Raw genomic sequence first — 120,684 nt, 5'->3', positions numbered from 1 at the left:
CATGTTGCCATATATGCATTTAGAAGGTCGTGAAAGTCCCACGTCAAAGCTTCCTCCGAGGCTTTCTGGGGGACGACTGTGATCATAAACAATTTCTGGGACGACAGATTTAGTTTTTAACTATCTGTCTGACAGAAAAAAAAGGTCTTATTGCGTATCCATATTGCAGCTCTCCCTTTCCATGACACTGCAATTACACTGTATCAAATTTCAACACAGCAGGTTCAGTTGCCACAAGTTGGCCTATAGCTAATTGGACCTCAGCTGAATATTTAAAGCTCAGATTGCCGTGTTGATTACATCCTCCGACATACAAAGCTCTGGCTATGAATAGAAGCAAACAATGCTTGTATAGTTGTGCAGTAACTTAAATAATATATTTGAAGGGGACACTCACAAGTCATCATCTTTTAAGGGTTATGAGAAAATATGATTGAATACTTACAGCAAAAAACTGAATCTGTGGAAATAAATTCAAAGCTGTATTTTATCTGTTTGAGGGTAGATGAAATCTGGTGCAGTTTTCGCTTTTCTTTTCAGCGTTCGGCACAGAGTCGACGTCTCGGACACATGCTCCTCCAGCCTTTCCTTGAATTTTGCAAGGATGTTCTTCACAGTAATAAGTTTCCCAGCGTGTAATCAACACCTTGGTCAGTAGCGGCGTTCTTGTTGTGACTCCTGACCGGTGTATATTTCACATGTTTCAGAACCAAGGTGAACCGAGGTGAGAGGGCGCCCTGTTGCAGGAAGTGCCCTTCTGAATACTTTGGGAAGTAAGTGCCTCAAGATTGTGAGGCTGTTAAGATAAAGTTGTGTTTTTGTTGTGTTTTTTAAATCTTACTGAAGTCACAGCATCTATAAAAATAAGCACTTCACCTCCTTTGGGCAGTGAAATGATCCAAGGCCAAGCTGGCCTTCATTAGATACGTTTTCAGAAGCATATAATGTACCCAGCACTGAAACTGTACGTTAAATACATTACTCTAGACAAGCTTAATTTATTAATTTGCTACTTTTGCTGCTGTGTTTTGATTGTTTTCACTGAGACAGGGTCCTAAATGTGATGTGGGGCAGAGCCAGTTAGAGATTTTAAAGCAGCCAACACTGTAAGCTCCACTGATCTTTCCAGCTCACTAATCTAATATTTGTCATTCCTGCCCGTAACTGCCCACATCTGCCTACCTCCAAAAAACCTTTTTGCATCAGGAAATGGGACTGAGTCACAGTTGGAATCTCCTGACCTCTCAATCTCGCAGCTCTGCCCGTAAAAACATCGCATCCTCTGGCACAAAGGAGCGGAAGCTCTGTGAGCAGAAAAAGTGTTTCTATCTGTTGGGTGCCATCGCTCCCACACGCCTGTAAGCAGCACCGGGTAACGTCTCAGCTGTGTGTACGTTTCCATACTGTCCTGCAGGAGAGCTCTCGACTACATCAAGATCAAGAACCATGTTAAAGTCTCGGCCAATCGGCAAAACATCACTTGTCACCTCTTGCACATATTGCGTCTGCTTTTTCAACACTTTCTAATCAGATTCAGTATGTATTTCCAAGGGTGAACATCTGACTCTTCATGCAGTGAAAAACTGACTTAAGATGTTAAATCTGTGAAGTGGCTTATAACAAGCAGACCCGCTACTTAAATGCCTTTAGATGCTTCAGAATAAGAGGAGTATCCCCTCTTATTTATTCTGGGAGGTTTCACTTCACTTGTTTTCCCAGTCACACATTTAGAAGTAGTGTCAGTGGCCCTCGCAGCTGATCAATAGTTACCCTATACTTAAACAGCAGCCACAGTGTGACCCAAATGATAGAAAATAAGGTAATTTATTGACTTATTAACTAATTATGACCGTAAATCATTGCTGGTTTAAAAGTTTGACTGTGATGATGACATTAGACAGCCCAAAACTCTCCAAAAGAAAAATCACGTATTTAAAATCATTTCTCAAATTGCAGATTCAAAATGTCACTTGAAATAACACATTTGCATTTACACATCATTACTGAAGATGCCACATCACAACATACCCAGCATTGAGGGGGGGTTTGAAAGGCTATTAGATTTTTTTGTAGTTTGTATTTATATGAAATGATTTACTGCATCATCTACGGTAAGAGTTCTGTTAGAAGCATAAAAAAACACATGGATTCGTGTGCTGCTCAGTGTTTCTTGGGGTTGTGAAAGCCTCTGATGATTATCATTGAATAATTGTGCAGCCTTGATGAATTGATGTGCTATTTAATTTCCAGTTTCCAAGTGGGAGTGTTACGTTTTGGGTGTGAGCAGAGTTTCCTTGTTCGAAATGAAGTGTAAACCGTCCACGTCTGCTACTTTCAGTCACATCCTTCATGAGTCAAGTAGTCAACAACAGTGTAATTATTTCTGCTCACAAAGCAGCCACTTCCAGTGTGCCACGTGAATCGTGATGAATGTGGACGGACCAGATTATGATGAAGGAGGAAAGGTGTTTTGATGTGAGGCTCGAGCAGGAGTCAACAGCTAACTAAGGCACTAACGTGCCTTTTGCGTCAACGTGTCCTCGTTCTAATCCAATCATATCACATTCTGCACACAGCGACCCAAGGACACTCTGAAAAGCACTGCAAGTGCTAACTTTTCGCACTAAAAAGATGATCAAGATCTCATCTGACAGAGGTAAACATAGATATCATATTCATGCCTGATTTGGGATGTTCTACGTTGATTTATACATAAAATTGGCCTCAGAAAAGTCATTCTGAATGCTTCAAATCCAGTCTTAATCTTTAAAAACAGGAATCAGTTGACAGTGGCTGGGCCCTTCTAGTGTAAAACAACTCTCATCTTTCTAACACCCTGCACCATGTTTAAGTTATGGCTGTTGAGTGCAAACAAGCCCCAGTTGGGTTGAGCTGATCTGATTTTTTCTCATCGGTTTTCGGTACGCCGGCTGAAGCTTCACAGACCCCGGCCGCTTTATATTAAAGCGAGCCCGCCGCGTGAAAGGCATTTCTGAATGCATCCCATGTGTGCAGCTGCGAGCAGGGGGTCTTGGTTCTGTGTACCGGACTGCGAGCTGTGACAAACTTAGGATTATGAGACCGGCTTTTATTTGAACGCACCAAAACCAGACACAAACGAGCTAAGTCAGTCACACATGGCAGCGAGCAAAGCAACCTCCTTCCCCGTTCTCCCTCCCACTTTCTCCCTTCCTTTCTGTCTCTCCTGCTTTCATCCACTTTTAATGTGTGACACTTTGATACTGAACATCCTATTTCCCGTGTTCTGGTCGATTGGCTTTACATGCAGATGGGTTGGTAATTTGCATAGACTCAAAGGTCTCCCTTCTCTCCTGATGCTTTCTGACAACGGAGTGTCTATTCATCCTCTGTGTTAAGCATCCCTCCCAGGACATCGCCTGAATTGCTGTCTCATGCTGCTTCAAGTCTCGTTTTACACTACAGGAACTGCTTAGGAATTGGATTAGGAACATATTCCTTTAGAGAAAAGCATCACAGTCACCGTGGCAAGCTCGCATCTGAAATGGATAGTTCACTCCGATATCAAAGCTCGTCACATGTTTTCGTACAAAGTCACACCAAGTGATCTTAAGTCATGCTGAGTCCATTTCACAGACACCATTAGCTGTGGACTCTGATGTACCTTAGAGTCCCACCTGGGAGGTTTGAAGAGGAACAATGGAGTTTTATGAACCTAATGCAGACCCCACTTCTTCTCAACCACAGGCAGGGATTATACTTACTCGATCTGACCTGAAATCTGTCTTTGGATGACCAATTAGGTTTAAATATGCACAGGAGGAAAAAAATAGCCACTTCTTATTTATTCCTGCTTGTTCCACTTTGTCTCAAATGTCTCAAAAGTTGCTGTATCAGAATTTCAAGAATGTTTTGTTTGCAGTTTTGTAGATGTCAAACAGACCCTGTTTCAAAAGCGCAGCAGTGTGAAATTAAAAGAAACATTCATAAATATGCAGTTAACGACCACACCAAAAAAAGCATTTTAGCCCAGATACATTTAGGCCCCTAGTCAATACCCATATCCTCTCACTATGTCACCCAAGACTTGTTTTCTGACTCGATCAAAACATCATTTTGAAATTCATAAGAAGGACAAAATCCAGAGTTCTAATACACAGGGAAGGCAGCGGGGAAGGAAGTGGTGTGATGACTACAGTAGACAGCAGCTGGATACAGTGGTGAAGCCACAACAGACGTGAAGGATGAAACGGGCAAGTGAGAGCGACTGAGTGACAACTGAAAGAGGATGAAGATGAAACTGTGGAAGACAGTGGAACAGAGGGACAGAGGTAATAAGCTTCAGAAAGATATTATACAAATGTCAAGATCAGCTCGGCATCCCTGGTATGCAGAGGAGGAGGAAGTATTCTGATCACTGACTGCATCGTCCTGTTGCAGCCGGTCGAGGTGGAGCTTCCAATACTTTGTGTTGTGTCGAGCAAGTATCACAAGATAAATCTGAGGTCCTGACATGATTAATGAGGTAAGAAACAAGAAAGAAAAAAAGAGTTCTGCAACACAAATCTGTCCTCGTTTGTTGTGGGGTTTTTTTTGTTTTTTTTAGGGGGGGCTTATCTTTGCCTTAGCCTTGAACAGTTATTTAAATGAAACCATATGGAAGGTGGTGGAGCAGCTAACGTCTCATCTGAAATGTATTTACTGTTATGGGATCACAAGCCAAAAAGGGTGGGAACCACTGCTTTAATCCTTAACAATGTACTCATAATATAATGTGTTTTGTGAGCTATCAGGTGTGTTATTCAGGTAAACTCTTAAACTAAAAGTAATTCATAACTACAGCTGTTGGATAAATAGGAGTGAACTATTAAGTACAATATCTCCCTGTGAAAGACTGGATTAGAAGTATGAAGTGACATAAACTAGAAATACTCGAGTAAAGTACTGGTACCTCATGGCACATTTGAACAGTACCTTTTTAGTAATTAGTAACTTTCCACAAGTGAGTAAATTTACAGCAGGTGTCAGATCTGCTGGAGAAAATCTACAGCACTATGAAAGTTACATGTGTTATTGTGACAGACTGTAGGCGGATTTATCACTAAAACTACATGACAGAAATATTAGAGACATTAGAAGGCATTGAGTAACTGTAGTTACAATAAACTCATAAGAAACAACTTTAAAATACAAAAGTTTACTAATTCAACGACTAAAATCCAATTATTCCATTATGTACCTGCACTGGGACGAAGTTTGAGACACATAAAGGAGGCCCGCCTCAGACACACTGCAATTCTATAGGAATGTAATTTTCCTCCTCACAAATATCATCATTTCAGACAATGTCCCGGTGTTTTTATCGCACCACCAAAGCACACACCATTACATTTCTGCTGTGATTATGAAGCCTCTGCTCATTGCCTCTTTTATTACTGTTATTATTAATAAATCAAGCAAGCCGTGACGCCCGGACAGATAAGTTAGGGCGCACGGGGGGCCGGGCTGGAGGTGGTAATTGCTGGTGTAACAGTGTGCGCAACCCCGCGGTGGCCTCGTAAGCGACCCGCTTTATTAGATCGGCCGGTATCGATCCTCTCTGCGCGGCGTTGACTAATCTCCAGGCGGGGGGAGAGAGAGAGAGAGAGAGAAAGAGAGAGAGCGGATCGATGGGCCTGGATTCAATCATGTCTGGAAACGGAGGAGGTAATTTTTTTGTAATCACGGCTGCTAAATGGAACAAGAGAGAACAACGCGCCCGTGAGGTGCGCGAAGAGAACTACACCATCAGGGTGGAGGTTTTCCAGTGGAGAGATGCTCAGTTAAACACGCTGCAGTCCGCAATTATAGATATTAAGTGTGAGACGCAGGTGGATCAATACGAGCCTGCTGTTTGACCTTCAGCAGCTCGTCCGCGCTGCTGCACGCTCGCTTTCTCAAAGCTGATTTTTTCACCTCGACAGAAAACCTTTTCACATTATTTACTAATACAGTTTGATGGAGGCTGTTTTTCTGGCCAGATTGTTCTTATCGGATTTAGAAACAAGACAAATGGATTCATGAATAAGATAAATCAAGAGCAATATTGAAAGTCTTGTGGACGCTGCCATCTGTATGCCAGACTCCTCTTAAAATAGTAACATGACAATGGAAAAAGATGGCACAGATTGATGTTTTATTCAACAGCACAGAGAGCCATTACTTTAGACTGAAACAAACAGCACACACACAAACTTCCTTCGCAATCTCACTCTGCACATGTTCTGCAAATATTCATATGACGACCTGATGAAATGTCTGTGTTGTGGTTTAAGTTTTGCGTTTTTTATGTGTGGAGTGAGGGGGTGATCTGAGATCCGACTTCATCAGCAACAGGTGACACAGTGAGAAGCGACGCTGCATCAGGCGCGGGAGTTTCGCTCCTCTTCTTCGTTCTCCAGGAGGTAGGCTGGCTTGTATCGCTTCACCCCCCTCCCATCCACCACCTGCAGGGACGTGTTCCGACAGGTGTTGTCCATACTGCCCAGTGAAGTGTACCTGCAGGTGGACAGAGAGGGTTCAGACCAAGATTTCTGCACTTCAGCTGTGATGTTGTGTCAACCGGAACAAGTGGAGGGTACAGAATGAGGAAAAGATTGCATGTGTCCTTACCCTTTATCATAGAGGATACAGTAGGGCACATATAACGTCCTCAAGAACGACCAGATGTCGTGATACGTCCAGTCCTGTAGAGCGTTAGGAGACATAAAACTTCATTGGTTTGGGATTGATTCATGATTAGTTCAGTCTAGGGGAAGTCCTCCTCTGTGGATTCCTTTGCGATTCATACACATAAATTATTGTACAATGAGGTCAACTGCTGAGCATCCGCCCACAGTGTATGTATCACATGTCCCACTGCGGCTGTCACAGTGCGAACACTAACAGCCATTCTTAAAGAATTTGTCATTTCTAAATAAACAAAGAAATCTAAACTAGAGCAGGTAACATCGTGTTTCTGCTCATGTGCATCTAGTTTTCAGAAAACATATGAGAAGAGAAACAGCATCAGAGGTTTCTGCCTACAAAAGATGGACTTTGTCATAAAAACCTGCACAATGTAGTTCAGTCCAGCACAACAGACCTGCAATAACTTCTAGAATGTGAAGCTTTTAATGTTAAATATCTGCTGACAATGTGCTACAGAGGTGTTGACTCACAGCACCGGTTTATTCTGAGGTTATATTGGAAACCACCATATTGTGCAGGTGTACCTGCTGTTTGTATGTCTGTGAGGGGCAAAATATTGGACCCAAAATATTCACAATATCATTTAAAGCTTCACAAATGCAGTATTACTGCAGGCCTGTTGACGTGCATTAAACTGTGCAGGTGTTATGATATGTTGTTCACACCCCTGTAGATCTGCACTCTGGAACTTCAGTCGAGATGACAAATAACATTAAGTGTAACAAGGGGAAATTGCCTGGCTGGAGCAGTGAAAACAGATTTGTATTACCAGTCAAAAAGCAGTTTCTCCTGCAGCACTACACACCCTGTAACTTTACAAATGTGGGGAAACTGAAGGACTGCTTGGTTCTTATTTTTATAATTAATGCCTGCAGGTGCTCTTAAGATTTAAAATAAAATCAGGTGTGTCTGGCTGTCACTAAAGGTTAACTTGTGATTTGATTATATGTTGATTTATTATGCATAAGTGAATGATCTTACATGGTATGATTTAGTGCTTTTTTATCCCAAAAGTGAGAAAAATACAGTAACAGTGACACACCGAGACATAATGAAACAGCACATTGATGCAATTTGTGTGTGAGTCTCACTAATAGCGGGTTGACTCTCATGTAGTCTGGCCAGCCGGCATCAGTGGGACACATGGGGGTGAGTGTATGTGAGTATGGGTCACTCCTCCTGGTCCCCATCAGGACGGCTTTGAGGTCCGGCCTCCTCTCCTGCACCTCACACAGCGCCTGCCGTATACTGCCCTCCACAGAGAACAGCTCCAGGTCGTATCTATGGGAGACACGTCGCCAAATAACGAGCTGCTATACTGTGACATAGAAGACTGGGAGGCTTTTTTAACTTAATATACAACTATCTGGACTGCTGACACTGCTTACGTATTAAAATACATCAAATTAATTTGTAAAAAACTATAACCTGAAATGTGCTTAATGACAGTATCCAATAGGCTAGATTGGTAGTTCACCTTTTTGTTGTGTCCTGAAGGAATCTCTCCATTTCTGGGAATGGAGAAACAATACGGATGTACAGAGCTTTCACCTTGGCTTTATCATCTGGATACCGTCTGAGAGCGGCAGGAGAGAGAGAAAAAGAAAGAGAGAGAACGTGTAAACAAAAACATAAAGATAAATAAGTTCCTGTTAATCCTCATCACCCTCTCTCACTGTCCACTCGAGAACAGTCCAAACAGTGGTCTGTGTTGTCCAAGATTTTTCTGCAGTTGCTGCTGAACTTCTTACTGTGACGCCCCACTGTGCAGAAGTGGTATCATTATTTTCCTTTTCATTGGAATCTACGTTTCATCATTCCTCTCTCAGGCCATTTGTTTTCGTCCTGATTAAATAATCATCATCGTCGTCGCCCCTCTTGTTACCGTTTCAGTGCTGCGTAGTAGAGATGCAGCAGCGCCGTGCAGTCTTTGCCCCCGTTGAAGCCGACGCAGACCTCCTCTGTCGAATACTGATCCAGTGCAGCCTCTATCGTTTTCAGTGCAGACATAACTTTCTCACCCAGCGGTGTGCCTGTGGGAGAATGAAATCCACAGCGAGAGGACATTTTACAGCGAATGTACAGTGGTTAAAATGTGTTTGTTATGATCTAAACTATCCCTCATTCTTATGTCAAATTCAGAGTGAAAATATCTGCTTGTCTTATTTTATTGACGCTCGATTCCATTCTCTGTTCAGTCTCATGCCAGTTGTATTCTTTTTAATAATCCACTATGATTTTATGGAGATAATTACTTCAATCTTTTTGCTTCCTTTATTGGTCCCAGTGCCTGTGTAAAGTGGAGTTCTCTGCAATATTCATTTTATATTAAGTTGACATAGTTTAACTATCATCTTCCACCACCCTCCCCCTCCTCCTCCTCCTCACCGTTGTTGGCCAGTGTGTACACCTCAGCAGTGGCGATGGACACCGGGTCAGTCACTAAGGGCACCACGCTACCCTTGGGCAGCTTGTCTAACAGCTGTGCCCGGGCTTTGTCCACCTCCTCCTGGCTATCTGAGTCCAGGACCAGCCTGACTCTGTGATAGTTGCTCAACCAGTCGGGGTAGGAGCCCAGAGCCACCTTCCGGCCCCATTCAGCCTGCAGTTTGGTCAGCACAGGGGCGATCTCTGCTTCATCTGCATCCACAAACACCTAACGCAAAAATGTTCAGTTAGCTTCCTTATGCTTTCAAAACACAGCAGTCAAGTGGATTTATAAATAATAGATATGGTGACGGTGTTACCTCGCGAGAGTGAAAGGTGGTCCCCGACCCAGCGAAGAGGTGCTCCAGCCCACTGAAGGCCCTCTCCATCAGAGATGGGATCCCAGGAAAGATGAACACATTACGCACACTGACCTGGGAGGAGGAGGTAGACACATCATCCAGTGAAAGAATGTGTGAGCCCAACAGTTAATGTTCGACCTGAACCTACGGGTTAGCTCTTTCTGTGTGTATTTAATGTTTAAAACTTGTAATAACATGTATTTCAAGGTAGTCAGCATCTAGAAACTAACCTTAAGTCTTTCTTGTATATACACAGTGTTTAGGGCAGTCAAACTGTTCTTATTTATAGGTCTGTTGCTGTGAATCCTTTTAGTTCTACTTGAAAGTGTGTTTTTCCCTAAATTTGATCAGTGGTCAATTGCTTTCCGTCTGATCTGATGACTTCAGTATGTCAGGGAAGCCACATAAAGTTTGTTAAGGAGTTAACAAACACATTTATGTAGCTACATCATTTCATTTCTGCCACTAATGACTCATTTTAATTCTAAATAAGTACATATTTGTATTTTGTCCATCTATACTTGAAACTGTTCAACATAAATATAATCAAAAGGTACTCAGATGTCAACCATACAGAGTGCTATGATCCTCATTAAGGAAGAATATAGACATGTGGTGTTTGAATTTCAGCGAACTGCAATACAAATACTTGCAGGTGTGTATTCCTTGCACTGCTGTTTTCTGTAATTGTCCGATGCAATTATTTTACCCACTGCGAGAAGCTGCTTGTCACTGCAGTGCCTGGATAGCAGTTGAAGCTGTCTTCCGAAATAAACCCAGAACAGGACGGAGCAGACAGAACCAGGTATGCACCGATACCTCCTTTTTTCAGACCAGGCACAAGTGCTTACATTTGGGTACTTGTCAATGTAACAGAGATTTCTTGTTGATTCCACCTGCCAGGCTAATAATATATTCATAAATATATATATGTATATATATATATTGTCAGCATTGTGCCACTGCAAGGGGATTGTACCAATCAGCTGTGTATAGAGATTACTTTCATATTCAGACACCAAATATTCCCAGAGCCCACTTCTGCTTGATGAGAGACTGTTTGGTAACATGGTTTCTATGATGTGGTGACAGCTGGGAATTTTATACCTTGGCCCGAGCACACTGAGAAGACCATGAAATCCTGTATTATTTACAACTGACAAAGGTTGGTCATCAAGAGCAATGTACTGGGTAGAAGCTTCTATTGTTTTTGCTGCCCCTTGGTTGTGTCTGTAGATTTTCTCTCGCTTCTCCAATGTTTACTGCAAAGTTGGTTGTTGCTGACATTGCTCCTCCTCCGCCTACCTGCTCAACTGACGAGAGGTTAAAGCCGCATTGCCATAAAGCGGTATTGGGTGCTGTAGTATCGAAGAAGTTTTATGAGTACAATTACGAATACATGAGCACAGTATCAGACCTGATACTATTATCGGTGCATCCCTGGACAGAACATTATGTGCCTGTGAGTGAACATCTTCCTGAGAGTTGTGTCAGCTAAACAATTTTTATTTGCCCCAGAAAGCCTACTGAAAAGGTAATACACAGCACAGCAGATATTTGGGACATCAATTTCAATAAAGAGTGCAGGGAGTCAGTGAGTAGGTGGTGGGTACTGATGCTTTATAGCTTCTGTATAATTTGATCTAATTTAGTGTTTTATGACAACATGATTTACTGCATTTACCAACTGCCGATTGATGAAAGAACTAATCTCCCTCCATCCTGCGTTTACTCACCACTGGGTAGCGTTGCGGTTGTCCGGTCTGAGGGTCAGTTCCGTAGTTGAGTTTGGCTGAGCGAGGCACCATGGCAAGCTTCATAGCAGCACTGTTCTTATCCACCACCCCAAAGAATTCCTCAACCAGCTGGGAGAGCTCAGGGTGAGGATGTAAGTCCTCTTGGAACGCCATGGCGATGCTCTCAAAGGTGACGTCGTCGTGAGTGGGGCCTATGCCCCCTGAGGTGATGATGTGTGTATACTGAGGCGAGAGGAGGGCCACCTCCTTGGCAATGACCTCCTGTGTATCTGGTATGACTGTTATGCGCTGCACAGACACTCCAAGCTTCCTTAGTGCTCGTGTCAGAAAGGCACTGTTGGTGTCCACTGTGTGACCCTGGGAGACCAAAGACGAGAAGAGACACTCACTCAGCTACAATCCGGTATCTCCATCATCAATTGAACGTTACATTCAAAGACTTAGCAATGACTCCAAGGTCTTTCTTCATGTCATTTCAATGACTCACAGTGGGCATGTTTTGAGGGTGATACATGACATTGGACAAAACCAAAGGCTTCATGTTTAAATCACGATCATGTCAAGTCCAGAAATAATGGTGAACTTGTCATTTTAAAACTGAGCACTGCTGCCACATCAAATAACCATCATAGATTTTCCTGAGGCGGTCCACAGAGCTGAGGCATACTGATGAATTAGGGTGTGATGTTAGAATGTATATTTTAATAAAATTGTACTTTCAAGTGTGCAGATTTATTAGAAAAAAAAGAAGGATATATTCAACAAACCCACAAAGAATGTCTCTGTTCAAGGATTCTCAGTGGGATACTGTGAATCGTACGAATACAGCTGAAAAGTCAAACAAACCAGGAGCATTTATCAACAATCACCTTGAGAATCTCATCTCCAATGATGAGAATTGCTGCAGTGGGAGCATCCCCGTTGGCTGCAAAGGACGGACTGGAGCCCTGGTGGTTTGTGGACATGGTTGCGTTGCTGAGCTGAGCCGCCAGTCTCCTCACACGCACCACTGCTCTACTCAGCTTGGGAAAAGCAGAGCTGGAGGACAAAATAAAAACGCTTATGACATTGTTCATTGCACTTTCTGCATGTACATTTTGCTTTCAAGTGTGCATCTGAATATCTGTGAACTGCATATGTCTATTCAGGTATCAATAGTGGGCAAAGCCACGAATCTCCCAAGTCAAGAGCAATTCTGTCATGATATACAGTACAATGCAGTGTATCTTAGCTTTATTTTTTAATGCGTTCTCAATATACTTTTTGGTGCTATTGTGATGACCCATAATGACTATGAGGATCTGTGAAGTCCCCTTTGAATCTTACATCAACATGAAGAATCCATGTGGAGCATTCAGAGCGTTTCATTTAAGTTCAGGCCCTCTTCTCCTTCATAACTTGCCTCCTAGCAGTGAGGATCTTGAAAGGAGACACAAATTAGATAAAGGGGAAAGTTGCATAAGACATGACAGATAGTACATCAACAGACAATAACTTCTTGTCAATTGTTTCTTCACATGCGTCGACTGGAAGATCTTGGAGTTGAAGTTTAATAGTGCAAGTTGAAAGTGAAGTAGAGATGATGAGATGTATTTAGGATATTGCACTTGAATGATTAAATTCATTGATCTCTAGGGAAAAACGTTCTTTTTATTCAGTGTTTTATATCCATGCACCTTCATGCTGGATAGCCAAGCTGTAAACTGTTGGAGGTCTTAAGAACTGACAAACACTAAACAAAAACATGCTAATAGGCCTGAAGACAAACTGGCTGACGTGGACATGCAGTGAAGAAAACTTCAATATTTGCGAGGAACTGAGAGGAGGTAGAAAATGGATCAAAGGTTTAACGGACAGAGTGCAGCGGTCAAACGAGACAACGTTGACGTACAGACAGAGTCAGTGGACGTTCGTGGCTGTCTTTGCCTGTGTTAACGCTAGCCTTCACGTTGAATGTATTCTATAAGACTTATCTAACGGACGTATTCTATAGGACTTATCTCACTTGACCGCACTTTATAATACTGTCAATTAACTGACTGACGAAATAGTGAAATTGCCCTCATGCACATTCGTTCGCCTTCATAAAAACAAGCACAAATGACGGATAAAGGTCAATCAAAGTGTCAGGTACTTTAAAATGTGGCAAGTCTCCGTGCTAGGTTACTTGACGTTAAGCCATTGTTGGGGGCACGAGCAGCAAGCATTAGCATTCAAATAACGTGCACTTAGAGAGTGGCTAATGTTTTGTCTGTACTGCCGATTTCTCTCCACTACCATACACTGAGTAGAAACACACAATAAACGGTTTTTATAATTGGTTAAGCGAGCTCATTAAATAGGGGGTAACTTACTCCTGAGCCGCACTTGTCCTCGTTATATATCCGACGGCTTGTGGCTACATGTCACTCAAAAACATGTCCTTAGCCGCCCAATCACAAATTAGAAAATGTTTCCCGAGACGTCCGAGAGCCAATCACGTTTACAGAAGTGGGTCTTAACGGCCATCCTGTCTGTGTACGCGGAAGTGACTGAAGTAAGTGCAAGAGTAAACAAATCATTGCGTAGCCATATATGTCGTTTGGCCAAATTCAATACGATAAGTTTTGGCTAACCGAAATATACCAGCAACTCGCATTTTGCACTATACATATTCGAATAGCATGATGCTAACAGCTGTCGAGACTAGACTTCTTTTCTTTTCTAAATGGAGAGATACTGATATTACTCGAACTCGTCTGCCTCTGCTGGCTGGAGGAGTCAATATCCGATGATTGACCTCATAGAACCTAAACTGTTTGCTGCTGTTCGTTTTCTTGTCTATGGGTGGCGCACGTGCAACTTGATTATACTGAAACGAAGTGGAAGATGAAGTGCTTATTGTCCACAGCGTTGTATTTGCTCGAGCAGATATTGATGGTTTAAGTTACAACATATGTACAGAATAAAAAATGAGTCTGTTGAAATTCTGACCGTGGTATTATTTTATGCCCACTCACCCAGAAATCACCAAACAGCCAGTTCAAGCAATCACATAATATTTAGCTGTCAGAACATTTTCATCAAAATTATGAAATAGTGACAATTATCAGATAATATGCCAATACATACTATATATTTCATCATTTTGACTTTAAAAGTTAGAATTTTGACAAAGTTTTTTTCTCATAGTTTTTAGTTTTTTCATTGTTTGTCATTCCCATAACTTTTCATCCACTCCATAGACCAATATAAAGACTGGTCTATTTTACACATGATGTCTTTTGAAAAGCAAAAGCACAGGTGTGACTAATAACGTTAATAATTGCACCATTTTATCACCAAGTATCCCAGTACGACATTACAATGTGACATTTAGCCAGCATGAACAATACCAGGATCCTCATAATGCAGCAGCTAAAAGGAATTCAGCCATATTTATTTTATTATGTACACCTGTGCTCTTCTTTGTGTGACATGCCAAATACTTCCTGTGAAAAATGGTCTATTATGAACATAAAGATATACCTAGTCAGCCCGTGAGCAGTTCCACTGGAGTTGCTGGGGTTAAGTCAATGCCTTGCTCAAAGCCATGTTTACCTGTTGCTTTTGTTTCTATGTTTTGAGGTGTTGCTTACATTGAGGCGTTAAGCTGTTTTCACCACAAAACCGTTCTTGGTCACTTTAAGAATATATTGAGTTTGCATGAAAATTAGTGTCTAGACAGTGGTATCCATCAAAACTGCTGATGGCAATAAGCAGACTTGTAGCTATTACACATGGTTTGAAGCACATATGGTGGAGGACTACAACTATACATTCAGTTGCCTGTTTATTGTGGACAAAATAATTTAATGACCCACTTTGTCCACATCAGTGAGGGCAGGCTAAATAACAGAAACACCTGTCTGCATAACACAATGCAGTTGAACAATACCACAAACTACATCCTCTAAATTTACCATGGAGTTGAATCGACACTTCTTCAAAACAGTTTCAACAAGAACAGAACACATGAAGGTTGGATTTTTTTAGACTGCATGAGTTTTAGCTATAGGTGTACCTAATAAACTGGCATCTGAGTGTACAGACTGCTTTATGCTTTACAAATAAGATTAAAATGTGTATTTTTATCACAATAACACCATAATAAATCACATACACCCAAACAGCAGTAATAAAGAAGTACTTTAACTGAGTGAAGTTGTTATGGTGAAGATAACAGAATTGTTCTTTCGGTCTTGTGGTAACTGAAGGACAAAACATGTTGTTCGGATGTTGTCATTATTTAAGGTAATATGCTTTTGGCTTGTGATCTGGGATTTCTACTTTTGCGCAATCTGCACTGAATGGGCCAGGTGCAAAACGGGGCCAAACCCGCGCGCGCGCGCACACACACACACACACACTCACACACACGCGCGCGCGAGTGCACACACAGCATCCGCGGACCAGATGACGTTGCCATTTGTTCGCGGAAGTAGCTTCTGTCGTGGCCGAGGAGGGGAGGCAAGGGGAGGAGGAAGGGAAGGAAAGGAAGGGGAGAGGAAAGAAGAACTTTCGACTCATCTTTTATGAAGTTAAGCAAAACTGTGAGTCGCCCGGCGGACAAAACCATCGACCTCTCGCCCTGTTTGATGAAATCAGGCTAAAGTTTGCGGTGCAGCAACTTGGTGGACAGGGGGGGCAGTTCGAGGAAAAGGGAGGAAGAGAGCTGGTAAGTTGCTCGTTAAAGTTGACCACACTTTTCTGGGGCATGGTTTTGGTTTGTGTGCGTGTTGTGCGTCAGTTATACTTTTCACAAGTTTGAGGAAATAGTTCAGCTACTGTACTGTGCGGTACCCACAGGGAGGGAAGCCCTGTTCGGCCTTTGTAGCGTTGTGTTATATTAAGACAACACCGTGTCGTGAAGCCTGTCGGGCTACTGTAAAAATGTAGCTCATGATCGGACTGGGCTGTGCACACATTAGCTAAATGTTTGACTTGTGTATGTCCTCCCGCTGTCAGACGACTTCTCACCATTTGTTCCTTGAGTCTGAAGTCTCAGCAGCCACCGGTTGAGCAACATGGTGGCGTAACAGCCACTCTTAAAGGGCTGTATTTAGTTTAAAATAGGCAATGATGAGAAGTCAACTGAGTGGCCCCAAGCTTCTGCCTGTCCCAGTAAGTGAATAGAGAATAGGTCATTAAAATGCCTCTTGGGTGTCTGTTAGACCCAGCGATAATCTCAAATTGAGTCAGAGCTGTAATGATCCGGCGATTCATCGATGAGTCCATAGAAAATTAATGAACAACTGTTTTGTTAACCAGTTACCAGTTTGACACATTTTTTTGTGCAAATATGACAAACACTTGCAGCTTCCATCCTCTTCTGCTTGTTTTTGTTTTATATGACAGTAAACAGGTGAAACGAGTCATCTGAATACATCACCTTTGAGACATAATGATTGTTCCACTATTCTGATGTTTTATAGACAAAAGGTTCAAACCAATCTGATCCTTCAAACAGTCCTTTAAAGTTGTGAGAACCATCCAAAATGTCCTCAGTCTGTAGGTTTGTGCTGTGCACAATCACACAGTAAACTTCTTGGAGCATATCCATGGAGACCGATCATCAAAACTCGCCTCAGATGCGTTGAAACTGGGTCACTGTGACAGAGTTAAAGTTCACCACAAACGAGTGAAGACAGACAGATGCTTATGGGAGCGGGCTCAAGGGTATATGTGGGATGATTGAGGCAGCCGAGAGCAAGTGGGCTCAGTGCTCTTATCAGGGTCAGCCACACCGCTCTGACCAGCAGCCCCTGACATGATATTATATGGTGGAAGTTATCTCCGCTGATGAAATGGTGGGGAAGAGAGGGTCCAATCAACAGTTGATCCAAGAAAAAAAAACGTGGTAGATTCGGACACATGTCAGGAGCCAGACAAACAAGCGCGCACACACCTACACACACATACGCCAGCACAAAAACAACACAAACGGGAGATGCACAGTCTGTCAGTCAAAGCGGAGCATCTCGGCCGCTCCATCACAGCGTTGGCACAATCCAAAATCCACTTGATTAAAATTGGATCTGTCCAATTCTGCTCAAACCGTATCAGTCACCAGTGAAAGCTTTAGTCCTGAGTGACGGCACAGCGTGACACTTGTGACTGTTACAGCTTCACTTTGACAGGTGACAGGTGTGTGAGCTTGTGCATGGAGCCATACACTCACCCACAGACATGCACGCACGCACCCACAGACATGCACGCACACACACACACACACACACAATCTTTGCAGAAAAGAGCTTTGATTTTTTTTAAGCGGTGAATGTTAGCACTGATATTAGCCTTGAATTAGCCTTATGATACTTCAAACTTGACTATTGATAAAGCACAGTGGTGAGGTACTAAGCTGCTTTAATCACGTCAAGACTGTTGACAGGACATAATGTGTGGGGGTGTCCGTCCATGTGAGGATGTGTTTGTCTGATGTCTTTGTCTGATGTGTGTGCTGCATCTGTCTGCCCGTGTGGGGGTACGTTTGTCTTTGCCTTTGTGTTTGGTGTGTGAGTGTGTGCATGTGAGTGTTCTGGAAACAAACTGTGGGAGTTTGTTTTCGAGGTCGTAGCATGCGGTTGTCCGTCTCTACCTCTACACAATGGGGCCGACCCTCAGCTGCGTTTCCTCCTGCGCCGCTCAGTTGACTGCAGCATGACCATGTGGACCGCAGTTTGATCAAAATCCCATCCTGTGTGATGCTCAAAATGAGAAGTCAGAGTTATTTGGTATTTTTGGATTCTGTGTTCGCAGCCTCTGATCGTTATTTTGGCTTTGACATGTACTCTGTATCAGTAGGAATCTGCTGGGTCATGTGCTTTGAGTTGTTAAATGTCTCTTAAGTCTTTATCATGGCAGATCTCTTTTCAAGCAGGAAGCTGAGATTGCATTTGTAGAAGTCACCTCTGTTTTTGCAGATCAGGGCTCCCCCACCCTTCTTTGGTCTGGGTAATGTGTTAGTGTGAGATTGAAGTTGTTCCTCTGCCAATAAAGTTCACTTTAGGGTTAGGTCAATATCAAGTCCAGAGCAGGCCAAATTTCCTGATGTGTCCCTGGCAGAGGCGTTATCATTGTTTATGCTCTAGATCGTTCCCTATACTGAGTTTAGAGATGAAAAAATCACACTTGTGACATTGACACATTTTACTGCTCAGCACATACTGAGAGACATAACACTTTTAAGATTTTAGCATTTAATTTTATTCATATAGATAAAATAGGACATAAAACAAGAAAAAAAAACGGAGGGATCAAAACCAGCTCTGTTTTTTGAGCAGCTGAAAAAAAACGGCTTGGAAACTTGTTTTGCTAAAATAAAAGTAAAAATAACACTAAAAATGCACTTTAATTAGATTACACAACCTAAAAGTTGTGGATGAGCCCAGTCTCACAGCAAAGCCTGTAATAGATCTGCCGACCCACTAGAAAAGAGTGTGTCAGTGAGATTTTGCCTGGCCAGTGCATGAAAAGTTCACGTGTGTATGACGGTGCAGTACCGTGCACCTGCAACCGTCACCTGAAATGTTTCCCAGCATACTGATTATAGCTAATGTGATCATGAAATGAGAAGGTTTTGTTTGCTCATCTAGCTGACGCAAAACGTGACCCAGATTTGGTGCCGGGGAGCGGCAGGTGTATGACGTGTTTTGGCGTGATGATGGGTACAATAGAAAAACTACTGAATCTACTGAATTGAATGAGTTTGATTTTGTTCGCAGACCAGAATTTAGAAATATTTCTACATTTTAATAACATTTAGCATCAGTGTTGTATAGGTTCCATTCAGTTTTCTTTGAGCAGTACACAAGCAGCCGTGCAGAAAGAGGAGCTTTGCTCAAAGAAAATAGTATAAAATTTGTAATGTCTTTGATCAAGAGATATCTGATCAGAGAATATGCAAACAAACCTAACAAAGCATTCCAATACTCGATGCTACAACCCTGATTCCAAAGAGCTTGGAAAACTGGGTAAAACCTAAATAAAACAGAAGGCAATCAGTTGCAAATGAATTGTATTCACTCACGACAGTTATACAAACTGTTCCTGAGTCCATGTAGTGGCATCCTTTATCCAATCATGTGTGCTGAACCTTGCTCCATCCACGCTTGTGAACCACTGAGCCTTTCCAGGATGCTCCTTTCATACCCAATGATACTATCACCTGTTGCCAATCAACCTGTTTACCTGTGGAATGATCCAAACAGGTGTTTTTGGAGCGTTCCACAACTTTCCCAGACTTTAGTTGCTCCTGTCCCAACTTGTTTGAAATGTGTTACAGCATCAAATTCAGAATAAGCAGATATTTACAAAAATCAATGAAGTTGATGAGGTCAAACATGAAACATATTATCTTTTCACTGTTTTTACATTGAGACAGTATCAAAAATAATTAGCAAAACATTCTGTTTTATTTATGTTTTACACAGCATCCCACCTTTTTTGAAATTAGGGTTGTATGCAAATACTTTTAAGATGCCACTTAATATTAAAGTTTTGCAGGGGACTTGAGTGAAGAAATAACACTGTCTATGACACATAAACAGTTATAGCAAGGGGGAAGTTGTAAGTGGAGAGAGCCAGACAGTGGCAGCAGGAAGGGAATGATGGAAGGAGATAGAGATGTGGGAGTGTGGTTAGAGGGGGTGGTGGAGGGGGGGTAGTTCAACCCAAAATAGCAAGCTCACATGTTTGCTGTGTGTGTGGTGAGCTATGAAACCAGCAGAAAGGCCTCCTGCTGAATGCCTGACTAATCGAATGTTCGCTCTCAAAATTTGATAGACGTTGTGCCGTACGTACATATGTGTGTGTTCGCACGTCCTTTCCAGTCAGAGAAGTTTTCCCTTGTCATTTGCGCACCCTTCCACCGTTCCTGCTCTGCTCATCGTCTTCATCATTGTCTCTATTGTCTCCTTAATGTGAACTGATGCTAGACAGCATCTCAGGCTGGCGATAGTCCGTCAAGTCAGGAAAAGGTCAGTGACTAGGCCCGTTCACTCATCTAGGCTCATTTTTTTGCGTAGTGTACGTTAGAGGGTGAGGAGTGAGGCAGGTCAAATGAGATTACACACACACACACACACACACACACACACACACAGTATAAGAGTAGACAGCAGATGTGGCCCTGCAGCGTGTGCATTAGATCCAGAGCCTTGCTCGGGCCGTGTCTGACTGTTTCATGTAATAAATGCTGACTAGCTGCAGCTTGCACACACAGTTGTTCCAGCTTGCTTCATGCATCGAAACAAAACGCACACTCACTAACTCGTGTCGGGCAAGCTGAGACACAAACATCCTACACATGTTGTCCTTTCAGTTAATTCCTTTCATTCCACACAGTGTGTTTCAACATGCACACTGGATTATTGCCTTTCTCCTATCACTCTTGTTCTTTCTTTCCCTCACTCTCGCTCGATCTCTGTCTTATGTCAATGCTTTGTCTCTGTGTGCTTAATCAACTGGGTTGTTTATATGAAGGAGGTCCCATGACCCTCTCCACAGTTGATCCTGCGAGCAAAGCATGCTGGGAGTCAAGTAGCTGCAAGGGCGGCATCGGAGCGCGCTGTGATTGGCTCCTTGAGTTTGTGTTTTTGTGTGTGTGTGTGTGTACAGTCAGTGTGCTGATGTGCGCTTTGGTGTTTTTAGGGTTACAGAGCCACAGGCAGCCTGTGCTGGCCAATGGAATATATGGTAAGACATTCAAATGATACAGCCAGGTAATCGAAAAACACACCGTGACACAGTGGCAAAGGGGTTGCTTCTTCTCACCACAGTGTAATGGCACACAGAAAGGTCAAACCTCTCACGACTAATACGATCTGTTGTTATAGTATTTAGAGACTGATGAGAGGTTTAAAGGATAGATTAACTTAAGTAAACCCTCTGGGAAGTAATCGCTTGGCCCACTTATCTTCAGGAGGGTTAAACACTTGTCTTGTAGTGAATAAATTGTTGTAAATTTAGGGCTGCATGATTACGGTAAAAATGCTCTAAATTATTTTTCTAGATATTGTGAACATGGCTGTTGTTCAGGGGTGTCATAATTCATAATTGGCTCATTTTTTAACATGTCATGAAATAAGGCCTTCTTGAGATGTGCCGTCATTTTCTTTTTTCAATTTATTCAAATTCAACTTTATTGAATTGTGATGTTTGGGACTTTGAGCTTTGTCTGACCCATTTCGATTGGTTTCTCAGCGGCACCAGAAAACAGGAGCATTATTCAACAGAGTTTGAACAAAGAACAGTCTTATGAGAAACAGTACAGCATGATACATTATATTGTTGCACCCCCACCAGTGATTTGAAAAAACAAACTATTTTTACGACACATTTGGCATCTTATGTGATTTAGACGTTTTTCTCGGCACAGATCTTACAAAGTTAGAACTCATCTCTTCTTGTGAAACTGGAAACTAAAGACTCCGCGTGTAGTCATGCACGAATAATTGTGCAGCCCTGTGCATGTACGTTCATTGCAGTTTGAGTCAGATACTGTTAATGACACTCAGTTGCCAGTTTATTAGGTACACCTAGCTAAAACTAATGCAGTCCTGCCTAGGTGGTGATTTTTCGTTTTTGTTGAAAGGTTATTGTCAATTTGGAGGCAAACTGAAATCCTTCATGAAGGTGGAATTATTTGCAGGACTGTTTTATCAGCCTTGTACCAAATAAGTTGTGAACTGAGTTAGCATTTTCAGTGTAAATTCAGGATAGCTTGAAAAATGAATGAAAACAGTATTATCTTTCTGTCAACCCTAAGCCACAGTGTGTCATGTGTTTCGCTGGTTACAGGCAATGGTGTAGGCTACGGGTGGAGGGGGCTGTCTTCACCAATCACTGTCACACCAATCACTTCCAGTCATATCACCGTGTGGTGTGCAGTGATAGAATGACACTCTAGTTCTCTGCAGTTCCCTGATTTTGATCCTTCTTGTCCCTAAGTGCACTTCTCCGACAACATGATGACAGTGCAGTGGACAAACGTAGTACTGCAGGGGCTGTATGTTGGGGTGTCATTTGAGGACTCCTTGCGTATCCACTCTGCTGGGTTCCTTTGTCACTCTATGGGTGGTTTCCTCTGCTTTCCGCAACACTGCCTTCTCATCAGATACGCTTGAATGTCAGGTCCAATCTGTGGGATCTCTGCTTTCTGTCTGCCTTCACAGAATCACTCTGTTGTTATTGTGCTTGCCTGGTAATGACCTGTCCTCTCCCCCTAGAGAGCTCTAGTCGTGTAGTAACACAGGGAATATGTATGATGTGAATGACAGTCTGCTTCTTTCTTTGTGAATTTGTCCACTTTCATCAAGGTTATATAGAGTGGCCTCATGTCACTGTCTGTACAGTCCATAGAGGGAGGGTGAAACCTCTTCCTCTTTCTGTCTCCATCCTGCCGGTCTCTTTTTCTCCCCCCTTTCACTCCGTTTCTCAGGTTACCAAACATGAATAAGGGAGGAGCTTTGAATAACCAACATGGACAACCTTTCCCCACCACACATGCATATACAAGCAAACGCACACATTCTCTCTCGCTTTCTCCCCTTCCTCCCCTCTTCCACATCTCCGTCTCCCCTTGGAGTGTGTGCATTAATGTGCAGGAGTGCAGCATCTTGCTGTGCATACACATGTACACTGCTAAATGACTGAGGCTGCAGAGAGGAGGTGGGGGGAAGGGGAGGAAACAGGAAGGAGGTAGGATGGGAGGTGGGGAGGGCACAGGCAGCAGCCGCGTGTGTGTGTGTGTGTGTGTGAGAGAGAGAGAGAGACGATAAAAGAGAAAATGGGAGGCAGCATCACCCACCCAGACTGGGAGGAGGGGAGGACAGACAGCGTGATCGTCCCTACAACAGACAGAGGTGGAAGGAAAGTGGGAATGAGAGACAGACGTGAGGGGAGAAGAGGAGCACAATGAAGGAGTGCCATTGTCCATCCTGGCAGCACTGGCTTTTCACCATCTGCTGAAGAGAGAGAGAGAGAGACAGAGGAGGAAAGAGAGGAGGAGGCAGCCAAACGGAGGAGAGGATAAATGGAGAGGAGCTGCCGGCGGTGACTTTGTGAATTAATCGAGCGGAAGAGCGGATCAGAGGAGAAGCACGTTTTTTTTTTCAGGGAGTGGACGGACGAGAGAGAGCCAGAAAAGGGGAAGGAGAGGACGGGTGACCGGACAGTCTGTGGCAGTTTAAACATTAATGTGGTTCTCATGTGAGCCCAGCTTTAGACGAATCGCCCTGGATTATAAACTGTTTGCTTTTTAAACCAAAAAAGGAACTACTATTTACGCTTTGCCATTCATTAACAAAAATAAAGAACTCTTAGAGACATTGATTTGACTTACTTTATACAGAACAATTTGAATTACTTTTTTTGTTTTTTGTGAATATAGACTCTCTTTGTGACTTCTGATTTTCTATTCCCTCTGAGTATAAGATCCACTCTGCAGGATGTTATACAGTCATTATCTTTATTAATTGCTGCACAGAATATTCAGGTTGTTTTTATGCAAGTTTTCTAAACATCAGTGTTTTTTCTTAGAGGTGAATGGTTAGTGGTGTTGTTGTTGTTTATACTGTTATTAGGAAAGTGATTGTTGCTCTTTTGAAATCAGACATACAGTGTTGCATGCCCCAGTTGGAGTCAGTACATGCAGCCGACATGGGATGTCAACATTGATTGGGTTTTATGGCTGGCACGATGCCGGTCAAACTTTGATCATTTCCTGAAACCTATTGATCTTTCTAGGAGTCTGCTGTTTTTCCTCCTGTTGGAAGAAAAGAAACTCTAATGTGGAGCCTTTGATGCAGCAACTAATTGCTGGCATGTGATTTAACAAAGCAGTTATCTCTTTGTCTGAAGATTTCTGCGGCTGTCGGGACTTCTCAGTATATATCCTCTGCAGGCATCTCTTTTAATGTCTGTTGCCATAGCAACGGGCGGCAGCTCCAGACAGAACAAGATGTAAAGTTCTTTTTTCTTGTCTTATCTTTTAAAATTGGTGCTGTTCCATTAGGTAATTGTATATATTTAGTAGATAAGAAGCAGTAGACTTAATTAGTCCGTGGTTGTGTGCAGTTTTTAGACTTTCACTCCTAGACAGGGAGTTTTTTTCTTTACTAGACAGTCTTTGTCTATGCGGAGCTCAGCGGTCTCCGAGAATCAGGGTTGTTTCAGGTCACCTGTCTCCCCCTCCCCATCCCGTGTGTCGTCTTGTACGCCTCAGCTCAGCCCCGTTTGTCCCGATCTCACCTTTATCAGCAGCAACTACCATCTGCATCAGTCAAGCTGATGTGCCATTATCAGGAATGACTGGATAAATGAGATTATCGTACTGGCCTCACTTGTACATACCACTCTGTGCAGCTGCTTGGGCTAGAGGCCACTAATCATCGATCATTAGGCATGCTATGTTTGTGACAGTCTGTTCCTGTTACTGCTTGTGAGTAGGTGACTCAGGATTTCTCCTCATGTAGAGGGTCATCTCCTCTGCAGTCACCTGACCTACACTGTGTTCTGTGCACTAAAACATCCTCGGGCAGCGTGAGGGTTAACTCTGCTCATAGAGCATTTCAGCATCCCTGCGTATGAGAACACACCTGGATTTTCCTCTCTAGTGTTAACGTGTCCATTTATGTTGGCTCTTTTGCTATTTGTAAGTGTTTGTATTTCCCTCTCAAGACTAATTTTTGGTTTAATTAGGGGTGTGAGAGACTGTTTTGTTCGTTCTGCATGCTCTTTGATTATCCAGATACTGGGTGTCTTTTGTGACTTTTCAAGGCCATACTTCTTTACAGCTTTCTGGAGATTATCACAGACTGTCTGGCAGTGCGTGAGCGTGACTGGATCCTCCATGGTGCTTTTTGGACAAGACCAGATGGATGACTAGCTAGAATTGCTAGACAATCCCTCTGTGGTGCTAGACTGGTGTAGGCGACTGTTCTTCTGCCATGTATCCAGCACCCACTACAAGCTGGCCCACTTTACTTCAGACATAGTTAAGTTCTGAAATGTTAGCGTGTGGAAAAATCAACCTCTTCGCTTGGCATCACTGAAACGTTGATGCCAAATTTACAACGTTGTGTAAGTGTTCTAGGCGAGGTGTGTGTAAACCTTGCTCTCCTTTGACGGAGTAAAGGTCAACAGATTGTAAATATGACTAGTGCCTCAATAGCACTGGGGAGTAGGCCAGCAGGTTTGCTGCAGGACTATAGGTGCAGCCTTGCCTCCTACTGAGGTCAAACTGCTGCAGACTGTTTTGTTTGTGGGACTTTGGGACTCTGCAAGAGACTGTTAACGTAAACAGACTGTTGTTTGCCTTCAAGGTTGGTCTATGCAGAATATGAGGTGTTATGTGCCGTGTGCACGGTGGTTTGTAGTAGAACTGAGAGCTAGCCTGCTGCTTGATAAGCCCTGCCTTAGATAAGACAGAAGCGGTTCCACAACATAACACTTGGCTTGTTCATATCATATGGGGCTGTGTCAACGCTCTTCTCTCAGGTAACTGACTACAATCTGGGCTTGTTACTTGAACAAGGCAGTAATAAAGTTGCAGGGTAAGAAGAGAGGTGCATGGAGAGATCAATCGGTTTTGACTGAGCGTTTCCAGCTGGGTGAACAAGTTCACTTTCAACTCTGATGAGCCTCCAGCACCGTTCAGGGAACCCTGAGTTGGGAGTTCAAACTGGACCAATCAGGTCTCATTACCATCACAGCAAGCCCACCGGTAGTCGTCATCAGCCAATGACCTACATTCTCCGGTGTTACATCACCACCGTGCTACTGCAGTGTGTATCACTGTACCAGACAGAGACAACATCTCAGAATCAACCTACCACTATCTAATGGTGCTCCAGTAAAAAACCCATCCTAACCGAGGTGGCCAGTTTTATGGAACACACTTGAACCAAGGCAGCCTCACTTGTTTTAGCCATATCAGGAACTTCAGTCAGGAACGGGCCCAACTCTGCCGGCCCAGTCTTAAATACTAACTTTTTTCTTTCTGTTTTCTACTGGTGTCTAAATAGGTGATCATGCCTAACCTCTAGCCATCCCCAGTCTTACAGTTAGAGAGGCAGAAAGACAGGGATCACCATTAACATATTAGACAGAGGGACTGTTAAACAGGACAGCCTGGAGAACGGGCGAGCAGACGAGGGAGGGGGTGAGGGGGAGCGAGAGATCATCTGGAAGAGGAGAGAGGAAGTGGTGGCGCGGGAGAGGGCGGAGGCGTTGGAGAGACAGAGGTTGGCAGAGTACATCGTGTGGAGGAAGCGAGAGGGCTTCCAGGAGAAGAGAGGAGACAGAGAGAGGGGAGGAAAGAGTGCAGAGAAAGGGAACGAGGCTGTGCCAGAAGTAATCTGGAAGAGGAGAGAAGAAGAAGAAGGAGACGCAGGGCGGGAGAGAGCGAGGGCTATTCAGACAGGACATGAAACCATTTGGAGGAAGAGGGAGAGGGAGTAAAAGGGCAATCTGATGAAAGATTTGAGATACGATGCACTTGAAAAATAGGCGTTAAAGAAAGCTTGCTGCGTTGGATATTAGCCATACATCAGTAAGCCTCCTCTCTCTTCTTTAGCAGTCCTGGGCTTCATTGAGCTCTGCAGGTGCTCATTGTACTATCAACTAATTGGAGCTGTGTATTGTGTGTGTGTGTGTCTTGCTGCTGTTTTAGTGCACGCGGCCCCCTTGCGATCCCCTCGTTGGCTGCTAATAGGATTTTTATGGGCCTGTGTCAAGCAGAATAGAGCTGCCGAGGGGAGTTGCTTCACACGTGCACGCATGTGCGCACGCCAACACACCCATACACAGATAATCTAAGAAGCGTCGTGGGCAGGGAAGGTTTATACTGCCTCACACGCATGTAAACACATCACGTACAAGTGCGCATCCCTCAGTGCAGTAAGACACGCGCGCGAGGGGGCGTTGAGAGACAATCACTTGTGTTGATTCTCCATGGTGCTGGCGACAGCTGGGTGACTGGCCCTCACTGAGAGGCTATTAAACTGGGACAAGATACTCACAGATATTGTTTTACATTATGGCAAAAACACCAAGATGAACACTTTGTGGAGAGCTAAGACCACGTCATCATCAGTCCCTGGGAACACAGCGAACAGTGATGCAGATTTAAAAGTGATCTGATGACAACATGATCTGCAGTGGTGCACTAAAAACAAACTTTTTTCATCTGCACTCGACCATTAATTGGGACACCCCACTTTTCCTCTGCACCTTTTCTCATTCTGCTTTCATTGTGGGTGAAGCCTTTTTTGAAGCTGTTTGGTTTTGGCTGCCTGGTAATGAGTGGAGGACAGACAACCAGTCAGATGGACGCAGCTCTTACACTGAGGGAGACAGACAGATGGCTGTGTGTCCTTTTCGAGAGAAACTTTGAATGCTGAGACAAAGAGACTTTGATTGACTCACCAGAGCCTGTGTGGACTTGCACGGATATAAAAACTGACACTGCAGATTCATTATGGAGCTTGTCCCAAAAACCAAGTACACCCACTTTCGGAGTGAATCGCTGAGCTCAACTGATGAAACAAACTCCAATCCATCTTCGTTCCCTCCTTCCAGTCCTGCCACCCCGCTCACTCCCTCCCCTGGTTTGCCCTCCTCTCTCTCCTCCTCGTCTCTCACTCCCATCTTGCCCCCCTCTTCTCCCCGCCCAGCTGAGAACAGCCCCACCACCCTCTGCTCGTTCTTCCCCAGGATGGGATCCCTTCGTCTGGGTGTCTCTGCCACTCTTCTCCCAGGACTCAAGGCCTCGAGCAGGCCGCAGCAGCCGCAGGCGCCTGTTGAGTCCTCTGGGGACGACAGGAGCAGCTCTAGCTCCTCCCCTCCGCTTCATCACCCACTCCCCCCACTAACCGCTCCTTCTCCCCCTCCCCGACCTCCTCTGCAGGACATGAACCGGCTGGGAGGGGCGTCCAGGAGGGCACGGGTGGAAGGAGGGCAGCTGGGAGGAGATGAGTGGACGCGCCATGGCTCCTTTGTCAACAAGCCCACCCGTGGCTGGCTGCACTCCGACAGTGTGGTCAGCACCACCGGTGTTTCCTACACTGTACGGGTAAGTGACCGGCACACTCTCAATAACCCCTCACTGAGTTATATCTACATACATCCATACATTATGTATAAAATATCTCTTTCCAGTCAGTTTCTTTGCATACATACACACCTCTTTCACATTTTTAGAAACTGACACAGAAACGAGGAAGGGGCACTTCTTTTCTTCCTCTGCTGTGCTCCATCTGTCCAGCGGGACTGTGATGTAGGAAATGTCTGATGCTAATGTTTTGCCTTCCTGTTTCCTGGGCAGTACATGGGTTGTGTGGAGGTGCTACAGTCAATGCGAGCGCTGGACTTCAACACCAGAACTCAGGTCACCAGGTGAGATGACACGCTGTTCGTGAGCTGCTGGCTTTCTCTCATCTCGTTTTGTGTGTGCATGTGGGGGCGAGACGGTGACAGTGTGGTTAGACTTGGAGAAACGTCGGCGCTCACACACACCGCTCACCTCTTATATATGTCTTTGTCTGCTTGCTTGCTCGCTCTCTGTCCCCCTTCCGCTTTCTCATGCTTTCTTGCGTGTTTCTTTCTGCCTTTATGTTCATGTGTGTGCGTGAGTGTATACACGCCTGCAGCTCTCCCAGCCCCTAAATTAGAATGTTCTGGAATCCTGGTGGTTTCCTTCTGGTTTCCGTATGTTTGTCTCCGTGGCAAAGACGGGCACAGTTGCCAGGGACGATAAATGCAATCGCCCGCTGCCAGATCTCATTTAATCCACGTAATCGTGAGTCTGGGAAGGTGTGAGGGTTAATGACATGTTATTGCAACACTTGCATGTCGTTAATGTTTCAGGGAGGCTATCTCTGTGGTGTGCGAGGCAGTGCCCGGAGCCAAAGGAGCCCAACGCAGGAGAAAGGTACACACCACGGACACTAGCACACACCCTTACAGGGCATTATTTATTTATACGGCTTAAGTGGGCGGCAGTGGGAAGGGTTTTCTGGATAAGAGCTAGATTTAGCTTGATTGTCCACTCTGTGGTCAGTTGGCTGTTCAGTCACACACTCTCCCTTACACACACACACAAATAGATCTGGATTTAGGCTGATTGTACACTTTTGTGGTTAGCGGCTTACTCGCAGGTAATTACCAATCACTTTCTGGTCGCTGTTTTCCCTTCCTACCGTCACAAGGGAGGCTGCAGAGGTGGAGTAGTAGCTTGTGTGGAGCCAGAGTCAGGCCAAAGAGGCACTACAGCTAAGCAGACACAGCCACCAGTCTGCTGTTTAAAGACTGTGTGTGTCTGTGCACAGTATTCCTGTAAAAACTAAAAACATCCACCCAAACAGTTCGTAAAACAGGTGGCTAAATCCAGTAGCCTGTTGTCCTAGCAGGTTTTGACTAAGGAATGTCTGGTAGTGCAGCACACCAGACAAAACAGACAGTTATAGGATGCAAACCAGAATAGATTAAAGTCGTCTAGTCCCTCTGATTTGGCTGGACTGAGGTTACTGTGGCTGAGCATGTGCATCCTGTCTTGATGCTGTTTTTCTCACAGCGTGCGCCAAATATTCTGGACCAGATATGGATGAGAGCCATGAGAATAGGCGGAGGATTGGGATAAATGGGCTGGCACAGTAGTGCTGGCGTGGTCTGGGCAACGCTCTTGGCCCAGCCTACAGTATGCAAACTGTCCTGTCTACTCCCCATTGGTCACAGTTGGCCCTGGAGACAGGATCACTTTCACAATCGCAGCTGTTCTTTCACTCCCACACACACAGGCATTTCCACACATACACCCACATGCTCACGCACAGCCAGGGAGCACTCAATGGGCTATCATGCCTTGTTGAAATAATAAAAAAAAAAGGCCAGTTGTTTTCTGTTTGCACACCCTGTTTGTTTATCACTCCTGGAACACATTCCTCTCCTTCACAGCCTTCCTCTCGCTGTTTGACCTCCATCCTGGGGAAGAGTAACCTACAGTTTGCTGGCATGACAATCAGCCTCACCATTTCAACCAGCAGCCTCAACCTGCTGGCCTCTGACTGCAAACAGGTTAGACTGAATCCAGCTTACTCACCAAGATGTGTGTACCTTTCTCAAAAACTGAGTCAGAGATGTATCTGATGGTGATTGTCAGAGTTCAGTTATAGCCGAAGGTATGCTGGGTATCTAGAGTGCACTTAGCCTGTGCAGTTTTATTGAAGCAGAGTAAACTGGAGGATGTCTCCGCTTGAGGGAATTTAATGTGGTTTTAAGGATTATACAGACTTACTATTTTAAGATCAACTTCAGAATGGCAATTCTTATAAAACTGCCATTTTTATTTTATTGTAAATATTATTTGTCCTTCAAACCTTGTGTCACTGTGTAAACTGCATTTCTAATGTTCATCATCATTATATATACTAACCTGAATTATTGGCCCTAGAGTTAGTTTCAAGATCCTTTCAGAGAATATATTTTAAAAATATATTTTAAAAGATGGAAGGGCTGGGCTTAAATGATGTAAAATGTATATCTTTAAAATGGATTTGGACTTCCAGCAGGTATCTTTATAAACCACAACCTACTCAAGGTACTATTTTTGTGATATGGTCATCAGAGCACTGTGTGTCATGAACTTCTGGGGCATTCAAGGGATTTCCAGATAAATTTAAAGCTTCTCCTCTTTGTTTGCCTCTTTTATCCTGGATGCTGCATAAATACCTTTTAACCATCATCTTCATTCCTGCAACGCCATGGGGCAGGATGTGATCCTCCTCCTAGACCTCTAATGAGTTAACAGCTGCTGGAAGATGTTTATGTCTTTGGGGAGTTGGTATACTGAGAAAAGTGCGTGCACCTCAACACATAGCACAAAGAAGCATGCTGTGCACATATATCCATGCAGAAATAAAGCCTCAGATATGGACCACACATTGTGCACAGGGCATTAGCAAGTGTTGGTGTTGTTATTGATCCGTCATGAGCGGTTGTTGCAGACTGTTAAAAAGGTGTTCCATCCATTGTCCTTACTTAGTTTTTAATCTCTGCTGCAGTTGATGGTGCTCAATGGAGGAAAAAGCACTTTTCTCAGTAATGATTCCACATTTGTCTCTCCATCCACGTGCTTTCATCTCACTCCCCACATACTTCATGTCACCCATGTGGTCTCCTTCTGTCTCTCTCTCTATCCTCTCCATCTCTTCCTTTCTTTCTTTTTCTCCACAGATAATCGCCAATCATCACATGCAGTCCATCTCCTTCGCTTCTGGAGGAGACCCAGTGAGTCACCCACACTCTCTCTCTCTCTCTCTCTCTCTCTCTCTTTTTCTGAGCTCAAATCTCACTCTGGCCTTTTTCCATCGTTCTTCAGCCTGCGTATCCTTCCTTCCTGTCTTCTGTCATTGTCTATTCCTATGAATACCACTCACTCCATTACTGCCTCGCTGGTTTGCGGTCCTCCTCCTCCAAGCTTGATCTCATCACTTCCTGTCATTTCTCTTTCAGTTCAATGTATGTTTTTAACTTTTGTCATGACTTAAAGAGTGCAGCTTTCGCTTTATCTCTTTCTTCTCCTTCTTCTTCTTCTTCTTCTTTTCAACCTTTCTATCCTAAACCTGCCCTTCACCTTTTCATTCTATCATGTTTCTCCCTCCCCTCCTCCCCTGACTGTCTCACCCTGTCTCCCCCAGGATACAGCTGAGTACGTAGCATATGTGGCCAAAGACCCAGTCAACCAGAGAGGTGAGCAAAATGACACCTTCAGTCAGGCAGCGTCTGACAATATAGATGCTTTAAAAATACCCATATTACTGCTGAACTTTTTTTAAGCCCTTGGTTTGAGTAGCACTCTGACCACAATCCCTTGGTACATAACTGCAAATGTTCTGTCAACATTCCCTCTAATTGGATGGCGAAACAGGTTTTGAGATTACACTTTCAACAGATACTGTAAATAAATGTGAACAAGCTGTTTAATTAAAATAGAAATCAATCCTATTAAATAGAAGAGATGGTACTATTCATTTATTTGTTCCCCTTTGAATTTGACACACCGCCCACTGGAGCAGAGACATTACAGATCCACTGTGTTGTGTGAAAGCAGGAACAGTACATTAACCACTAAATAGGCATAGCAAGTAACAGGACTGTTTTTAATTGTTAGGCAGAATCTACTTAATTCATGATTATGTGTTAAATGTGTGAACATGTGGCCTGCATTTTCCATGCAATGATTGCAAGCAGATGAAAAACTGCTATTCTTGGTTTTGTGCTCAGGAGTAACTGAAAAAAAATTCTATAGAAAATCTTTGGGATTACATCATGTTCTCTATGTAATGAGTACTCAATGTGTTTGTCCAGCTGAGTGCACGTCCAAGTACATGTTGCTGCAGCTTTCTTATGAGTCATTTGTGCCTCCACTCCTTCAGCTTGTCATATTCTGGAGTGTTCAGAGGGTTTAGCCCAGGAAGTCATCAGCACCATCGGCCAGGCCTTTGAACTGCGTTTTAAACAGTACCTAAAAAACCCTCCAAAACTCGTCACACCTCATGACAGGTAAATGTGAAAAATGTCATTCAAATGAATCCAAAACATAAGCTTATGTGTGCATCTTGTCACCCATAATGTGTTTCTGTATCTGCTTTTGCATCAACTCTTTTTTCCTAGGATGGCTCCATTTGACGGCTCTGCATGGGAGGAAGAAGATGATGAGGCTGCTCCACCTCCTGATGTCCCTTACTATAATAATTTCCCTGGAAAACAGCCTCCCCCTGGTGGACTGATTGACATGAGGACCCGCCCAGGTGCCACACTGGTGAGAAATGAGTACATAAACACAACAGCAGAACAAGATACTCATACGCCTTTCAACACATCCTAACACTACTCATACTGCAATTAAGAGATGATATACTTGGAAGGAATCTCATAACTACACAGTATATGGATCAGAATTGCCAAGTCTGTTTATTCTGTATTTGATGCAGCAGCATGTGTCAGTTGGGACAGGAGCAACAAAAAACTGGGAAAGTTGTGAAATGCTCCAAAAACACCTGATCATTGGTAACAGGTAGTAGTATCATGATTGGGTATGAAAGGGGCATCCTCGAAAGGCTCAGTCGTTCACAAGCAGGGAGATGGAGCAAGGTTCACCACTTTATGAAACACAGGATCGTATAAAGGATGTTACTACATGGACTCGTGAACACTTTGTAAAACTGATGTGGGTGAACACAGTTCACAGTTTGCAAAGGACTATATTCTGTTTTTATTCAGGTTTTAAACAGCATCCCAGCTTTTTTGGAGTCGTGGTTGTACCGCAGAGTATGCCCACATGTGACTGTGAGTCATTATTTGTTTTATGCCTCTGTGTTTGCAGCCTTATGGACAGCCTGGTCAGAATGACATTCACAAGCAGCCGCTGCCTCCTCTACCAGGTGAGCTCTGTCTCTACGCATCTGACTGCATCTCTTTCTGTCATTTACTTTAAATCAGTGGAAAGGGAAAGACACAGGTCCTAATTAGAATTAAGTCATAGTCAAGATGACTTGACTTGACAAGAGTGAAGATGTACCAAGGTAAAGAATGTAATTTTCCCCCTCTTTTTTTCCTCTGTTTTTTTTTTGCTAGTGGGAGCCAAAGAAGGGGCACGGGAACTGTTTGATGACCCTTCATACGTCAATGTGGATAAACCCCGCCCCCCAGTTGCAGCCAATGGAAATGCTCACAGAGACGCTTTTGACATGAGTAAGTACCTCACCCTGTCTATCTGTGTTGTGTTTGGAATATCGAACCAGCTCAACAAATCAAGCTAAAATGGACTGCTATCTAAAAAACCACCCGATTTCTTGTAAATAGCAAAATGTGTAGGTTGTAATCAAAATGACCAAAATTGCTGCTAACTCAAATGTGCAATTGTTCTACCATGTGGAAAGAGTATGGGTTAATTATTGACTAAAGAGATGAGTAGAGTAGTGTGCACTGTGCATTCCATATGACAGGCTAATTGAAGAGAGGAGCTGCCCACAGAAGGCAGTCTTGAAGGAAGATAAGGGAATTAGAGTGCCTTTGTCCATTACAGGGGCATTTTATGTAACATGATTGGTTGACTGCGTAAAGCTTTTCACATTAACGACAGTCCACTATCAGCATTGGCACACAACTGTCAGAAACCATGTGGTTCACTTAGATAATAGTTTTTGTTCTAAATAGGAATTGAAACAATAGGAAAGGACAAAAGCAGTTTCTTTTCCTATATAGGCATTTATTGATATAAATGTTCGTGTATTTATTTCTCAAGAACCATTTGATGATGCCCTGGGGGTCTCTGGGCACAGTGGCCCAACCTCAGTGATAGCAGCGCCCCCTCTGGTGCAGCAGTTGCAGTGCGAGGCCTGGTTCCATGGTAGCTTAAGTCGCAGGGAAGCAGAGAGGCTGCTGACCCGCGATGGAGACTTCCTGGTGCGAGAGTCTGGGACTACGCCTGGACAGTACGTCCTCACAGGACAGCAGGGGGGTCAGCCCAAACACCTGCTACTTGTCGACCCAGAAGGAGTGGTGAGTCAGGGTGGGAGGAGGAGATCATGGGGGCGAGAGCGTACACTAAGGGGAGAAGCATGGATGAGCAAGGGCCATTTTTAAAGTAGTGTTGGTTTAAACTTGGCTTTTTGCCTTTTTGTTTTTTGTCCTCTAGGTTCGTACAAAAGACCATCGGTTTGAAAGTGTGAGTCATCTGATCAGCTACCACATGGACAACAGACTCCCCATCGTATCAGCTGGTAGCGAAGTGTGTCTGCAACAGCCAGTAGAGCGCAGGGCCTGACATTACACACACCAATGAAATGCTCCACCAAATGTACATACACTCTTGCAGCAATTCAACACAAGTCAAACACACCTTCATATGCTAGAATACACACAGCAACACTACCCGTAATACACACACACACACACACACAAATCCATATGCACATGCCATAGCAATGAAAGCCAAAAAAAAAGAAAAAAGTCATCAGTTTCTCTGCAGAATCACTCACTCGCTGCTGTTGCTGCATATTCCTTTCTGAAAGCCAAACTGTGACCTGCAGTCCTTGACCCCACCAACTGTCAGGTGCATCCCTCCACAACGGAGAAGCACTGCTGCAATTTCTCCACAGCCTACTGTGAACCAGGAAGGAGCCCTTTGCTAATTTCAGAAGGGGGCATAAAATATTTCCTTTTTTTCTTTTTTTTTTTTAAGGAAAAAAAACAAATACTATTATGTGAGTCTGAAAAAAAAAAAAAGCCAGAACACTTTACTAATACACGGAATCATGTACAAAAAATGTGGAACTGAAAAGTGACGAAAGGAACATAAATGGGACATGGAATGAGATTTCCTGTGCTTTTAAGGAAATTTAGGGAAATGATTTCCCTCCTCAGACTGTTGCTGGTGCATATTGGGCAAAACACAAACTGGATGGCAGTGGTTCCTTGTTAAAAAGACTGAACCAGGCTCCAACATGAACTTTTCCTTTTAAAGCGTCACTGGAGCACTTCAGCAGCAAACGTGACTTTGTAATAATTCTGCCTGATGAATATGCATAAACGAGTTTGCTTCCAATCTAATCAGGAGGGCCAACCTACCCCCAACCACTCCCCTTTCAAGGACTTCTGAATTAAGTTTGACCCCCAGAGTGATACCTGTTGATGAGGAAAGCCTGTATGCAAAACTGGGGACTGCTATGCCAATGACCATCTTTTATTTTTTGTTTTCATCTGTTATCCTGGGACTCATGACTTATTGGATATTCTGCGTTCAGGAGGATCGAAAGAGCTGTATCTCCTTCTCCTCTGTAAACACTGATATACACACCTTTATGCCACACACGGTCTGCACCAAAGAACATGAACTTGGTTGCTAACAGCAGAGAAAGCCATGACAATTATCAACATTTATCCGTCTTGTGTGCTTGCAGAAATGGGAGCAAATTTAGGTTGGAGGAAATGCATATTAAAATGGGCCTATTTTAGAGGGGAAAGGAATCTATGTGATTGTGCCTGAATGCATCATCAAAAATTTGATCTTTACTGTAAATTGTGTGTTATTGTCATCCACAAACACAATAACTAGTACATTTTCAGAAGCATAGGCCACATCACTTTTGGCTTACTGCTTTTTATTGACTCCTTAGTATGTGTTTGCACTGACAATCTATGGGTTTCATCTTTACAGAGTATTCTGACTGAAAGCAAAAGAAGAGCAGTTAAAGGAAATCCCTTTAAATGGTGGCCAGTGAGAAATGTATGAGCAGTCTAAGCAATGACCATCCCTCTGCAAAAATGATGCAAAGTATGTCGTAGTAACTGGTAAAGTAATTTTTGTGTATTGTGATGTTGCTTTATTTTTAAATCACTTGAGGGAATAATGTCCTTTAAAAAAAGTGAAGTGGTTTGGGCGTAAATGAACATAAGGACATAAATGTTTTTGGAGCATTGCTAACGACGTGTTTAAGCCAAATGTTCCTCCTCAGTGTGCTGTTTTCACCAAGTTTTGAGGATCTTGAGGGAGAAATCGTCCCTCCTTTCCTCTTCCTCCTCCCTCAGTTCATGATGTTGGGTTTTCTTTTGTCTTTTTAATCGTGCCTTGTTTCTTCAATGCAGTCACGTCACTCCAATGCAGTCACCTTATGTACTTAATTCAAATGTAGTCGACTACAGGAGAATCTTACACAAGCCTCTCAGTTAAACAAAGACTCTGCAAAAACGACACTCCCAATAAACACACACAAACAGATCCAGTGATGGCAATCTCCTCTGATGCACATTCTTGCATTCAGCTTATAGTCACAGATACTTGATGTCACCATTTGGGGGGCCTGTATTTCTTGACCATCTGTAAATAACATTGATTTTTGACTGGTCAGCTTACTATTGGATTATTGTTTTCATTGTTGTTTATTTAATGACTTATTTGATAAGTAAACACAGAGCCAGACACCACAGCACCGAGATAGCTCTCCTTACAGCCAGTTCAACTAGTCAAAGAGAAATATGAGATGGGATCTTTCAACCTAAAGCTTAACCGTCAACTAGTACTCAGACCCTGAAGTGGGCTCATGTGTAATCTTACATGCACGCACACATACCAGAGCGACAGCTTGGGTCAGTCAGAAACTCACACTCACAACTGCCTGTTCAGGTGTTTGTAGGTCAGAGATAGGAAATCCAGAGCTTTAAGTTCTGCTGTGTGTGCCTGTTGCGTGTGTGTGTGTGCTGAAACAGACCCACCTGACCCTCTGCATCATTAGTGAACTAGTGTTATCACCGTTTCATCACAGATGCCTTTGTTGCATGAAAGTCCTTTCAAAACTCGTTTGTTGTTGTTGGTGGTGGTGATGGTGTTGATGATGCTGTTGTATTTTTTCATTTGTATTTTTGAAAGCCAAAGGTTACTTTCAAATTGCGTGCACAGATATTGATTTTTACTTTGTATGTTTTTGTTTTAATACTGTTTTTGTTGTTGTTGTTGTTGTTGTTTTTAGGGAAACATGTTGGTTTACACCTGTATCTGAAAACATAGATTGCATATATAAATACATATATCATTCATCTCTCTGTGAGTTCGGTGTTTGATATGATAAGTTTGCATCCAGCCTGAGTATTTATCGCCTTGTTTAACAGTCAAGATCCTTTTCATTTTACTATCAAAGAACAAAAATAACTGATGGAAAATGAAACAACAAAGCACACACACACACACACCCTGCTAGAATGTGTGATTGCCTGTCACATACTGTCCTGAACAAAGAGTGGGATGCAGTGGGGGAGCTGTACTGGAGCTACTGGAACTCTCCCGTTTGTGAACAGATGAGGCTATAACAGTAGGGGGCTGATTCAGGGCTTATTGGAGCCTGGGGGAGAGTCTGTACAACAGAGGGGAACAGTGCGCAGCAAAGGTAAACAAGGCCTTTAATCAATCAGCGGATGTTTGAAAGCAGGGAACAGTCGAGAAAAAGCAGGACGTGAATGGAGTGATCCTGCAGTTTGTATAGGAGGTTATATGTAGAGGAGCTAACTGTGCCGGGAATACGAAGCAGACCTCAGCTTTTGCACGGGCCCAGTCTGATCCTATTTGTCAGACCTCACCTCCTATTTCTCCTCATCGACTGACCCCCTTGCTGCTTTTGCTTGTTTTCCTCTCTGGAGCCATGCATCCCCAGCGTCCTCTCCCCCAGGCCATGCCCTCCTCCTCTCTGGGACAGCACCTTCGGGACATAGCCATGGGTCTGGGACGAGGCAAGAACTTCCTGGGTGGAAACTTTGCCTACAGTTTCATCCAGTCGGTTAAGGAGTGCCTCTATTTCCTCCTCTGCTGCTGGTGCATCAAAGAGATCCTCGACTGACAGACTGAGAGAGAGTAGATCAAGTGGTCAAACATTGATTTTCCCCTTTTCTCCGTTGGCTCCTGTAGTGTAATTTCAACCAGCTTTTATTTCATCAGGAATGGAGTGTTTGATCAGCGGTGCTGGCAAAGCATTGGCAAGTATGATTCTTGTCTCATATGACAACAAACTACCACTTGAGCACATAGCAAAATCAAATCTTTCTAATTTCTATAATGTGATTTATGTTGTCTGCTGTTTAAAGTGAGGTTCTCATTTTTCAGAAAGCAGAAAGTTCAATGACGAATTGATTTACTAAATCCTAAAATTGTGTTCAAATATTTTCATGTCTGTTTTTCAGTGTCTACACTCTATAGGATGCTCTTCTTACGTCCCAGGAAACACATTTGCACAGCAGAGGCTACAAATGCTCATTGTGAGACTGGGTCAGAGGTTCCTGAGTTCAACCCTGCTGATCTGAGATCTGGACAAATGGCCCCCCTGACTTTCACTGTACAACACAAACTGGTGTGCAATGAATAAAGTAACTAATGAATAGAAAAATATTACCTTTATGTCTGCATTTTTATTCATTTTCTTTTGACTAATCTTCTAGTTAACATATACTGTACAGTTAAAAAAAGAACAAAAATACTTTTGTTTAGATGTCAAACTAAGCTTCTATGTGCTTTTAATAAGACTTTCAGTTTTGTATTTATTTAGTTAAGCAAAGTTTGCAAAGTAGCATGCTTTTATAGAGAACCATTTATGATTTCTGTACTGAAGACACAACTCAGAAAAGAGGATATTGTGACCAAAGTATCGACCTGGACTCAACTCAAGCCTGTGGACTAAATATTAAGGACTGGAGGTGTGGGGGGGGAAAAAAAAACATAACATATGTAAGATATGTGTCTTACATACTCGCCATCACCTGCGCTTGTCAGTCGACTTGGAGACTATCCTGGCGAAGTACAGCGACACCGCCTTGTCATTGGTTGAACTGGAAGATGAGGGGCGGGACCAGAGGAATACCGTCTGCGATTGGACGAGAGGCGCGTGGCTCACGCAAGTTCAGGGGGCATGTTCTAAGTTTCTGAGTTGGATGGGAAGATTCAGAAGTATCTGCAGTGTCTGTGAAAGACTGTGGGGTCTGAAGTAAAGCGACGGACCGCGGTAAGAATGACCTCAATTTCAATCTAACTTCCAAGTGTTTTTTTTATTCACAACAAAGTCATAACGTCTGTTCTGCTGTTTGCTCTTCTGTTGCGTCGCCAGCGTCGTTTCACGCACTTTTTCCTGGTTGCTCGAATGTCTGTTCTAACGGTTGAAGTGTAAAGTTCTGTTTTAATGGCTACTGTTTTCAATTTCTGTGTTATTTGAACGCTTTAGTGATTTAACCTGCTCACTCACGCTGGCATTCAACACGTTTAACAAGTGTTATATCTGAGTTTAACTAACTTTTATTATTCTTTGAGCTCATCGCCATATGACATTAGCAGCCATGGGCTTCACGCCCCTTCACTCTGAAGAGTTTGTGTAGCTAACGTTAGCTAACGCTATATAATCATCCTTTTTTTGTTCAGGATGCTGTGTGTGTGAGCTGCCGTGAACAAGCTTTGGTTGTGGTGCTTTTGCTGACAGCCTGGCATTGCTTTCCTAATGGTCTATCCTCCAGTTTATCCTCCTGACCTTTTTTGGTAATATTTCCCTGCTCAGACCAAGATAATAAGATTAGGCCTACAGCTACAGTCATATGTTTGGTTGTATTTCGCACAAGACAATATACAAGCTTGACTTCAATATCCTAATTAAATTTTAGCTGACACGTAAACTAAACTCGAGGCAGATTATCGCTTGTTTTAAAAATGTTTTAAAAACCTGAGTAGAGGCTGGGTGTCAAGTGTCTAAATATGATGGATATAAATATATAAAGTGAAGATATGATGTGATCCAGCCTCCCAAAGCTTTAGAGCTTTATAGGTTAAATTAGATATTACTTATAAAGATAAGAGAATAAAAGAAGACTACAAGCCAGTGAAAATATATTTTTTCCCTGTTAAAAGCCATCAGCTTTGTGGTGCATTTAGTATAATCCTTTTAACACTGTTGTGTTCCCCATGGCCATCTTCTGCATGCTCCCTCTTCCTGTCTCTAGTCAGTCTCATGGTAGCTATATTTAGCTGGTATCTATTTAAGCCATTCCACTATATGCTCCACAATGCTCCTAGGGCCCTAGGCTAGATTCAGAGGACTCCTCTTGGGAGACACTCGATTAGGAGACCTAAATTGCGGAGCTGGGAGAGAATTGAATTTGGGGAGTGAAGTGTGTCATTACCCAGACGATGTGGTGTTAACTTGAGTGGTTAGTTCTTTCTGCATTCACTGAAGAAAAGTAGACCACACATAGTAAACATGCATCTCCGTTATGTCACCCTCTGTAGTTTGAAAGGATAGGCTTTATATAGCTGTATTACCTGACACTTGTATCTGACAAGGTGGTAAAATTGAAATGTCAGCCTGTTTCTGCTTGAGTGATCTTGGTCTGGAAAGAGTACTGTACCACAAACGTAGACTAAGGAAAAACAGTTGCACCAAATGTTGCGGTAAAATAAGGAATGACTTAGTAATGTGCACAAATGTGCTTACAGCATACAGTTGACTGGTGTTGGTGGGTGGTTTGTAGACATATATTAACAGACCAGTAGCTTTGAAATAGACAGCCCATTCTGCAGTCTGTGTCTCCAGAATAGTGCTGGCCTTAGTTACCCGTGTCTTTGCCAAAACATTTCCGAGCTAGTCAAAAGCAAGGGTGACCTAAAGGCCCACAACACACACAAACTACTAATGAAGAACTGAATGGTCCCAGGGAACTGGACTTCCTGCATGCATGAAGACACACACACACACACACACACACACACACACACACACACACACACACACACACACAGAGACGGAGGAACAACAGGTTACAGTAGCTCCTTTATTGGCAGAATGGGTGAGGCTGAATAGCAAAGGCGTGTATTCAAATCCTGTGCATGGGTAAACCAAGGATGTAAATTTTTTTTAAGATGCAGCACTCACAGTGTCAATCTGATTGTGGACTGGTGGCAGGCCTCTGGACAATACACCTGCTCACTTGAGGTCATTAGCCCCTTCAGTACACCACAATCCTCTGTTGTTCCCATGGAGGGAAGTTTAAAGTTTAGGATTTACCTTGTTGGAAAAAGAACTGTGTTGATGCAGAGGATACACAAAGAAGTATAGTATGTTCATCGGTTTTAATTTGATTTCTTCTCAGTAAACTACTATTAATTGTGTAATCTATTCCCCCTGTTCCTCTTGTGTTGCAGGAGACAGGCAAAGCCTCTAGGGGGCCATGTCTGGTGGTAGCAGTGCTAACAACAGCTGGACCATCCTCACTCCTGAGGTATCACCGCTCTGTTAAAAGCGTAGGAACATGTGGAATCGCTGTGCATGACCTCAATGAAAACGCATTATTTTTAAAAAAGAAAACTCCTTGTCCCAATTGATTTTCGTTTGGGTCACCTGAATATGAAATAGGTCCCTGTACTAAGACATTCTTTGTTTCTTTTCTTTTTATGATTTAACTGTTATTCAGAAAGGTCAAACGATAGACAGTGTGTTCTGATTAGCCTAGATTGCTCCAGCTGTAATATCTAAATGTAATAATGTATTTGTTTTCTTTGACTGTCTGTTGTCTGTGTTTTTGTTCCAGGAAACTGCCACTGAAACCCTGAGGCCTTTGGCAGAGGGCACAGAGCATCATGAAGAAAGTGTTACGTCTGCCGCAGGTTTTTGTCACAATAGATCTGAGGATTGTGAGATTATTTGTGGTATAGGAAAAACATGTTTTTAAGACGCAGATCTGTTTATCTCTTTTAATTTGTACTTATTTATGCCCATTTTCACTGTCTTATAATTAATCAAGCAAAACTTAAAAATCAAATGTTAAAATATTGCTCTAAAAAAAATCTCCCTTCTTGCCTGCTGTGTACCAGGTTCTGGGGAGAACCTGCCTGCAGGTGTTGCAGAATCTGCAGAGGGGCTCCCTGTGGAGGGCCACCTGGTAAGACAGCAATACACATCCTTTTCTATCATGTTATATTCATTACTCAAATGAATATGTAGTTCTGATATAAGGGATGATGCTTCACAGGGTGTCCATTATCAGGAATTAATGGATGACGGGGAGGCCTTCCGTGTTGCGGGCGCTTGCCTCTTTGGAGTCCATTAATTCCTGATTATCACTGGCCTCTTGGGGGCATTATACCTCTTATACCATGATCACTTGCCAAAGAAATGCATGCCATAACTCAGTTTCCCTGGTTACACCTGAGGGTTAGCCTAATAGCTAGAACAATCATTACCATCCCGTAAGGTTTTTATGCAGCGTGAACACTCCAGTAAATAGGATCTTAGATACAACTTTGCAACGGGAGATATTTCTCGTCTGGTAAGCTCATAGAACCCTTTGGCTTAGAAATGAGCGACAATGCTAACGTTATGCTTGCAATATTCAAAGTCGGTAACACTGCGTACAGTTGACAAACAGTAAATATAGTTTAACTGTACGTGTAACAATGATATAATGGCCAATGAAGGCATTCTGCTTTTTTATTTTATAAATATACCATGGTTTGGGTGAATACTCAGCTCTGAGTTGCCAGACGATACACATTTAAACTGCTTATACCATAGGAATCAGGAGTGTTTGATTCTGATTGGCCAGTGGGTGTATAGCCACATTATCACCTTCTGATTAAGTACTCATACCTAGAAGATGTTATCAGGCTACAGCATCATGACAGAGTTATAGAACAATGTTCAGTGTAGCGTTTCTCTTTTAAGAACTTTAAGAAACACATGTGAACAATCAATTTTTTGGGCACGGTTTGTACTGAAAGCAGGTGCACTTCATGACTTTCTGAGACAGTGGTGGATAATAATATAGATACCAGGCTGGTATCCATCGGACCATTAACTAGAAGGCCACAGTCAGTGGCTGAATATCTTAATTTAGTGTTAAGACAGCTACTCTGGCTCAGTTCAAAGGTAACAAAATCCTGTTGGATTATTGTCGACTATTTATTGGCCACTGCTGGTTACTTCCTGGAGTCTCTGAAAGTTGCCTGGCAACTGGTCCTGGTCCAATATATAATCTATCCCATAAAGTAAAACGGTGAATTGTCCTTTTACCACATTGTTTTTTGTACGAATCAAACAAGATATACAGCTAGACATAAAGTATTAATTAGTAAGCTGTAGAGGTGCTGGTAGGTGAATCTTGTTATTTTTGGACAGCACCAGGGTAGATCCCGTCCCCCGTCTCCAGTCTTAGCGCTAAACTGACCCTGGCTGGCTGTAGCTAAATATTTACCGTTCAGATACGATAGAGGTATAGAACTTCTCACTCTGCCCAAAATGTCAAAGTTTTGCTTTTGAATTAGGCTCATTGTTTCAGTTTGAACCAAAAATGCTAAAATCTTTGACCAACAGTGAATACCTCAAGTAATTTTAGGTATCTGATTCTTATACCCAGGTATCAGAAGAAAAAACGGCAGGGCTAAGTGGAGACACAAGCACAGAGCAACACACCACCATGCCCACTGCCATCACTGATGCCCCTGTTTCCACCCCTTTGGAAGGGTCCGGCAGCTTTGTCCCTGACAGTGATGCACTCAGCCAATCAGAGGGCCTACCTGAGGGCCCGGCACAGTCCAACCCTGACCCTGACTCATTTTCTGACTCCTACACCCACATAACCCCCTCCCCCCATGAGCCCCCATCCACGCTACTGAGCACAGAGACTCTGGGAGGGTCGGAATTCACACAGGAGGAAGAGAGGCTCACACAAGAAGGAACACTGCATCCGTTAAACGGGGAAGGGCTACAACAGGAAGGGGAGGATTCTGATCTGTCTACGAGGACAACTGACATTGGGAAACAGGCAGGTATGAACAACAAGACTTCATCATTGCATTATAATATTAATATAACCTCAGTATCCGTTTTTATGTGTATTATATATTATTTGATTCTCGGTAAAGATTATCACCTGGTATGTCGGTATACTTTCCTTAAGCCGTATGTGCTATTTGTGTTTGAAGTGTACTTGGTGGACCAGCTGGTAATGGAATTGTTCAGTATCTGGGCCAGGAGGTTGTCTGGAGAGGCTGTGGTTGGTATGAGGCAGGGAGCATGATGTGACAGAGAAACTTTTAGTTGCATGACACCCTGCAGAATTAAATTGGCTTCAGAGGGACTGGGACCTCTAAAGTTTTTGCAGTGTGGTGTTTTTGGTCTGCAGGTTTTTTTCTCGCTACAGCAATCAAAATGAGTCTTCTTTCTCTGTTGTGCATTTTTTTTTCGCAGGTGTCTTTACTGGCTAGAGCTCAGCAAGGCCTTTACAGTGTCATATTATGTTTCTGTTGCTCTTCAACAATAATTTGTGATGCAAGTAGTTGTTTTATGGTACCAGAAGTCCAAAATCCAGCATTTGAATCATTTTCAGATGATTTATTCAGTATTTAATCCTTATTTATGTAGTTTAAAGGAAAATAAGGATTGGCATTGGAGCAAATTAACTAGGGTGCCATGCACAACAGAGCCAATAAAGAAGCAAGTCTTACCTCCCATGAGGAGTTTTGTCTCATACTGCAGCATCAGATCGGTTACAGCGCCATAGCTGCTGTGCTATCTAACATTAACTATATAACTGCAAAAGCAAAATTGTGTCTATGCCCAATAATTTGCTACAGCTTTGTTTTAAAATAGTAAATATGGGAGAAAATAAAATTCTGTAATGGATACCTTCACATTGATTAGCAGCTGTTTTGAACATTTGTGCCTTGGCGGGGGATACCCATAGAATAGATTAAACCTGTAAATTACAAAGATACTATGTATCAAAATATACTTTAACAACAGCTTTTTGTACGCTTCCCTTCTACTGCTCCAGACTCCCTTGTGGATTCACAGGTGGGTGAGGAGAGGACTGAGAAGATTGGAGAGGAGGGAGAGCCAGAGGTGAGGAGAAGGAGGTCTCTCTTGGCAGCTCTGGAGCGGATCGGAAGGACAGAGGAGGAAGAGGAAGGAGAGGAAGAGTTTCAGCTGCCACAACGAGAGGAAGACAGTGGGTTCTCTGTGAACAAGTGCATCCTGGGTGCTGTCATTCTGTTAGGCCTCGGCACCATCTTTTTTTCAGGTAGGCATCCCCATATGACCTGTTGAGAAGGTAAAAATCCCCTTTTGTTTTCCCCATGACTGTGCTGATGTTATTTTAAATGAATTTTAACATGTTAATATCAGGTTAGTTAGAGGAAAGTGATGAGTTACTGCCAGTAAATAATATGAAGGGTGCCCTGAGACTGAGGTGTATTATACCTGCAGGTGTCTTCATGGACCTGGATGAGGGTAGGTTGTGTGTGTTCGTGTGTGTGTGAGTGAGTGAATGAGTGCTAGCTTGCCCACTGCATGTGTTTTTATGTGTGAATGTGCATGCAGAAAAAAGTTTTTCATCTGACACTTTTTAAAATAGCTTCACGCTTTAAAAGGGTGTGAGCGAGAGAGTGATGTATGCACTTTTGCAGTGTGGTTTATTTGCTGTTGTTAAATGAAAACCTTGTACCGCATCGCCACACCGCATCTTATGAAACACCTGATTTTTAGCTTTTCACATTTCCCTCAACATGATCAGTGTAAAACTTTTGCAAGAACTGAAAAATTGTGACAACAACTTTTCAAATTCAATGCCTTAAAGGTGCAGTTTAAGATATGGCCAGAATTTTAGAACGTTCAAAAGCTGAACTAACATTATCAACAGAATGTGAGGAAAAAATAGTTCTGTCAAAGACGTCTGCATATTGTTTTGCAGAAATATCTACTGAAGTTAGCACGCTAACCAGCTAGCCCCGCCCGTCCTCGCTTGTAATTCCACTTTGTACCTCAGTGGGCGATAGTCTGATAGCTACAGCCAAGGATAGCTACAGCAAAGAGCATAGTGAGTAGCGATTACTCAGGTAGTATGCTGCCCCCTATTTGTTTGGAGTGACCCTTGACAGGTGGCCATATTTTACACATTGTACCTTTAACCTTTTATTTGGATTTTAGTGATTATATACAGAATATATGTGCACTGACTCAGCTGAGGACTACACATTTTATTGTAGTAGCCTTTGTTGTTGTTGGGGTAGATGCCATTTTCTTCAGAGATATGAAATGGAGTATGGACATTTGCTTGTGTTCTTGGACCGTGTATTATTCACATGAACATTAAGCTATGCATAATGCATTTTCAGAGAGTGACTATGGTACAAGGGAGCTGAAAGACGCAGAGTTACCAGGAAAACAGGTCAGTCTGACGTCAGTTTGTCACTTCTTTTTTCTCCTTCTTTTCTGTCTGTGTTCTCTCTGGTAAAACTTTTATTCAGTGTAATGGCATTTTGTGTGGACCCATTTTACAGTACAATGAGTACCACCACATGATTTTTTTAGTGTGTTGTGCTCAGTAGGACACCAGCCACAACACTGGCAGCATCACCGCTATTGTCTACCAACTTTGCTTCTCTGGACTTTTGTTCTCTCTCGATCTACACGTACTGTTCTCTCACTTCTCGACTCATCTGTCTGGCAGTGATAATTCTGAGAAGTCATTTAAAATCTTGTCAATGTTTTGTACTGTGTGTGCAATTTTGTTGACAGGAGTGGTTCAATCAAGATGTTCCTCCACCCCCAGTAGATGCTGACAGTACAGAGCTTCTAAATAAGTTAGCCAAAGGGAACCAGCAGATTTCTGTGCTGCAAGCCCAACTTCAGGTGTGACTCCATTCTGTCTCTTACATTATCACGTGTGTGTCTGCATGTGTGGTATACATATATACATGAATGTGTATCTGTGCATAGACATGTCACTGACTGTGACCCTCTTCTCCTGTTCTTTTTTTCTTCCAACAGGCACAGAAAGAAGAGCTAAAAGTAGCCAAGGGACAGGCAGCAGAGGGAGCAAAGGAGCGGCTGCTGTGGGAGGAGATGGAGAAGGAAAACAGTAGGTTGAAGAAAGAGATGGCAAGTCTCCCTGTCCTTCAGAAAGAGAACGAGAGGATGAAGAGAGAGCTGGAGTCTGTCCCTGCCCTACAGAAAGAACTAGAAACACTGAGATCCACTGTGACTGAATTAAAACTCTCCTCAGGTACAAAGGGGCAGAAGGAGGAGGGGATGTGGAGGAGGGTAGAAGCTGTAAAAGGATGATAGTTATTAGACAGCTAGGGAAAATGCAGTGGGTTTCTTCCTTTCTCTTCTTTCCTGTTATTCTCACTTGAATGCTCACACCTCATCTTTGTAGTTGTAGTGACTTATTGTGTTTCCTCCAGGAACCAGTGAAGCAGCTCAAGCACCTGTGAAGCATGCTACATCGCCCTCCAGTGGCCAGCCAGAGGACAGCACACAGAGCACAGCTGGATCTATAGAGAGACAGCCATGGAAGCCATGGGATGACCAGAGGGAGAAAAAGAAAGTTATGAAGAAGGATAAAAATGATATAAGTGAGAAGAAGGATGGAAAAGAGGGGTTAGAAAAATCTAAATGGAGGGAAAAAGAGAAAAGACAAAGCAAAGATGGAGGGAAAACAGAATGGAACAAGGGAAAGCATGAGGAAGGCAAATTTGACAAGAAGAAAGAAAAGGATTTTAAGCAAAAGAGTGATGAGGCAAAACAGTGGAAGGAGAAGGACTGGAAGAAAGAAAAGGCAAGCAGAGGTGATGAGGGAAAGCCCTGGAAAGACAGAGAAGGTAAGAAAGAGTGGATAGAAAAGCGTGAGCGAAAAGAATGGAAGGAGGAGAAAGACTGGAAAAAGGCAAAGCATGGGAAAGTGAATGAGGGTAAACAATTGAGGAGTCAGGAGGAGAAGAATGATTGGACGGTAGGAAAAGACCATGGAGAGAAGCACAAGGGCAGGGAGGAATGGAAAGGAGAGAAGGAATGGAAGAAAGGGAAAGATGGCTACAAGGGAAGTGGCAAAGAGAAATGGGAGAGAAAAGATTGGAAAGAAAAAGGAGAGAAGAAAGAATGGAAGAAAGATGGTAACTGGAAGAGTAAAAATGGCAAAGATCATAGCAAAGAAGGGAAATGGACAGGTGAAAGGAAACAGTGGGAAGAGAGCAAAAATCATGGCAAAGACAGTAAGTGGAAGGATGAGAGGAAACAGGGTAACGAGAATGAGTGGAAGAGTAAAAATGGTAAAGATGATAAGGAGTGGAAGAGGAAGGATGAGAGGAAACATGTTAGCGAGAACGAGTGGAGGAGTAAAAATGGTGAAGATTTTAAGGAATGGAAGAGGAGGGATGAGAGGAAACAGGGGAACGAGAACGAGTGGAGGAGTAAAAATGGTAAAGATGATAAGGCATGGAAGAGGAAGGATGAGAGGAAACAGGGGAACGAGAACGAGTGGAGGAGTAAAAATGGTAAAGATGATAAGGCATGGAAGAGGAAGGATGAGAGGAAACAGGGGAACGAGAACGAGTGGAGGAGTAAAAATGAGAGGAAACAGTGGGAAAAGAAAGAAGAGCAGTGGAACAGAGGAGGACAGAAAGAAAGAAAATACAATGGAGATTTGAACAAGGACACATCAAGCTCCCAGAAACACAAAGAGGAGCACAAATTTACCGGTAACCATGGCCACGAGACAGAGCATCTGTGGGGAGACAAGAAGCCTCCTCACACACACCGCCGACCCTCCCTGGAACAGCCTGAGTACTGGGTCCAGCAGAGGGAGCGCCTCCAGCACAACCCCAAACCACCACAGCATTGTAACTCGTTGGAGACCTGTGCCCAGGCTGAGGGGCTGCTCCCTGTCCCCTTCCCTGAGTTCGAGGCGATCCTCCAAACCTACCTAGCCAAGGCAGAGGAGGTGGGGGTGGATGCTTCCAAAAGAGAAGAGCTCAAAAAGTTGGCCACCGAATTCTTCAAGGACGGAGTCTTTGTTCATGACCAGATGAGCTTTCAAGATTTCGCCGAAGATTTGGGCGATGTTTTGGAAGACATGGTTGAAGGAGATGACAGCGGGGATGAAGAGGATAGCGCCATAGAGGAAGAAATGGAGGAGTTTGAAAGAGAAGTCCTGAAAAAGTTTTCAGTGCCAGGAGCTGAAGAGAAAGAGGAGAGACCCAAAGGGGATCAGAGGAAGGAGAGCGTACGAGGACGTGGCTGATGAAGTGATGAACCTGATGGATCTGTTAAAAGAAGCCAAGAGCAGTCATGACGGATGAGGCGTTATTCAAAGGGAACATTTTATATTGGACCACAAATGCTTACAAGTATGCATTTATCACCCTGTCGTGCTTTCTACTGGATCTCATCTTACTCCTTCCAGGTGTTGTGCAAGAAGTTCAGCTTATGATTTGATTTTACCGTTGTGGCTCCTTTTGTGTTTCACCTGTGCACGCGCGCGCGCGCACACACACACACACACACATTAGTACTTTAGTACATTAGTACACCCTTTGCATATGGGAGAGTAAACCTGTTAGATCGAATTGGATGTTACTCTGCTTTGACTCTCATCCAAGAATAGATGCTGTAAGTCTTATTCACAACAACACCTCTTCCTCTGCAAACAGCACCGTGCACTGTTTAAGTCTACATATTCACTCATCAGGCCTGCACCTACAGCACTCCATCTTTATGTATTAACTGATGTAGCCTGTCTAATAATGTCAGATTATCTTTAGATCATTAACAGTTTTTATGAAGGGTGGAGTGAAAGTGACCTGCTGAAGTTAAGTGAATATTTTAAGTGAAATTAGATAAGTATGCATTGACTTTGTTTTAAATGTTTGTACATATTATACTAAATGTGTTTGAGAACTATGCTAAATGCAGAAATATATCATTAACTTATTTTATAGAAGTAAATAAACAGTTGATTGGCACATAAGATATTGACATGTTGAGCATGTATGTCTATTTTCAGGTACAGAACTCAAGTTGTGCACTAAAATGTCCTTAATTGTTGTTTTATCATGAATGTAGCAGTTGTTTTTATTGATTAGGTTGGTCATAGGAAATAGTTGGCCACAAAAGCATGTTTTCTTTCTTATCTGTTTACACTCTAACTTATGAAACATTGCTGATTCAAAGGGCCTACAGCCACATAGAGATAGTTTTTCAGATCAGAGGGTGTCGATGCATAACCACATACTGTGGCAGCACAGAGAACTCTGTATGATTAGGATTTATATTTGCCCCTATTACTGTCATAAAAGCAGAATAATAAATTTGCTGCATCCCTGTGATGACATAACTTGACTTGGTCCTCTTTTCACTCACCTCTTTTCCTGCATTTGTCTTCAGAGAATTCTATCTGCATTTTATTAGATACTGATTTCAGGTGTTCATGCTTCATCTGAATTCGATCCTGTTGGTTTTACGTCCTGATGATTGTGCAAGGTTAGAAAGAAGGTGAGGACTTATTCAATGTTTGCACTAATTTCTGTTGACAGCAAGTTGAATCTATAAAAAGTTGTTCCTTGTTTACTGACAGATACAACATGAGTAATGTATTACTGTGTGTGCCATTGCAGAGGAAACCAACTCTGAGTGGCCAGACTGATGTTAACGTGATGCATTTTCTGTCCTCAGGGATGCTTTTGCTGCTGTCCCTTCCTTTTATATTCTCTGTATCTGGATGGGTGGAATAACAACTTAGCTGATGATAGCAGAGGAAAAGAAGAAAGAAAAAAGAGGGTGAGACTGGCCATGATGGCTTCACGTTATTCAGTCACAGACTGTTTCGTCTCAGTGACTGGAGACACTGAGTCACCTGTTAAGCATTGAGACTTATACATGAATACTGCATAACCGTATAAGATCTAAGAGGAATAACGGTGGATCGCTGCATGTGAGAGGTGTTCAGATTTAGCCACAACAAAGAAAGGTGCAGTTCCACCTTCCATTCATCCTCAACGTGTGTTGTGGAACTACAGTACTGTAGCTTCAGCGGTAATGTCACACATACAGAAACATGCATATAATCTATACTGCTTCCTCTGTGGAAGAGCAACATGCCACATAGGTTTATATTCCCTAACGCACACTTCTCTGTAATGAACATCTTATAAAGTCTGTGAAAACAGACACTGTAAATCAGCACTGTTATATAAGCAGTGTGTCTTTAAGGAGCAGAGTTTGTACCACACTTCTTGTATAAAACTACTGCAACTGCAAATCCTTGCATTTAAGAAGCTGGAACCAGCAAATGTTTAACATTTTTGCTTGAAAAAATGACTGAAACAATTCATCAATTAGCAAAATAGTTGCGATTAATTTTTCTTTCGATCGATTAATCAACATTGCAGCTCTGCACGAACCCTTTAAATAGAAAATGTGCCTACAGTCAGGGCCAAATAATGGATGAGCGAAGAAGTATGAACTATGTTTCGAAATAAAGACCAACAAATCCTTAGACACACATTCACTTACAGCAAAGCATCAATCACAAGACATTAATCGTAAGACAACTAGCAGCATCGCCCCATAGAAAACCCTGGTGCTTTTATTCCACCGTATATGATTTCTCAGTCCTCTCTGTAGGTCATTTATTATGTGTTAGCAGCTGCAATCTCCTTTCTCAATGATGGCTCAGGGAATGGAAGAAGAGCTGTAGACTGCTGTTTCAGGTGTATGGATATGTGTGTGCGTGTGTGTGTGAGAGAGAGAGAGAGAGAGATGCAACTGGGACAGAAAAACAAGGTATGGGCATGTTAGGATGATAAAGCCATTGCGCTTGCTTACACTAACTGCCTCCTTAATATGCCAGTTGTGCACATCCTGTCAGAGCTTTGGCTTAAATGATATGACTTCTCCGTGGTGAAACCCAAGTGCCTCATTCTCAAAAGTTTTTGCAACACAGACTGTGTAATTATACCTGATTTACTGCTCACTTTTTGCTCTCTACAGCATTTCGCCCACAGTTTCACACTAATACACTGCAAAAGAAAAATGTGAGGCTATGTTCCACACGTTGGCATGAACTGAGCAAAACATTAAGCAGTTTGTGCACCTAACTCTGATTGTCAGTCTGAGTTAGTCTGGGGTTTTCCTGAATGAGGCGATTCATCTGGTAATCTGTAACTCCTTCCAGAGACTAGTTGCACGCTGAAATTGCATCTGAGAATGCGATCGCGTCATGGAAAGAAGTCAGTGGTGTTTGGGAAACGTGGTTTATATTTTTACTGATTGCACTAAATAGTGCACAGAAAACACAAACTGTGAAAACATAGAGAGAAAATGGTGACTGATTAATCTTCTTTACTAGAACAGGTTGGCTAGAAAAGGACCAGGAAGACTTGTGTCCTCACAACTTTCCCACACACACACCTGAGTTGGTGAGTCTCGAAGATTTGTTTTGCCAGATCAAATCAGAACTAGTTAAAAGTGCTGTTGTTTCTCTTCTATCTATCCTACCTTGAACTGTATTTTGGGAATTCACTGTTATTGTGATGAACAACATTTCTCATTTTTATCTTTCCTGAAATCTTGGCTGAGGATCCTCCTTGCACGCCTCTTGACTTGTGATGGAGTCTGCTATTGGTGTGCTGGTGTCCCAGTTCAAGGCGTATGCTGGCAGTGATGGTTCCTGTGACACACTGAGCAGAGATGAGTTCCACAGACTGGTCACATCACAGCTCCCCAACTTTGTCAAGGTAAAGAAGCAGTGATGCACTAGCATAATGTACCGATACTTGTGTAGTTTACTTTCTGGTCTAATACATAACAGCTAGTGGACAGTTTTCACTTTAATATCTCTAAAAGCCATTGAAATATTAAGCCAATTACTTTTTGGTTCGATGTACCATAAATATACTAGATTATGCTGCAAAGATGGAAAATAACCAACTATATGGAATGTGGTATATTTTGCTGTTTTGATTATGTTCTAAAACTGGTTATTATTTGACTTCAACCAGTGAAATTTTATGTTTTTGTTCTTGTCAACAAATTCCATGAAAAGACTGAGCCAACAACGAACTGATCAAAGTGTTTCCTAAGAATCCAAAGCCTCATGTTTCTCCAGCCTCTGCACCATATTTCTCCAAAAACTATTAAAACGTGGACACTGGTGCTTATTTTGAGTTGATCGCACGAACATCATCCTGCTGCGGTAAATACTCGGCTGAAAATAGACCTCCACAAATGCACTGTTTACTTTATTTTGAGATACGTTTGCTAAACCTACAGTGCCGAGCTGTTTTAGGGAATCACTTAGCTCTGTTTTAAGAGTAAATGTATTTATTTGGGGCTCAAGATGTTAACCCTAAGCAGGAATTAATTAGTTTGTGGCTCAGAGCTGCTGTCAGACTTCAGAAAGTATTTAGAAACAACGCCCTGTTGTTTTTGTCTTTTCATGGAATTAGTTGACAGTGACAAAAACATTGAATATCACCAGTCTTACCTGTAGATTTGTGATAAAGTTGTGCACTCAGCTACCTGTTTGAAAGATGTGTAGTCTCCACCAGTTAAACCGATGCAAGACAATCAGGAGCATAGTCTAAGTTTGCTCTGAACCTCTTTGTTTGCCAGGCAAAAAAACGCTCTCTCATAGGGGTGGATTTATACTTAAATGGGTATCATCTGGATGCCACATTGGCCCCTCTTGCTCTGACCATACAGTATAATTAACTGTTAGTCATACTAGTCTTCAAAAGGCTACTTCTGTTCTTTCACGTTGGCAGCTTTCAATGCATGTGGTCTTGCTGTGCTTGAGTCAAATAACAGTACTTGGAAAGATAATTCCAGAATATTTTACTCTCCACTCTTGCCTGTGACCTTGAGCAGTGTATGAGCTGTTGCATCTCATGTTGGGATGGGACAGAGCTCCACATTTCACACTGCGCTACACAAAAGCAATGAGTGTGTCGTCAGGAATGAGTCGCCGCCCTTCAGAGACTTGAAGTTTCATTTCTGTCTTGTCTGTTGGGTGTGTTGTCTGCACTCTGCATGTTTAACCAGAGCACAATGGCAGAAAGTAGTACTGCCTGAGGCTTGACTAAAAAATACAGGGCTGCCTCCTCCAAGTGTGGAAAATTCCATGTGTTTCTGCTTGCATGAGCAGTTGAAATAGTCACTCTGCCCACTAGATGGTGACAGAGCCACAGACCCTTGTGCCAAACCACCTCTGCTGATGTTGCATGAATCATTTAACTGGTGTACGTGCCAGTGGTGTCAGCTTGCCTCTGTCTCATTGCCCCACACACGTAACCAGTAACATCACAGTTGGTCCACACTGACACTTTTTTTAGTACTCATGTAATATCTTCCTGTTTTGCTGCAGAATGCTGATGACCCCGCTGCCATCGACCAGCTCATGAGCTCATTGGACAAGAACAATGATGGAGAGCTCAACTTCCTGGAGTTCTGGCAGCTGATTGGGCATCTTGCAAGCAAACAGGGGGGGTTCAGCCAATAGAGTGTCCTCAGAGACTCTCTTACAGTTACATGTGTGTTACCGACTTGTCTGTGAGCCATGCAGTTGGAGAAAATGGGAAAAGGGCCAAATGGAAAACACCCTAATGTCTGTTTCAACTGGAGAATGCTGCATTTTTATCAGCAGTCTGCATTTCTTCTCAGCCCGGCCTCTCACCAGCAACTGCCAAACTGGCACAGGCACTGTCACAGAATACTACTGAACAGTTTCAGCGATATTAGAACCAGTCCTAGATGTTTCCCTGCACACACACACACACACACACACACACACCCACACGCACAGCCGCCTGTACTTACAGGTCTATGAGGGAGTTGCAGAGTGGGAACGCATTGTCTGAAAACTGAGAATGTGTATGTGTTAGTACTGTGTATTCTTGGATTATCTCATTCTTGGAAAACGCACGTTATGCTGTCTATCATCTCCATCCAGGACCCAAACAGGGGTGTGGCGGTGTGGTGTCGGCAGAGCAAGATTTCACGTTCAAAGCTGGAAATGAATAATAAAGAAATAATGAAATGTTGAAACGCGTGTGTGTTTCTTGCTGCTCAGGCCTCCATTTGTTAGTTTATTCTAAAGTTTTCTTTCTGGTGAATCTTCCCTGTCTATCTTTCCATTCTTTGCGCAAGTGAGTGAAGTTTCAGGGTGTGGCTTCAGTACATCTGTCTGCTGGGAAAGCATCGAACACACGCGCACACGCACACGAGCGTGTGCTCGTTCGTACAAGTTGCGAGAACGTGCAGAGATTAATGTGCAAAGTACAAAGCAGACAAAGAGGGAAAAAATGAAAATATTCATGAAGCCACACTAAATAAAACGATTTGCTCAGTTGTCTTGAACGACGGAAATGTCGGTCAGAAAATGTTGCTGAAGAGCTGCTGTGTTGCTCAAGCTGCGCCCCTTTTCACATTCCTCCTCTCTCGGCACACGCCCTATGACAATGAAAAAAGGTTGGCTGGACTGAGAAGTTAAATCACGGAAAAGATATGTGTTGCTCCTTCATCTTGCTCAAGACTGAAGAGGATCTGTGAGAGAAGGACAGCCGCTTCCAGTGAAACAGCTTCTTGCCTTTTGTTTTCTTGTCCAAACGGTGAGTCTGCTTTACTCTCTTTATCAACTCTTCGCTGTGGACATTATTGTTCATCACTTCGTTGTGCTAATGCGCCCCAACTGTTTTTCTTGGCAAATACGAGCAGTTTAGTTTTTTTTCCTCCACTCTGTCATGAATTGTGCATAATTAGCGAGCGTCTCTTTTGTTATTGCCCGTCTTGGTGGCCACAGGGATCAGGTTCTCCTTCTTGGTAATCGAACCCCAATCCCTTTACACTTCCAGAGAAACCGGAGTCTCCAGTCACGCTTACTTATTTATTTGCTGTGTGTCAGTCCTGCCTGTGGTCGCTCTACAAATTGTCAGGATTAGTTCGGGCTAAATGTGAATGTGGGACACGGGCAAGCCCCTGACATCTCCGTTACGCACGGCGCTGACTGCTTCTGGCATATGCGCCGAGGCCGTTTGCGCCCCGTTAAACAGCCGCGCTGTGCTCATCGTACCGGCGGTCAGATTTGGCTCTTATCAGTCTGAATTATTCAGGTTTTGATAAGACTCCGGTAGCGAGACTCGAATGGCTTCCACCTGGTGTAGTTAATGAAGCGCAGGAGAAATGGGGACCTGGGCGATGACAGGTAACATGCTCATGGAGGAAGTGAGTCAGTCACACCTCGCGCAAACAACGCGAGCAGGGTGGAGCTGATTGGCCACCGGGATTAATCAATGCTCATGAACTAACTGGTGCCAGCGCAGAATACTGACCCTCTGCGGTCTGTGGTCAGTCTGGTTTAAAAAAAAAAAAAAAAAGTCTCTCAGACATGAAAGATAGATTTTGGTGAGGGGTTGGGACTGGTTTGGGCTGGATGGGCCAACCTGACTTACCTGTAGACTGGTTTGTACTTGTCAAGCCTTGAAGCTGTAGTTGCAACACAGACGAAGGCCGAACTTCCCACAGACGTCTGCAACAGTCATGAGCTCTTTGGGAGGTGCTATGCACAGATACTGTGATGCATACAGAGCAACTGGGAGCTTAGCTGCAGCGCCTCCTTGTCACAAAACACATTAATCAGATAATACATCATATAATATGGTACAAGACTCATTCATTCATATTTATTTTTCCTTTGTTTAGCCAGATAAGTTTGCAAGAGATATGTGGCCAAAACATGGCAAACTAAGGATCCAAACAGCTAACACTGAGCATGTTAAAATGAATCTTCTGAATTCTGCCAGAGATATCACATTCCCTAATTTGGCATTACATAACATTTCATCATATTAACATGAAACGTCAGAAAAACAGATTTCAAACCAGCTGGTTAAGGAGTTTCCAGTCTGTGGATCAAGATCCCTAAAGAGGTGACAAGATATGTCTGAGGGATTGTACGAAACAGGATAGGTAGGTAGAGGATTAGATGTTCCTCTAATCCTTGTCACCAGAGAATTACTGGATGGTTTCACAACTTTACGCCTCCTATAGTGCAAAAATATCCCTCTTTGGTTAACCTGCCTGTAATCCACATATGCAACTGGAGACGATGACGAGACTTTATTTGAAAATGTCTCAAAAGTTTGGAAATTGTGAGCTAGCGTGCATGTGTGGTGTAAAATTCCAATCAAATGCCACAAAAAGGTCCAGAAGCGCAAATAAAACAATGCACTGGGCCTCACACAAAGCATCCATTACACTTGAGTCATTATAATCACCGTCTCCACGCTCTGAATCAGAGTGCATGTGCTGAGAGGCTTGCGGGAGAAGTGTGTTCTGCACACACTCGTGGTATTCCACCTCTCGCTCTTATCAGACAAATCCCACTGCATGTTCCTCTCTACCCATTTGTAATTCTGTGGCCCTGACGTCTCCGGTCCTGACCGAAGCCTGCTGGGTTTCATGTTCATCTCATTACGCTTAGAAGAGACGCTAATGGATGGTGGCCTGTCAGGCGTTTTGATATATGGCCTGCGCTGCCACAAACACACTCAGACGCTGGTCGGCCTGCTCCCGTGCTGCTGGTCGTCTTGTACGGGGTGTTAGGAAGGTGTTGGGACAATTATAGTAACCTATTAAATAATAATGAACAGCATGCTGATGACAGATGCTCACTTGTATGCAGGAAGGGGTTGTGTGTTCGCGTCTGTGTGCATGTGTGTGTTTGTGTGTGCTGGCATGGCAGGGAGACATGAAACAGAATCCAAGGTTTGGGTGCCTGCTCTCACTCACCCAGTAATTAGGTTAATGCAACAGAAGTCCTAATTGGTGGCGTCCTCCATAAGCTATGCGTGTATGTGTGTGTCTTTCTGTCTTTCTGTCTGTCTATTTGTATGTCTTTGTGTGTAGGTTAGTGTAGGCGCACAGTGTGATCGCTGAGCTGTGACATCAGTGTCAGATGGGAGATTCACCAGCTTCTACAGTTACTCCAACTGCATCGCCAGAGGCACCCATCATCATTACCCATCATGTGCTGCCTCCCGGTAGTTTCCAATACACACTGGAAATCCTGCAGCAAGGCCTCACGCCACACTGCTGCGATACTTATCGACTCGACTCAAGTGTCTGCTGCATTTATTCAGGCCTTTTATATTTTCTGTGTGCAGTTGCCTTGGAGCTAATGGGAGCAGAAACTTAGAGGGTACATTAGGCCGCACCTCTTATCGCTGTCTACAGGCAAAACATATTCTGTGTCCCAGTTTCATATGAGAAAATAAGCAGTGTGTGCTACACAGTCATTCTCATAAACACAAAATCAACAGCTCTGTCTTAATGTCATACTGGTCAGCTGGTCGATCAGCTGACCAGCCAGCTGAAAGGAAATAACTGGCAGCTGTTTTGTTAACAGTTTGTGTTTTTCCTTTTAATTACTTTTATAATTTGAATTTACTTTTGATCATTTTGAGGTTTGAATTATTAACGTGCCACTGTGGCCTCTGGGTTATTGTGACACCAATTCTCACTATTTTCCCTTCTTTTTTCTTTTTTTTTTTTTTTTACAAACAATCAATTCATAGAGAAAAAAAATCAGAAGATTAGTCCATAATGAAAACAATCAGCTCCACCTCAACCAACAATAACAGCACAATCCTGCTTTTACATTCATGCATAATAATAATAATAATAATAATAATAATAATAATAATCTAATTAGATAATACATAATTAAATACATTTTTCTTGATGCTTATATACTTTTACATAAGTAGGCCTTTCAGTGCGGTAGTTTTACTTGTAGCGGTGTATTATGAGTACGTTAACTTGCATTTTAAGTAAAGGATCTGAATACTTCCTCCACCGCTGGGTATACAAGAAATCAACATGCCTGTTTTGAACCAACAGGAAAAGATGCTGAGTGTGGGATGATGGATGGCAAACTGTAGCTGTGTGTTCCCATTCCATACTTCATGTTAATAGTAAACAGTATATACTACATATACATTACCATAATGTTTTTTTTTTTGCAATTGTATCAGGAAATAGTAGAATATGGATGGCAGATTTTGCTGCTAATTAAATGCCACAAATAGACACCAGCATGTGATTTATGAGCTATTTTTGTTTTCTGTTCCTGTGTCTGGGTTTCATCACCATCCACAATTAGTTTTAATATTTTGCAGCTGTTAGCATGAGCAGCTCATTTGTGCATTGCATTGTGGGAGAATAGTGTGCATTAGGTTTTCATTTCATTAATTTTCTTTTTTTTCTGTAGCTATGATTAGTTTCTCTATTTCCTTCACTCTGAGTCAGCACACCTGTTTCACGGCAGACTTTTGACTCGTCATGACAGGAAAAGCACAGGTGTCACAACTAACATCAACGATGGCTCTGTTGCTGCGAGGCAGCATCATTCACTTTATTATTTACACCTGTGCTTTCCCTGCTGTGACATGTCCGTGGAACGTGTTCTGGAAGTGGACTTTTTGTCACTTTTCCAGTGTGCGCACCACAATTCAGAGTAAGCTGTCGGCGTGATACTAGATTTGACATCCAGTGAAAGCATATATGTGTTTCCTTCTTGTTTCTGTCCTTCCTGCACTGCAAGTTCCAACTAGCAATAAGCTGTGAGGAAATGAACCAAAACTGCATGTCTCAAATGTTCAGCCGAGGATTTAGGGCCTGTCACTAACAGCAGCATTAGATGTTTCAAGCTGGCCTGATCCATTGGAGCCATGTGATGTTTGTCAGTTCATACTTGAGCACAGTATGCAGTGTATTCCTGCAGTGTGAGGGGAAGTGTGCTGCAGCAGACGGGCAGCGGGCAGTAATCTGATCTTGTGGCCTCCCGCTGCCTTCTGGGGATCAGATGTCCTCCGTCAGAGATCACAGCTCCCATTGTGTTTACTTCAGAGACTCCCCTCCTCTTCAACCTTCCATCACTCTGTCGCTCTCGCTCTGTTTGCCTCAGAGAGCCTCCAGGCTCAGCCCCTTCCTCTCCTCCTCCTCTTCTATGCTGACATCACCCGCGTGTCTTACCTTTCCCACATGTTTATGTTCAGGGGTCAGATACAAACAAGCCCAATTCAAGTACAATTACAAGATGTGACACCAAAGAAAATTACGTTTGTCTTGCACATGTATGGCTTGAATTCCAATTCACACAATTTTGCTTTATTTGTAGAACAGTGTGGCTTTGAATTGAACTCAGTGCATTTTATGTCAGTATGTTTCTAATCACATTGCATACACTAAACAAAGTGACATGTTGCGCTATAACTTCATTTTAATACATTGTAATCTATAATGTGATTGTACAGAGAATCCCTAATCTTGAACAATCAGCTTCATAAGCATTCCAAGATTCTTCAACGATGCGTTCAATAACTGAGATATTTATCCACCCATTGTGAATATTATTTTATATGAACATAAATCATGGGAATTGCACCCTGGATGTGTGAGTGTCTGAGATATAGCCATATCTCTCCTTCCCACTTCCTACATTCAATTCTCCTTTTGGCTTTTTGTCTCTCTCTCTCTTTAGATATGGAGTCAGCCATTAAGACGGTGGTGACCACATTTCTTTCTTCTGCCAGGGGGAAGGAGAACCTAGATTCGAAATCCTTCCAGAAACTGGTATCTAAACAGCTTGGCGGCCTCATGGAGGTAAGTAACTATAGATTCTTGCTGTTCTCCTCCACTTTGCTGTACACAAGTAATCCATTTGTATATTGGAATGCTGCTATTTTTTTCCCAAAGAGCTGCCATATTGACACCAACAGTACTTCCCTTCTGCTTCTATGCATCCCTCTGTGCTCAGGACACAAACAGCTCCTCTGCCGTTAAGGAGATGCAACGAGGACTGGATGAGAACAACGATGGAAAGGTCAGCTTCCAGGAATACCTCACTCTGATTGGCTACTTGGCCAGCTCACTCAGTCAGAGCAAGACTGGATCCAGTGCAAATGCTTCATAGATGCTCGTGAAGCTGCATTATTTGGGGGGGGGGGGGTCTGCTTAAGCATCTTTTCTCATTTCTAAATGTTCCAAACATCATGTATACATTTCTTTTCAGTTCATACAGTTCAAATATTCGAGCAACCAGTTATATAAAGCTCTGAACTACACCTTACTGTCTGTCCAGACTGACCTTTTTTTTTACATTCTCCACTGTCGAGGACACATTGAAGGACTCTGAGCTGGGAGTGTCTTTATTTACACCAATTATACAGAGGATACTTACTGTATTTCCAAAATAAAAGCTTTATATAATAAAACTGAATTGTTTGTAGTTTTAAATCAGTGATAATATGCCTAAGTGTTACCCATTAACTTCCATTGAAATTCTGCTGGTAAACCCAATGAAATACTGTATGTGTACAGTGGTTTCCGTGATATGGTTTGACATTGTCCCACAGGCACTGCTGCAATGATATCTGCTGCTTCCACAGCTACCAGCAACACTTACTAAATATAGCTGTGACGTCCCCGACTAGTCAAACTCCGCAGCCTTTATATGCATAAACTATGGCAACGAGATCCTGACATGCAGTATATGCTTTCTATTGTGTACCATCCTCTACTCTGCAACACAATACATACACTCATATGGTGCATTCACACTGCGCCACCCCACTTGCTGACACAATATACTGCAGCAAAGACAAACAAAGAAGATGCACCTACCAGGATGAGCAGATCAAACATGTATGACATTACAATGATAGTGTTTGTGCAGTAGTGTTTGCTTTAATGAGCATCATCTCCTACATCATTCATCCAAGAGTACTTGGCCATATGTGTTTCTGTATTTTTGCTCTTTTCATGCCATTTGTATCCATTATATTACTTTAAGTCTGATGGACTGGGGGAATGATTAAAGTACGTTTGCCTATGCATCTGCTGTTGATCCATTTTCACATACCTTGTGCATGCATGTGGAGTGTTTTGGAGCAGAAGGTGTGAATGTATTTGTGAAAGTGTGCATGTGTACCAGCATTAGCACATTTGCCTTTGTGTGTGCTTTGTGAAGACTTTGTAAAGGGATTTCTCTGCATGGCTGCCAGGTGTGATGGTTCCTTTCATCAGTGCTACACTAATCCTTCGGATACTGTATCAGGCTTGACCCCCCCACCTCCTCCAGTAAACATCCTATCCCCACACATACCCCAACACCCTCTGCTGCTTAACACCAGATACATTTAGAAGGTTATCAAGTTATTCATCTTTGTCCTACAGTACTTATTTTAGCACTCCCTCTAAGCTTTTCCTTTGTTTTCACATGCAGAACTAAATGGTTGCACAACGGGGGTAGCAGGATAATCCACTGTCAGAGTAGCGAGCTGTAGCACAGTAAGTGATATATCGCTGTCACCTCACGATCACTCGTCATGCTCAGGAAATGCCGTCGGACAGGTGTGATGAACTCATCAAAGTATGAATATTGCAGCCTCATTCCATGTCTCTCACACTCGCTGTTCACACTTTGTATCTGCTGAGTTTCTTCACTCACACAAGAGTACGTAAGAGGATAAGAAGAGTGCATTAAAAAGTATTGTGGTCATATTATGGGTACTTTTAACAATTTACTTCATGTCTTGGTGTTTTTTGTCAATATGTCATCTCTGACAGACAGTGCGATGGGGGAGGTGGGGGGGGTGGATCGTTCAAGTGTCCATTCAGTGGACAGCAGGTGTCTGATGCGTAAACAGAGAAGGGGGAGGACAGGAGAAGGGGGGATGGGAAGGAGGAGAGGAGCAACAGGTGGAAGGAGGGAGAGAGGAGGAAGGGATAGGTGGGATGGGTGGAGTGAGGGATGTATTTAAGACGTTGTCCTCCTCATCCTCCTCATCACTCGCTCTTGCCTTCTCTCTCTGCACCTGACCGGCAGGCCAGCACTCGTCCTTCACTCAGGTAAGAAATGATGCCGAGGACAGACTTCCACACTGAAAGCTGTGTCTCTGCATTTCTCAGGTTGTTTCTAGTTTTACTTTAAAAAGTTGATCTTAGGGGTGCAGCTCATGCACAAAGTTATCTGTAGGTGGACTGACTGTTGAAAGTGCAAGTTAAAAACAAAGACAGGACTAGTATTCTGTTTATTCACTGATAAGTTAGCAAACTTAATTTTTTCTCAAACAGGGTTTGCCAAAAATGTCTTTCTGATCATTTTCTATTCCACTGATTCATGAGAATTTGCAATATTACGTGTCCACAAGGTTGATGTAGGATGTGATTGACAGTTAGGAAAAGTCCTCACAGTTCAGAGGTGATGTAGGTTCAAGAAAGGCAAATACTTACACCTGCCTCTGGTGTCTTCTGCCATCCGGCAGAGCTAAAGTAAAAGCCAGATCAGGTTGCCTCTGTGTGTCCTGGTTACATCTCCTTCACTGGTTGGGCTGTTTTACCAGCTTAGAGTTTCACTCTTATCAGCTGGCTCACATGTCCGGCTGCTGACTATGTCCTGACTCCCAGAGGCCCTCTCGCTGAGGCAAAGCAACATTGAGGATCAGCTTATCTGTAGCAAAATCTTATCAGGTCCACCGGCAGAGAGGAAACACTCCTGACGAGGAAACAGAGCAAACTGTGCAGGGTTTCCGACTCTCCTGGCACTAGATAGAGCTGCTTGGACACTGCATAGAAGATCAGCTTGTAACAGTAGTGTCAGTGATAGTACTGTAGCCTGCGATTCAGTTTTCTGGTAGTGTTTGTCCACTCATCTATCTGACTGTCAGCTAGTCTGACAATGTGTGCCTGCAAGAGAGAGCAACCAAGAGAGTCTTTAACCTTGATTTGCAGCAGACTTGCCCTCCACGCTCCTGAGAGCAGCAGGAGTGTTGACATGGACTGCTCCTCCTCCCACCCTTCATCTCTTTCTATCTTTCTCCAGAATGTCTTTGCCCAACTCAGAGAACGCCTCCACCCTGGAGAACGCCATGCAGCTCATGATCCAGACCTTCCACAAGTACTCTGGAAACGAGGGCGACAAATACACGCTGAGCAGGGCTGAGCTCAAGGAGATGCTTACCGCGGAGCTCGGCAACTACCTGGGGGTAAGGAGCCGCGTTCTCTGGGATACAAGACGCACACACACGTTTCATAAACTAGATCCAGCCTACATCTCTGTTTTTTATCCTCGCACATGCAGAATGCTCAGGATAAGGAGGCCGTGGATAAGGTGATGGGAGACCTGGATTCCAACAACGACGGGGAGGTAGATTTCACTGAGTTCATCATACTGGTCGGAGCTCTCACTGTGGCCTGTAACGACTTCTTCCTGGAGTACAACGATAAGCCAGAGAAGAAGAAGTGAGCCAGCCCTCGGCACAAGGACGTCCACTCTGCAAACCCACACACTCCAGGGAGGAAACAGTTAAGACAGGAGAGAAGACCTACGAAGGATATCCTGTCATGGACTTCACGTGCACAAATACATGCACACACACACGTCTAATTGTCACTCCGGCAGTAAATGTTGGGTGTTTGTGTATTTGTCCGCAATGTCCAATCCATCAATCACAAACAGTATTTATCGCTATGTGAAAATCTGGAGAGTTTAAATCAATTTCTGCACCTGACATTGTTGATCATGTGACTATATCACTCTCTCTTTTTCTTCCCATGCATTTTGTAACACACTCAAGCAAAGGAATTTCTCCCTGGAAAGAATAAATGTGACCTTTACTGAGACAATACTATGTTGGTTGTTAGTTTTTTACAGCAAACAGGATGAGTAAGAACATATGATGGGCACCAGGGGGCAGCAAGCAGCCCGCAATCGAATCCAGCAGTTCTGGCAGAGGATTATTGCATTACCTTTACCTTTGCTTTGCACATGCTGGTACAGCACTTTATTCCAGCACTGGATGGATGTATACTGGGGTTAGATCTGTCAACCAATGGCAAAGAGATATTTATGCTATACAGATGAAAAATGCTACGATACGAGTGACCTTTACCTCTGCTGTGGTGCGTTCAAGTTCATCACACAGTTTCTCTGCATCAAAAAAACGCATGAGGTGTATATGATCAGGTACTGACTGTACCCATATTCCTGTTTTCACAGCAGAATAATGAGAACTTGAAGTGACCTTGGTTGGGCCCTACACCCATGATTGTTTAAAAGCCCTGTTTCCTAGAAGAAAAAAAACACGGCTGGAGCATGTAGGTATGTGTGTGGGTGTTTTGTGAGTATATAAAAAGGAAGCTACCAGCCTCAATATTAGAAAGCCAGGAAACGGTTCTTTCTTTCGTTCTATCCTGTGGTGGAAGATTAATGGGAAGTTTGGGTAATGCAGTAATTTACAGATAGGTCACGTGTGTGTGAGAGTAAAAACATGCCACGCAGACACATACTCTGATTAATCTGAACCTACAACCTTTATTGGACAGGTTAAGGTGTGCACAGGAGCAGATTTGAGAGTCAGGAAGGAGAAGGTGAAAGATGGAGAGGGAGCATAATGAGAGAGGAAGTGAGAAGAAAGGAAGGAGAGTGGAAAGGTCAGAGAGAGAAAAAGAGTGGACAGCAGCACTTAGTCTGTGTGGAGCTGTGCAGCCTACAGTTTTCACAGGTCTCTGATAGGCTTTTCACACTTGTTCGGGATCTGTTGGGGATCCCTCTGGGTAATCCCATCCTCCAGAGACAGAGAGAGAGAGAAAGAGAGAAAGAGAGAGGCAGCTCCCAGTCCAGGACTGAGCTGCAGACTTGGCCACATGACCGTAAAACGCTGGGGAAACTCACAGAGAGTGACAGTGACTGAGGATTAGACAGCATCCTTTCAGTTTTATAGTGGCTTTCCTATGCAGTAACAACACTAACAGTCTTTTGTCTCTGCCTATCCCGCTTCATTCCTCCTCACTATCTGGATTGTGCTTGCTGTGGTCAGATTATCTTTTTTTTCCCCCAGTCTGTTGTTCCTCGGCTGCAACGTCATCATAAAACATTTATACTAGTAACCTGTAACGTGTATTGCCCAACACCCCGTCTATGAGTTTGCATCTGTAACATATTTGCTGATTGAACTACTTCATTGTTGGCCCCCTTGTCATTTCTCTCTTGTTAATTGAAAATTTAATTCATCGCCCACTCCCTGTGTGCCTGAAAAGGCCTTTTGCTTCTCGCTTGGTTGTCTGGCTGGGAAGATTGTGGAAAACAAGACAAATCAGCCAGTCCATGATGAAAAAGGAAAACCGCCGAAAGGAACAGGTGTTTGGAGAACGCAGGTAATCAGGATTCAAACTGGAGTTAATGTCAGTGATGTGTTCATCCGTGGAAAATCAGGTAAAGGAGGGGAGAAACGGAGAGAGGTTGCCAGAGATTAATAGAAAGGAGGGGGGGAGGGACGCACATACGTATGCTCTTCTGAACACTGTATCTGACAAATGTGATAATGCATGGGGGCATGGGGCACGCATACACATACACACACGCATACATGTATACACATGTTCTGAACATTACATACTGAAATATGAAATTACATATTAATACACATAATATCTTAATTTCCATGATAGAATCCCCGTCCCTGCATCAACATTTCCAATCTTTGCTCCATCTCAACTGCGCTCTAAACACGCCATCTGGGAGAAGCCACTGTCCATTACACGTATAGGAGGTCCTATCCATCATCTTGGCTCAGATTCCTCCATTTTTTCAGGAGACAGACTCGTCTCGCTGCAGCTGTGCACTCTGGCACAGTAGGCTGCTGCTGTTCTCTATTTAATGTGCACAACTCTCTAAGCAAGAACTGTCCATGCATAATCTATTACTTTATCTGTTTGACTTTCATCTAATAATGCAACCCGGCTCTTTCTTTCATACCAGTCCCCTCTATGTATTTTCCATCACCATCTGCTGCTTGTACACATATTGTGTCAGTGTGCGCATCACAGGCTGTGTAGTAGAGTTTATATCACATTCTTGTTTAAGCTATACAATCATACAACACACCTTAGCCTCTCTATCAGCAACAGACCCTTGCATGAGCTAACACATAGAGAAATCTTAATAATATATTCCTAATGCTATACTGTGGTAAGCTGCTATGCTATGATAAAATATATTGAATCAGTTCACTGACGTAGTGGATTTCTGAAAAAATAAAATAAATGTATAAGAACCTAGATATGAACCTCCCTTCCCTTTCTGATTAGCTCCTACTGACGTCAGTCAATATTATGAATGAGTAATGTCATATTTGAAGGCGGGCGTGTGTCAATTAAGCAGTCAGCGTCGCATGGAAAGTGTTGATTGGCTGCCATAAGGTTCAACAAGGAGTAAATCAGAGCAACTTTGCTCCCTGACTGGCTGAAGAGGAGAGCAGGGAGGGACCTTTCCAGCAGAAAGGGGAGGTCAGTCCATTAAACATCTGGACAAAAAACTGCAGGTAAGAGTATGATGGTGTTTTCCTTTTTCTCTTCATACAAGAAAAATGTTGGTCTTTGCAAAAAACGTTACTATAAAGGTAATGGGCGTGATAGCTGTTCAGTTCCAGTTCTGGTTCCAGTTCAATAGACACAATAAAACCCAGGACCCCCCACCCCCCACCTCGAGCCCTTGTCCTGCTGTGCTGATTGGACGGGGGAGCTGTCTGTCATCGTGTTCGCGGCCTGCAAATGGTCAGCCCGGCGGGCTGGTGATGGTCTTGACTGTGTAGTTCTGGAAGAGCGGCTGCAGAAACATGCCCATCGTGCCGAATACGCACACAAACACAAAGATCCACAGGAAGAGGCGGTCGATCACCATGGCAACGTACTTCCAGTCCTCGCTCACCTGTGGATGGGGGGAGAGCAAAAGGGGTTTGGGATGGCGTGAAGAGAAAGATTAAGGCGAGCAGAATCACATTCTCTCACATCCTCTCGTTCTCCCTCCAGCCACTCCTCAGCCTTTCCCTACGCAGAGGGTTAATGGAGGTGAGGGGTTAATGTGAGCCGAGACTCGCTCAGCCACACAGCTCTGATGAGGTCTGACACGAGTCAAGGAGGAGGAGAAGGACACGAGAGACGAGAGAGAGAGTGATGGAGGCCAGGGAGACGGAGGGTGCTGACACTGTAACCCCTGTGATGATGACTTGGGGGGAGAGTAGGAGGGGGAGGGCTGACACGCTATGCACTGTGCCAGGAGAGGGAGGATTTTAAAGCGGTCGGCATGGCAACGGGACGGTAACTACGTCGATGATGGGCTGAATTACAGGGAATTGTTAATTCCCATGTCAGTTTCTTTCATTCCAGGAGAGGAGGCTGGTTTCCTAAGACGCCTTGAGGAGAAGCGATAAAACACACCACCCTCGCTCTGCTGTCTCGGTTCCTCTATTCCAGCCTCCTTCCAGTTGTCCTCCTTCTCTATGCACACGCCATGCCGCTGCTATAATTACATGTCTGCGTTGAATATTCAGAGGCCTATGATTGCGTCACCAGATCTGTCTCCTTTGCTTATGCTCCGGTGTAGTCCCCCATGCGTTTCAAATGGCAAAGCTAAACGACACTGCTGTGGCGCTCTATCGTCACTATAACTTGATATGGCACTGAAAGGACAGATCTGTGCTGCTCGGGGTGCTTTACGCTATGATTTTATCCACGCAGAGACAAGATAATTATTTGGTTTAATACAGAGAGGAGCCCAAGCGATGCACTGGCAGGCTGGTATTATCAGCTGATCTCTTCATCACTGTAGATTGGTATTTAAGTGTAAGTTGGAAGGAAACTGCAGAGCAGTAAACTGTAGCAATAAAGTATTTATTGGCAACATCACTAGTCTGTTTACTTCATCTTTGTGTTTTTGTGTGTACCTTAAAAATAGAACTTGTTTTATGTGTTTAGTTATTTAAACCTGAAATCATTGTTTTTTCACCACTTGGGCTGCAAACTAACACTGACATTATCAAGTTGCCTATTTAGACATCCAACAATCAGGGAGCAACACGTGTGTCTCTGGCTATCTAATGAATTTAAGTCCAATATTTACACCCCTTTTAGCTCTGTTTCAGAGTCTACTGAACCAGAAATATCAGGCTCTGTAGTTGCTAAATGCTCCACTAAGTTCAGCAGCTAGTCGCTAACCCTCACTATCTGTTGTTTGGTGCTGGGCAGGTAGTGTACAGCGGTTTATCAGCTGCAAAAGCTGCCTGTCGTGTCTGGAAATGAGAGCTGAGGGGTAATGCAGAGTCGGAGATAATTCATTGCAGCACTTTGAATAATTTGTTTGTATGAGAAAATATATATTATCTAATTTTTGCTTTTCTTGAGGATCAGTCTTGCTTTCAGCCGAAAAAGGTCTAGTCCTGGTCGAGCTCTGATAAGGAGCAGCCGAGACGAACTAACGGTGTGAAAGGTATACAGATAACACACTACTCACGCTCTGATCATCATCCTCGCTCTTCATGTGGTTGGCGATGAAGCGTACTCCTTCCACAGCCTCCTCAAAGCCCGGACAAGCTTGAGCCAGCAGGGCCTGAGTAAGAGCTGGACCTCCTGTTGCTTGCTTCCCCCGCGGCAGGTTTCCAGAGCCCCCTTCCCGGCCCTCCCTCACCCTGTTAAGACCATCCATGGATCCCCCTCCTGCGCCTCCCAGATCCCCTCCAAACTGTTTAACAGACGCGCGGTTCACATAGCAGGTACAAGGGTCACTGTCCTCCTTGCTGAACACCCCTGTGGGGCCTCCGTTCCCGCCGGCACCGCCCAGCCCAAGCCCCACCATCAACGCCCCTGCCTCCCCGCTGCGCCCACCCTCCTTCTGTTCTTGAGCCCTCCTTCTTTGGCGCAGCCGCTGGCGCTCGCAGCTGTTCCTGGGCTGGCGCATGAAGAGCAAGGCGGGAAGCTTGTTGAGGAACACCAGTTTAACCCAAGGGGGCATGGTGTGTGTGGTGGGCGAGCGGTGGTGCACATTGAGCACACACACACTGGTGACGATAGAGAAAGTGACCAGGACCATGGTGAACATCAGGTACTTCCCCACCAGAGGGACGTCTAGTGAAGTGGGCGGGACGATCTTGGAGATCAGCAGCAGGAACACGGTGAGCGCCAGCAGCACCGAGATGCAGAGCGTCATCTTCTCTCCGCAGTCGGACGGCAGGTAGAAGACCAGGATTGCCAGCGAGGTGATGAGCACGCACGGGATGATGAGGTTGATGGTGTAAAAAAGAGGCTTCCTGCGAATGATGAAGTCGTACGTGATGTCCACGTAGGTGGGGTCGGCCGGGTTCTCGTTTCGTCTGCCGGGCAGGGCGATGATGTCCCACTCCCCGCTGGGCGTGAAGTCGTCCATGCTGGCCACGTCAGCACGGAGCACCAGGTCGATCTCGGTGCGGTCGTAAGTCCAGGAGCGGAAGCGCAGCGTGCAGTTCTGCTGGTCAAAGGGGAAGTGCTTCACCTCGATCTTACAGGCTGACTTATAGATGGCCGGGGGCAACCAGAAGATGCTGCCGTCGTAGGAGACCACGGCGTTAGAGTAGAACGACACCTCGTACACCCCGTCAGCACTGAGAGAGGGTGAGAGAGATGGAGAGGGGGAGGAGAAAGACAAAAAATAGAAGGAGTGTCAGACAAAAAGGGAAACCTTTGTGTGATTATTTCACTTAAAAAAAGAGGGAAGCGAAAAGGATAATGAGAGGCCATGTTCCAGAGGCTATGTTTTTCCCTTAAATGCAACATGACGCATCTCATTATGCAATAAAGGTCCATTAAAGAGCTCTAGGACACACACACACACACACACACACACAGAGGTGGAAGTTACAGGAGTGAGGCTTTGAAGTGTGAGAGGGCAGCAGGGTCATACACACCTGCCTCTGCAAACACAAGGAACACGATGAACACGCAGTCTAGACAGGAAACACAGCTCGCAGGTCAGAGCGGGTCAAGTTAAACAGCTCAAATTAGACAGTTCGGTCAGAAGTCAGCTGACAGCATTAAAGCTGTAGATTGAATTTCCATTTCACTCACGTTTTGTCAAGAAAACTAATTACCGATGTCCGATGCTGTGAGATGTCACGTGCAAGAGGATCATTTAGTTTTGACTAATGGACCCAACTGATGAGCTACACGCTAACAAAAACCAACTTTCCTGCAAATTTAGTTACAAAATTAAATTGAGGCATCAAAATTAGCAGCTCCAGTACTGCAGAGCTACGCTTCCTGTTCGGGTGGCCGACAGATGTTGGGAGGACAGCGTGTCGACCTGGGGTCTGTGGGATTAACGGGATCATTTTATCCAGAGCTCGGTGGGTCAGGGATCTTCTAATCTTTAGTAAAGTAAGGAGTGAGGCAGGGAAAGAGGAGAAGGCCAGACAGATCGCTGTACTCCAATGAGCCGATTTACATACTGTAGGCTGACGCTAAGTTTCCATTACATTAGGACAAGTGGTCTGCAACATCCTTGCCTCCCTCAGACATGCAAATACTAATTAGAAACTTACAAGACAAGTCTCTGCTTCACACACGTCAAGACTTTTGCCTGATATAATGCATTACAGCGGGACACAGTCGCACTTTTGTCACACAATTTGATTATAAACATATCAGACCTACACTTAAGACTGCATTAACAAAGGCCCCGTGTTTACTGTTCACTGTCAGTTTTTAGGGAACTTGATAAATTGCAGATTTCGTCTGGGAATTTTGCACAACTCGAGTAAAAAGCTCAGCTAAGGTGGTTCCTGCATTTATGGTCCCAGTGTTCAAATATAGTTTCAGGATTTAATTAAAACGAGACCTACAGTTTGCATTGCGCTCCCATGTTGCATATTCCTGCGTAAATTGGTGTTTAATTAAATTACTGCAAAGTATTCCGTCAGCGGAGTAGCAGCAGGTTTTCTGTGTGTGCTACACCTGACTGGAACTTCAAGGTGAGAGGACGTATACACAGTGCACAAAGGGTGGGGCTGTGGGATGGAGGTCAACAAGGGCTCAACGGCAAATGTTTGCCTTACAGATTCAGCCTGACCTACACTGTGGGCACAGCCTGCAGGCAGTAGAAACTGAATTTATAGCTGCATATTTTTAGTGCAAATTATACTAGTTGTCATAGATAGGCGGGTACAGACTCTTAAATAAAATGTTATTCATCTTCACACAGCACACATTTTAATCAACCCAAATGAAAGAAGAACAGTTTGTGTAAATATGTGCAAGCGCTTCTCATCTGTGTGCATCCACTGTGACTGCATGCATCTACTGTACATGTACTATCTATCTGGGTGTGTAGTGCAGATGACTCCATCTTTGAAGTGTCTCATGAGACTTGGAGGTACTATATAGTAATGCAGCATGAGCGATTTGAGCCGATTACAGTGGACAGATTCAGTCATGTGTGACGGGCTGGCGTGTATTACACAGTAAAATGTCTGGCATTTAATTGATGTTGTAATCCAAAGTGATTTACGGCGGCGGCAGCTGGATCGGATCACCTGGCCGTTGGCTCTAAAACAGCTTCAGTTTGAGTTGGGATTTGTAAGTGCTTTTGTTGAGCATGTTTATGGGCCCATGTGCGACTTCTGAGAGCCTTCTGAGGTGAGGACAGGAGAGCGAGGGAGTGACTCACTTGTTGTAGAGCACCACGTCAGGCAGCCAGATGTGTTTTGAGGGCAGCCTGACCTTCATCATTCCATCAAACTCCTCAGGGACCCAAGTCAGACGATAGTCCTGCCACTCCTGAGGGCCAATAAAAAACAAAATGCTTAGTCACTCATCCGCCAATCACACAGCAGCGAGAAGGCGTCTTGCGAGGAGCAGAGAGGAGGAGGTCTGTCTGTCTTTCTGTCTGTCTGTCGGTCAGTCGCTGGTCAATATGACACATCACATGAGCCGGGGGAACATCCTGTGCTGCCTGTCCTTCTACGCTTACATCATACTTCTAACTACAAGCCAAAGAGAGAGAGTGTGTGTGCGCCTGTGTCAACCCTGACCCTGAATGGACTTTTAAACGCACCCAGCCACGAACCAATCAGCATGATTGAAATGGCATCTACAGTGAAGCTGCTCCTGTGCGTGTGCGTGTGTGTGCGCGCACGTGTGTGTAGCAAACATCTTCATGTCCTCTGTGTAACCTTTCGTCAAAGTCAGCATTATCTTGTTCAGTATGTTGTGGGTCAGTCTCTGACACTGCTGCACTGAAGCCTCTGCGCCCTGCGCCAGCAGCTCTGTCTGGCTCTTCCATGTTAAGGCCGTGTCGGAGCTGTAATGCCCATGCGAGGTCGTCTGCAGTAACAGTGATGCATTATGGTCATTACAGTTCGTCTTGGCTCAGGACAGCTGTCCTTGGCTCCCCTATTTACCGACTGCGAGGGATCCATAGAGCACTGATGGCCATTCCACGCTCCGTTACGTGTCATAAATCCTAACTTGCTCAGGTGCAAGCGTATGTGAACACGAGACAGAAAAAATGCATGAAGCAATAAACAATCTAACCAAAAATGCAGCATTCATGATGATGACATTGTACACAAAAGGCTGTTTAGAGATCTGTCATCTGTTTCATATGGATCTAAATTTAAGTCCAAATCGAACATATGCCTGCATAATATGTTCTGACACCTGCTCTCAAAAGCAAGTACATATGTTGACAATGTGTGTGTGGGTGAACACGTTTATATACCGAGTGTGTGTACATGTGTACACCTACATGTTCGACCATGTTATAGGTCTCAGCTGTAAGCATGTGAAGAGCCAGCCATGTAGAAGAGGGTCACAGCTCAGTCAGAGTCACATTGTTGTTTCAGGTTAATGTAGGTCTCATGCAAAATCACAAACAGCCCAATTCACCAACCGAGAAAAACGTGTTGGTGCTGCACGCTGTCGGTATCGTCCGTTATCGGCGTTTTGGGAGTAAAGGAATCAGCGTTTCCTGCTCATAAATTTCAACTCACTTCTCATATTTCTCCTGTCAGATTTTGAGTTTTCGAGGACGCGTATTGTTTGACGTCTCTCTCGCCGTTTGACACTTCACCAGTCATGTCGGCTCTCGGAGCTGCTGCTCCACATGAGAGGAGAAAGGATTAGACTCTGACGGACACAACCAGGGAGACACGGGGACGCATCTTTGGACCGCTGCTCATATGCTGTGGTCTACTGGTGTAATAACACTGTGGCCCATGGTTATATAATGTAAATCAGCGTGTATAGTGTAGTGTATCATAGAGAGAGCATTATTCAGTGTCCTTGTTTTATCACTATCATCCAAGTCTCTAGTGGAATGTGATTAACTTCCACTGACCCGACAGTAAAACTGTGAAATCTAAGGTAAAACCGTCCAAACTCAGATGTTAAATTCATTGTGCCATCTATATTTTTAATACTCAGTCTGTCTTCATTTCTTTTTCTCTGTGCTGCAGAATGTTTACTATGTTAGGACGGTAACATGTGGAGAGGAGTAGGAAGTCTCACCTGTGTTAGCCAGACATTGGTGGTCATCACCTGTTCTCTTTCATGCTGCAGAAAAATAAGGCAAATACATTACAAACTGTGATTAAAAGGGTGATTCACTATAGCACTTCCAATAAGCTGAAGGATGTGTGACAGATTAAAAAAAAAGGCTTAAAATTGATGCATCAAAGCCGAGATATCCTGACTTTTTGTGCGTGTAGTCTGAGCCAAGCATTAAAAACACTGGATCCCAGACTGCACCTTAAAGCAGCTTTTCTTTGATTTTCTTTGGTCCCTGCTTGGTAAATGATCACGTCTTTCAAACACCAATCACATCTTTTGTAAAGCTCTCTGCAAAGAACACAAACTGAAGCCTTCAAGCAGAGAAAACCCTGATGACATCATAGGGGTTCATTCCTGATCTCGCCTGAACCACAGAAGACATTACACAAGTGTTTGGCTGAGTAGTTCTCACATTAATATGCATTACATGAAACCATATTCACACATATGTATGTATGTGTGTGTATTTATACATATATAGTTTTTCTCCCCCCAGTAATACTTTCTTTTGCTTAAGTAACACTTTGAATACCGGATCTTGTACGTAATTTCTTCCACCACTGCCTGTTAGTGTGTTTTTAAGAAACATTTCTGAGAATGCTCTGAATAGATTTCCATGAAACACAGTGAACAGATTGGGCCTTGGTCCAAGACCAAATCATGAGACTGACTTGCAATTTCCTGGGATTTACATCATTAGACAACTTCATTTTCAACCTTTATCATGAGACCTGAACACAAATCATTTTTGCAGAGTCAAGAAAGTCTCCAGCAGGAATGGAATTAGTCCGCTTTAGCGCAGCCTTTGCACCATATAAATGCCTTCTACATGTAATAAATATCATTTTTTGCAGTCTTTTTTTAACCAACACTCAAGGATGATCTTCTCACCGCATCGTTCTCATGCTGTGAACGGTGCGGTGTTTGCAGATTCAAGCACACCAGCCCGGATGCATGCACACTTACCACACTGATGAGCTGGGCCAGCGACACCATCAGCTGCACAGTAACCAGCTCGGAGCCATTAGTCGCAGGACGGATCAGTTTGTTGTAGTGGGCTGGGTTTAGGAGATGCTCCACCAAGCGCTCCTCTGTGTCTGCCCCGAGGCCGCCTGTAATGAGAACAGATTATCATCATCGTCATCATCTGCCTCCATCGTGAGACAAAAAAACACTGCAGCCATCTGTGTCTCTCTTGGCAATTTTTTAGAAGGACTTTTATCATATTGGAAGCAATCACACAAGAGCAGCGAATCAGCGGCACTGCTGAGTTTCTCTGTTTGGCCACTGCCCTCACCGCTAGCACTGAGAGTCGGCTATCCATGTGTACTGAGAATGTAAAGCCTTTGAACCATGGCATTACTCATCACTGCCGGCTGGAGCACGTCAGCACAGCTCGATACACACTTCTTACAAGATCTGACATCATAAGAATGAGTCAACCAGTCTGAATGTCTCTATCGCTATCCTTTCTGTCTCTATCGCTCTCTCCGTGCCTCTGCTCTGTCTCTATCTATTCTCCTCTGCTGTGTTGCACCTCTCCCCAACTGCCAGTCTTTTGTAGCTTTGGGTTATTTTCACTCCATCTCCTGTCTTTCCCCCTCCGCCCCCCCCCCCCCCCCCCCCGCCACCCCTCTATCTGTAGCAGACTGTAGTCGTATCCGTGTGAGCGGTGGAGTCTGGGCAGAGCTGTCACAACACCACGCACAGGAGGAGCGGCGTTTTGCTGAGAGACGCGATGCACGGGGAAAAACAACTGTTCTGCACCTCCTTCTTCCTTCCTGTCTCTCCTGCTATTCACTCCCTGTCTCTCTGGCATCTGCCTGCTCCTGTGCTGCATCTTTTCCATCATTCCATTCCCTCACACGTTCCCCCTGAAGATAAACACAGGCTGCTCGCTGTTAAGTTGGTATCAATGTTGTCATATTTAAACCTGCCATGTTAGAGGCTATTAATGGTGCAGCAAAACAAACACGTCATCGCTGATGTGTGTCGAATTAGCACACAGTTATGTTTCATTTTCATTCACCATCAAAATAATAAGAAGCAAACAAATCCTGTCCTCCCACACCTTCATTACTCTCTTTTAGATGCATCATGTGCACAAAACTAGCAGGCACAAACGCTTGCAAGGCCAAACACAACTTGGCCAAGAGTCGACCTGAAACATTGGATGGATTTGCTGCTTTTATCTCTTTTATATTATTGCAAACTGAATACATTTGGTCCGGTCTGTTGCTCAGACATAACATCATTGTATGCTTTTATGATGAGCATGTCATACACCGAATGATTAATGGATAATAAAATAATCATCTGATTAATCGGTAATGACAACAATCATTTGCAATTTGGTGATGCAAAAATAAGAAATGTGCATTAAAAATGTAAATATACATATATAAACACATGCTGTATATGTTATTATTCACCATTTTCCTGCCCCTCTGCATGTTTCTAAGCTCCTCTCTGACACGCCGTCCTCCCCCTCGCTTTCTCCGCTGATCTCCACCGTCCTCCTCCCCTCCCTCTTGCCCTGGAGCTGCTGTGCTCACTGAACAGGAATGATGGCCTCTGTCTCTGGATCAATGAGGACTCTATTCATGCCCCGTAAACTAAACACGCACTCGCCCCCCCCTCTCTTTTTTAATCTCCTGCTCTTTTTCCTGCGTCTTGTCTCTTCCGTCTCATCTTGTTTTACACTTTCCCCGTCTCTCCATCATCCGAGCCGTCCCATATTTTCTCCTCACTCCCCTGACTACCTCCATCGCTCCCTCCTTCCCGTTATCTCCATCTTCCCGTCGCTGACAGCCACTGTCCATTTATTGCCCCTTCCCTCGCTAATCCAGCATCATCAATACACATCCTGTCAGCACACGCGTGTAGCATTCAGCACACGCTGCTTTGCTTTTTACGTGCGTGTGTGTGTGTGTGTATCTTTTTGTGTGCACACATTCATGAGGGAAATAAGCATTACTGTCTGTGTCTGCACCATATGAGTAATGTATATTATTCCCAGAAGCACAAGGCAATAACACTGTCGGATGAGACAGAAAGCTAATACAGTTCACTTAAACAATGATGAAGCAGGAAAGGGCTGCATTTCCATCAGCCGTGCTCATAATGTAAATGTCAGTTTCATGCTCAAACTAACTGGACGACAACTACAGTAAAAAGTCCTGCTAAGCTGGCTTGTTTGTAAACACTTTTGCTTTATATCTTACATTATATTCATAGTAAGCATCAATGCACTTACATCTATGAAGAAGTGTTAATGCAAGCTTTGCCCCAACCAAACTGAGCGCAGCACCTCAAACCTTAGAACAGGTGAGAGCTTCACCTGTGAAATCACACTGTTTGAGTAGCTGCATAATGTTTTTTATAACCACCACTGAAAAGCTCCTCAGTACAAGACCAGTGAAGATGACTAAAACCAACTTTTATAGGAGCCAAAACAATGTCAAAGGCCACACTGATCCAGTTGATTGGACACAAAAGACATTTTGTGTACAACTATTAGAAAATTTCAGTCCGCACGTCATCTCTGTCGGCCTGTGCCTGTTTCTTTCTTTGATGTTAGGATGACTCAAAAACTTCAATAAATTCAAACAAGCCAACATCTGACAGCAGCTCCAGATATATTTTTAACAGGATCTTAGCATCGTGTTTGAACAGTTTACATATCTTCCCATCATCTATTGTACTTGCTTGAATAAAAAAAGTCTGGCATATGTATCCAAGTACATGTATGTTGATGCAAAACCAAATCAGGTTGCAGATGAAAAATATCCAAAGCATTTTTTGTGATTAAAATAAAATGACTGTGCAGTCTTGGCTTTCATATCCACTCTCTGAGTCTTTGTATTTGCTGCTTATTTTCAGCTTTTACGAAAATATTTGCATGCGAGGGTTCAGGATGAAAGTCTAGACTAATATTTTGTGGCACTGAGACAAATTAATGAGCCAAACAGAGAGCGTTAGTCTATTCTGGTTTTCCTTATCTCAAGCCTGCAAAAAATATCCACACGCTCCAGCCTGATCGCTGCACAAACATGTTAACCCGGCTGCTCATCTTCAGCACGTACTAACTGACTGACCTCTCTCTCTCTCTGTCTCCACATATGACGCTCTCTCATGCTAAAGGCTGAGCTGAGAGGTTGCAATGTTGCTGGTAGCTCAGGTAGTATTCTGGTTGTTTTCCGGTGCAAATATTGCAAACTTAATGTGACACAATGAATATTTCAGCAGGGCTCCCCATTAGCCTCTGGAGCAGGGGAGTTACACACCACCATACATGTGCAAACACACACACACACACACACACACACACACACACACACCTCAATGACGCAGCGCACGAACGGATTTGGATGTAGACATGTTCAGTGTTCGATGGCTTCACAACTACGTCCGTATCTCTTTCCTCCTTTTAAATATCCACTGATCTTTGCATGCTGATCAACCTCAGAAAGTGCACAGGTCTTGCTCCTGCTTTTTTCACTGTATGCACTAACTAGTTTGATCATATATAATCATAAATCATTACATTTTACAGCATTTGTTTGCAGTTTACGGAGCTACTTAGAGGCCAGAGTCCACACGCGCTGTAAAGACAAATGTGGAGAAAATGAGGGCGACGCGAGAGCTAAATTGAATTATCCCGCTAAGACTATTACAGTGATGATCTCTATTTATACAGCTCACTCAAATGAGAAAAGGTTGGAGGGAAAGTAGGGTCGCTCTCCGCTCTTCTCTTCTTCTCTCTGCCAAAGAGGCTTTTTGGCTGCAGCTGGGACCTTTTATACTGAAATATTCTTAAATCAATAATGGAGAGATCCATTGATCTACTGGCAACACCCAATTGGCTCTGTAGTGCCCATAGAACTGAGATATTAATATTGATCCTCCATTCGGCCGCAATATCACAGCACTTCAAAAACAAAGCCATCCCATTGTGGACTAACTGAGAGCGGAAGCTTTATTGTCGCCAAACTCAACAAACACCAGAGTAAAGGAAAGCGTTGCCAGTTGAGTTTGAGCTGTTTTACAAACGATGAGGGAACACACTCGTACAACTGTGCCGGGTAACAAACTTTAAACTTTATGTACGTATCTACTTCAGTACTGTGCTTAAATCTGAGCAACACATCACACTGATGCTGTTACTGATACTAATATGTTTTTAAATATTAAATGGGAAAAAAGACAACAATGTCGGAAATAAGATCAAAACATGTATAAATTAAATGTGCATTGTAATATGAGGCTTAAAAGTAGCACTTGTTAATTTCTCCAGAATGGTCTAAAGCCTGATGGCACAAATACAATCACTGTTTAGACAAATGGCAGAGTATGTACAAGTTTATTAATCAGTAGAAAAGAAAGAAAACTAATCCAAATGATTTAAGTAATTTTTAAAGAAAAATTGCACAACATGCACTGGTGTCTGTTTTACGTCATTGTAAATCAAATATCTTTTAGACATTTGAATACATTTGAAGACGTGGCCTTTGAGTCTGGGAATTCATGATGGCCAAGTTTTAGGAAGTGTTATATCAAACAAACAATTAATCAAGAGAGTAATCGACTAACAAATGAAAGCACTCGTTAGTTACTGTCCTTGTCAATATTCAGACACATGCAGAGACAATGATAAAGATCCTCCAATCAAATCAAAGTTTTCACAAAACCATTTTCACAAATGGAGCCAAGCTTTGATCCAGCCATAGAAACAAAAATGTACTATTTTACATCTATGGATTGAACCTGCAAAGCTCTTTCTAATTCTAGTCAGACAGTGATGCTAAATGCACTGATGGTTTGAATGTTTTTTAATATATAAGGCCTAGTCAAACATTGTGAAAAGTGAAATTTAAAGAGAAGACGTTAAAGTGGATTGGACTACTGAAGAACCTGTAGTTGAAAAGCTACAGCGTCAGAAGCTCTGATTTAAAATGTCTAGAAACGCTCATATTGGGAATATAAACTGGGCTTTATTTGTATTATTTACAGCCCAAAGAGCTCAGCTGTTGGATGAAAGACGGCATGGCTTTCTCACTATAGTGGTGCATATTTCAGGGATTGCAATAAAATACATCATTTGAACTGCATAATGCCTTTCATAACAGCTATTATTTGAGCTATTATTTGGATAGCCATAAATCCTGAGGCCGCGTTATCACCAGATCGAAGCCTGCTGCCAGAGAGTAATATGTGCACATGAAGAGACGCCTGTCTGACAGAAACACATGTATGTGGATCACATTTGGGTTCTTATCTTGCAGAAACACTGATCGAAATCATGTCAAACGTTTCCGCTTATGAGCATACTTTTTTTCCAGGCCAGTGAGCTCTCAGATGTAAGATCACCCCTACAGTGACGACAAGTCAAAACAGTTTTTATCTTTCATGTATGTTATTACCACAGGAGGCGTTATCTTGAACACACCTCTGCACACACCTGCACCTACATAGGCACAGCCTTGCCTCAATGTTAAGTCAAGCTTTTTCTTTTTTTAAATATTCTTAATAAAACTCTTAACTTTCCAAACGCTTCTTATCTGCCTCTTCTTCTCCACTGCTTAAGTTTCTATTAAACCTCTGTGCTCTCCCTCTGCTTCCCTCTAATCTCCAGGGCCACACACCGCTGTGCGCTGTTGCTACTACTGCTGCACATTCATTCACACAAACACACTGACTCACACACACACACACAATCTTGCACAAATCACACATGAGAGCACACAGTTTTACACACGGAATCACACACATTCTCACATACAAATGCGGGCCTCTGTTGTGTGACTGCTGCGCATTTATAATCGCAGATGCAGCCCCTGCCCGCCAATCTGATCTTGTTGCTGCTGTGTATTGGGAGTCAGTCCAAAGAGATAGAGACAGAGCAAAAAGAGAGAGCGAGATGAAGACAGAAAGTGACAGAAAGTGAGAGAGAGACAGAGAGAGAGACAATAGGAGGGCTGCTGTAATGTGCAGGTTGAGATGCTGCAGAGATCAGTGGGCTGGAACAGTGCAGCAGGAAAGTGATGACAGGCTAAACCGACTGAGCAGAACTTTCTAGACTGTACCACTGCCAAGGAAATGGTTAGTTGATATTCACTAAGTGCATTCATAGAGTGGAGGACAAAGATTATGGCGCATGCATACACTCACACAGTCACACATGCAAAGAGGCTGATCGAACCCGTCAGTTTTAAGATGCAACTGATTGAAGCGCTGCTGTAAAACTAATCCACGCGCACTTTACGTCCTCTGTAGATGAGGCTGTCGCACACCGGTGCTCCATATCCAGTAACCCCCTGCATCAGGTCACCACAGCACCACAGACCTGTTTATTATGCATGGCCTGCAGGGGAAATGACAAGAGACATCCTCCTCACACAGCAGGACGGCCACATCCTCACGGCAGCGTCTGAGACAGGTGGTGAAATGTCCTTGAGCGTCCTTGCACAGCCACTGACTGAGAGACTCCTTTTGTGCATGTTTGTGTGTCTGCGTGTGTTCCAGTCTTATGTAAGAAAGTCTCGTTTTACGTCTGGCGGTGTGAAGTCAGGACTTTTTCTGCTTCTAGTTCCACCGCAGCAAGTATTAGCTCTGATATCTGGTACTTTGTTCTCGTCCACTCGCACATGTTGTCTTTAGTAAGGAATCGTCATGCGTTGTGCTCCTTTGTGGGGAATCTCTAAAATGTGTTACCATAAGCTGCTCCAGGTGTGTGCGCGGCCATGTGAGCGTGCGCCACTGCGAGGATTTCTTCAAACGTGTGTTTTGCGTGTGTTTGTGTGTGGATTGAGTTTATAGTCTCGGAGGATGATGCTAATCAGATTTCTTCCCTTAAGGGAAGATGACTCATTAGTACTCCACTGCTTGTGAAGCTCCTTAAAGTGATATTTCATGTTGGTCTCTTTTGGTGCACATACCTCTGTTTGAACTCGAGAATGATCAACCAACAGAAGCGGTAGCTCGGGGGAACCAAATATTATGCACCGAGTTTGGAGCAGCTTCATAAACAAGACACATCCCTGCCACATTTAATCTTCCATTAGTTAGTTATATTTGTTGTTTTCGATTACTTCTTAATTCATTCTATTTTTTCTGACATTAATTTATTTCATTCATTTTTCATTCATTTACAAGGAGACCTCAGCTTTTTACACTAAATACATTTTACTCCTGCACGCTTTAGATTTTTGAAGTGTTTTATGCACTCTTTCATCTGCCTTTATATCTGTAAAACACTTAACTTCAAATTCAAACCAGAACTTAAACCTACTATTAAGATCGGGAGTTTGCTCTGTGTACTGTATGTGTCCATGTTGGTGCCTTGAACTAAATCTGAAAATGGTGGTTAAAATATTCCTTCTTATATCTGGCTATATATTATCTCTTCCATCTGTAAAACACTATGAGTATGTTTTTGAAAAGTGCATTAAAACAATAAGTTGTAATTATAACTAAAATCAAACCTGACCGTGCTATGAAAATATTACATTACAGGTTGCTGTGTGTGTGTGTGTGTGTGTGTGTGTGTGTGTGTGTGTGTGTTTCTGGAGCTGGGGCTTGAAATGATAAATGGCAGGTTAATGGAGGTCAAAGCACTTGATCTGTTACTGTATGTCCTTGTGACTGTATGTTTCTGCGTGTGTGTGTGTGTGCGTGACAGGACGAGCACGAGTGTGACAGAGAGAAAGCAGAAGCATGTTGTCGCCATGGGTGATGACAAACAGTCAGTCAATGCAATGCGTGTATGTGTGTGTGTGTGTGTGTGTGTGTGTGAGTGGACGGAGGTGTGTCAGGTTGTGTGGTTATGCCTGTGCTGCTATACACAAGCAGCAACACGCAGTCTTTTTGCTTTGAGGCGCTGAGTTGGCCTCTACCCTGTCACTACTATGGATTGGCTGAAGATATTAAATCAGCTGTAATTCAACCAATCAGCTGATTTGTGTTTTTTTCCAACTCTGCTTGGGGCAAACTCTGGCCTAGCGGAAATTAACACCACATTAGAGCCAACTTAGGGAGGTAAAACATCTCCAAACACCCTAATAGCTTTACACTTAACACACACCTCATTTGCTCTGGATGCACTGCAGCAACAGTGTCGTAAATAAGACTCATCTACTCAATACATGGCCTCCATTGAGAGAAAAAGACTATTTATTTGTCCATGCTGTTGTACAGAAGCAGAGGCTCTTCCCTACTGCTGAATGACACATCATTTGTCCTCTGATGACAGGATGTAGAAGTTGTTTTAGCTCAACCTGTCTCTCATTAACCTGCCCACTCAATGCAAGACCTCAGTGTTAATGAGAGGGGGGGGGGTGGTAAGTGAATGATAAATAGCATAATTTCTCCCTCTTTCTCTAACGTATATTAAGACACAAAGCAGAGGGGTTTTTTTAAAGGTAGGTTAATCTTTTTTGGATTGCACGCTCATTGGCAAAAACCTGCTGTGTGTGTTATTTCATGCAACTAATTAATGTTCAGCCAATTAGCATGCAGCAAAAACAATGTGTGTGTGTGTGTGTGTGCTGTATTTGCATGCTTTAAAATGCTGCAAACGTCTTAGAAATGCGCCACATTCTGTTCAGTTTGTTGCAAAAAGTGGGATCTACCCCAAAAATAAAAATAGCAGAAGGCTCTCCAATAAGTCCATACAATAAAATCACTGTGATATAACACCACATGGATTCACTTTATAAAGTAAGGCTTTTAAACACATTATACTGAATACAAGAGACACCATAAATTAAAGGATTTCTATCTGGTTGGAAAAGATAATGTTAGCTATTGCATTTGCTATGTTTCTATATTGTGCGCATGTAATATATGGAGTGGGCAATATTTCTCCACTACATCATTCCGTCGCGCTCGCTGCTGTTATGAAAAAGATGGTGACACAGCAATGAAAGAGTCATTTTCTCCACCTCTGCCTCTCCTCAGCATCTAACCACTCCTTTTGTTTTCCCACTCCCTCAGTACTTTGAAGAAACCTATTCAGACCCCCTGAATTTGCGAACGCGCGGCGCTTTTGGCCCTGCGACGGAGACGATGCACACATCCGCGCGTCGATGGAGCCATTATCGGACGGACAAGTTACTCACCTCCCGCAATGGCGAGGAGAGCCAGCAGCAGCGGCCAGCCGTCCATCATCTTACGTGCGTCCGAGCGCGCTCCGAGCCCGCAAGGTGTTCACCGCGATGGAGAGGCCACCCCGAGCACACCCGCAGCGTTGCACCCCCTCCTCTTCGCGACCCGAACCTTCCTTTCAGTCTCTACCTGGCATGGCGACGTCGGGGCTCTCCGTCGGTCCGCACTTCTTCGCCCGGAAAGGTGGGGAAATCGAAATATCTCGGCGGGGCCAGGTGTGCTCTGCGCGGGGTCGTGCGGTGCTGCCTGTCCGTGCTGAACGCCGCTCGGCGATGCGACGCGCTGGAGAGGCGGGGGCGGGGCGCGGGGCGCGCGGAGGAGCGGGGGGGAGGAGGCGGGCGGGGAGGATGTGGCATACCTCAGAGCTCGGCGAACGATGCCAGTGTATTCCCCGCACCAAGTCACACACCACCATCTAATATTCAGCACTCTCAGGCACGTACAGCGTGTTTGTGGTGCTAATAGTGACTTCATGGCGACCTTGTCAAACTTGATGACATCTTTCATCTCCGTCTGCTTTATCTTTTATATTAGCCTCAGGCCAAATAGTTGTGGCAGCAGTGGTATTTCATTTCTTCTAGAATTTATTTTTCATTAAGCAGCCACAAGGAAATATCAGCTATAAATGTGGCCTTTTTTAATTTCATTACCAAGAAGCTCCATTCAGAAATATAGTCAATCAAGATTTGGACATATGTGATTGTAAACATTTGTATGTATACACTTCTGACACATTTCACATATTTGCCCATTAAAATAACCTCGCACCACCTCTCTTTCCAGGACTGCCTGAGCCTAATGTAGTCATTATTCTGTGAATAATCTTCACCCTCTGAAAGCTGGAGGGGCATGTCTTGCCTTCTCTTATGTGATCTCTTCCTCTTTCTATTTTTCCTTTCCTGTTACTTATCTTTCATTAAATGTTTCTTCCCCTCTAGGCCACCAAAGTAACCTCTAATCCCCATCCACAAAGTCAACCGCACACAAGTCGGATAGGAAGATGGGGAGGCGAGAAAGAACACGCCAGGTGCGGGGAAGGAGTTAAGAAGGAGGTGTAGCCAGGTAGACGTAAGTTGTGATGAACATATAAGCTTGCCGCTCGTTCTGCAACATGCACTCTCAGGTCATGCTGAGTGGATGATGATAAAAGAAATACAACAACTGATTCGGGTGATGAGGGGTGGAGGGAATGCAGCAAGTAAAGAGGGGTATAGGACTCAAAATGCAAGAGGAAGGTAGGGGAGGGGAGTCAAAAGAACGTGGGAGGCAGGGAGGGATGGATGGGGGAAGAGTAAACTAAGTAAACAGGAGTGCTGGATGGAGGGAGGAGGCGGTTGCCGTGGTGACTAAGAGAAAGCTCCAGGAGGAAACGACCTGTTTCTCCTTCATTTTGTCTATTTTCATCACCGACACACACAAAAAAGAGAATACACATGCGCAGCTGGCACACAGCACGCACACACACGTACACAGCGTGCGCACACGCACACACACACACACACACACACTCTTGCATAAATGCACACAATGCATGCACACACAAATGTACATGTGCATGCACACAAAGGCAAATGTCTTGCACTGTAATGTCTTCCTCTCTCGTGCCAGCTCCTCTCTCCCGCTCTGTACAGTCCTTTCTACCTCTCCTCTGCAGTGAATGAGCTGACCTGACAGTGCTCCTCCTCTGCACTGAGTGCTGCGAGTCTCTCTCTGAATTATTTAAAAGCTGGGACCCCCACAAGTGCTTGTCTTCCCCTAACACCCCCTCACGCTCTCCCTCCTTCTGTCTCTCTCCTCTCTCCTCTGTCCCTTCCTCTTTGGCTGTCATTCTGTCTTCTGGTGGCTGCAATTACTTCCTGTGGTTCTGTCAGTGCTGTACTTGTGGAAATGTGTTAATCAGCCTGTGATTCGTTGATCAACAACATACAAATCCGATCAACGAATCACAGGCTGATTAACACATTTCCACAAGTACAGCACTTAGAATTTTTGGGGGTATTTGAACTTTCTTTTACTTCTTTTACATTTCAGAGGCAAATATTGCAGTCAAATACCAAACATATGATAAATTGAGCAAACCAGTGGTACAAAAAATAGTTCAAATTAGCTCTGCCTCGAATGATGCCACATCAAAATGCTGGGTATAATAATAATCAATTAATCAATCCTTGCCATCTTTTTGTAATTATACTTATGTAACATTTTGAAGGCACCACTTTTATTTGCATTTTTATATTTCAGTATTGCCTCTGTTACTTTAGTAAAGGGTCTGATCCTCCACTGATACATTATACGCTCATATCCAGAGTACAAGCGTTAGAAATTATGCATATCATATCTCTCCTGCGAAAACCACGTATCTCCAAAATGTGTTGAGCTATGAATAACGGCTCTGTTTTCAGCTACGTGACGGTGCAGTTTTGAGATCCGCCAAAGGGTTTTGAAATGGTTTATCGAAAGAAGTAGGGTCATTTTCTCGACCCAGAAATGAACATCTTTTGTGTTATCTGAAAAAAAAAAATGAAATAAAAGGAGATACATGGATTTCAACATGCAACATCCCCAAAAAAAACAAACTGACGAGCACTGCGAAAATCATGTGTCCAGCACCCCGGGCCTCTTGTTTGTTTTGACCTACTTTGTGATTTAATTAAGAGAACATAGAGGACTTACCACAACAGATCACACGGATGGAGGGAGGGGTGATAGTTAGTGGTGTCTGCTGTTGTGTAACATTGCCATTTGTGACACGCTGGGTAGCAGGACGGCCAAGATTAGGGATGGCGCCGCTCGAGCTTGGGTTCAAGCCCAAGCAAAAGCCAGTGTCTGCCTGGCTGAAGAGACTGGTCCTGAGGCCAGCCTGTACTCTGACCCTTTGAGGAAGTGTCGCACGACCAATAACACGCCACAAACTCTGCTTGGTGAGCTGAGAAGAAGAGGAGTGAATCACGTTTTACTTACTAATTTCTGGCACCGCTCTGACATTACATGCTCTCCATTCACAAACTGAGCTTCTGTGGGGGAGCTACATTGCTACTATGGCACTATGGCCACGGTTATTCATAGCTCTTTTTATATTGCAGCCTGTCTCTCCTCCCTCTTTCTCTCCCTCTCGCCTCCCTCTCCTCATTCCCCGTAGAGATGGCCCTACCTCACTCTAACTAATCACCATGGCAACCTGGTAATCCCTGAACAGAAAAATTCTGACTCCCTCTCTCTCTATCTCTCACACACACATAACAGGACTGCACGCACGCACGTATAACTGCACACATGGATGCACACATGGGCACACTACCGCCTGCACACACACACTCAAACACACACATACACTCTGAGAGATACACTGGTGTTTACTGGTAAGACATATCTTACCGCAAACACACGCATCATTGCAGCTTCCCTGCATTCTGTGAGACGCTTCGTGTGTGTGTGTATGTGAGTGTGTGTGTAGGCGAGGATTTAAATACACACCTTTTGGGTTGTGTTAGCAAACGCTATTTGCGTGTACACTATTTATGAATGTGTGCTCATGTGTGTGCTCATGTTTGTCTGCATTTGATGACTGCAAATAGGTGAGTGCATGTGCATGCATGAGGTTGTGTGTGTGTGTGTGCATGTGTGTGTGTGTGTGTAACTGTAATTGATTTCACACTCAGGTCAATGGTTTTACAGCTACAGGAGAAAAGCACACAGATTCACTCCGGTTAGCTTCTCGTCTCTGTTTCACTGCCTCTTTTTCCCTGAACCCTGCTTTGACTTTCTTGCTGCCAGCACATCTATTAATAACACTGTTTGTCTGCAGTTAATATCAACTTTATTTCATTTACGGAATAAAAGTCTCACAACAATAATATACAGGCCACATCATCGACAATATCCACCAATCGCTTCATACATACATCATTTATGCATAGGTATATTTTAGGGTAAAGCAAATCAGTTGATTCACAATAAAGTAGGATAACCACAGAGTCAGATTACAGTGGGGGCACGTGAGGGGATGTGATATTCACATATTTATTCTGCACACTTACAAACCCTCAAAAACCATTTTGCTGACAGGGCAGTGTAATGTTATAAGACCCCTCCCACTACACTTGTCCTAATCATCCGATCAATAAAGCTCTTTCTCTTGACAGGCAGAGCGGTCTGCAAATGAGCCTGATTTTCAGGATAGATCAATGGGCTGATTGGCACGTCAGATGGATGAATGAATATACTCCAATCAGGTGTATTGATCTCGCAGACCACACCTAACTAGATCGCATGGTGCTGATTGATGATGTCAGCATCTTTGTGTTAGGGCATCCCTTGAGGCGATTATTCCTGTCCACTTACTTCAAATATCTGATCTGATTAACCTGATATCTTGGTTAGTTTTCAGGTTGGTTATCAGTTTGGTTTGCAAGGACAAGACAATAGAACAGTTGCACCAACTATGGAATTGTGCATATATAAGTACATTCAGTAGGTTTGTGGATTTTTTGTTTGGCAACCATTAGCCCTCTAATAATGTGATCAATGGTAATTGTAATGTATGACTTTGACCACTAGGTAGCGCATGGAAGAGATACAAACAAACGTATTAAGGTGGTACACATGACAAATCCAAAGCAGCATATCTTTGAGTATGCGCGTACAAGTTAACAAGTTAATGTGTGTGTGTGTCTGTGTGCACGTGTGCATAAATGTGTAATGTACGTCTCTGCGCATGTGTGTTTATGTCCCAGTGTGTTTGTTTGTCCTTTACGCATGTTCAGTGGGGCCTGGGCACAGGATGCTGCAGGGTCATGTGCTCTGCTCCAGTGAAGGGCAGTCTGTGTGTGCAGTAGTGGTGGACCAGCTCAGGGATACTGGAGAAGACACAGCTACTCTGATCCAGGGTGAAACCCAAGCCTTTAACACTCTTAGTCTGGGCCACGATGATGTGCACGCAACTCTGACTGGTCCTAATGGAACAAGACACACAAACGTAAGACACACAAAATAAAGATGTATCGTCAGAAGAGAAAGTCATGCAACTGAAAGACACATAACAACATTTACAGTTAAGAGTTGTGAGATTCTGAGGAACTGAAACATGATATAGATGTCGTAACTAAAAAAATGTTGTCTCTTATCTCCCCGAATGAGGCTGTGCATATTCTGAGTTCAGTGGATGTGTAAATGGGGTTAATGATGTGGACTCTCAAATGAATGAGCAGCGTACAACAAATGTGCACTCAGGCGCATGCACACACAAGCACACACACACATGCACGCAACTGCACCACAGGATTTCAGACTTTATCCTCGAGAACCTGCTCCTGGCATGCTTATCAGCACCATCTACTCTACAAATAACACGCATTATCATGAGCATTATCAGGCACTGACACCTTAGAGCAGGGCTTCTCAAACTTTTTTTTCGTCATGCTCCTCTTCAGAAGCCAAAAAAAATCAATGCCCCCACCCCACAATTTTTATCAGTCATTACCAATGACATGGGAAGCAACTAATAAAAAAGGAATCGGGTTCATTTTTAGTGAAGTAAAGGTCAGAATGACAGCATCAACAAACTCATGTTTGTTTATTTCCCCTACATAAATCTTATTCTTTCATCTTAGTTTCAGTCAGTTGTTTTCCCCTGATCATCCACCCCCTGGTCCTTGCAGTGGCTCAGTGCCAGTTACTGTAGCTCTTTAGTAATTTCTTAAAAATAGCCAAACAGAGGCTCAATCACTATTGACATGTGGCATTATATAAGATAATATTAAAATAAGAAAAGCACATTTGATTTTCATGCACAACGTCTCCAACTGTCACGCTGTAACTCAGCCCGAGAAAAGCTGAGATTGTGATGCAGCAAAACAAAAGTGGATAAAAATGGCGCTATAAATAAATATGTACATGTTGCACTATATAGGGTGCATGTACCGTGTTCTACAAACACACACATACACACACAAGAAAATACGCATACACACATCCGCGCACTCACTTCAGAGCGATGGAGTACTTGCTGGTTCCTGATTCGCTGTCTCTCACCAGGAAGCTGGCTTCCCTGCAGCGCTGCAGCTGAGCCTCAGCCTGCTGCCGACTCACACTGCCATGGTACCAGCTTGGAGAGGCGAGGGAGGGGGAGATGCAAAGAGAGACAGCAGATCACTGACATATAGCGCAGTGACATATGGAGATAAGTCAGATGTCAAGTTAATGATAGGTGATGATTGCGAGAGAGTGGAAAAGACTGACAGGAGGAACAAAACGCACCGACGCCAACAAAGATTTACTGTCATCATTAATCAGACAGACAGGTATACAGTACGCTGTGGACTGAATGAGTTAACAATGTCAAAGGTGAACGTGGGAGGGCAAAGAGATAAATAAAATGGACAAACATAATGTATGTGCAGTGTCGAGGAAGGCCTGTTAGGACGCAAGGTGGAGCTGACAGCGGCCACATGTTACAGCCATATATAAACAGGCTGTACGCGGCCTCGATGCTCGGAGGCAAAACACACTGACATTCAGCCACAACATGAGAGGAACAAATGCTAACATGCTCTGAGCATGTTCCCCACATGTTTCATCTGAAAAGAAAGGCCACGCTTACATGAGCCTCTCCTGTCTATCCAAGCCTCGCCTCAAGGACGCACCTCCCTCCAGCAGTTATGTTCAGCACCTTATGCCAAAAGGCAAATTTCACTTAAAGTTCTTTAAAGTGCCAAGTGCACAATATATGCACGATTTCGGCCAAGAAGACTGGCAGCCCCCGCAGTGCATTTGACATTGTGAGTCACCAGATCAGATGTTGAAGGAAGTCTGCTTGATTGCTTTACAACTTTTATGAGGGGAGATTGATTTTCAGCCAAGACTGAGGAGGGCACTGTTCTTCCAGTTTCTTACAGACACAGATGATAAAGGAAAAGAGGATATATATATATATATATATATATATATATATATATATATATATATATATATATATATATATATATATATATATATATATATATATATATATATATGTTTATTTTTGACTGCCATAAGAAATGCAAGCAGAGGGACAGGAAGTGGCATGTACTCTGCAGACTTTATGAGATCAGCACTAATAATACACAGACATGAGATGAAGGCGACCAAATGTCTGAACCCTCATCTCATTTAATTCCCTCAGTCCACTAATCCTGTTCAAGGTTGAGCATGCAGTGGAGAAGAGAGAGGTAGATTACAAGTCTATCAAAAGACTAATATATAAACAGAAAATAAATAAGGCTTTAGACCCTGTCCAGTGGGTTTCTAGAGTTTCCAGTTCACCTGACCTGCATGTTTTTGGTCTGGGGGAGTAAACCAGAGCAATGGAGGAAACCTGCAGAAACCCTAATTACTTGTAATTTATACCAAGGTACATGCAAAATTGGCAATACTGTGTTGAAATTTGTGAAAATATTTACTATATTGGTGATAGTTTCCTACATTTTTCGGGTGGGAGGGATTTTTCCTCCTTTTATCAACATATTATTTTCTAGTCAGCAGGGTCAATGGGATCTTGTAAAACGATAACAAATCATCACATATTTTCCACATCAGTATTTGTGATTGCTGTAACTGTTTTATCAACTATTTGCTTTTTTCAGCTTTCTGTGTCTTGAGTGTCTTGTTTGTTTGAGCATAATGAAATAAATTCTGTGAATACTCTGGGTTGAAATGTCGCCTGTTTCAGTCCAACAAAGTTTGGGAATCTAGTGTGCAGAAGTATGTCTTTTCCCTCCTTACCTCTGCTTCTCCAGGGGCAGGCTGGGGTCCACTTTGGCTGCCTCCCCATCCAGTGGGGCACTGGGGGAGGTAGGAGATGGAGGGGATAGTTTGTTAGGGCTAGAAGAGGGCGAGAGGGGCGGGAGTTTGAGGGTGGGGAAAGAGGGAGACGGGGGCGTGAGAGGGGAGAGTTTGAGAATAGGAGAGGAAGGAAAGGAGGGAGAAGAGGAGGAGGATGGAGAAGATGGTACGAGTGTTTTATGGTTCCAGTTCTTCTGCCTCAGGGTGTGTTGTTGTTGCTGCTGGTGCTGCTGCTGGTGCTGCTGCTGGTGCTGCTGCTGGTGCTGCTGGCGGCCGGTGGTTGAACCATTCTCTTTACTGGAAGAACAATCCACTGCCTCAAACTGAGCTGAAGGAAGCACGAGAGACAATATCAACCTTTCATAATAAAATTCTATCAAAGCATGCCAGAGCTACCAAAGTAAACACATCACTGGAAATTGATTCAGCAGGATTGTTTTGTTTCCTCTCTAAAGCAAACATAAAATTGTTGTGGCATCACTGTACAAATAAAACTCGTAGCATCCTTCCTCCACACCCTGAACCCCCACCCTTCCCATCATCCCTCTCTCCCTTTCTCTACCTGACAGCGCTCTAACAATGTCCTCCTTTCTCCACTCCCAGGGCAGTTCATACTCTCCAGCGGGACGGACGTCAGACTCTGGCCGTGTGACAGGGATCCACACCCCCTCGCGGTCGCCTTCCAGCCCTCCCTCATATGGCGTGTCATAGATATTTGGGGGCGTGGGCTTTGCCTCTTCTCCCTTCCCTTCTCTCCGGCCTCGGTCCAGCAGAACACACACTTTCAGGAGGTCTTTGGAGCCCCGTCTACGAACCTCTACAGCAGAAAGCAGAGAGAAGAAGGATTTTTACTTATACTCACTTATACTTTGAGGCCAAAAAGGCACGCCTGCATTTTTCTTTTTTAATTACCATGCTTCTGACAAAAAAAAAAAGGTTTGGCCTCAAAATGTCATAAAGAGGAAGTTTCAAAAGAAGCAGGTGAGAGTGCTGCCAGTGCTTTGGGAGATAGAATTCACTGTTACTTTTGGCTCTTGGACAAGGTGGCATGATGTCTTTCCACACATATAATAGCCACAGCAGAGATCAACATGATGTCACGTCACTTTCTTTAGTAGCCGATCTGCTTTCTGAACACATATACATGAATCTCCCCTTCTGTTTGAGTTGCACCAACCAACCTCAAACAATTTCATAAGCATAATATGGAAGAATAATGGATTCATCTGCTTATATAGCGTATACATACATATATACAGTACATTCACACTATAATTATGGAAAATATGCATCCATTGGATCAATAATGTAATAGCGAACTCTCCAGTTCTAGTGTAACCCTTTCATGCCCAACATTTGTGTAGATATTAAACACTCAGCTGGTCCACCTGGCTATAATAATGCAGTCCAATACAACAGCCCTGCACAAAACCTACCTACATGAGAATTTTAATGTTTAGTTTTTGTTGAAACTGCTTGGAGAGATGTTGTTTCAATGTAATGATCAGTTAAAAGGTTATAGTTTGTAGTGCTGTTGAACTGTATTGCATTATACAATTGAGGTGTTTTCAATATTTTGTCCTTGTAGTACAGCACAATTAAGCAGCAACAGGCAGCTGCCAAAAAGACCGTAAAGTTTAATCAGTGTCTCTCTAAAGTAGTATATATTCAAATGGAAGATAGAATTTATTATAGCACCGTTGTATAGGACTGCACTACCTTTGATTAGGTGCACCTGATAAACTTCCAGCTGAGTGGATTTCAAATGTAAAATATGGACTCAGGTAAATAAGCCTGCAGTCAAGCAAACACTCTTTGCAAGCTCTTTGCCCATTATTCAGAAAGTTTATGTTCTGTGTCCACAGAGACAAGTGATATTTCATGTAATGTGTCCCAAGACTTTGCTAATGCTAATGTGACTTGCTCTCTAAGTTGTGTTTACTGTGACAGCTCATTAATTTTTCTGAGAATTTCACTGGTGTTTCTTTGCTGTCTGACAGGTAGCCTGTGTGTCTGCACTATTGTGTGACCAAACAATGGAGTTACAGGAAGAAAAGGTCAACACAGCTGCTGATTGGCTGGCTGACCAGGCCACTTCCTGGCTGCTGGGAAATGATTGGGCGAGACCGGGGGGGGGGGGGGGGGGGGGGTCTGCAGGTTTTGGGAGGGGGTGAGGGGGGTGTTTCGATTCTCTTCACACATAAGGGACCATAAAGTATTTTGCGTGTGTGTCTATGTGTGTGGGGGGAGGGGGGAGGGGGGAATGGGGCCAACTTCCTATCAAGAGAATGGGGCAAAGGAAACAGAGGTAGGAGACAGGAAGTTGGAAGAGGAAGCTGCACCCATTGTCCCTGCACAACACTGTTCCTATGGCAACCGCCAGTGGGGTGGGAAATCAGCAGAGAGACTGAGGGTCTAGGTTGGCTTTAAGTTTCTTTAAAGAGCCCCTTATAGCAAGAATGTGACATGGTGTGAGTGCAGGAAACTTAGTTAAGGTGTGAATAACTGTTCCTCGGCTTGCATATACTTTACTGAGCTTATCAGAGATGATGCATTAAGAGTGTTATGAGGTAAATAAATATAGTTATGTCGACATCAGACAGCTGCAACTGTAGTCCAGCCAATTATTTCAAACAAATGATGATGTGACGATAATGGCAAGACCCGTCAAATCTCAAAAAAAGCCTTGACAATGTGAAACTGCTCTCAGAACTGAGCATTCCTGGCATGCATTTGTTTTTCTTGTCTATATTCCAGAATCAGTGATTCTGCCCTGACTTCATTCAGTTTTGATGATGTGTTGTACTCAGCTGCTCTACAGGCAAGAATTGACTGATTTTGCACAATCATTAGATGCAGCTTTGGTTTGCTTTGAACCTATTTTCTCTTTAAAGTCAATCTCTGAGGAAAAACAGTCCAAGAATGGCACTGAGCCAAAGACTGGTCAGAAATATGTGGAGTCCATGATGTATGTGTAAATGCTGAGACACATGACAACCCTGACCTCACCTGTGATGATGACCTGGGCATCATAGGGCTCCATGTACCCGTCATTCTCTCCAGCTCTCTCAGCCTCCCTCTGCTCCTTGGTTTTCTCTGCATCAAAAGGATCTGCGTAGTCCTCCAGGATAATCAGCTGCAAGAAGGAAGCAACAAATCAGAAAGCACAATGCAGGGCTGCTATACATACTCAGATGTGCATTTACCTGGAGACAACAGGGCAGACGGGGAAAGAGGGATCTGATCCTGTGTGTGTGTGTGTGTGTGTGTGTGTGTGTGTGTGTGTGTGTCCCTGACTGAGGGACAAGTAATGGACGGACAAGCAGGAATAATTGTGCAAAGAGGTCAGTGTATTGTGTTTGCCTGTTTGATGTGACACAATGCAGTTTCACTACATTGTATTCTTCTGAGAGCGATGGAAACTGAATACAGGGTTATGAACTGAGGTGGAGAGGGAAAACATAAAGGAAAGCACTGACCTCAAGCCCACAATGAAATTAGTTTCTTGCACTGCACAGTTGCCTATATTGACATATAATCTGCACGCTGCTATAAAGTCCTCTGCTTGGTTTTGCTTGATTTTAAATAAATGGCAGATGAAATATGGAAGTTAAAAAGTGGAAAATGAGGTTTGCACTAGCTGTGGTTCCATCTCTAGACGTTACTCACCGTTGTTTTAATGTCAGACCTTCCCTTTTCGTTCTCGGGCTGCTTCTGTTCGCTTATCCCATTGAGTTTGGGGGTCTTGTCCTGTTTGTCCACTTTGATCATTCTGCTGATGTAGGCTTGAGCCAAACTAGAGGTCCTGACCTGGCGGTTCTCATCTGACGTGCCACTCTCGACCTTGGAGTTTTTGCGACCTTTTCCAGTTGTGAGACTGTCCCAGACTGTCCCACCAGAAGTAACGTTGTTACGACCCAATTCTACTGCCGAATTTTTCCTATTTCTCCCTGCCAATAAACCCCCAACTCCTCCGTCCTTGCGCTGATTTCCTTTCAGACTGTCACGAGAAAACGAAGGTTTGGGTCGAGTTTGTGAACCAGATTCAGAGGCCGAGCGGACCCTTTCGTTTCCGTTCTTCAGGTTGATGGGGAAATCTCTGAACCATTTTGCCATGGCTGTCAAGGTATTATCACTTATCACCGATTTAAAAATTAACAAATCTGTTGTCTATTCTCGCATTAGTTGCTCCACTTGAACTAAATTTGAACCGTGCGCAACAGCTCCAACTTTACGCACAGATATTTTACGCACGCCTCGTTCGAAGTAGCTATGTGGTCTGAAATGACACGAATCTTTTAGTCACCAAACTCACCACTTCATGGCGTTCAACTGAATTCTAGCGTCTGAAACTAGCCGACAACTTCTGGTGCGTCTTGGAAGTCATTGGCCAGTGACTCTTTGCTGCTGCCGCCCTGGACCTGCACCAACAACTATCCCTGCAGCTTGAAAAGTAGCTTCTGGAGAGCGTAAACTCGAAAGAACTCGAAGTTTTTCTTTGAGCCCAGTAGGGATCCCATTCCCGGAGTGTGAGATGATGCGTCCAGTCTGTCGACCAGATGAAGTGATGAGACGGAGAGGAAAGTTGTGTGCACAGGCTGTAGGATGTCGCTGGATTCTGGGGAGGGGCGGTCAGCACGGGACGGGGTAGGACTTAAACTGAGCCAATTTTAATGGATACACAACTGAAGCTTCTGAAACTCTCCAATCCCCAGCAGTAGGTGGTCTACTGCCAATAGACGCCTGGCAATCAGACAAATGTGGGCTGCATCATGTGACAGTTATATTACACAGCAGCTGAAATCATATTTGTGGTCAGCTCGGTGATTTGGAGACTTTGCAGTGAATTATCACAAAGGACTGAGCAGCTATCTTTGCCTAGTTTGTTTATGCACTTCATTTTTTGATTCAATGCTGCAATCTCAAAAATGAGCTATGGTAAATCTGTGAACTGGTGTTTTCATTGCATATCATTTTAGCCTTTATTTAACCAGCAAACAAAATTAGAATCATTAGAAACAGAAATTCAATTATAAAAACATAAATAAAAAATATCTAAGAGAAATCATATAAAAGGCTGCATCATAGAAACAAGTCAAATACCAACTTAAACCAAACCACTACTTACCTGAATTAATTAACAAAAGTAACAGTACTTCTACTGCATTTCAACTGCTACTAATTTTTGGAGTCCATGTTATTGGAGGTCATGCACTTGCAGAAGAAGGTGCAGTTTTCTGTCCTGAGAGAAGCTGCTGAACTACCAGCAGGTAGATAGTTGCGCCATCTACTGGTGAATTGGAGAAACAAATATAATGAGGCACCAGTCTATGTCTTGCTCTGTCACCGATCCTGAAAAATCCTTATGGTGATCATAATGATTGTGATAATGTGGAGTAAATAAAATACTGGCTTCCGTTTTTCATCGGCAAGGTCCTAAAGTGGTTCAGCACAATGAATGCCAGACGTAGAGATTTAACCAATAGCAAACGAAGCCGATATCTATAGTCCCGCCTATGGCAAGCCGTTGGCCCAATCACAACGCTCTCTCCGGAGAGGCTGGGCGGGACGGTTACATCCCCGACAAAGGTAACAGGTTGCAGTCGCCGTATAATGAAGTTGTTGCTGTGTTAATTTCCGTAGGAGTTGTTTTTCAACCTACTTTTTCCTGCGCGGACTTGGATGAATGTCTGTGAAAATATTTGAATTTTATCATCGACATCAGGGAAGCGAGGTGTCAAAGGGCAGCAGAGGAATAACTTCAGAGAAAGAGGTAACTTTACGATGGGTTTTGGACCTCTTATAGCCAGACAGCTAAACCAGACAGACAAGACCTGTCAGACAGTTAGGCTCTTTGTGGGAGGCTTCTTGATGCTACGTGCCGCTTATTTCCTCGGTTAAGTTAGTTGAGTAATAATTTCTTCCAGTATTGTTTCGCTGAGGTTTTTCAGTTAACTGTTAGCCTGTTTAGCTGTGGCAGCTAACGTTAGTTTGATGGGATATGTAGCTGCTAGAGAACAGTGCTCCCAGCTAACGTACCTCCAGAATAACGTCCGCTCGTTAATATCGTGTGAAACGACGTGAAACGTGAGGGATGTCCGCACATGTTAGTGTTAAATGTGTAACTGCTCTTATTGTGAATAATAATAAAAGTGAAGAAATTCGTTTTTAAAAGCTGCTCGACTCTAAAACAAGTGTGATGTGGATCTGCCCTGTGCCACCAGGGGATTTATCACTGGAAAAACTGCACTGGGAGACTAACCACCTCTGAGACCATGTTTAAGGCTTGAGGCTGAATATAACCACATGTCAAATCCTGGAGGCATTGAATCTGTGCAACATAGTAATGGAATAACCTGACATGCGTCCTCTGCAAACTCTCCAGGACTTGCTGAAGAGCAGGTCTGAAGAGATGGTCTTAAACGTAAAGCTCCAGTCAGGTGAAACTGATGATGCAGGCGAGAAAGAGGTGCAGATTATAGTTCTCTCAATAATTGTAGCGCTGAACTTGCTAAACCGGTGACCACACTGACACAGGTTCATTTTCAAAGAGAAGGAACGTGGCAAAAAGTTTAACCTGGCAGCAAATCTTAACTCTGTGTGCAGATACAATCCCATAAATCTCTCTCTCTCTCTCTCTCTCTCTCTCTCTCTCTCTCTCTCTCCCCCTCCCTCCCTCTCTCTCTCTCTCACTCACACACACACACACTCAGCCTGTGTGAGTGAGGAGGACAGAGAGAAACAAGTGTCTGGAATGTGGGGGAAAGGGAGGGACGTATTTATGTGCTCCTAATATGGTGTCATTTGTGTACTATTTGGTAACACTGAAGTCTCTCTTTGTTATGCCAATGAAGTTCTTTGGAGGTGAAAGAGGAATAAATGGCTGTTTGTTTGAGTGTGAAAGTGGAGCAGTGGCAGGTTTGGAGAGAGAGGAAGAGGGCCTGGTTTTGTGTGAAGAATGGAATGGAGAGGGAGAATACCCTGAGGACTGACTGGCTGCCTGTCCTTAAAGGACACGGAGGGCGTGAGCTGCTGTTTTGTCCGTTGCAGTTACTTACACCTCCATGTTTCTGGTTTCCAGGTTATGCCTGTAAAAATTTACGATCCACCAGGAAGAATATGGACAAGCAGGTGTTTTACAGCATGTCTGTATAATGAACGTTATGTAGTCCTCAACACTTTTCCTTGGGAATAGTAAAGTTGTATCTTCTCTTCTCTCTATTATATCTTTTTATATTGAATATAAGCATGAATGTTCTTTATTGACCGTGACAATAGATTGACATAAAAACTTTAACTCAAGTTCCACTTACTAGCTTTTATCAGTGCTTTCTTATCTCACTCTGTCATGCGCAGTACATGGAAGATATCAATTTCGGAAATTGTAATGAGCAATATTCACAATTTTAGGACCTTTTATAGTGTAAACTATCAATCACTCAATTGAAGAAATAATGAACAGGTAAATCAAAACGAAAATAATCAGAAATTAGCAATGTCCCAATTGTTAACACATCCCATATACTAAAAATGTGCATGCCTTGTTTGGTTGTCATCCAAGTGTCATACTCAAAAAACCTCCAGCTCTTCTCAGCTGTGTCAGTTTTAGGCCAGAAATGATCTGATCACATGAACCATGGTGACTCTGTGAGTCAGCCGAAGCACTTTCATGACTCCACACATCGCTGATGTTTCGTTTCTCTCCACACCCGCTCTAATCTCCTAATTATATTTCCCATTCCATCTCGGATCTTAACAGGGAAGCAGCTCCAATTCAATTTACTGTGCAAGTATTCAATTTGAGGCCAGAGGCAGAGAGCCCGTCAGCAGAACTGCAGGCTAACATGACTGGCAACAGAATCCAGAAGCACCACATTCACTCTTAGCTGTGCAAGCAAGCCAGAGAAGGCTGGTCTGTTGTTAAAGTCACATCCTTTTACTGATACAAGTGCTTGAGAGGCGGCTAAAAGAATACAAGGGCTGCAAAAAATGTTCAGTTTATTGATTAGTTTCCACATTATTTATTTGATTGTTCTTTGATCGATAAAATCTCAGTTACCTAAAGCCCAACATGATATCTTTAAATTACTTGTTTTGTTCGACCAATTGTCCAAAACCCAACCATTATCGGTTGCTATGATATGAGATAAAAATGCAACAAATCCTGAAACCAGAGAGTGATCACCATTTTATCGCGACTTGATTCTTCGACCAGTGTTTCAGGTCTGAATGATACAGCGTCACACTCATTGGTTCTAGTAACATTAGGTGTGGCTGACATGATAATATCACAGCACAGGCCCCGCTTCACATCACAGAAGAACTAGTTTGATATCGTACCTACAGTATGGAAAAGGATCTTTATTGTAGCGAGATGTGAAATAAATAAGCTTTGGAGAGAACCCCTAAAGGGAGGGAGTATGGGGACAAAAATATCAGGGTTGAAGCGAACTTGTTGTAATCAGATGGGCAGTGTAAAGGAAGGAACGAAAGAGCACGAGGATCGTTTTGACATTCTCAGAATTGCTGCCCTCATTTTCTGCCCCACATCGGCTGGACAATAGGATGGGTCCCCCCCTCACCCCTGTCTATCTTGGTAGTTGGGACTGTGTTCTTCCTCAGTGACACGGAAAACATAAAATGAAGAAGAGATGTAGATGAGCAGATATTAAGAAACATCTTGTTACATTTACCTATCTGTGGGTCCGTTTGCCACACATCGCCCAGGTTCAGATGCGCATTGCACATGAAATCAATGGGCGTCGTCTTCTCCGTTCCTCATGTGGCGTGTCTGTGGCACGTTCGTCAGCGCATGACATGTTTGCTTGGCCTTGCTGTGAAGGCAGAGGGCTGCACACTTCGTGCTCGACTGCACAAACGCGTTGTGACATGGTGCTTCCTCTGTGGTTCCCAAAGGGTGGAAAAAAAATCGACTGACTGTGGACGTCTGATGAGCAGGTCTGTCTGTGGACGATGCTTACGCACCACGAGCACACAGATATCCTCAAAAGGTCATTCATGTCATGTTGCTTCGCTCACTGCCAGCCCGGACATTTGCCTACTCATTCTCGCTTCAAAGTGAAAGTATTGACTTTCACAGCAGGCGCTTTAAATATTATCCATCTTGGCTCACTTTGCTGAACCTTTTTCATTCTGCTCCTCTTCAGAATGGCTCAGTTTGTTCTGGGCTGCCTCACACAGCATCCAAAATCTGTATGGAAATGTGAAAATGTGTGTAGGCGTTCAATAATGTATGGGTGCATGTGTCACCGCAAAACAGAGTTCTCTATTTGATGGTTACTTTTGTAGTCAGGTCGTTCGGGGGATGGGAGGGGGGTTGTGCACAGGAACAGCTTGACTTTGGATTTTATCACACAAGGCACTGATAAGAGAAGAAAAGCTGGTTGTTTTTTTTCTTTGCTCTTTCTCTCTCACTTCACCCTCCCTTTCAGTCTCCCAGCCCATTTTCTGTCTCTCACCTTTGAAAGCTGTGGAGAGGAAGTAAAAGATGTGGAGGTCAGCAGGGAGTGTTGTAATAGGTTTGAAGCTGGTTTAATGAACCATACCAGTGTAATGACATGGGGATAAGGTCTCACAGTATGACTTAACACAAGGAATGATCAGTCAGTCGAAGTAATACCAGGAATGTTCAGTTCAGTGCTTTAGATTATTGCTGGTAGCAAATGAGGTTGGTGACGTATAACTCAACCTTGACATACAACAGGTGTGATCAGTTGAAATCGAATAGACATTGTCTCAGAATTACTCATCAAAGGCTTTAAGAGTAAAGAAAAAGGGAGGATTATGGAGTCAACAAATACAAAAAAGTGGAGGAATTACAGAGTAAAACAATAGTTCCCATAGTTCCTGTCCTTATTCAAACTGTCAAAGTTCTGTTGAGGGGAGTATGTTTAGTATCTGGCCTGGAAAACTTACAAACTTTGGGAAAGGCTGGTCCTTCCAGGGGGAAAGTGATATGTAGGTGTGTGCTTTCAGGTTAATGACTAATGGAGTGCACTGAGCTCGAAGTCCACACAAGCAGTCAAGAGCGAGAACCCAAGTGTTACTGCCATAAATCTGTGTGCCTGTATTTGTTCAAAGCATGCTGCGTCTGTGAGTTTGTCAAGTCGGTTTTGACATTTCAGGGTTGCGTGCTAATGAATGTCTAGGCATTCTTTGTTTGCTGTGGTATGTTAAACTGGCTATTGATAGTACCATAGCAGTTTTTTTCTGCTTTCCTGAACCTGCTATTACAAGTGTAGCCTGACGGATACTGGATTTATAAGGCCGATACTGATACTGACGTTAGGAATCTGATAACAATATACTGACTGACAGTAATCTTTCAAATATAAACACATATAAAAACTAAGTGGGGCATTTATCAATGAAACAATAAACTTGTGAGTGCTATCTAGTGGACAGACTATGTAATGGTGACACAGTTTTGAGTTGTTTCAAACCTAGTTTCACCTTTTTGCACCACATTTAACATTCCATATAGTCTTACATACACACAGATACCAATATATCTGCACTAAGCTAATATCTGCCATTATATCCGGCTGCAACATTTATTTGTCTACCTCTGACTGAGTTCTTCAGCATTGGTCATTTTTGTGTGGGAGACATGGGAACACCTACACACATGTGTGAACACACAACCCAATCTCATTCTGTTGCAGCCAATTTGACAGAAATGACTGTCTTGTTAGAATATTATTGTACAACAATGTAAGTAAAGTAGTAGTAACCCTTAATGCAACCCTAAGAAAAATCCCTTGCAACTCCATTTTGTTCTTCTGGGTGGTGCACGTTATTCGTAGGGTATATGTGTATATGTAAGAAAAAATGCAACACTGTGGACAAAAGAATATGCCAAAAGAATGTAGTTTGGGGTATGAAAATACTAGAGCAAAGCAAATATGTAGACTGTCAGTCAGGTGCAGAAAACTAGCCAAAATCTAAACACATCCTTTCTTCCTTCTTCTTCTCTCTACCCTGCTCTCTGCTTTGTTGTCAGCATGAGCACACCGTCTTCAGGTCGGAAGACCCCAGTGGACTACGGAGTCCAGATCCGCTTCATCAATGACCTCTGCGACACTGGTGGGGGCCAGCACGTGTCCCAGCCCAAAACCAAGACTCAGGCCACCTCCAAATACGGTGTGGCGGTCAGGGTACAAGGTATTGCTGGCCAGCCATATGTGGTCCTGAAGGATGGAGAGAAAGGAGACTCGTATGGGGTCCAGCTCAAGACCCAGTCCAACTCTGGTTACAGTAGCCTTCCCCGCAGGAGAGAGAAGGCAGAGCCAGGAATGCAAGGGGTTGATGTAGGAGGAGGGCAGGGAGGCGCACTACGCCGGGCCCAGTCCCATGGCTCTCTGCTGGACAGGGATGGAGAGGGAGGGGCAGGCAATGAGGATTTTCAGCTGTCTAGGCCACCAGGGGATGGGAAGTCTGGTAGTTATGGGAATCTGGATGGAGGAATCGGGATAAGGGGGGAGAGAGAGCAGGTCCGGCGTGGTGGTAGAGGGGGGAGCATGGAAAGGAATATGTGGGATGGTTCATACGAAGCGGGGCTCAACGGGTCAGTGAGGAGCGGTCAGTCCTACCCTGACCCCCCTCAACAAACAAACGAGAATCACTACAATCAGAGGCAGGCTCCTGTCAACAGGCTAATAAACAGGTTTGATGGTGGAAACACTGGAGGCCAACAGAGAGGACTCCCTCCTGCACAACAAGATCCCAGAGCTGCATCTCCTCTCCTCACCCCCAACCCCTACACCTCACCTCCGTCTTCAACTCACAGCAGTTTGGGGCGCAGCCAGGGCGCTGTCACCAAATATCCTGGAGACTCTGGTAATCAGTGGGCTTCACCAGGGAGGCATAGCGCTGCGGAGACGCCGCAGGCCAGTCTGACTGAGGCACAAGTAAGAATAAAATGTTTTATGGCTGAGCGTTACAACTGACTTTCAGTGAGCTCCGAACACCACTTAGCATGCAACTTTGCAAGAGTAGTTTTCTGATCTATGTCTCAAGGTGACTCCTGACCTTTTGCTGGACCAGGGTCCGAGTGCAGAGATGAGCAGTGAGGAGGAGCAGTTCATGCAGACTGTATACAACATCCTGAGACAAGGGTATGGACCTACATGTTATCCTGGCTTAGTGCATAAATGTTTTATTTATTTGTTATTATACAATCATAATACATGATTACACACACATTTGTTATATATTTGGCCATTTACTGTCTCTTAGGACCAAGGAGAGCGATGTTGTCATCAAGCACAAAGCCAAAGTCATCTTTCAGAAGATTCAGAGTCTAAAGGTTTGTCCTTGTTGAAAACATTTAATTGTGTGAGGCGTTGTGCCTGCACTGGTTCATGTGTCAGGTAAAAAAATAGTGTGAGCATACCGCTTACATGTGCATATGTGCCCATATCCATTTTTCTTCAACAGCCTACAGACAGACCCCTGGAGGAGTGGATGAGAGAAAAGAGGGAGCTTGAAAGGAAAATGGCTGAACTACAAGCTGCCCTGCAGGAGGAAAGAAGGGTAAGTAAAGCAGAAATAAAGATGTGAGGGCATTTAGAAAGACATTTACAGAGTTTCATTAGCAGCACTGAAATGTTTCATTCTCTGTGCTGCTCTCCAGTGGATAAGGCATAATTTAATTTAAAATTGAATAAAAAGCATATTATGCATACTTTCCTTTGCTTTTAATGCAGCTAATTTCCAATATGTGCCTAGAATATAGAATACCTTTCCTGCTTTTCTTTCCATTTGACACACCCACAAAACCCACATTAGTAAAGAAGTCATTCTGTAGTGCCCAACTTAAGGTAAAAGAATGTGTGCTAGAGTTTTGGGTTGTTACTGTAGTTTCCTTGGATGACCCACCAAACTTCCCTAAATTCACTTGGCAGGTTGGAGCTGGCTGCCACCAGAGGATGATAACATTCAGAGAGTAACCTGCCACTTTAAATCAGCTCTAATTACATGGTGCACATCCAATGCCACGCATAAACACTCATCCAGGTCTCGAAATGGGAGCACGAACTATCAAGTGAAGGAAATAGCTGTTGGTTCCTGTCTTCAGAGTTTTGTGTCTTTTTAACTAATCTAACCAGGAGGGTTCCTCGGAGAGTGTGCTTCAGATTAATCCTCAGATTAATCCTTAAAGCCCTCTGGGGTAGTCAAAGGTGCACACACACAACAATCTAACTTTAATAATGACTCATTATATTTTGGTTTAAGGAAGGTGGGCAGGTCTTAGTCTCTAATAGCTCCTAAGAATTTAATCCCTTATGCATACTGATCGGTGGGCAAATGCAAGCCTGCTTAAACATTTCCTAAAAGCCTGTTGTTTATGCCACCAGAGCTCCCCGATGTCTAATGTTTCACTGCTCTCATTTATTCATCATGTCTGCTCGTGTGTAGAACTCTGTTAGCAATTCTGATCCCGCTCTGAAAGCTGAGCTGGAGTCCTGTCTTGATGAAAATCTGCAACTCCAAGAGATGCTGGACCGGAAGAAGAAGGAATTAAATGAAACACAATCAGAGTGAGGACACAACAGCGTACACACTCAAAACACACACATACAGGGGACATGGTACCATTGTCTGTGAGTCTTGGTGGTCAGGAGTGAGAGGGGGTGCATGACAAGCCCACTTTGTTTTCAAGCACGCGCTCCTCACAGTTTCATGAAACAAGCAGTTACTGTAACTTATTCACAAGACAAACAAGTGTGCCACAGTCATTTGAATTCAAATCATTCAGTAATGTGTGTGTCCTCTTTTCCTCGCAGACTGACTCAGCTGCGTATGGATAGGGAGAACGCAGAGGCTCGGGTCAGAGAAATGGAGGACCAGCTGGCTGAGCTTCAGGATGAACTGAGAAGAGACAACGGCAACAAGACGGTATCACAGAAACATACTGGCACAAATACGCCCACACAGATACACAGGGAGACACTGGCTCACCTCACTGTTGGATTTTTTTAAAGAAACCTGAGACTCAAATCTAGACCAAATTGCTTCTCAATGAAGCATTTTTATTATTACAAACAGGCAATACTGTACCAACAGTAGGCTGAGAGATCAGAAGTATCAAGTTAATGCTGTGTCTTCCCTGTGTCTGCAGGACCTGGTGTCGTGTCAGGCACAGCTGATGGAGGTATGCCAGCTGAAACAGAAGCTAGAGGACGCGCTAAGACAGAGGGAGAGGGAGCTAACAGCCCTCAAAGGAGCTCTGAAGGAAGAGGTGGCCACACATGACAAAGAGATCGAGGCGCTGCGGGAGCAGTACAGTGCTGACATGGAGAAGCTCCGCAGCAGCATGGAGCAGGTGTCTCAGGTGTGCTTACGAACACCGTAGCCAGCTCACTATCGCTTACATTTGACATGACATTGTTTTTATGTCGGAGACAAAATGTCAAAACCAGCCCCTCAACAACAGACGCCATTAGCAAAACCACCTCTACATGCTTGTCAGTTTTTTTGATTTACAAGAGCCAGCTTGTAGAGCATCCACATCTCAGTCAAGGATATTTTGACAGGATACATGGGTGCTGCTGAGCTCAAATCTGAGCCCCACAGATTTAATTTCATGAATATTAGAAGCTTCAATCATTATTTACTTATACGCTTCGCTATTGTAATTATGAGTCTAGTGAGAGAGGAGGACAGGAGAGAAGACATCACTGTCTGTTCCATCTCCGCCTCCAAACTCTCCAAACTCTGAGAAGTTGTGAGCGTGTATGGTTCCTGTTCGCACTCGTCACACCTCCATGCTGATGGGATCGCATCTGTGTGGATGCCTTTCTGCTTGCGGATACTGTTCGGTGCACTATCAGGAGGGCGAGCCTGGTTTATATGTGTGCCGGTTTTGAGACTAATTATGCACCACAGAGGAGCTCCACTTCTTACACCTCATCAGTCTGTTACCCCTGTCGTGGTGCAGCCAAAGCAGTGTCTCATGCACACATGCTCAGCCTAGGTGCACTATCTAGCAGCATTTCCCCCCACAATTCATTTCTTGAATATTGGAAAGAAACAAATCTCTAAACTTGATCTCTTCAACACAAAGTGGAGTCTGTCTATCGATCTGCATATTAATTTCTGTCAGTGAAATGGTGGGAATGTAATAAAACTCTCTGCTCTATTCTTCTGTCTTCTAGTCTCACGCCGGGATCGAGGCAGAGCGACTGCGTGTGAATGCGTCAGTTCGGTCCCTGCAGCAACAGCTGGAAGACTGTAGAGACGAGAGCAGCCACTGGATGGCGCAGTTTCACACCACCAGAGACGAACTTCGAACAACTAAACAAGAGTGAGTCCATTCTAACACACCATATTGCTCACAGAGTGTATTTATTATTGCCCACCTGGATTTGGGATTTCCAATGCTTACTTGGACGTGGGTCTTGTCACCATCTTCTCTTGGTTTCTCTTTGCACCTGCTGTACTACTGATGTGTGTCCATCTCTTCTCTTTCATTCTACCTGGTCAATGTTTCTCCCCCTCTCTGTCAGAGAGCCACCCAGCAGCCCTGAAACACTGTGAGAGTCACCTATTGAACAGCATTTGTGTTTAGATATGCAGACCTGTAGATGTGGCTAGATGTGTTAACGACTGTCTGACTGTAGTTCTAAGACCATCCACATGTACAGCCCTAATTCATGAATGTCTACAGTGACTGCATGATCCAAGTTCAAATATGAACTATGTGCTGAATCAAGTACATGGGTCCTAATGTGAATTTGGACCATATTTAGCACTGTAGTTGAGCAGAAATGGTGCTGAACACCAGTCATAGTCTGAAGCCTATGGGCAGGGCATTTTTACATTTGGCTGTTTGTATTACGTCATTGTGCCCATGCAGTGTAACACTGTACGTAAACAGAAACAATAAAGATACAGAGTGGTGTGGATGATCTTATATTTCTGTGCTTAGCAAAAAATCTGTTCTAGACATGTTTTCTGTGAATTTGTCTGATTGTTTTGTGTTAACAAGGAATCCTGAATCATTTTCTGTTGTCTGGAGATTAACTAATGACTTACTGACTCATCAAAGTATTAAGATCACCTTTACAATCCAGCTGCTGCTGCTGATCGGATAATCAAGCAATGCTTTTGTGTGTTGTAATTTGGGTACATCAGTTATACTTGATCGTCTTTTGCTAGACTCCTGCAAGCCCGTCTAGAGAAAGAGGAGTTCGAGGAGGAACTAAAGGAGCTCCAGGAGAAAGTGAGCACTATGAAAGGACAGATACCAGACCCTAGCCACACTCAGACTCTCAACCAGGTGCAGTAAACACACACTCAGCCCCACATGATCACCGATGCACAGGTGAATGATCTGAATTGTTTAACAAATAAATGAAGCAATTTAACCTTCATATTGTTCACATTTCTGTTCAGGAACTTCAGCGATACAGTGCCGATCTGCAGAAGGCCAAGTCTGAGGTGGAGAAGCAGAGGACGGAGTTTGACAAGAAGGTCATGGAGGTCATCTCCATAAAAAAATCTCACCAGAACCAGGAAGCAGAACTGAAGTATGAGATCGACAGGCTAAAGGACCAACTACACAGGACCAAAGAGGATTTTGTAAAGACACAGGAGAAAAACAAACGGGTTAGTTAAATCATGTAGATCTCAGTAAAGTTAAAACTGTAAATGACACAAATTACCTGGTAATAAATTCTCATTTATAATCTCCATCATATGTCTTGTATTTTTCATCAATGTCGTTCCCTTGTCTTCCTGCCTGTAGCTCCCAGACCCAGCCATCATCTCAGAGCTGGAGCAGAAGCTCGGTGAGACGCGTAATGAAGCTAGCCAGTTCAAAGAGAAACTCTCATTAGCCGAGGAGGAACTGGAGGCCAGTAAAACACATCTCAATAGAGCTCAGAAAGATGTTAAATCCCTCCAAGATGCCCAGCAGGAGCGAGAGGAGGCCAACAAGCGTCTCAGAGAGAAACTGTCACGGTTAGAGGTAGGTCACATCATCTCACACACCGCATGGCATGGATACCCTGAAAGCAGTAGACATATTTAGGTGTAACTGGACGTCCTCTGTGGTGTCCTCAGGCTCAGCTGCAGACCAACGCCACAGAGAGCTCAGAGGCAGAGCTCACCCTCCATGCCGAGATGAGAGCACTGAGATCTGAACTAGATGAGGCCAAGCGAAAAGCTTCCAGACTGAGCCAGGAGCAGCGGGAACTTAACCTGCATCTGGAGGATACGGAGAAGGATAGGGAGACACTCAAACAGACCATCAGCCAGCTGGAAGAGGCCAAACAACAGCAGGAGAGAGCTCTGGAGAAACTCAACAAAGGGGTAAGAAGGAGAGATCCTTTTTATACCTTAACAAACAAATGAAAGCCTCTGCAGCTTGGAGCATCCAACTGCTCATTAGAGGATTCACAGCACCACAAAAATCACCCTCTTTGTTTTTTCTCCTCCTCTCCCTCCCGGTCTCCTCTGTCAGTATGAGTCTCTGACCGTGTCCTCAAGAGAGGAGGCGCAGACTCTCAGGGTTCAGCTGGAGGAGCAAAGAGAGAGGGCACGCAAGGAAATGCAGGAGGCGCAACGTCACGGAAACGACGCTCAGAGTGAACTGGAAAGAAGCCACATAAATCTAAGGAGACTTGAGGAAGAAGTGTGTGTTTTTGTTTTGAGTGTTTGCGTGCATGCTCACCCGCTCCCTCGGCCCGATCGTTGTTTTTATTATGAAAACGATGTGCGCGCCGAATGTTTTCAATAGTTTTGACACATAATATTCATGGTGCACGCTTGACCGACCATATTCATGTGTGTGTGATATAACATGCAAAAACCACACAATGATGAACATTCAGTCTGGCATGAGTGTTTCTAATATTATGATGAATCTAATTAGATGTCGCGGCAGAAGAAGGAGCTCCTGCTTGCATGTGAGGAGAGAGACAACCACCAGCTGGATAAAGAGCTGCTCACCAACAGACTGCGCCACCTCGAGGGAGAGATAGAGGCCAGCAAAAACAGCCTTAATGAGAAAACCCGGGAGATTCGCATCCTGGAGGTAAGATACAAGCATCTGCTCACCTCAGGGTTTGGGAGAATAGACCATGACTACAGGGCTCTCTGCTGTTAATAGTTCTGTGGCGCACATATTGTTATAATATAACAGTCTGGGGATATTTCTAGACATGTTTAATTTGTAAATCAAATTAGGTCTATAGATTAGCCTGCAGACTTGTTTAACGTCTTATTACAACAGATCAAGAGTATTTACATACTGACATGTCCAAACTCAGCACCATCAGATCTCTCACATGGGCTGATCCAGTACACACGGTCTCCTTTCTGAGCATCTGACAACATTGATCTCATCTTGTCTCTCTCAGGACAAGCTGAAGCGTATGGAGTTGGAGCTGGAGGAGGAGAAAAGCAGTGCGGAAATGATGACAGACCGAGTGGCCAGGAGCAGAGACCAGATCGATCAGCTGCGCTCTGAGCTCATGCAGGAGAGGTCCTCCAAGCAGGACCTGGAGCTGGACAAGAACGCCATGGAGAGACATGTACATACACACACACACACGCCCCACATCCGTGTTTGCTGTGATCACCAGTAACTGAAGTGTCCAAACTGCCAAAGTACTGTTTTTACTCATGCATCTTGAGTGAAACTCAAAAGTCCAAAACTCCACTCCAGTGTATTCTGGGTATTGTTGACCAGCTGTTTGTCTGTGTCCCCGCAGCTGAAGGAGCTGAGGAGCCGTGTGGCTGACATGGAGGGCCAGTCTCGCTCCTCAGCAGGAGTCTCCCAGCTCGAGAGCAAGATCCAGGATCTTGAAGAACGCCTACTGAGTGAGGAAAGGTACATAGCAACGAATCGTCTGTGCATCGCATTTTTTATTTGTTTGACAACTAAATATCTGAAATGTACCTGCAAATTTAAACTATGAAAAGAATTAACTGAGGGATATTTTAAAATCTAAGTTTTAGAAGCCATGTTTTGGGCTCTAACATCAAGTCTGGTGTTCTTTCACGGCTTCTCTTGAATTATTTAGGCCTTCTGCTTATCAAACCAGAGAGGGTTTATTTAAAAAGTCTGTTTTTCATTATCACTCTGCTTCACATTAGTTCAGTTATGTAAACAAACACGAGAGAAGGACAGGGCAATAAAACGATACAGCACTGTGATAAAATGATTTTATTTATTAATGTGATAAAATGTTGATAAGGACGATAAACTTTGGACATTTTTCATTTGCCATGGATGATCTAACATCCTATCACACAGCCGTGTGAGGGCGGGGGCTGAGCTCCTTGCACAGTGGACAGCAGTGTAACCTCAGAGCAGAGCTGACAGGATATATTTTACTGGAGTTTACTGGAGACGTCTTCAATATTGATGTTGACCAATATGGAAAAAACGATATATCGCCCAGACTCACTTGAGAGTCCAGTAAAGCCAGACTTCAATACATGGATGCAGAGCATCTTTATAAGAGCAATGAGGTGGAAAATCTCTTGCTCAAGGGCATGTTGGTAGTAGAGATAGGGCCAGTATTACTCATTAACATGCCTACATGTCTCATGCTCTGTTCTTGTCTTGTATATGTAAGGGAGAAGAACTCTGTGTTAGGGTCTCAACGACGTCTGGAGAGGAAACTTAAAGAACTCAGCATGACGCTGGATGAGGAGAGACATACGCACACTGAACAGAGAGACCAGGTATGGACATTCACCTCCTGCTGTGTACCAATATTTGAACATGTGGATGTTTTAAGGTCAAACAGATATACAGTCAAGCTGCACTTTAACCCCTTCCTGTGTTACAGCTCTCTCTGAGAGTGAAAGCTCTGAAGAGGCAGGTGGACGAAGGAGAGACAGAGCTGGAAAGGATAGATGGACTGAGGAGAAAAGCTCAGAGAGAGATGGAGGAACAGATGGAGCTCAAGGAGGCCTTACAGACCAGAGTCACAGCACTAGAAACTGAGCTCAAGTAAGCATTTCCTTTCCTTTGTCTCCAGTTGTGCTTCTCATCCAATTTGTTACTCACTTAGCAAGCTTATGCAAGACACCTCCTGGCAGCCAGATTATCACAGCAGTGCGTGAGTGAGTCAGAGAGGGACACCATCTCCTACTTCTTATGTCTCAGAATGAATAAAACTGCATGAAATGACGTCGTTACCAGTGAACCCAGATTCTTTGGCTGTTAACACACACTTACAGACACCTGGTAGAGATTCACACAGACTCCCTGAGGTGCAGTATTTCACAACGTGATGTGTGTAAAACACATCAGCAATCACCCACGTGTGAGAAGGTATTTCATTAAACAAAAATGGAACATTACTCATGTACCACAGGGGGAATTCAGTTCCAGACATGCTCCCACTAGTAACAAGGAAGAGCATGATGTTCCCTTTTATCTCCACCAGAGGGAGCACAATCATCACCTGGCAGCATTTGTTAATAAAATGAGGGATAAATAACTAACTGATGGGATTTATTGATAGTGATAATATCAATGGTGATTATTTGTCACAGGAGAAAAGCCCATGCAGCAATGCGCCCAGTTCTGGATTCATCAGCCCTCAGCTCAGATGACGACGACAGTCTGTATGATCCCTCCACCATCACCTCCATCCTCACTGAGAGCAACCTCCAGACCAGCTCCTGTTAAAGCAGCACTTCAGTAGGATGGGGCGAGAAAATGTAGCACTGTATAGGAACAAATGGAGGGAAGTGTTGGTTAGCTGTTTTGTAGAGTGGGAGTAAAGCCAAAAGCGCAATGTTATACACTACAGACAATGAGGGAGGGGTACAAGGACCTGGAAAGTAAATGACGTACTGAAGAGGTCAGTAGTGGAACGATTTTCCACACCACAGTGAATGGAAGGAAACAAAGCAGTCTCTGCATTTTATGGAATTTCCTTCGCTGTACAGTGTACAGTGATGTACTTCATGGTACAGCTGGAAGGACACTAGGAAACACAGTACACAAGGTACAAAAACTCACTACCACTCAAAGTCAGTAACTGGATTGCAAAGAGAGAAATGAACAAGACTTTTTTTGGTACAAATTCAGGAGGTCAAACCATTTCAGGGTTGGGACTCACTTACGGTACCAAATCTGGCTTTGGCTGAATAATAATACTCTCAGTGTTGACAGTTTACTCGTTGAACTTCAGTTCTCTCTGAAATCCAGAAGTTGGTACCCCAGCATGCACAAATATTAGGTAGCACTACTGGAAAACATGGTCCAAACGCTGACACTGAGCGCATTCATGATGCCACAAGTATCTTGTATACTTGTAATTCTTGTGTTGGTTTTCTTTGTCTGACCAAATCTGATGGTTGAAGTAATGCAAATGATTGATATTGAATGAAATCTGGACTTTGTTGACGTAAAACAAAACATAATTTTCTTGTTGTCTTTTAAAGTATGGAATATGTCATTTCTGTGCTCAAGGATCGTTTGGGGCAGAAGTTTAATCCACCGTCCAGTTTAATGTCGCACTGTACACAGTTGAGGAATTCTTCATTATAAATATAGCAAAGTATGGCACTAATAGCATCTGAAATGGATTCTCCTGGACAGAGACACAATATTAAATATTATAAATGTGATAGAAAGCCCATGTTAGTGTAAAGATTTAGGTTGGTGTTGTTGTTGCTCGCGTCTTTATTCACTGTATCTGAAACAGTTTCCTGTTAAAGACTTTTGAGGTCTCTGCTCACAGAATTACTGTCAGAAAATTACACGTTGTATAAAAGTGGTTTTCCACTTTTAAAGCAAAATAATGGCCAAAATATCTCCCTGTCTGATAAAAACCTTACAAGTTTATTTGTAGGAGCTGCACATTTTCTATGCATCCCAGTCAGTGAAATATATTCCTGTCATTTCATTACAAAGCCTTAAAATTGTTAAAAATAATTTTGTAATTGACTTGTTACTTTGTATCTGAATGATTTCTGTAAAGTGTTTGTATTTAACATTTATAGATTTTTTGAATGATGTTTGTGTACAGTTTGAACAATCACTTGGCACTATAGTTGTTTTACATTTTTCTGCAATGTAATGCCTCCCCCTGTCTTTTCTTTCAAACTGGAAAATGGTACTTAACATGATTTGTTGGACTTAAAGAGCCTGTTTATATACTGTAATTGTTGAATGGAAATACTTTCACACTGTGACTGTACTTCACAAAATAGATCTTTTTTTCTATAAATTTAGCAACAATAAAACTATTAAGTTAAACTGATCTATGTTTACTGTCTTTGTCTTTAACTAGAGAATATTAATTGACTACTTTTACTGCATAGTTATTTGTTTTTGAACATTTATACAATTTCTGAAACTGCATGCGATTAATTCAGTGCCCTGATCCCTAAAGCATAATAAGACAAGTATATCACAGCATCATTTTCTGATGCAATAGGAAGCAGTTTTAATGTAACGGAACATTTAGTAGCTAAAAAGCCTGATGTTTCCCTCAGGAGTTGGTGGAGATCAAAAACAGAGCTGACACACAGTGAATGTCAGACAGGTGGCCAGAAGCACAACTCCAAATGAACGATATGTTGCTCTGAATGAGTTAATAAGCAACTGCCTGTTAACAATTTTGTCATATCAGCTTCAAAGGTGATATGTTAATGTTGCATTTACAACTTGTTTCCATCGCCCCAAACGGCCAAAAATCAACCGGTTATTGCAGGTTTAATACTACATACAGTCATTTATTTGTAGCCAAGACATACACACACACACACTCTAAATAAAGCAAGTAAAACATGTGAGTTGTATGAACAATCTGAGAGACACAAAAATTAACTGTCAGCAATTATGATGTGTATCTAAGCAGAAACACATTCCCATTCGATAAATACCGCATGTGCTACTATTTCCACGTTGGCAGGAGGATGACTGTTTCAAAGGAAGATGGACTCTGTTCCTGCTTTGGCAGCAGAGCAGCTCTTCCATGGAATTAAGATTTGTTATCTAACCCTGAGTTACAGAGAAGTGTGCTGCTGAACGAGTTATCCAATGCCACCCACAGGAGCTCGCAGAATAGTTACCCCGGTACCCAGCTTTAATTCACACTGCCTGTGCATGATAGCAGCTTTGTCTTTTTGCACATCTCAAACCCAGGCTTTGCGCAGGCCGACACTGTGGCCCAGCAGGTGTAACATTAATCAGCTTCCTTTGATGTGGGTCCACCTTTCCCAAGCTCCTCTCTGCCTTCTGCAGCTGTTTGTCAAAACATCCACTGTGAAAAAAGTGTTGCTAGTTGGTCACTAATTTTCTCAGATGTATAGATTTCAATATCTTGCCACAGCGCAACATCTAAACTACACATGCCTTCCTTTTGTGCTTGCTGGTGTAGTAATAGTGCACAGTACGTCACAGTAGGTCAGACCCTGTAGAAAATGAAGCATCTTGCAGCAGCACCTGTGTCACAAGCGTGCTGCGTCGTGCAAAGACCCAACACCGCGTGACATATGTTGTTTATTGTACGTTTGCATCAGCTGTTGCAGCGGAGCCTGCGGTGGCCACGACTGAGTGCTAATGTTATTGTTTTGTCCTTTTATCTCTGCTTGCAGAGTTGTTTTTGTTCATCGTGCGCGTCAAAAGCAGCGTGCAGAGCAGAACTCCTGACCGATGTGTTGACACAACAAGAGCTCTGCGCTCCTGTTGATGGACACACGCACACGTAATCATTGTGTTCACGCCAGCCTGGATAAACAATTCAGGCCCCTACTTTACCTGCTAGACTTCAGCTTTCCCTGTGACACAGCTGCCAATTAACTGAACTCGCACAACCAAATCTGTACACCACCATGCACAAAACCTATAAACCCAAGCTAAATCTGACAGTCAGGACAGTCAGCGTGCTGATGACAGCAGCGAGCGCTAATTTGCTCCACCATCTTTAATGATTTACAGAATGAAATCTGGATTTTGATTCTGTAATAAGATTCATGCAGGGCGGAAAACATCTGAGCTGTTGTTTTGATTTAAGAGGCCTTTGATCCCATTTGTGGACGTTTTCACAGATTTCCACGATTATTAGGCTCGCACACACCTGGATGAATGATCTGAGCCTCTGTTTCTACATACAATCATAAATGCAGAAAGGTATAAGCCTACTTCTTCACCTTGAGATAGACAGGGTGATACTGAACGCTCGCCTGCCACTCCCCTGATAGATTTAAAACAGATTAGTCATGTCTGTTTGTTGAGGCTCAAAGTGTGTGCAGAGACCCGTCTCTTAGTTGGTACTGTGGGCAGTGATGGATGGCTCGCCGCTGCCAGGTGCACCGCAGGGCGAGAGGCGCGCCAGGAATGCGTGGGGTCAACTGAGATCACTGTGAAAACAGGTTAAAGGAACGTTCTACAGAAACACAAGATGTTATAAATAAAATCTGACATCAGAAAATAATCCCACTTGAAACACCTGTGACTGTTGATCCAAGTCATCTGGAAATCTCAGGAAAATCTCCTTGCGGTAAAGGGAATAAATCCACACCTTTGTCCTTCACGCCAAAACATTTTTATGACTTCAGGCATTTGTTTTTCCTGAGAAGAGATAAAAGGCAACACCCTGGCGGGAGACTTCACAGCTCATCTGGTTATTTATCTGTTTACATCCTCTCTGGCACATTGATACTCATAACAAGGCCATATTTGACCATTTTGAGACAGCACGGTGGCGTCTGTGCTGATCTCTTGCTGATTTTGACAGACTTACTGTGCCTCCTGTGGTGCTATTGTGTGATTGATCTACAAAAGGCCTGAAAAGAGACCTCTTCCTCTCCCGGATGCCAGGAATTGAACTTCAAATTATTTACTTGGAACAAATTTGTTGGCATGAGGTCACACCTTCAATATTTGCTGTGGAGCCAGATGCCACGTCCGTGATACTAAAGCTCACCTCCAGTGTTACCAAACCTGCACCGTGCCAACATGTTGTGTTCAGTACCTGTTTTTCTAGCCCATAAAATGTGAGAGAACATATTTTCCATGGGTGGGATTGGGTTTCCATACTATTCCAGCTTTCCAAGCATAACTGTAAACCTGATTTGCCAAGAGCTGGGTGTGGCGTGTTTTGAAATCATGGTATGTTTGCTATTGTTGCATATGGTTGTTTAGAAAGAACGCAGCACTACGGTAATATTTCCATCTGCCTCCAGGTGTTCCACATGTGGAAATACAAGTCTGTCAGGCATGGATGCAGGAACTCAGACCAAACGACAAACGTGCTTCAATTGTTCTTTCCTGATTAAGATTTTAGCTGAAAAGACATCATCATTTTAATACGTCAGTGCTATAAATATCCTGTGTTCAACAGCACATGACTGTCAGGGCTGTGGTCATGACAACACAAGGAAAGTCACTTCACTGTTTGAATATTTGGATCTGATTGCATTAGCTAGGTGTCATAAACTCATATTTTGTGCATTTTTTACTTAAATGAAGCCATTCTTACATGGAAAACTCACCAGAAATCAACAAATACCCACATTTCTATTTAATTAGTACAAAATTACAAAATTCCATCCAGCAAATATGAATTTCTAAATGCTCTGTGCTGCTCGGAATTAAATTCTGGCAGAAAATCTTTGTCAATTTAAATCTAATAAGTCTAATAAAACTGAAATCAGCATTAAAGTGTTTATTTTTAACTGCAGAATGTGAACCCTGACCTCAGTGTCATCAGTGGCTCTGATGATAATAATAAAGGAGTGGCGAGGATGAAAGGATGACCTTTCCAAACGACAGGTCATCCTTTCATATGTGCTAAACTATGACAACAGCTGTAGTGTCATCACTGTTTTCGAGAAAGCAGCATCATTATGTCACCACACACTGACTTTATGTCACCTTAGTGCACTTTTAACCCTTATTACCAAACAACCAAATATGAGCTGTTTCTGTCCTTTCCTGCTCATTCGTCAGTTTTCTGCCCTGTTGTTCAGATTTTTAAGCTTTTCATGGTTTCACTCAGACAAAAAGCAATGGTTACTGTTAAAGTTATAATCAATTATTACTATTTTATTTCATTCAGCATTTCTGTGTTCCTTTGGGCACCAACCACACAGTCGTTTTATTATGATCCTCTACCAAATTGTGATTTCCATTTACTGTAAAAGTAAAAGTCATCTGCCTAATTGTCCATCAGCGTGAAATAAAAGACATTTTCTCCCTTTAATGGACAAGAACAATGTGTACAACATGAAAAATAAAACAATATTTGTTATTATTATTATTATTATTATTATTAATAATAATAATAATAATAATAATAATAATAATAATAATAATAATAATAATAATCATTATTTATTTAAGACATTATTTAAATAATGAATAAATACATTTGAAAATGAAAAAATAACCAGTGATAAGCAACATGTTGTGCTGCAGTTTTGGTTGAACTAGATGAGATCTGCTCATTGGGGTTGTGGAGGGTATTTTTTGCCTGGTGGATCCTTTTCTTGCTGACATGTGTTCACAGAAAAACAAAGTATTTCCTATACACTTCAACATGGACGCACTTTTTGGATTTTTCTGCTTCTGAGAACTGCAGTGCACCCTGGGATGTCTTTGCTATGCTATAGAGGAAACTTTCACGTTAAGCACAACAAATCTTTCAACAAGATATTCGAACTCAAAGCGTGCTGGAGCAGAGGCCACTGAGCAGACCTCTGACGTCGCACCAGGAGAGGTGGAGTGTGAACGGTCGGGAATCCGGACTCTGACTCACGCTATAGCCTCAGACGTGAATGTATGTAAACACACAGACCTCTCAGGAGTGTCTGCTGTCTGGTCTGTGGATCAGCATGTCTGAGTGTGGTCACCTGTGTGCTGGGAACACATGATTATGGCTCAGTACCTGGGCCACATGATGACATACCGGCTGTTTGTTAACACGTTTGTGTGGGATAGCCTCATTCCAAACGATAAATCGGCCATGAAAAAAATAACACCCACTCACTTCATTCTTGGTTAGTAATCTATTGAAGGTAAGAGTTGCCTTCAAACATTTACTTATTAAACACCCACATTGTTTCTGCGTGTGTGTGTTGCCTCAGCTGCATGGCTCAGATTCACTTAGCGTCATCCCTTGTATGCCACCATGAGCTGTTGTTTGCTCCTCAACAGCCATTAATGCCATTAAAGTCTTTATCCAATTTGAGGTCAGTGCTGGCCTGGATCAGCTGCTGCTGGACTCAGCTGAGTGCCAGCACAGAAACTCTCGGCCTGCTGCTCATGTTTCATTGTCTTGTTCCTTTTGTGTGACTTCAGGAATATTGAAAATACATTGTTTGTGAACATTAATGCTGTACAGACAATACAGTACAGATTAATTTAGCATGTAATTGCTTTATATTTCCAATTCCTCTTTATAATTTGACAATCACTCCACAGAGTTTGACTTTTCTGAATGTGTTTCTCCACAGTCCAGTTTCAACCACTTTCCATTCATTTTTCTAATGATTTATCAACATCTGGAGTGTTTCCGTACCCATTTTAAGCTTTTTGAGGCAAATTTGTAATTTTGAGCTGACTTCATATTCATATTGAACTAGTCTGCATTTATTTTTTGTTGACCTTTCGATGTCCTTTTTGTGGTTATATAGCTGTAAGCACAGGCTGGACAG

At 43.4% G+C, this 120,684-nt stretch overlaps 9 protein-coding genes across 16 annotated transcripts; 6 read left to right on the top strand and 3 right to left on the bottom strand.

Moving 5' to 3' along the window:
• Positions 1 to 6,141: 6,141 nt before the first annotated feature.
• flad1 (flavin adenine dinucleotide synthetase 1) lies at positions 6,142 to 13,875 on the bottom strand. Its single transcript, XM_041942772.1, has 11 exons — positions 13,609 to 13,875; positions 12,581 to 12,673; positions 12,124 to 12,292; positions 11,234 to 11,611; positions 9,456 to 9,569; positions 9,097 to 9,364; positions 8,594 to 8,741; positions 8,186 to 8,284; positions 7,800 to 7,989; positions 6,631 to 6,704; positions 6,142 to 6,516 (listed from the first exon to the last, which is right to left on the bottom strand). The coding sequence occupies exons 2-11, from the start codon at positions 12,586 to 12,588 to the stop codon at positions 6,381 to 6,383; spliced, it is 1,584 nt and encodes a 527-aa protein (XP_041798706.1). The 5' UTR covers positions 12,589 to 12,673; positions 13,609 to 13,875; the 3' UTR covers positions 6,142 to 6,380.
• A 1,867-nt stretch (positions 13,876 to 15,742) lies between these two features.
• On the top strand, positions 15,743 to 37,868 carry shc1 (SHC (Src homology 2 domain containing) transforming protein 1). Of its 3 annotated transcripts, XM_041942179.1 has the most exons (14): positions 15,743 to 15,950; positions 20,927 to 20,971; positions 28,185 to 28,349; positions 28,602 to 28,672; positions 29,144 to 29,207; positions 30,230 to 30,349; positions 31,508 to 31,561; positions 31,972 to 32,023; positions 32,710 to 32,836; positions 32,948 to 33,095; positions 33,660 to 33,717; positions 33,911 to 34,027; positions 34,581 to 34,837; positions 34,974 to 37,868. In XM_041942179.1, exons 2-14 carry the CDS (start codon positions 20,960 to 20,962, stop codon positions 35,100 to 35,102), a joined length of 1,374 nt encoding a protein of 457 aa, XP_041798113.1. In that variant the 5' UTR covers positions 15,743 to 15,950; positions 20,927 to 20,959; the 3' UTR covers positions 35,103 to 37,868. The 3 variants fall into 3 exon arrangements, with proteins under 3 accessions (XP_041798113.1, XP_041798114.1, XP_041798112.1); XM_041942180.1 differs by lacking the exon at positions 20,927 to 20,971; XM_041942178.1 differs by lacking the exons at positions 15,743 to 15,950; positions 20,927 to 20,971 and having other exon boundaries at positions 27,756 to 28,349.
• A 1,881-nt stretch (positions 37,869 to 39,749) lies between these two features.
• On the top strand, positions 39,750 to 52,999 carry pbxip1b (pre-B-cell leukemia homeobox interacting protein 1b). Of its 4 annotated transcripts, none has more exons than XM_041942577.1 (12): positions 39,750 to 39,819; positions 42,000 to 42,076; positions 42,386 to 42,461; positions 42,669 to 42,736; positions 44,210 to 44,621; positions 45,629 to 45,874; positions 46,060 to 46,083; positions 46,968 to 47,020; positions 47,371 to 47,484; positions 47,623 to 47,857; positions 48,039 to 51,123; positions 51,304 to 52,999. In XM_041942577.1, exons 2-11 carry the CDS (start codon positions 42,026 to 42,028, stop codon positions 49,871 to 49,873), a joined length of 3,114 nt encoding a protein of 1,037 aa, XP_041798511.1. In that variant the 5' UTR covers positions 39,750 to 39,819; positions 42,000 to 42,025; the 3' UTR covers positions 49,874 to 51,123; positions 51,304 to 52,999. The 4 variants fall into 4 exon arrangements, with proteins under 4 accessions (XP_041798511.1, XP_041798513.1, XP_041798514.1 ...); XM_041942579.1 differs by lacking the exon at positions 51,304 to 52,999 and having other exon boundaries at positions 48,039 to 49,127; positions 49,203 to 50,982; XM_041942580.1 differs by lacking the exon at positions 51,304 to 52,999 and having other exon boundaries at positions 47,623 to 47,713; positions 48,039 to 50,973.
• Positions 52,379 to 55,635, top strand: LOC121610460 (protein S100-A11-like). Of its 2 annotated transcripts, XM_041942582.1 has the most exons (3): positions 52,379 to 53,048; positions 53,209 to 53,366; positions 54,995 to 55,635. In XM_041942582.1, exons 2-3 carry the CDS (start codon positions 53,238 to 53,240, stop codon positions 55,127 to 55,129), a joined length of 264 nt encoding a protein of 87 aa, XP_041798516.1. In that variant the 5' UTR covers positions 52,379 to 53,048; positions 53,209 to 53,237; the 3' UTR covers positions 55,130 to 55,635. The 2 variants fall into 2 exon arrangements, with proteins under 2 accessions (XP_041798516.1, XP_041798515.1); XM_041942581.1 differs by lacking the exon at positions 52,379 to 53,048 and having other exon boundaries at positions 53,108 to 53,366.
• Positions 55,636 to 56,073: 438 nt separating this feature from the next.
• si:ch211-105c13.3 (uncharacterized protein LOC325758 homolog) lies at positions 56,074 to 62,520 on the top strand. The gene is made up of 3 exons (XM_041942698.1): positions 56,074 to 56,237; positions 61,169 to 61,290; positions 61,445 to 62,520. The coding sequence occupies exons 2-3, from the start codon at positions 61,171 to 61,173 to the stop codon at positions 61,598 to 61,600; spliced, it is 276 nt and encodes a 91-aa protein (XP_041798632.1). The 5' UTR covers positions 56,074 to 56,237; positions 61,169 to 61,170; the 3' UTR covers positions 61,601 to 62,520.
• Positions 62,521 to 63,603: 1,083 nt separating this feature from the next.
• Positions 63,604 to 65,263, top strand: LOC121611021 (protein S100-A1-like). Its single transcript, XM_041943376.1, has 2 exons — positions 63,604 to 64,673; positions 64,769 to 65,263. Exons 1-2 carry the CDS (start codon positions 64,512 to 64,514, stop codon positions 64,931 to 64,933), a joined length of 327 nt encoding a protein of 108 aa, XP_041799310.1. The 5' UTR covers positions 63,604 to 64,511; the 3' UTR covers positions 64,934 to 65,263.
• A 2,979-nt stretch (positions 65,264 to 68,242) lies between these two features.
• Positions 68,243 to 85,298, bottom strand: chrnb2 (cholinergic receptor, nicotinic, beta 2). Its single transcript, XM_041943375.1, has 6 exons — positions 85,161 to 85,298; positions 76,009 to 76,154; positions 75,001 to 75,045; positions 73,160 to 73,269; positions 69,977 to 71,099; positions 68,243 to 68,395 (listed from the first exon to the last, which is right to left on the bottom strand). The coding sequence occupies exons 1-6, from the start codon at positions 85,207 to 85,209 to the stop codon at positions 68,243 to 68,245; spliced, it is 1,626 nt and encodes a 541-aa protein (XP_041799309.1). The 5' UTR covers positions 85,210 to 85,298.
• Positions 85,299 to 89,006: 3,708 nt separating this feature from the next.
• Positions 89,007 to 97,611, bottom strand: she (Src homology 2 domain containing E). Its single transcript, XM_041942834.1, has 6 exons — positions 96,697 to 97,611; positions 96,037 to 96,163; positions 93,590 to 93,844; positions 92,968 to 93,355; positions 91,190 to 91,309; positions 89,007 to 90,158 (listed from the first exon to the last, which is right to left on the bottom strand). The coding sequence occupies exons 1-6, from the start codon at positions 97,141 to 97,143 to the stop codon at positions 89,966 to 89,968; spliced, it is 1,530 nt and encodes a 509-aa protein (XP_041798768.1). The 5' UTR covers positions 97,144 to 97,611; the 3' UTR covers positions 89,007 to 89,965.
• A 1,036-nt stretch (positions 97,612 to 98,647) lies between these two features.
• Positions 98,648 to 115,261, top strand: LOC121610435 (cingulin). Of its 2 annotated transcripts, none has more exons than XM_041942538.1 (20): positions 98,648 to 98,800; positions 104,051 to 104,957; positions 105,094 to 105,164; positions 105,286 to 105,355; positions 105,487 to 105,582; positions 106,468 to 106,589; positions 106,836 to 106,947; positions 107,171 to 107,383; positions 108,207 to 108,355; positions 109,210 to 109,330; positions 109,447 to 109,659; positions 109,799 to 110,020; positions 110,116 to 110,364; positions 110,516 to 110,686; positions 110,927 to 111,088; positions 111,414 to 111,587; positions 111,768 to 111,886; positions 112,638 to 112,746; positions 112,854 to 113,017; positions 113,566 to 115,261. In XM_041942538.1, the coding sequence occupies exons 2-20, from the start codon at positions 104,052 to 104,054 to the stop codon at positions 113,699 to 113,701; spliced, it is 3,579 nt and encodes a 1,192-aa protein (XP_041798472.1). In that variant the 5' UTR covers positions 98,648 to 98,800; position 104,051; the 3' UTR covers positions 113,702 to 115,261. The 2 variants fall into 2 exon arrangements, with proteins under 2 accessions (XP_041798472.1, XP_041798470.1); XM_041942536.1 differs by having other exon boundaries at positions 105,067 to 105,164.
• Positions 115,262 to 120,684: the final 5,423 nt, after the last annotated feature.

This window comes from Chelmon rostratus, chromosome 8, assembly GCF_017976325.1.
Source record: "Chelmon rostratus isolate fCheRos1 chromosome 8, fCheRos1.pri, whole genome shotgun sequence".
NCBI lineage: Eukaryota > Metazoa > Chordata > Actinopteri > Chaetodontiformes > Chaetodontidae > Chelmon > Chelmon rostratus.
This window is presented reverse-complemented; position numbering and strand designations above follow the sequence as displayed.

Bases quoted from the DNA above. Each gene is read 5' to 3' on its own strand.
- flad1 (XM_041942772.1), bottom strand. The intron at 9,570-11,233 runs GTGAGTAAACGC...TCCTCCTCCCAG, and splicing joins AACCGCAACGCTACCCAGTG to GTCAGTGTGCGTAATGTGTT. The intron at 6,705-7,799 runs GTGAGACTCACA...AACGCTCTACAG, and splicing joins TGAGAGTCAACCCGCTATTA to GACTGGACGTATCACGACAT.
- shc1 (XM_041942178.1), top strand. From the start codon at position 27,756: ATGGAGCTTGTCCCAAAAACCAAGTACACCCACTTTCGGAGTGAATCG. The intron at 32,024-32,709 runs GTGAGCAAAATG...CCACTCCTTCAG, and splicing joins AGACCCAGTCAACCAGAGAG to CTTGTCATATTCTGGAGTGT. The intron at 33,096-33,659 runs GTGAGAAATGAG...CTGTGTTTGCAG, and splicing joins CCCGCCCAGGTGCCACACTG to CCTTATGGACAGCCTGGTCA.
- pbxip1b (XM_041942577.1), top strand. From the start codon at position 42,026: ATGTCTGGTGGTAGCAGTGCTAACAACAGCTGGACCATCCTCACTCCT. The intron at 42,462-42,668 runs GTTTTTGTCACA...GCTGTGTACCAG, and splicing joins AAGTGTTACGTCTGCCGCAG to GTTCTGGGGAGAACCTGCCT. The intron at 42,737-44,209 runs GTAAGACAGCAA...TCTTATACCCAG, and splicing joins TCCCTGTGGAGGGCCACCTG to GTATCAGAAGAAAAAACGGC.
- LOC121610460 (XM_041942582.1), top strand. From the start codon at position 53,238: ATGGAGTCTGCTATTGGTGTGCTGGTGTCCCAGTTCAAGGCGTATGCT. The intron at 53,367-54,994 runs GTAAAGAAGCAG...GTTTTGCTGCAG, and splicing joins AGCTCCCCAACTTTGTCAAG to AATGCTGATGACCCCGCTGC.
- si:ch211-105c13.3 (XM_041942698.1), top strand. From the start codon at position 61,171: ATGGAGTCAGCCATTAAGACGGTGGTGACCACATTTCTTTCTTCTGCC. The intron at 61,291-61,444 runs GTAAGTAACTAT...CTCTGTGCTCAG, and splicing joins AGCTTGGCGGCCTCATGGAG to GACACAAACAGCTCCTCTGC.
- LOC121611021 (XM_041943376.1), top strand. From the start codon at position 64,512: ATGTCTTTGCCCAACTCAGAGAACGCCTCCACCCTGGAGAACGCCATG. The intron at 64,674-64,768 runs GTAAGGAGCCGC...TCGCACATGCAG, and splicing joins AGCTCGGCAACTACCTGGGG to AATGCTCAGGATAAGGAGGC.
- chrnb2 (XM_041943375.1), bottom strand. From the start codon at position 85,209: ATGATGGACGGCTGGCCGCTGCTGCTGGCTCTCCTCGCCATTGCGGGA. The intron at 73,270-75,000 runs GTGAGACTTCCT...ATTGGCCCTCAG, and splicing joins CCAATGTCTGGCTAACACAG to GAGTGGCAGGACTATCGTCT. The intron at 68,396-69,976 runs GTGAGTAGTGTG...CCCCATCCACAG, and splicing joins GCGAGGATGATGATCAGAGC to GTGAGCGAGGACTGGAAGTA.
- she (XM_041942834.1), bottom strand. From the start codon at position 97,143: ATGGCAAAATGGTTCAGAGATTTCCCCATCAACCTGAAGAACGGAAAC. The intron at 96,164-96,696 runs GTGAGTAACGTC...TCCTTCTTGCAG, and splicing joins GGTCTGACATTAAAACAACG to CTGATTATCCTGGAGGACTA. The intron at 93,845-96,036 runs GTGAGGTCAGGG...TTTCTGCTGTAG, and splicing joins TGCCCAGGTCATCATCACAG to AGGTTCGTAGACGGGGCTCC.
- LOC121610435 (XM_041942536.1), top strand. From the start codon at position 104,052: ATGAGCACACCGTCTTCAGGTCGGAAGACCCCAGTGGACTACGGAGTC. The intron at 106,948-107,170 runs GTATCACAGAAA...CTGTGTCTGCAG, and splicing joins GAGACAACGGCAACAAGACG to GACCTGGTGTCGTGTCAGGC. The intron at 107,384-108,206 runs GTGTGCTTACGA...TCTGTCTTCTAG, and splicing joins GCATGGAGCAGGTGTCTCAG to TCTCACGCCGGGATCGAGGC.